A 124,589-nucleotide genomic window follows, 5' to 3' on the forward strand; every position below is an offset into this window, starting at 1 on the left:
CACCGTGTCCAGCAGAGCGCTGCCCACGGAGGATACCCGTGTGCAAAATACCCAGCATCACCGTTACACAACCGCCAGCCGACGGGGCGGGTGGGCATCCGGGAAAGCCAGTGCTGTTACGAGCACTGTACATGTTTTAACTCATTCAATATTCACAACAGGAGCACCTGGGTGTCTCATTGGGCTAAGCATCTGACTTCGGCTCAGGTCATGATTCCAGAGTCCTGGGATCAAGCCTGGCATCAGGCTCCCCGTTCAGCAAGGAGACTGCGTGTCCCTCTCCCTCTGCTCTCCCCCCACCCTTAAATAAATTTTTAAAATTCTAAAAAAAAAAAATACAACCTACTGCAGTGGGTAGCATGGTAATCCTCAATTTACAGATAAGGAAACTGAGGCACAGAGAAATTCAGTGACTTAATCAAGGTCACTCACCAGGCATTGCATGGGGGAGGAGGGGTGAAACTGGGAGCGGGTGTCTAGGACCACCAGAGTTCTCACCCCTTCTCTTGCCCACAGGTAGGAGCAGCGGCCGCTAACATTTCTGAGCACTTCTCCAAGAGCAAGGGGAGCTTCACGCTTTCCACCCATTGGCTCACATATTGTTCTGACACCTTCCTCGGGCCCATCTGCCCCGAGTTTCCAGCTGAAGGAGCCAAGGCTTCATGAGTTAGCCAAGGCCTCCCAGGAGGGCAGGGAGGCGCCAGGACTCACAGACAGCCAGTACAGGCCTGGAGCCTACCCTCACACCACAGGCCCACCCAACGTCTGCATGCTTTTTGATAAACACTTATCCAGTGGTGGGATTTCAAAAGCAAGCCCAGGGCTCACTGCTTTTACCCAACATTTTGCGGGAGGAGGGACGATGAGGCTCGCGTCTATAAGTAGGGAAAGGAATGCAAGGGGAAGAAGCATCTGAGATCTCTCTTTAGCTCAGTCTGAAGTTACCCCGAGACCAAAGACCTGTGACTTCTCACCCCTAGGAGTTAAAGTGGGTCTCGACAGGGGGTTGACATTTCCTCAGAAAGGACGACAGAACACCCTAAGTGTCGTGGTCCAATGCAGTGGTGCTGGGCCTCGGTGTCCACTGCTCACAGCGACGTGCTGTGAAAAAGGAAAGAGCTGGGAACACTTCGAGGTTGTTCAGATGAGGCTGGGGGTCCTGTGGGCCCCTCCCCAGGGGGTGACTCTGGGCAAGTCAGTTCACCCCTGGAGCCTGCGACTCCGCTGGGCAACGCTGACCATGGCGTTGTTGCGAGGCCTAAAGAAGGTGTCCACAGAGCACCACGACTGTCACCCAGGAGGCCGTCCGCGCATCCTGTTAAGGGCAGCAACGTGATGGGGTGATGCAGGTCCCCGTGCCACGTGTGGTAGGTGCTAAGGACGCAAATGCGGGGGAAGAGGAAGCGCAGGGGGTGCAAGGGAAGGAGGGCATTGATGTGGAAATACTGCATCTCATGGGAGTAGGAGCTCAAAAGTCATGGAATAAAATGGAAATGAAGAATAGAAGTAGACACTCGGGTCTAAATGACAAGCCACAGGGGTGCCTGGGTGGCTCAGTCAGTTGAGCATCCAACTCTTGGTGTCTGCTCAGGTCATGGTCTCAGGGTCATGAGATCGAGCCCTGAGTCGGGCTCCAGGCTCAGTGGGGAGTCTGCTTGATATTCTCTCTCTCTTCCTCTCCCTGTGCCACCCCACTCTCTCTTTCTCTCTCTCTCAAATAAATAAATAAACCTTTAAAAAATAAACCAATAAATGATGAGCCACAAACCACTCCCTGGGATTTCTCACCTGAGGGGTGTTCATCCCCATCGTACTGGGCCTCTCAGGATCTTCCACGGTTGACCACCTCTCCTTCCCGAAAGCCCTACTTGGCTTCTCGGACACTTACGTGCCTGGGCCCCCTCCTACTCCCCCAGCGGCTCCTTCTTGGGTTCCTTGGCAGCTCCATCCCTTTCACAGAGCTCCCACGTCTGGGAGGCCTACGGCCAGGTTCTACCAAGACCCTGTGCTTGTCTTACTCTCCGTTCTCTCCTTAGATGACCTCATCACTCCCAGGCCAATTTCTGAAGTTATACTCCACTTTTATTTTTCACTCTTCATTTTTAAATTTTTTTTAAAGTAAGCTCTGGGCCCAACATGGGGCTTGAACTCCCGACCCTGAGATCAAGAGTTGCATGCCCTACCGACTGAGCCATCCAGGCGCCCCTTTATTCCAATTTTTTTTTAAAGATTTTATTTATTTATGTGACAGAGAGACAGCCAGCGAGAAAGGGAACACAAGCAGGGGGAGTGGGAGAGGAAGAGCAGGCTCCCAGCGGAGGAGCCTGATGTGGGGCCCAATTCCCATAACGCTGGGATCACGCCCTGAGCCAAAGGCAGACGCTTAACGACTGCGCCACCCAGGGGCCCCCCCTTTATTCCAATTTTAAACCACTCTTCTGAACACCCCCGATAGCCAACAACCACACTTGGGTATATCAAAGGCATCTCCAAAAACCATGGGTCCGAAGTCAAGCTAAAAATAATGCTCGGAAATAAAAACTAAACACACACACCGAATCGCATACATTCTCAGGGACATCAGATAAGACAGAGACACGCATGAGACAAGAACAGGATCTCGAAGAAGAAACGGTGGAGGAGGAAAATCATAATAATCAAGGAGCAAGAAAGAGCTCTTGGAAATTAAAATATGCTAGAAAAAATTAAAATTAATTAAAAGATTAAAAGACAAAGTTGAGGAAATCTTTCAGAAAATAAAGCCAAAAAAAGCAATGAGATATTTTAAAAAGAAAGAGGAAAAAGATGTTAAAAATAAGAAAATCAGTTCACACAAATCCCAGAAGAAGAAAACAGAGAAAAATGAAGAGAAGAAAAAACAAATCAAGAAATCATAATTTTTTTTTTTAAGTCCCAGAGCTGAAGGACACGGGTTGCCGTGGTGAGCTGGGGCGGTCTTATTCTGACTTGTGACAGCCACTTGTTAAATTTTCAGGAATTTTTCAAGGTGGTTTCCAAACACAGCTACTAAGAAAAATGACATTATGTCAAATTACAATTAAATAAATTGTATTAAAAACAAATGTAATGAACACTCAAAATGCCTTACTTCTCATTAGTTTGCAACATTTTACAAATTACTATTATTCTCCGTGCTTTTGAGGTTGTTTACGCCTGCTGTGTCTGCGAGGCACAACCTCTTTGTTGTCTGACTTTGTCTTACTCTTTAACACAAATGGAAACATCAGCCACCCACCGTTCCAAAGTACACGTTTCATCGATGACACGAACACCCCCTTTGTTGAACCGGCTAATAAACGGGTATTTGCACATAGTCTGATTTTGTCCAGTGGCGCCTGGATGGCAGCTCACAGGCGGTTACGGTATAAGAGCTCAGCCACAACAAGGATAGCGCACTTTGAGAATCGATTGGCCGTGTAGAATTTACAGCAAAGCCTACTGCATATTTTATTATTCTTTGTAAAGGGTGGGCCTGGCTTTCCGGATGAAAGCCCATGAAGATCCCAGTAAATGAATGCAAAGAGTCCCACATGGAAACGCATCACTGAGATCTCAGAATACCGGGGCGGGGTGCTGGGGAGGGGGAATGATCTTAAATGCATCCAGAGGAGAAAACAGACACATAGCCACAACCCAGGTCGTCACGCAGGAAGGACAGGTCACTGGCAACCTGGATTACTGGGGGAGCATGGGAGGGGGAGAAAGGGGGGTAAGGGAGCAGCGCCTTCTAAACTCCGAGGGGAAATGGTTTCTAACCTGGAAATGTGCACCCAACCCAAGTATCAGTGGATGTCACGGCAAAGACATTTTCAGAGACAAGACGTCTCAGAAAGTCTATTCTCGTGTACCCTTCCTCAGGAAGCTTCTGGAAAATGTTCTCCCCCTAAATGGGGGGCTGACTCAGAAAGAGAGAGGGAAGGAATCCGGGAAACAGAGGTGAAGGGAATCCTGGGGTGCTGATGGAGGGGGTTGCGGGCTCCAGCCGTGACAGCTCCAGGCAGACTGGAGCTGGATAAAAGGCTCGTCTTGGTCTGTGTCCATTTTTGACGGTCATCTCCACGTCAATTACAAGAAGCCTGGTACTTGTGTTTGAAAAACCTTTGGGTTTGGTTCAATCGAAAGAAAGTGCATGTGAATCTTGTTTTCTAGTCTGTAACTCAGGTGTTCCTCAGGCTTTCTGGAGACTTTCATGAAGGCTGCAAAGTACCGAGGCAGGGCAGCTGGGATCAAGGTCACCAAGAAACTGGGGCAGGGGACACACGGCCAGGTAAGGCATTTAGTGAATGCTAACTGTGTTTCTCTGGCCACTCAGCACCAAGGTAAGCACCAGGGGTCTGCAAAGCAACACAACCACATTGTCCCATGAGTCACCCACGCCGGGACCAGCCAGATGCAACAATCTTGAAACTGACAGTGTCACAGGGGCGACCAGGGGGGACACTGGGTGTGGAGGAAGGCAGCAGTGCCCACGGCGCTGGTTACTAATCCGTGCCATTTACCGCGTCCACGGCCCTTCCCCAGTACTCTGCTTTGGGGGTGTGACTATGGGGTGGGGGAGGCTTCTTCCGAAACAAGCCTCAGGCCTGTGCGGGCGAATGAGCTCTTGCTCCTTGCATATGGCCAAGGGGGAGGCCACAGTGGAGGCCGTGCTTCTACTCCAGCCCATACTACTGGCGTTCACAAGTTTAGGGAGGACCTCCTTGGCAGCTCCCCACAGCCCCTGTGGCATATTCTCTTAAATCCCCTCAGCGGAGAAAGACTGTCATCCTTTGAGAGTTTGGAGGGCATTCACAGCCAACTGATGTCCCAGGTGATATGAAATGGGAGTATTTTCTTTGACCAAAAGCCAACTTGAACCAAAGCAGCAAGGTGATGGTAACGACCTAGAGCACAAGCGGGGGCGGTACCGGCTGGGTTCGCAGAGTGTGGGCTGGGCCCGGGCCCCTGTGGGGCAGGATCACCGTCCCATTTCACAGACGAGGACGATGAGGCTCAGAGAGGTTAAGTAGACTGGTTAAGGCCTCGTGGCTACTAAGTGGCAGAGTGTGGCCTGGGAGCTGGCTCTGTCTGCCCCCCAGAGCTCTGTCAGGACTGGGGAAGGGGCTGGGGGACTGCTCCTTGGGGGGGCAGCCTTTGTGCAGGGTGGTGAGACAGAGGGCCTGGCATGGGCGGGGGATGGAGGGTGACCCCGGGAGAACTGTGAAGGGGAGCAGCGACCAATACGGACAGAAAAGCCTCAGCACTTCTGTACAAGGGTTGAAAAAGCCATGCTGCTTTTTTTGCAGTGAGAGCAAATTAGCAAATTATTGTAAGAAGTTTCCATTTTCTTGCTTCTGAGAATTTCAGGGGGGCTTCACGTGGCTACATCTACAAGTGGTGGGCTGGGGGAGCCACGCCACGGTCAGGATGTGGATTTGCAAACCTGGGGAGTTTCCCAGGTGAAATCCGAAACCGGCCGCATACACAGAAGGCAAGGAGAGACTGAAGAAAAAATTAGGCCACTCCAGGCTGGTAGGTGACAGGTGTCATAAAACTGCAAGGCCAGTAGATCCGCCCCCACCACCTCTGCCCTCCAGAATCGTAAAACTTTATGTGGAGGCCTTAACGTGGTTCAGTTACATATTATACCATCCAGACGGTCTCAACACCAAGGCTGCATCCTTGAAACAGCTCCCCCTGTGGGAACGTGGGCAGAACGTACATTCCAAGGCCAGGGGAGGGGGTGAGGAGCCTGGGACTGCCCCGGGCCAGCTCATGGGTCAACCGGAGGTCACATCCTCTTGACGACCTCTTCCAACACAGGAATAGCAAAGAATGCCTTGTAATTAGATTTTACACTCACAAGGTCATTCACCGGTTTTGTATTTAACACGGTGCTGCTGAGGTCCTTGAAAATTTTGCTCTCAACCGATTAAATATTACCCTTCTCCCTGCAAACTTCTTGTGCAGCGCATTGCTTAGCAAATCTTTTTTATTCTTTTTTCAAAAATAGACCAGAACTTCTCTATTTAGAATGAAAAGGATCCGAATTAGTAGGATTGGAGCGGAGGTAGACAGCTGTTACCTCCAGCACTCACTGAGGACCCACACGGCCCAGACTCACACGGCCTGGCCACACCAGGATGGAAAAAGCAATCTGGAGGGGTTGCCAGCTTGAGAAGGAAAAGGGCACGTCACCCAGGCCCCGAGGGCCTTCTCCTGGGTGCCTGGGCCTGGACTGCCAACCCCGCTCCACCAGGAGGCCCTCAGTGCTTGGGGACAGTACGGTGTCCCCATTCTAAGTAACAGTTGAAAACTGCAGCTCTATCGGCCTCCACCCAAAAACACACGAAAGCTTGCCTGGTCCTGAGTCCAAAGATGAACACAGGAATGATGGCATTTGCGGGGCCCGGGGTGAAGTGGAAATATGAAAACCCCTGTCCAGAATCCCCAGGTGGCGACCTCAGCGTGACAGATGGAACATACAGACGCATGGTTGGCAGCCGGACCGTATGTAAAAAGAGGACTCTGACCCACAGTCTGCAGCAGCCTGCCCAGGACGCCAACGCCTCACCCACCACGCTCAGCCCAGGAAGCCAGCCGGCTAGACGTCATTCTTGCAGGAAGTCACACTGCTCTCTCTAGTGACAATCTGGGAGGCCAAACAATAATGCCTGTAACAACCCGCACCGAGTGGCCGGGACTCGATCAATCAGCAACAGCTTCCCTAATGTCTGCTCCCGTTTCCAGCCTGGCACCACCCAGAGAGCGCCCAGCCTGCGCCCCGCACCAGTCCCAGAGGCTGCCTGGTTTCCAGGTCGATGCCTCCGGCTTCCCCACCCGGACCCTACCCTCTTCTCCCCTAGGAAGCTTCCCTACCCCTCCGCCGCACCCGAGTCTCTGCCAACAGGCAAGTGACAGAGGCTGACACCCCTGCTTAGAGTGAACAGCCTTTGCTTAGGCTCACTCGGTTGGCCTTCATTTATCCCCACAAAGCCTTGAACGAAGCCTGGCCCTTCAGAGCACGAGGCCCCGTGTCATACTCACATGTCGCTGAGCCGATCCTCACATGAACTGCGCAAACAAGCGAACTACTGCCCTCTGCTGGGATTTCTGACCATCCTCCAAGCAGCAAGCCAAGACGACCTCAGGGACCCCATTTCCAGATGGGGACCCTCCCACACAATCTCCCCCTCTGGGATGTCCATCGCAGAGCACTGCCTGGCGACCTGGCAATAGCCAGAAAGCTGTGCCCGGGCTGCCTGCGTGGAGGCATTCCCACAGAGCACCCTCAGAAACCCACACGGCCGTGGCTGTGGCTGTGGCCTTGGGGAGCAGTCCCTCCTACCTTGGGTGGCTCAGTTCTGCGGACCTGGCCCTGTGGGCTGGAAGCCTCTGGAGCTGGCCTTCTGGGGGCTCAAGTTAAACTTCTCAGGCACCAGGGGGCGCTATGGCTTCCCAAACAGGACTCAGGGGGCCCAGACCACACCAGGGCTTCCCAGGGGGCAGGGATCTTGAGTGAGTGGCATTGCTGAGTCAATCAGCAAATCTGTTCCTTTAACTTCCACTTCTCAAGTGGAAGCTGCATTATTACACGTCCCGCTCCGCCGCCCCTCACCCCCAGCCTGTCTCACCCCATCAAACCCCTTTGCATGTTGGGTGGGTAAATAGAATCACTGGCGTGTGATGTTCCGAGCTACTCCGTCTAAAAACACAAGACGTCACTGGTGTTTTCCTGACACTGCACTATCACAGTTCCTAGCCTGCAATTAACGGCCCAAGTGTGTTTTTCTAGTTTGTGTTTCACGGAGACTCACCTTCTTTCTCAGGGTTTACAGCTGACCGTTCTGGTTTGAATGGCTTTCCAACCACCAACTGCAAATTCGCCCTCTGCTCGGCACATGTTTTCATCCTGAAGATCAAGTCCCTGCTTCTCCCCAAGTTTGACCGCTCTCCATATTCTGTGGGCGCCCTTCCCCACTGCAGGTCCGGAGACCAATACAATCTTGATGAATTGGGCCCTGCTGGGGAGAAAGCACGGCTCTCTCTCTGACACCTGGACACGCACATTCCAGAACCTCCTCAGGAGGCAAAGGAAGAGGACACGGGCGGCCGGCTGTGGGCAGTACTGCCTGGGAGGAAACCACCCTCCTTTTGGGGGTCAGAACTTGGGGTTCGTGTCCCGACTTGACCACATGCCACCCCCATGTCTGCAGGAGAAAAAGCATTGCTCCCCCTCGAGGGCTGTTTCCTCACAGAGCTGCCAGCCATCCTGAACGACGGAGCTCAGCCGAAGCGGAAGCCTTGTCGTCATCGGTCCATGAGGCACAGGTGTGACAGTGGCCAGGCTGTGCTCAGGAGACGGCCGGGGGCAGGGCAGCTGGCGAGGGGGGGGCGGGGCGGGGTCTCGGAATAGCACAGACCCCAGAGGCAAGGGTCCTGCACCGCGCCGCCTGGCCTCACACCCCGATCCCACCCCCGCTGCCCGCGTCGTTACCATGGACACGTTAGAACACTGCTCTCCACCTCAGTTTCTTCTTCTGTGAAACAGGGTCGGTGTCAGGAGGAGCCCTTGCCTTGCAGGACTGTGGCGGGGCGTCAGTGCGTAGTTCGTGAGCGGCGCTTGGCCCTGCACCCGGCTCTGCTCAGCCCTCACACACAGCTAGTGGCTAGCGATCGCTGTCATCTGGGCTCGGATCATCGGTTTTGCACCCTGGCTCTACCGTCTGCAAGTGCGATCGAGACACAGCGAAACCCTCTGAACTTACTTTCTTTTCTGTAAAATAAGGATAGCATTGCCTTGGTCGCAGAGCTATTCAGAGGATTCTAGGGGACCTCGCGGTCCTTCCCATGCGGTTCCTCCTCTGGGACAGACGTCTGCGTAGGAGAACGTTGACAAGCCGCATGTGGACGAGGAGGAAGGGGATGGGCGTCCGCAGGAGCAGGAAGAGACCCTCTGATCAGGACCAGCCTCAGACCGGACCCCAGAACGCCTGCAGCCCTAAGCACTGCGGATTTTCATGTACAGCTCAGCAGACCCCGAGGTTCCCAGGGCCAGGTCTGCCGACCCTGACACGCACCTTCGCATGGGGGGAAGGCAGATGGGTCCGTTTGAGCTCCTCCAGGGCCCTGTCCGGCCCTTGAGCCAGGGCTCACTCCAGCCCATGGTCCTCAGCAGTCACCTCGACGGCCTCCATGCTCTGCCACATGACTGTTCCCGCAAGCAGCAGTGCACAGAGGACAGAATTAGGCCGGACGGCCACCCTAGACACGGCCTCCCAGAGCCAGTGGGGAGAGGGGGACGACTGCGGCCTCTGACCTCACCTCCGCTACAGCCTTTAATGGACGGCCCTGATGAAAGAAGTACTAACCTGCGGCTGATGCACGAATTACAAACGCTATCCACGCCCGCGTGCCTCTAAGCATGGGTATCTGTCTCGAGCTCCTCTCGGGTGGTTGGCCTGGGGCCTGGGAGCCAGGCTTGGCCTCAGCCAGCCTAGGTTCGAATCCCAGCCTCCCCATCTACCAAGTGACTGTAAGTCGGTCGCTGACTCCCTCCGGGCCTTTGGAAGCACAGACAGCTTCCAGGTCTCCTCTGTCACGCTCGCTCCTATCCTTGCCACTCACGGGTGACCTCAGGTCCACGCCCTCCTACCGTCCCCACCATCACTGCGGCCACTGTGCAGTGACTGTAACGGCCGTCCCGAAACCCTGGCCACTCCGTTCTTGACCTACCTGGCTCCAGTGAGTCCCTCCTTCCCGGGGGCAGCCCCCAGCACCGCAGTCCCACTGTAGGAACCACGTGGGCTCCACCACCTCGGGCACAGTCACTGCAAAGGGCCCTCTCCGGCCACCGTCTCTCCCTGTGCTCCCACAACTGATTCCAAAATTCCACAATTCTCCACCCTCCGACCCACCGCCCCGTCACTGGGTTACTACCTTCCCAAGCCCCTCGCCCCCTCTGCCTGGTCATAGTGGGCTGACAAAACCCCAACCCGGATTAAACGCAACGCCCCAGCAGGAGAAAATGATCCCACGAACCGGACTCCCTTTAAGGGGACATCACAGGTCTCCAGAGTGCCCTCAACATTCCCACTCCCCCAGCAAGTGGGGGGAGTCACTGCCCGTGGCTCTCTGCTGAGACCGCAACACCTAGTTCCCAGGGGCAATTGTTCGTACTGCCTGCCCGTGTCCCCACATGGCCCCTGTTAGAATGCAAGGGACATCGTGCTCCAGCCCAATGCTGAGCCCTCCCTGGTCCCTGGGTCTAGTCTTTTTGCCTTCTTAAGAATTTCAATCTCACACTAACCCTCTTCTCTAGACATGGTCAGTCTCTTCCCTTCAGCACATCACCGCCGTAGATGTATAAATACGCCTTCGTGTCATCGGTCTTTTTTTTTTTTAAGCTCCCTGATGCCATCCATGCCCCTCCTACTCTTGCAGCAAAATTCTTCATGCGTTGCCCCCGTGGGCGGCCCCCATGGGCGGCCTCTGCTTCTCACCTCACCCCTGCTCCACACCCATTCCCACCAGGCTCCCGCCACCTCCACCCCGGGAAACTGTGCGTGTTGGTGTCATGACTGATTTTTTTTTTAAACTAAATGTCATCTTTTAAATACATCATTTCTTAAGCTTACAAAAACAAAGACCTTAAAAATTACATGGAGGCTGAAAACTAGGGATCCTGATTTGGAAATCTAGGTGTCAGGTCGCCCTCCTGGGGTGGAGGGGAGGCTCCCAGAAGATCGGTAATTGTCACTTTCAGTAGGCACAGCCTGGACCAACCATGATCGTTTTTATGGAGACGAATGTTATCTGTCGATAAATTTGCAAATTTGGGGGAACAACCCATTTGTGAACAAATTCGAAGCACTGTAATGTTGTTAAAATTTCAGGATAGTTTATCTTTCATATCCCAGACCAGTGTCCACTCACCATCCACTACTTCTTGAGCACCTACTACGTGCTAGGCACTATGGTAGGCACTGGGTATAGGGAGGTACACAAAATGGGCATGATCTCTGTCACAGGGTTTATAATCTAATCCAGGCAATAAAATAACTGCAAATCGTGACATCTGGCATGACGGGGAAGGGGAGACTCCTGAAATCTCAGTGGGCTTTTCCGAGGAAGACATCAGCCGAGGAGCTGAGAGTGAGGAGTAAACCCGTTAAGTGTTAGGGAAAGGCATTCCTGGCATACGGCAAATCCCAAAGCTCTGGGGCAGAAAGAATTCGGTTCCTCCAAGAAGAGGAAAGCAAGCCAACACGAGCCAGAGGGAAGCCCCGAGATGATGCCAGGGAAGACCGAGCCTTGGGGAACACGCTCACGGGACTGAAAGTTGCTCCAAAAGCAACCACCACTGACTCGAGTGTTCAGACATACTAGCCAGTCCTCATCACTCCCTCCCTCCACTTCTTGGCAGCATTTGACATGACTGAAGGCTCCCATGACCGAGTTTCCATTAAAGGCGTCACCTGGGTCTCCTCCTGCTTCCGGGACCACTCTTTCCAAGGCTCCTCCCCCAGCAGGGAGAAAATGGGCTCTACATCCCATAGGACCTCATGGCAATGGTCTTCGCCCCTTCCATGTCCACTCTGCTCCTCGGAGATCTTGACTTTACAGCCTAAGACAGCAAACCGTACCATATTTATACTTTTATCCTTCACACCTCTTTCTGCAACACGCGGGCAGGACAAAGTGGTACAACGTAAGTGGTGGAAGGGAAAAGGGAAAATAACATGTTATCCATGTGAGAATGTTTTATAGCATCATTTGACATGTCGATAGTCACGGGTGCCACTTTATAGTATCTAGTTGGGCTCCCAAATATCCAGTTCTACTGGGGCGCCTGGGTGGCTCAGTCGGTTAAGCATCTGCCTTCAGCTGAGGTCATGATCTCAAAGTCCTGGAATTGAGCCCCGCATCGGGCTCCCTGCTCATTGGGGAATCTGCTTCTCCCCCCCTCTCTGTGCTCTCTCTCTCAAATAAAATCTTAAAAAAAAAAAAAAAAAAAGAAAAGAAAAAAGGAAAACAAATACCCAGTTCTACTATCTGAAAAATGGAAAAAATATGAATTAAAAATAATAATGGTCACTCTGCAACAGGATCCAGAGCTGAATAAAAACAGTTCTTAAAGTTTCCAGCCTGGCTGGGGGGATATGGGAGCCCGGGCAGTTGGAAGGGCAGGAGGCACGAGTCACGAACTCGTCTCCCTGCTATAACACTGGAAACATCTCCGGAGCCGCTCAGCACGGCGTCTCGCAGTCACGCTGCCGGGCGGACTGATCATCTCAACCGCGGTAACCACACAGTCTGCTTAGCGCCTTGGTGCTGTGTGCTAGTCTGACTGCACCCCAGAGCGAGGGTGTCACTTATGAGTGGTAATCGCCCGTTAGCCAGCCTGCCTGGCCCACCCAGACCCACTCAGCGTCTACCACTTGGTGAAGCGTGAGCATAAGGTGGAAACGTGGCCTTCTGGGATTGGGTTCTACACGCTGCGGTGCCCAGACTCGGGATAATTAGGCCCACCACCGTTTAAACAGATTTACAGACCCGTGAGCATGTTGCATACAAAATTAATCACATCAGGGTCATTTGTAAGGAAAAAAACATATCCACTTTCAATGCATCGAAGGGAGCAGCTTTTAATTAAAAAATGATAAACATCTACTAAAAAATAGCTTCCACAGACTATAAAGGTTCTCAATGTCAGTGGGCATACGATCAGGCCTGGGCCCTACCTCCACATTCTGAGTGGTCTTGGGTGACACCCGTAAATTTGCACTGTTAATCACCAGCCCAGGAAATTTCGATGTGACGGTGTGTGTTTCATGGAAGAGCCTGTTCCAGTGAGCCCAGAAAGTGAAAAACATTATCTACATATTAATAATTCATTTTCTTCGAACCAACCCTTTAATAATTGAGAATTTCTAAACTGAATATTCCTAAAACTTCATGTACTATTTCCTGCTGTCAAATAATCCTTACTCTCATACTCTAAGGTTTTTGCGACCTTGACTTAGTATAATCCTAAGTACCATCTCCCTCTGCTCAGTGAGAACCAAAAATGGTATGTTGGGACAGTCAAGTGTATATTCCAATAATTGCAATCAGTCTATAATAACTGTCACCAATGCAAGAGGTGTCAAAGAAACTGATTTGCCCTGGAGAATTCATGCAACCCATGATTTCAATTACAGCATTCTCTAGAAGTATTTAGCACATTTGCTTGCTGGATTTCCTCAAGAATGGCAAGTATTTAGATTAACTCAGACATCTATATCTGTATCTGTATCTAAGAGACATTCCCTAGTTATGGGGTCATAAACCCAAGGTTATACTATAATATATAGTTTTCTTCACATTTATATTCAAGTGCTCTGAATAACGAAGATAAAATGTTTCAGCATTTTGCTAAGTGTAAAATTTTTTGTTTTGGAAAAAAATCAAGAACAAAAGGAAAAAAACAAAACCCTACAAAGCCAGAGAATTATCAAGACTATTATCACAGTCCCATTAAGTCGGGCACCAAAAAAAAAAAAAAAAAAAAAAAAAGGCTATTTGAATTCCTAAAATATCAACACATTTTATCCTGGAGAAGAGCAGCACAGAATTTTAATAAGTGCTGATCTTTATCAGGTGTCTCCTATGTGTCAACCACAAGGCTCTACAACACCTGTTAGTCCTCAAACCCTGAGACAGGCAGTCGATTATCCCCACTGTATGAAGGTCAGGGCCCAGAGCTCCACACATAGCCTTTGTGTGCCAACGTCCCGTGCCCAGGGTCCCGCACGTCCTACTTTGTCATTCACTCAATTCAAAACTCAAATTCAGCATCTGCTGCTAAATAAACTAGAAATGATAGTCTATAATGCTCTTAAAAGCAAAGTTTCTAACGGCGTGGAAATCATAGCCTATATCTAAAACTATAATAAGACAGATTATCTGCCCCACACTTATTAAAACTTAAAAAGGAATTCAGTTATCAGTTCAAACTTTTCTACTTTGATATAATACAAATCCATTTCCTAAATTATTTATCATATACATCAAAATCATTAATGAAGAAAATGTCCTCCTAAAAATTAGGAATAACTCACAATTATTTAACTCGATGATAAGGGATAGCTGGTACATCAGCAGAACTAGTACTGATGCCTGGCTCGAGATGAACGCAGTCTGGAAGTTTTGGTTTCAATTCATCCCTAGGCTGGAAGTGCAGAGAGCAAGCGGGCACATTATCAAAAAATCTTTCTAAATTTCATGCTGAAGTCACATGGGACAGATTACCATCTAATAAAGAACTGGTTGCTCGTTGTGAAATTGTAATTCATTCTAACAAGCTGTAATGTCGCCTGAGAGATTACCTTTCTCGCTCACAAAAGCTAATTCAAGACATCTGCAGTATGCCATGAAACTGGCCAACTACCACGAAGCATTTATGTAAATGATATATCAAGCGTGTTCGAGGCCTGCTATGTGCAAGGCCACACGCGGGCACAGCCGGGCTCCCGAAGATCACAGTTCTAATTGCCAAGCTCATGCACACGCCAGTGGACTCTCTTCAGTTTTCCCTTCAAAACCGACACAGATGAGACCAACTGTGGTACCCGGAGTACCTAAAGCATGATGTACCTAAAATCCAAGTGTAACGGGTACTATTAAAGAAACAGACAAGTGACACAGAATCCGGCAGTTACCCACTCATGTGGATACAGTGTATTTTCCTGCCTGAAGATATTTAAAGCTTTTAATTAAAAGTGATGCTTTCATTCATCGGTGAACTGATACTAGAGTTCATATGTAAAACAGAACCTCTTTGGAAGTCTCATGAGAACACTACTCCACTTTTGGAATGAGCGCCAGGAGATCAATGGGAGCCCATTTGCACTAATGCTAAATTAGGCTTAGTTGATCCACATTTCTTGTGTTCATAGGCGTTGCACAGAAAGCCACCACGTGTCCTTGACCAATTCTAAACAGAGGAAAAAGACACACCTAAATGCTGCCAATTCAAAGGATTCAGAGCTGAAATCCAGTAACAAAATGAGGAGATAATTATGTAGGTGTCAACAGTGTTTAGGCTGTTTAGATCAGAAAGACAGCATCCATCTTCTGGCTTACTTAGCATTACAGTAAAGCAGTATAATTTTGAAAACATAATTTTGAAAGCATTCTGGAGACTGAGAATCAACTAGAAAGGGGAAAACGGAAAAATAGGAATAAATGTTATCTACATTTTTAAGCTACTAGAGGCATCAAAACTTCCAGTGATGAAAGACTATTTAATGTAATTTCTTCTTGATATAGGAATGATTCCTGATACCCACCTTTGAACAGAAAAGATGGAACTTTTCTTCACATTCAATTTGTTTTCTTTAAACATGAGTTCTGATGCAGTATTAAAATGAAATCTCAGCAAAATAAAAAAGTCTATCATAGTGACTCTACTACTAAAAGAAATGAAGCAGAATAAGGAAAAATCAAATGTATGGTTTATTTCTTTGTTATACAAAGAAAATTAAGTGGTCCAAAACATCTTCGTCCATCTCCCATGTCCTTCCTGACATACCGAGAACATACGAAATAAGGGCAGGCTAGATCAGGAGTCCAGCTCGGGGTCAAGTTTTTCCACTTTGATGACTACCTGCGGAGCGGCGGCAGCAGCACCGGCCTGCTGGCTCTCGGCCTCCGGCTCCGACAACACTTCTTCCTTAATCTTCACGGGCTTATTACTCGCTTCCTCCTCTTCGTCCGAAGACTCATCAAGCTCCCATTCATCATCTATGTCCATTTCAAATACTCTTACATGACGGAGATTTGAGCTTAACTGGAGAAGAAAAGGTCAAATAAAGAATTTTTAAATTAATGGTTGAACTAATACATAATATATGAGAAATCAGAAGCTTGAAGAATGGTTCTGTATGAAAGTTATTTTCCCATCGATTTATAACAAAATCACTAAACTTAGCCTCTTTTGTTGTAAAAGGATCCCTATACACACCAGTGACAATTTCATGATAATTAAAATCTACGGACGCCTGGTGGCTCCGTCGCCAGAGCATGAGATGTTTGATCTCAGGGTCACGAGTTCGAGCTCCATGTTGGATGTCGAGACGACATACATACATACATACATACATAACATCTAGAGAACTGTATTACTCAGTCAGCTTTCAAATGAGAAAGCTACATAGCTAAGACCACAACATGTTCAATCAATAAAAGCAACACACCACAAAACGTTTACACTTTCTGAAAGGACCTTATAGATCCAAAGTCACTTCCTCCTGTTACCCTCGTCAGTAAACAACCTGTAAATACTTACCACACAGGACACTTTGCGAAAACCATTTCCAGCAACATACTGTGCTTTCATACTTTCCAGTAATCGCCAGTGCTTCTCAAAATGCATGGTACGTGTGGGAATAGCACTGCACTGTTCATCTAGCCTGGAGAGGGGAAAAACCAAGCCTGGAATGAAAAGGCGATCTTCTCTCCGGTTTACAAGGGGTAGTATTAGGATCTACCATGGGTTCGATTTCTACCAACATTCCCATTTTCGAAATAATTCTATCAGCCACTGTATAAAAAGTATTTTCCTAGGACATAGGAATTCCAAATAGCCAGAATGGCATCTTACTAAGGTTTCTGATTCCTGCTCAAGGAAAGCAAACAGACATATTTTTAAATTAGAGAAGGGACCTACTCACTTAAATCTAAAAAAACTAAAGCCATCTCTAGAATTGGCTGCGTACCCTCCATGTGGCTACTGAGGTCCTAATTCTGGAAGGAAACCACTAGGAGCAAATCTAAAATAACTAATTCTATTATTAACTGGGGTTAATGCTCCCCTTAAAAATAGCACAGAAGTCCCATTTACCACTCCAAATAATTCCCCACCTTATTTCAGCAAATACTTCTTGATTTATTAGTAAAGTAAAAGGGCAGAAGAGCTGTTGAAGCCAGTATTTTTTTAAAGAAAAAAACAGTACTTCTTGCTCAGCTGACATCCTACTCTCCCTAGTAAGCGCTGTCTAGCATACCTAAGGAACTAGAATGTACGATACACATTCAAAAGCATTTAACTGTCACGTCAGCAAGAGGCTCTTACTGATGCGTTCGTCACCTTGTGGAGTAAGCCCCAGAGAACTGATACTCTGCAGCGTCCTCGCTGTTATACACTGAAGACAACGGCAACTGCACCAGGAGTCTATCTCTCCCTTCGCGCCCCACGGTGTCTTTCAGGACTACTGTTACGGTCTCATCGTCATAAAACTGTGCGTCTAAGCAGCTGTAGGCGCTAGAAGTGAAGGACGTTCTGTTACATCACAGATGATCGGGACGACTGAGAAAGTACTGTGGTACCGCGCAAAAAATTAACACAACAAAAACCAAGTGACATTCTACACTATTATACTGAAAATACATCATTAGTTTGCACTAAAGCCAGTTACCGATTGTAGTGATTACTCACAAACAGAACTAGGCCATAAAAACAGGTCATCGTGAAAAAAGAAAAATCTGGGAGGGTGATTGGTTCACAGTTCCAGAAAACTCCTGATACCAACAGCCAGGCCTTAAGCCTGTGGAAATTCCACAAATGGCACCTTGTAGATATACTGGCTAAACAAACAGGGCTAACTGCACTGAGAAGTAAAAATAAGATTGACAGAGGAAAAGTCACAACTTCAAAGACATTATCATAAAAAACTCCTTTTACGTAAGGAAAAGAGACTGAGAAAAAGATTGGCCTGGGATGAGTGTCCATTCCACAGCCTCAGGGACGACTCTGGTACGGTTACCCTTTCATGTCCTAAGAACATCCCAGAGCAGGGAGAATGAGGCCACTTCACGTTACTGCTGGTCATAACAAGAACTTCAGCCACGTGCCCCCTGGTGCCACCTTGCTTTCTTAACAGACAAGGGAGCTCAGAGGTATCAATCATAGGAAACCACGGCTATACAAATTCCTGTAGGGCAGTAAGGTTCTATTCAATTGTTAAGTCAATCAAAGTATAAGCTGTGTAAGCAATCCTGCGCCCTGTGCTGCACGTTACAAAGGCGTCCTAAGCATCACATCATCACTGTACCTGAGTCTAACCATCTTTCTATGATGTAATACATGCACACATCATCTGTATATGTATACAACCTCAGCCAAACAAGAGTCAAGATTTACCTTCTTCTCACTTTTTCGGTTGTGGCATATGTGAAGCTCCCAAACTTAATAGCAATTAGTCCATTACTTACAGATCTTGAAGAAAGAAGGGGAGAAAAAAGAGACTGTGGAACCTGGATAGCCAATAATCTAAATGCTTGAAAGAACATGATTGTCAGTGTTAGTATATTTACCTAAACAGCCAAGTCCCAGACCCAAAATACCATTATGCTCACTCTGCAACACTGACAACTAATTTATACACCTAGACAGACAAATCTTGGTTTAAAATCTTGGTCATTAAAATAGCTAGATACCTTATAAAATTAAGGACAATTGGGAACAACCAAATTACTTCTCTTTGGCCCCATCTTGGGTCTCAAAACATTTCCTTCAAAGTCAGATTAAATACCATTTGAGGGGGCACCTGGGGGGCTCAGTCGGTTGAGCGTCTGCCTTCAGCTCAGGTCAAGATCCTGGAGTTCCGGGATCGAGTCCTGCATCGGGCTCCCTGCTCAGCAGAGAGTCTGCTCCTCCCTCTGCCCCTCATCCTGCTCGTGTTCTCTCTCTCTCAAATACATACATACAATCTTTAAAAAAAAATACCATTCGAGATACAAATGGTATTCTGTACATAATTTATTTTTTAGAACTTTTACTTCAGATTCTCAAAAGAAGTCTCTATAGGCAGGCCTCTTGTTTAATGAAAGGCATACCTAGCCTGAGGCAAAATCCTTTCTGTAAGGAACTCAAACCACAGTTCTAAACCGCCAGAAGTTCAAGAGATATAATCCTGAGTGTTCTGCTGCTGTATTTTTCCTAACGCTAAAGAAATCCTACAAGTCACAGCTACACATGTACAAAATTAATAATCTAAAATCAGAAGGGATCATATAGCTTCCTGATTTGGCATTATCGTCTTAATGATGTGAAAACTAAGATTAAGAGCAGTTCAGGGACAAGCCTAAAGTCATAAGGTAGCTTAACTGAACCCCAAAATGTAGGGGAGGGAAGCTGTATGTTTAATATTACAAATAACATAATCTCATTGTCTAACTCAAACTTTAGATTAATACTTACTGGGAAATATCAGTATGTCTCCTTAAGATACACATTTTATAAAGTGAATCTTCTAAAATAGTAAAAAGAAGATAATGCAGATTTGAGGTTTTATTATTCCACCTAGGAAAAAAAAATTAATGTCAAAACATGATATTTAGCTGTCACAGCAAAGAACAAAACTGCATTGCTCGCATGAGACGGGAAGAAACACACACTTACAGGAAAGGAAATTTGAATAATCTGCGCGTACACTCCTGACTAAAATAAAAGAAAAACAGGTAAGAAAAAATTAAATTGGCCGCTGAATCTTACCACCCAAAAAGTAAACAGAATTACCTTCTAGCATCCCTATATAATGGAATACAGATTGCTTGATTCATCGATTTCCCAATGACATCCTAAATAAAATAAAATTTAAAAATACAATGAAAGCATTTACATACACACAGGTCCTCTACAGAAAGTACCTGACCTTCACTGCTCAAGTCTAGTGAAAAGCCATCTCGATCACCAAGCTTTCACAGAAGAAACTTCAATGACAGTCCTAACAGCAAGGACAAGAGACAGAAGAAATTCTGAAAGGAACCAGAAGAACCCCCAGCCCGTGCCCTCGTCTCACAGCACCGATCTCCCCTCCTGCGGCAGTAAGCCAGGCACACGACAGCTCTGTAGCCAAGACTGTTTATAAGAAGTTTGTTCTGGGAACAAATAAAATAATAAGGATGCCAACACTCTCAATAACCTTGTTATTTACTTTTTTAGTTTATGAAGATACTAAAAATAAGATTAGCTATTTAGTTCCTAAAAGGAAATGTTAGGGTGAACCCAATGAACCTGCCATTTTTATTAGCCATTAGCCAAAAGTTGAATAGCAGCATTTGCATACGGCTCACCTTTATAACTATGACCGTTTACATAAGTGAGCCCCATATTGTAGACAGTCTCACTCTTCCATAAAGGCATGCATTTCTTTTTCACACTTACTGCTGGTTTTTGCAAGCATAGATCAATAATGTTCTCCATCCGCCTTTTCACAAAATGCAATGATTTTCGAGGATAATATGGAAACAGCAAAGGACTTTCTGGTTTCAAACAAGAAGAGACACACAAAAACACAAAGCTATAGTAAACCAAATGATTAGGAGAAAACAATCTCTCGTCGGAGGCAGCCCACACCGCTTATCTGGCGGTGGTGATCTCCCTGGCCGCTTCATGGTATCCCTGCACGCAACCTCAGCACAAGTGACCGCAGCCTTCTGCCTTTCTTTCATCATTCCCTGCTGCCGGCCCGCTAAAACCCACCACAGCCACTGCAGGCCAAGTCCTAGCAGCTCCATACTCTTTATTCTGTTTTCCCCACCCAAATCCAACAGTTGGCTTCGGCTGGGTGCAAGAAGGAAGGGGTGATTAGGGAACCACAAGACACATAATAAAATAGAATTCGTTCTCTACTCTTTGCCACAGTGGGGTGACAACAGCAGTCCAGTATTGTTTTGGAAGAGTATAATACTAAAAACAGAAACAAGAGATAAGAAACTAGTGTTGTGTAACTAAGCAGTTCACTTTTCAAAAGGCTACTTTACCAGTAGGAAGTAATATATAATTAAGCGTTCACAGATAGCAACCACGCTAGATTCCTTTCTGTTATTTCTACTGCTCACAACAGCCACACAAAGCAAGCACCGCACTCTCCAACTTACGGATTAAAAAAAATGAGGTTCAGGAGGTTTGGGCGATTTGCCTGGTGTGAGAATGATGAAGAATCCACACCTGTGAATCCAACCCTCGGACTCGCAGGCCCACCCTCTTCTCCTGAGCTCTGCAGCCTCCCTCACTTGTGGCATCTCATGTCCCAGCTGTGCTGGACAAAGTGAGTTTTGATCTGGTTAACATTTTAAGCTCCCCACAGGTGACAGATGCTGTGGGAGCAGAGAACGATATCTGGTCTTTGTCCCTGGTTCCTGGCACCGAGCGTCTAAAACCGTCAGAACTTCCTGAGTGATAAGGGTGATAGGAACATCTTTTGGTGTCATGAGGCGGCTCTGGGTAGATCCCTAGATAGTTTCAGGATGAGGAGGACTGGTCACCAGAAAGACTAAGTCCCAAAAGAAGCCTGGACTTTTCAGCCCTCATCCCCCAACTTCCAGGGTGGGGAGAGGAGCTGAGTTAAGCCCAATCACCTGTAATCAGCAGTTTAATCAATCATACCTGCCTAATGAAAACCCTATGAAGAGCCCCTGAACAGAGGGCTTCCGGGTGCTGGGAGGGAGGCATGCCCAGAGCAGGTGCGGGAGCTCCAGGCCCCTCCCCCGCAGACCCTGCCCTATGCACCTCTTCCACTTGGCTGTTCCGACTTGCCCCTTTATAATAAAGCAGTAAACCTAAGGGAAGTGTTTGAGTTTCGTGAGCCATTTTAGCAAATTATCAACCTGTAAGGGGGGAGGGGTTGTGGGGACAGAAATGTAGCCCACCCAGGGCCCCGATCCTTAGGACTGAAGTCGGAAGTGGAGGCAGCCTTGTGGGACGGAGCCATGGAACCTGTGGAGTCTGGTAGTTAGCATCAGAACTGAATTGCAGGACAACCAGTTGGGTGTCAGAATTGGTCTCGGGAGGAAAAACCTCTCATTTTAGTGTCAGAAGTGCTCTGAGTAACAACAGCTCACATGATAGCATCCTGACTGCTCGGGAGCCATGAGCCAGGCACCAAGTGTCTATCTCCATTTACTGAATCTTCACAACAGCGTTTTGAGGAAGGCATTACTACGGTCCTCGTTTTACTGATGAGAAAACTGGGGCACAGAGAGGTTAGATGGTGTGCCCTCAGCCGCACTACAAGGAAGTCGTAGAGCAGGCTGCAACCCCCGCGGCCCAGAGCACCGACTTTCACCCATCGTACAACACTGACGCTCCCTCATGAACTGAGAAAGTACAAGTAGTAAATATTTAGCACGCAATTTTTGCAAGGTGCTAGAAAGAAGTTTCATGAAAGTTTTCTTAACAGTTCCACAAAGATGGGGCGTCTGGGTGGCTCAGCTGGTTGGGTGTCCGAGTCTTGGTTTCGGCTCAGGTCATGATCTTGGGGTCGTGGGATCAAGCTCTGCATTGGGCTCCATGCTCAGCTCAGAGTCTGCTCAGGATTCTCTCTCCTTCTCCCTCTGTCCCTCCCCACCACACACACTCTCTAATAAATAAATCTTAAAAAACAGAAAACAAAAAACACCAAAAACAGTTCCTTAATCAGAGTCTGTATTTCTTTACATTGGACTAAGAAACTGGAGAATTAATGAGCTTGTCCCAATTCACATACTAGCAAAACCTTGAGCATTTAAGAGATGGAGTTAATAATATGAAGCGTTATCTTGGTTACACATGATGCCCCTGGCTAAGATTAGGCCTTCCTGTTCAGCCACAGAAGATGTGAGGGAGAAAAGGGCAGGGCCTATTTTTAGCCCATCCAAGTTCCCAGGACCAGTATTCGCCCACTCCCAGACAGGGTCCGGGTGCCACCACTCCTGGCACAATGCCATGAGCCCTCCTCAGGCTGGGGCTGCATCCTGACTAAACAGCAATGAGCTGAGTCAGCCGCACCTCCATTCTCCCTCCACTCAATAACTAACTGACATCAACAGATCTAAAGCAATACAAAATGTCTTGCGCTGACAAAGAATTTGGACTTCTAGCGTTAAAACAAAAGAGCAACAAGCCAAGTTCTGGCTTTAGAGAATTCTCTCCTTCCCCCTCCACCCTCATTCATTCATTCATTCATTCATTTATTCAGATAAATAGCAATCAGACAGAGTGGCAGAGGTTACCACAGAGTCGAGTTAAGAACTCGGGCTGTGAGGTCAGCAGAACCCTAGTTCCATCATGCATCAGCTTGTGTGATCTTGGGCCGCCTCTCATCTTCAGCTTCCTTGTTAGGAAATGGGGATAACAGGTGCCTACCCCCTAGGTTCCTGGGGGCGTTAAGGGAGGAACTACATGCATGGGGCTATTACCCTAGGGACCTAAGAAACTGACAGACTGTGATCAGATTACTCTGTGAGAAAGCAAAGAAATACTGCTTCAAAAATATCTGCATCTAAAATAGTGAAGTTCTGACATATTTAGTGGTTGCTATTTGGTGTTGCACCCAAAAAATAAGGCTGGATCATTTTACTGTACCAACATTTCAAGATCCTAGAGAATGAAAGGCACAAATACACAAAAAACCTACAATCTCAGGACAACAGTGAAGCATCACTATGCTCTTAGGCGTTCACAAATTGGAATCTGCAAAAGACTTCTCTCACTAGCAGGCTCTATAATTTTCTTCCCAACATCCTCTTGTTTTTATAGGGTACAGAACAGACAATATAATACCTGAGAATAAGCAATATTACCCCATCAGAGTTAATTTCAGAATGTTTTCTATCGTGGTAATGTCATTTACTGTTTGTTATTCTGCTGTTTCTCTAATCAAATACAACAGGCACAAATGATCTAAAGACCTGAAATAAATATTCAGTAACTGTCCACGACACTCATAGTTAATACACCGGTCTCAAAGCAAGCATAAACATGGCCAAAACGCACTTAGTTCACTGAATACCTTTAAGGTGGTTGCTATTTTGAAGAAAATCGTACCACTGGTTTCCTTCTGTGTTAGGCGGTGACACGAGATCATCATCTTCATCTTTCAAGTACTAGAACACAGAACCAAAATTTTAAATGTTGTAAACAAAGGAGGCTTCAAAGACTTTATAGTTAACATTCTTCTATTTAAAAAGTGATTCTGTTTTACTGCCAAGTGCTCTGAAATTGCATTGCTATCATTCCAAGTGAAGTGACCAAAATTCACTAAATGCCGAGCGACTAAGCGAACCACAAACTCCTAGATCAGAATGTTACGGATGCAGAGACCACACACTGAGTTTAAATTTTGTGCCCCATTTTCATGGACATTTTAATCTTTTATAAGTGTGCGTGTGTGTGTTGTAAATTAATTTTAAAAGTATTACCTGGCCATCTACTCTAGGGCAATAGTCCTCAAAGTGTAGTCGACAGACCCCTGGGAGCCCCGAAGATGCTTTAAGGATCCATGTGTCAATACTATTTTTATAATGTCAAAATGTTATTTGCCCTTTCAACTGTGTTGACATCTGCACTGAGGGTCATAGGTGGGGACAACTGCTGGCGCTGGGAGGCAAGGTGGTGGTCTTAAGCCATACTAGCAGGCACTGTATTCCTTTTTGCCACTGACTGACTGATGGTTTCACTTATTATTTAATGAGCCTATTAAGATAATTAATTTTATTAAATCTCAACCCTGGAGTACAAATCTTTTTACTGTTCTCTCTGACAGAATTGGGAAGGAAACATAAGGCACTTTTCCTGATACCAAAGTACAATGGTGACCATGAGGAAAAACACTTAAGAAATTGTTTTAGCTGTGGGTTAAGCCAGGCACTTTGTTGCTGTTAACGGAATTCCATTTTTATTTGAAAGAATGACTGGCAGGTAAGTTATGATTATTCACATGTGGGTATTTGGGAGGTATTTTCTTGAAAATAAAGCAGGCCTGTCACTTTAAGCAAAACAACTGACAGTATTTGCTGCCAATGGTAACATTTAAACACTCAAGCAAAAATTAAAATTTTGGAAAATCTGTATCTGCCACCGTGTGCTTGACAGCCACAGTACTTAAAGATTTTCTGATGATCTTGGTGCGGATATTCATAAAATCTGACTTTTGGATACTGCATGGAGAAAGGTGTCAGCATTTGGGAGATCTGCATAATTCAGTGAACCCGTACTTTCCAAACGACCAATACATAATATTACAAAATCATGCATGGGTAAAAGGTCCATTCAAAGCACAGGACAGATGAATGGATTTTAATGTATCAGAGTATGAAAAGTTCACTGATGCAATTTTAGATTCCACATTAAAGCTAACCTTTAAGACACTATCTCTTATCACGAGTTGGTATAATATCAAAAAACATCCACAATTCTCTGAAAAAGCCATTATGATACTTCTCCCTTTCTAACACCTATGCGAGGCCAGATTTTCTCTACATACATTAACCATAAAAACCCAACACAGGGGCGCCTGGGTGGCACAGCGGTTAAGCGTCTGCCTTCGGCTCAGGGCGTGATCCCGGCGTTATGGGATCGAGCCCCACATCAGGCTCTTCCGCTATGAACCTGCTTCTTCCTCTCCCACTCCCCCTGCTTGTGTTCCCTCTCTTGCTGGCTGTCTCTCTCTCTGTCAAATAAATAAATAAAATCTTTAAAAAAAAAAAAAACCCAACACAACACACTGAAGTAGCAGCTATGAAAAGCTGTTTTCTATTAAGCCAGACATCAAAGAGATTTGCACAACTACTAAATGAAGCCACTCTTCACTAAACTGTTTTATAAAATACAGTCATTTTTCATTAAAAATATTTATGTTAACATGTAATGGTTAAGTGGAATTATTGTTACTTTTAAATAATTTCGTATTGTTTCATTTCTAAAGCCTACTAACATCTACCATTGATAAACACAACCCACGTTAGCAAAAATGCTTTGGGGTCCTCAACAAGTATTAAGAATATAAGAGAGTTCTGAGACCAGAAAGTTTAAAAACTGCTCCTTTTTGGTTACTTTATTAAAAGAACAGGGCTGTTGTGTAAGCTTGCACTGTAGTATTTTCCAGGAAAGTTTGGATAATAAAGACTAACACTGCTAAAATTTTAATATTACTTTTTTAATAATTTCTAAAAAAAGTAATAACTAAGTTCAATCAAAAGCCCATACCTGACCAACTTTTTCAACGTTAAAGTATTTTCCTTTTCGATTATAAAGGTCTGGAGCCTAGAAAGAATAAGCATAGTTTAACCCTTAGGTCAACTCACAAAAGAGAAAGAACACCATTCTTAAACTTAACAAAAACCTCTATTTTGTAAGAGAGCTGTTAGTGGCAGTTATCCTTTTCTTTTAGGGATTGTATGACAGGCATCCAAACAAAAGCTGAATTTGGAAAGGCTCTAAAATAAGTATTGCCATTAATTAGTTCAATAGTTTAAAAAGCACAACTGCTAAGAATGTCAATTAAATTGGATTGTGATTACTTCTCACCATTACCCAGGTTTATTGTAATTCTTTAAAAAAAAAAAAAACCAACAGCATTACAGAAATACCAATCTCCTACCTCATTGAAATGTTCAGTAAGAAATTCAGCAACAAATGTGATATCTTTTTGAGTCATCTATCAAAACCAAAAAGGAACAAAAAGAAAAACAAATCAAGATAAAAGAAAGCTTCCCAATAGATCTTGTATTATGTAATAATAAATGTGATCTTTTTTTTTCAACTACCTATTAAAAGTCATGGGACAAAGAGGCAAAGTTCCTTCAAAGAAACATCAACAGAAATCCAAAAGATTATGCGACTGTGAAAATATGAAATCCTGAGGCTCTGACAAGCATGTAATTAAACATTTTAAACCCATTTTCCAATCAGCTAATCCAATCGCTACAGAATTCCTCATGGCCTAAAGTTGTTTATTATTTTAGGCCCTGTGCTAAGACTGTGTGTGCAGGGTCCCTGCTCTGGAAGAGGAGACTGTCCGTCTAGAGAAGTCCCCTTGACTTGAGCGAAGACCTACAACTGGACAGCAATGTTTGCTTGGGGGTTGGCCTTTGCTTCTTCTAGTGACCCTGCCCTCATCCCACCCCAGTTCTTCAGCCCTCACAAAATTACACCCCGAGGTTCCCCCCAACAATGAACACATTTTATTTCCCCAAACAAAAGCAAGAGAACAGCCAACGTGAACCTCCCTGGTTTGCAAGGCTACTCCCACAGCATGAAAGATCTGCTTCTTGTAAGAGTCTCAGAACAGGGATCCCTTATTCATCTAGTCCAGTGGGGCTAATTTTAATGCTCTCCATTTTCACAGGCCCCAGATCCCCTCATCTATCAGAATCAGCGTTTGCGCAGGGGTGAGGAGTGAGCCACAGAAACCACGAGGGAATGTTGCCCTAGTCTGCAGAAGCTTACGTAAAGGAAATTCCACTGCAACTTGTCACAATCCTTATAGTCAGAGAAACTACTGTTTACCAGACATCAGCATTGGGACTAATATCTAAAGTACCAGATTTCCAAATAAATAAAAATGTATTCAAAACTTAAAGAAGTTAAAGAATACAAGTACCCTACATAATACGGATTACAAAATCTTATCTAAACATGAAAATTATAAAATTAGACAGTCATAGTAAAGATGAAAAATAAGTAAAACAAATTTCTTCGAGGAAAAAAAAAAAGGCTTTCCTAAGCTGTACTTAGCGTCTGCAGCCTGACATCTTGTCAACTAGCAAAGGTGTAAGAATACGGAGCTGAGTAACCAAGCTGAGCTCAGGCAGAGCAGTACTAACACTCTGGAAAACCTACTACCACATACTACCTTATTCAGCTCCGGAAGCACGTGGTCCTCTGTCATTCTCAACATTGCTGGAAACAGAAATTAAAAAACTATCTTTAAAGGAAAGCTACAAACGTATTATAGATACATTTCAAACACTAAATGTGTTTCACTGGACTAACCTTCAATATAAGGAAACCTTTTCACCAAGGAAAACTTATTTTCCTTCTAAAAAACTAAAAGTGTAAGACTTTAAATTCGAGGGGCGCCTGGGTGGCACAGCGGTTAAGCGTCTGCCTTCGGCTCAGGGCGTGATCCTGGCGTTATGGGATCGAGCCCCACATCAGGCTCTTCCGCTATGAGCCTGCTTCTTCCTCTCCCACTCCTCCTGCTTGCGTTCCCTCTCTCGCTGGCTGTCTCTATCTCTGTCAAATAAATAAAATCTTTAAAAAAAAAAAAAAAAAAGACTTTAAATTCGACTTGGATTTTCAGGTTCAAAATGGCTGGTCTAACGATCCTAAACTATTATTTTTTATCTTTGCCTTCAACTCAACCCATTGCCACTCCAGACAGACCGATGTGACTGCTGCTTTGTATGAAGATGGATGTGTGCAAAGCGGATTCATTCCTCTCCTAACATAAGGCGTTTCTTCTCTTAAAATCTGCAAGCAATTCGTTCTTCCAAAAGCTTTAGAATACCACACAAACATGTTTCTCTCCCTTGGGTTTTGTGCTATACAAAGATACTTGCACTAAGATTTATGTGTAAATACATACACTTACATATACTTATAGGCTTTCTTTAATATCTGCAGCTGAGTCATTTTGTCCTTTCAAAGGGTTGCGTTTTTGTACTATGTCCCCCCAAGTCAAAGGGAATGCTGCATGTGTTTTTTGCAGTGTTTAAATATCCCTTTTTTTTTTAATATCCCTCTTAATTGCATTTGGTCAGGAATAAGCACGCTGCATGTGATTCTGCAAACACAGACTGTTTTAGAAACTGTTCTTAATTAGTTCAAACTTCTACATTATCTGAAAAACGAGCCATGATCTAGTCTACTCATTCATTCATTTGTCCGTCCAAAAATTACTCATTGGGCATACTATGGGTGCTGGGGATACAGCGGTATAAAAGAAGTTCCTGCCTTCAAGGAGGCTACATTTTCCAAAGGAGCAAACCAAGGCTGCACCGCTAACGAGTGGCAGAGCCAGGATTATAATGAGGCCTCTGGTTCTCCGATCCAGCGTGCTTTCTGCAATGCCCTGCTCTAATGATAAGGACTGAGCAGTAATTCATTTCTCTTCTAATCAGGCTTCTCATTAGAGTTAGGACATGCAATAAGAATATAAACGGCCTCGACTATTCCAGTAATTACAAGTAAAACCAAACCTCTTCTGTAAAAGAAAATTATTTCGAAGATCTCATTCAGTTTTAATATTGTAATTTATTCTAATCAGCATCTCTGATATTAAACAGGCTGGCCTGATAAACACTCTGGCTCCCCATTCTGGCTAGCACTGGTACGGTTTTACGGAAAAAACAAAGAATTTTAAATGCCAACATCTGTGGATCCCATTCTTTTTTTTTATCACAAGCAATTACATTAGGCTGACAAATACAAAGTCTATTTGTAAGATAGCAGAATTGAAGATGTGGGCATTTGTTTAAAAGATGTGAGCACATTACAGATAATTTAACTTCTATTTACTCTTTAGAATTTTAAGAGATGTGGGATAAATCCCACTTATAACTAAATATTGCCTGTGTTGGAAGGGAATGTATGCTGGATTACTTCAAAGATATTAAGGGGGTGGGTCACAAAAATAGTACAAATGGGCCTACACAAAATATGCACCCGCTGTAGAGTAAGCATTAAAACACTATCAAGCCAATAAATCCTGGTTAACCACCTACAAATGAAACAGAGGCTGTGGAGACACAAAGAAAGGCGACGAGCGGTCTGCGATCTAGTTAGCTGGGGCACTGGTGTCTGATGGAAAAGACACTAGAAACTTCTTGTTCGGTGCTGTTCAACGTGGCAGGCATGACAGTGTGTGGATACGGAGTACTTCAAATGTGTACAGCATGACTAAAGACCTGAACCTATAATTTACATAATTTCAACTAATTTAAAGAGCCAAGGTGGCTACTGGCTACCCTAACGGACGGCATACATCTAGAAACAGAAGATCAAGAAACAGAACGGAAAATAAGTTACTCAAGAGCAGAGGCCAGATCTTTGCTAGTTTTTTTCCCCTCTCGTTTTAAAAAACCTAACACCTACCAGTGCCTAATACATAGCAGAGATTCAAAAATGTTATTTTAACCTAAGGAGACATTACAAGGTTAAAAAAAAAATGTTAACCATCAGTGAGTGCCAGGGACAATCGGTGCTACAAGTGACGTGTGGGGGGAGCTGGGGCTGTGGTACAGGAGGAGGAAGGTGGGCCATGTGGTGAAACTGAGGGCACCCATGAAGGGCACAGGAGGGGTCATTCTCTACTCCTACAGTTGCTTGAAATTTTACCAGAGTAACTGAAATATTCCAAATTGATACTCCCACAATTTTTATAGAAGTGTTAAGGTAACAAGAATGCTTCATTCAATTAACTTACCCACATAAAGCCAGCGAAAAAACGCTTTAAAGTTTTTCATACTACTATCTATAACTCTGAAAAGATAAAAATAAAAGAAATCAGAAATAAAATTATGATGTGTGGTTCATGTATCATCGTTCAATTGTTGTGGGATATAATAATCCTTACCATTCTCTTTTATCCTATCTGGAGGACATTTAAACCTTTGATTTCACAAATCAAACACATACCTAAAAATAAAGCTTCAGAAGAGCAAATCCTGGTTCTTTTCAAAAATAAAGCAAATGACTCAGATTCTAACTGGTTATAACAGCCTTGCCACAAACTGTGTAATAGCCTTCCCCAGCACTCAGTAAAGTATGAAATCCTTTTCCAACTTTGCAAATAAGTCAGGGGAAAAAACCGTTTTCAGCATTATTCTCAGTTAAAAAAAAATACTCACTGGTCAGTAAGAAGAAAAAACATCAACGCCAACAGAAAACCATGATTATAAATTTGTACTATGTCACTACCCTGATATCAGGGGACATTATTTTTGGAAGTTGATTTTTGATGCTTATTGTAACTGATCTCAAAAACTGAATTTCCTTGAGCTTTACAGAAATGGACCCCCCAAGTTTAAGTATTATAAGTGGATCTCATGTTCATTTTGATGAAATTGCCTCTAAACATGGACAGGGGTATCAATTTTTAAAAATCTCTTTAGGCTCACATCTAGCAAGGTAATTACTCTAAGAAGTAATACCTGCACTTTTCTTTCCTGAACCTCAAAGCCCCTTCCAAGCAAGAAGTTTTATACTGCTGGAGAGGTGGGTCAGTAACATTAACCTAGTTCTCTAGAGTAAAACACTTGACCTAAAAAGACTGCGACATTTCTGATGTTACCAAGAAATATAATCAACACTCTCTTGTGGCAAAAATGAAAAAAGGGAAGAAAAGCTCCTTTCTGTCTTTCCCAATCAATACTCCGACTCCCCGCCCAGCCGGCAGGCAATCCCTGCTCTGTTACACGTGAACATCAAAATTCTCACTGCCTCCATTTCTTCATCTATAGCCTAAAATAATAATGCTATATTCAACTTACCTCAACAGAGAAGAAGTTAAATAAACAACCTTTTGTTCATATTGAAAAGTGATCACGAAAAGCTTAATATTTTACATTTACTCTCTGCAAATACGGTGAACCAAAAAATAATTCAACATACGGGAAAAGCAATGCCATCTCTCCTCTCATTTTGTCTTCTGAACACAAGTGTCTCCAACTTCTACTTTCTAAAACCCCATTAAAATGATAATGGAGCAGTGGGGAGGGTTGTGTTATAAACTCACAGAAACAAAAAGGACGGTAGAAAAGAAATTAATTTCAGAAATGTCAGAAAGAACACGTGGCTGATGAAGCTCAACAGAGGTGGCCCCACACAGGACATGGAGAGGACAGCCACCAAGGAGACTTCCGGCTTGTGGAATCCCAGGGACACTCGAATCTTGGAAATGTCAGGCTAGACAGCAGCCCTCAGGATGACATGTGGGGCTGGACACAGGAGGCCAAACTGAAATACAGAGCAGTCAATATGTTCTTTCCCCGAAAACACGAACGCCTACAGGTCTATCTCCCAAACAAGAACAAATGGACAGGGTTCTTCCAAGAAACCACATACACTGGGAAGAGCCAAGGCAGCTCGGTGCTGGCAGCCCCCAGCAAGGCTCTGTATGCCCCGGCGCCAAAGGCGGCTTTCTGCTGCCCCTGTCTGCACACATTCCGAGCAACTTCAAATCGCCTCATGAATAAACATGAGTAAACACTGGGGCATCAGGTATCTGAGGAAAGCTTGCACAGAGACCAAGACAAACAGAAAAGTGACCCAGGAAGTGGAGATCATTCAGGGAACGGCAGGCTTTTAAAAATATCTAATTAATGTCCTCAGAGATTTGAGAAGATGTCATCTACAAAGCAAGAGCACAGCTTTGAAAAATGATTAAAGAAATACGAAAACACTTCTGGAAATTGAAAGCCTAGGACTGCCATGATAAAGAATTCAATGCAACGGTTCAGGTAACGGTCATGTCCTCCACCTCACCTTGACTACTGATTTCAAAGCTGACACCCTAGACCCCGTCCCTGCCAGCTCGAACCCTCTGACTCTCAACGTCAAGCATGCCACTCACCAACAACCACCCATCTTCCCCGGGACCTCTCTCCAGCACCCCAGCTCTCGTCTCCCCAAGACTACTGCCTTCTGGTTCCCAGCTCTCCTCCCTGTCTCTCACTCATGCTGTGTCGCCACTTCCCTCCCAAAGCAGCTCAAATTCAAGGTTCATTTGAATCATGCCTTGCTTTAATTCCCTGGCCCCACTTCGGCTCCACTTCGGTCACCACGCCTAGCAGATCTAAGTGCTCGCCTGTTCTGTGCCCCGGCACACTCGGCGGACCCCGGCTGGAGAAAAGCCAGCAGCCACGCTGACCGGGGTCACTTCTACACTCTCACAAGGGCTCCCCACGTGGCCCTCGGCACCAGCCGCATCCGCCTGTCTCACCCTCCTGTTCTTCCTCCCACTGCCCTAGACAACTGGCTCACAGCTTCTCCTTTCTTCTTAAACCACGTCCCCACTCTTCCCTCCAGCTACTGACAGAACGTTGCCCAGCTCAGTAAGAACAGCTGGAAGTGAGCCTCTCTAAGCCCCCATGTGCTCAGATACCAGCACCTGGACCCTCTCCACAGCCTCCTCTCCTGTAATTATGGATACACCATCTTTCCAGCCCATTCCTCAATGCACCGCGTGGCCATCCCCTCCCACACTCTTACTCCAGCAATCCTCTCCTTTCTCGGCCACCACGAATTGTTCCCCTTCCAGGAGAACACCCCATCCCATATAAATATGCTCTAACTTCTCCCGTCATTAAGACAGAAAAACCCAACAACTGTCTGCAACCATTAGTCATTTCCTTCACAACAAAACTCCTCAAGAGATGACATTTGCTGTTTTCTTTGCATCTGCTCTCATTCTGCATCCCAACAGCTCCCATGACTCCATGACATGGCTCTGATTGAGGTCACCAATAATCGATTCTAGTAATGCTCTGATTATCTGTTCTATTCTTGGTCTTTGTCCTACTTGACTTAGCAGCATCTGACAACCGATACCTCATTCTTTCTTACAATGCTTCCATTGCTCAGCCTACAGGACACCCCCTCTCCTGGGCTTTCTGCCTCTCTAGTTTCCTTTGCTAGCTCCCCATCAACCCCATTTCTAAATGTTGGAATGCCCATCACTCAGTCTTCAGATCTGTCCTCTTCTCTAAGCACACTCACTACCTCATCCAGCCTCATGGCTTGAAATAACACCAACGTGTTGATGGCTCCCAAACTGAGATCTCCATCCTGGACCCCTCCCTTGAATATTAGTTTCATATGATCAACAGTGTCTTGGACAGTTCCATGAGGATATCTAACAGACATTTCAAATTTAATATGGCTGACACACTGAGCAGGTCATCAAAATTAACATCATGCAGGAGGGGCAGACAGACATCACTTGCCTCCAGATGTGACACCTTGAGAAGGACAGTCCACCAGTTATGTAGTATTCTGGCCAGGGAGGTATAACCTGAATCTAATCATAAAAATACCAGATAAACCCACATTGAGGAACATAAAATACACATATATATTTTATATATTCCCTCCCAAGTCTTCCTCATTTCAGTAAATGTCAGTCCTACTCTTCCAAGGGCTCAGGACCTAAACTCATAATTACCCATGACTCCTGTATTTTACCATCCACACACAATCATTTAGCAAATCCTGTTATTTCTACTTTGAAAATATACCCGGATTCTGACCTCTCTGAATTGTAACCATTTCTCTCCTGGCTTCTGTCCTTGCCCTCTTTTAATTTATTCTCAAAACTAAGCAAAAACAAGAGGATCTTTTAAAAACCTTAGTCATATCCTGTCACTCCATGACCCTAATTGCTTCTTATATCCAGAGTACAAGCCGAAGTCCTTCCAACTGCCAACAGGCTCTACACAACGTGGCCTACCCTCCATGAGCTCTCTCAACTCATCCTCTCTCTCTCACACTCTGCTCAACTCACTTTAGCTACAGTGGCTCCCAAGGCAAGCTCCAAACTCAGCACATTCAGAATTGCTGTCTCTTTTACCAAATGTCAATGACTCACTCCTCCCAACATCATCACCTCAGTGAGGCCTGCCCTATATAAAATCGCATCCCTTAGGGCCCCCTCCCCTGCTTGGTTTTTCTCTCCACTACTTACATTATCTGCCTTGCTATATATTTTAATCATTTATTTCTTTATTGTCTCTCACATTAGAATACAAGATCCATAAAAATTTTTAGTTTTGTTCACTACTATGTCCTTAGCATCTAGAATAATGTTTAAAATATAGTTATAAGTACTCAATAAATGTCTACGATGAATGACAATGTTGGGTAATGAAGTCAAGAAAATTCCTCGGGAAACAGAAAAGACATAGATATGAGAAATATGTGAGGAAAAACAGAAGACACAGATCAGTTCATGGCCTAACATCTGATCAACCAAGTTTCTAGAATAAAAATCTAATTTTTTTAAAAAAGGAGAAAGAGAAAAGGAGATTACCAAAATAATAACACAACGGAATTCAGGTTCAAATGGTATTTTCTTATTATCAGCACAATGAAAAGACCCACATTTAAAATAAACACTACCATGACATTTCAACGTATCAAGGATAAAGAATGAAGCTTTGAGAGATGAGCAACAAAAAAACCCCTATAGAGGGATGAGAATCAGAAGCACCAGACCTTCCATCAGGCACAAAAGGCCAGCAGACAATGAAGCAATACTTTCAAAGTTCTCTGAGAAAATGATTTCCCCTTCATCGTCCTACAGCCATTGGACACCATGAATCAAGTGTGAAGGTAGGAGAAAAGACACAGAGCTTATCATTTCATAGCTACTTTCTGAGTAAGTTACTGGAGGATGTTTTCCAACAAAGAGATTAAAGGAAGCAAGAAACAAAGGAGATCCTGAAGTGTGGGCCTAACCTGTGAAAGCACCAAAGTGCCTGCGTGATGGCTGTCAGGGGAGCTGGAGCGGCACGTCCAGATCGGTGCCAGGGAGGGAAGGTCAGAGGGGGAGATGTCAGGGATGGAGGGGGTCCCAGGGTGCGATACTGCCCTGGAGACAGGGGAAGAATCAAAGGATGTGACAAAGGCAGACAATGCAAGAAAAAAGAAAAAGTCTACGAAAAACAAACAAAGAAGAAGAATTTCTAAAACTGGTTACATAAAAGAAATGCGGTACAGTTATACAACTTAGAATAATGGAGGTTACCTGCAGAACTAAAAACAGAAACAGTTACAGGAGTTAAAAGGACTCCCCCTGGAGAGGGGACTGGAGTGAGGATGCATGGGAGAGTAAAAAACCGCTTTAACTGATGAAATGGCTGTGTTATTGCCTTGTTTTAATCATGTAAAGGTAATGACTTTGATAAAAACTTAAAAAACCCATTTTAAGAAAATCGTGACAATTTGCTGGGTTCTTGCTTATAAGAATAAAATATGCTCAGGTCAATGATTCCAGGTACCCCCAATACTTACTGAAGAAGTTCATTTGCTTTGAGTATGAAAGAGCCCACAGCGGTAATAGCATCTAAAGAGAAATAAATAAATATCATTTTTCCAGTAAGTAAAGTGTGTTTAATATATTCTATTGAAAAATTAAATTCCTACCTTCAATTCCTGTGGCATCTAGTCCAAGAGGTTCATATTTCTGCTTCCATGAAGCCATTCCTTTCAGTTCACTCAAATGATATAATAAAGACTCGGAGCCACTATCCAAAGCAGAAATAAGTTATTATCATTGCCATTATCAAGGTGGCAGACAGTTACCTCGCCTAAACATTTCCAAATTTCCAGAAATAAAAACTGAAAGTAACTTTCATTTTCTTTCTGTAAGAAATGATCATTTCTCAAAATTTTCTCTAAAAACTGTAACAGAACCATTTGGCCATCCTGACGACGGAGATGAATACATGACCACAAGATTCAATCTTACAAGATCACATTATGTCCTACAGTTATAGCCCTGGCACTTTGAAGACAGTCATATGGTCATCTTATTCACCCAAAAGCTATGCATTTAACATTCAACAAACATGTATTAAGCTCTAAGTCAGCACTATGCTACATACTGGGGACGTAATAGTGAAAAAAACCAAAGAATCCTTACAGCATTGACAGTCTCATGAGGGGAGGACACTCATAACCACAATCAGACAGTGTATCACTCCAACTATCATAAATGGCTGGAAGGAAATGCACACGAGTGCAGGTGTAATGGAATAACCTGACCTAATCTGGGGACTTAGGGAAGGCCTCTCAGAACAAGTGAGATTTCAGCTAAGGGATTCAGGTGAAGAGCAGGGTGGGAGTGGTCCAGAAGGCAAGATGGATACACAAAAGCCCTGGGTAGGAAGAAAAAAATGTCAAGTCTGGTAAGGCCACCAGTACACATGAAGCAGAGAGGCAGGTGTGTTAAAGGCCATGCAAAAGTTTTGGCCCTGAGGGCAACAAGAAGGCACTGGAAGTTTTTAAGTAAGAGTAACACGGTCAGATCTGCTGTGAGGAATACACCTGAGGGGCACAAATGTATATCTGTGGACTGGAAATCAGGCCAAAGGGCACTGCAGTGATCCAAGGCTGAGGTGATGTGGTAAGGGCTAGGGAACTCAGCATAAAGGGATTTTTCAAAATTTAAGTCCTACACCGAGCAGCTACATACAAACTGCTTCACTGAGGGAGCTGTGGCTAGAAACAGCATGAGACCTGAAGACTGGAGAGAGTCTGGCTGTGACACTTTGTAACTTCAGGACAGTTTGGATTTCAGTTTCTTCTTGTGTAAAAGGAGGATACTCATAATCAACACCTTGCCGAAGTGTTCAATGCAAAAATACATAACATGCTTTGTAAACTGTAAAATGATAAACATAATTTCCCTGCTCAAAAAAGGGTATATGGGGACGCCTGGGTGGCTCAGTTGGTTAAGTGTCTGCCTTTGGTTCAGGTCATGATCCCAGTGTCCTGAGATCAAGTCCCACATCGGGCTCCTTGCTCAGCAGGGAGCCTGCTTCTCCCTCTGCCTGCCACCCCCCTGCTTGTGTGCACTCTTTCTCTGACAAATTAATAAATAAAATCTTTAAAAAAGGGGGGGGTGTTATATGCCTTTTCAAAATATACTTCCTGGTTGTCTGGCTGAGAAAAAAAGCCCAGACAGAGAGCTTAGCCCAGTGAAAAAATGTCTGAAAATTATTTCAAGATTTACCATTATTGACTCTTTACACCTTGGCCCCTCCAAGATTCCCCTCAAGTGCCAATGCAACAATTTTAGCTAGAAAAGGCTCAAAAAGAGAATGCCAGTTGATGAAGAACACCGACACCAAGTACATGTAGACACAATACCAAAAATTCGACATCACCTTCGTACCTCTGTAAGTGACTTATAACCAATTTTTGTATACTGGAATATGATGACTCTATGGACTGGCCAAGCTTCTTTAAGCCCTAAGTAAGAGGAAAAAATATATTTAGCATATAAGTAAGATGTTGCATGCTGCTCTAAAAACTCAAGCATGTGCACACAGCCATTTAAAGACAAATATATTTTAACTGCACCTTTACTGTTAACTGGTTCATTAAGAGGGTCTGCAGTTCGGCACTACAATGAAAAAGAAAGTATTTTTAGTCTTCTCTATTCAAAGTGTGAATGCATTACTTAAGACTTTTAAATTTTAAAAGTAAAAGCAGCATTTTTAAACAAAATAAACAAAAAGAAACTGTCCAACAAGAAGTAAGACTTTGTTGTACTCACAAAGGAACACAGACAGAAAACAGGAAACAATCAAGTCCAGAAACAGCCTGAAGTCTATTTAAGATGTAATGAATACTAAAATGGCATTTCAAATCCGTAAGGAGAAAGCGTAACACAAAAAATTATGCTGGGCAATTATCTAAACCTTCAGATAAAAAGTTCATCTTCCACAGCATATAACCAAATAAATCACATCTGGGACATGTAGATGGAATAAAACATAAACTATAAAAAAACTCTAGAAGAAAATATAGATCCATCTCTGAATACTCTTAAGATGGGAAAGGACTTTTTAAGAATAACACTAAGGCAGATACCATAAAGAAAAAGACCGATGGGACCATAAAAAAATTAGAAATTTTTCTACACATTTAGATATATATATATATCTAACAAACACAGAAAATGATTACATTTACAAAAACTGCACAGAAAAATCTAGAAAAAGACAGTATTTTTATTCTTATGTACCAGAATTTTCTATTTTTTTTTACAACAAACATGAATTATTTTCAAAATAAAAAACTACTGTAAAAGAAGAAAAAGCAAGAGCACCTAATACGAGTTTACTACCTTGCTTTCCCCCACAACAGCAAGTGCATGAATTCATCTTGCACAGAAGTGGTTGTGCTCTTCTCCTAGATAAAATGGATAACATCATGATATGTATTTTTAAAATTATAACCGTATGTATAATTCAAAATTAAAACTATAGGAGCAGGACTCCCTTTCTTCAAATCCTTATTCAAATTGATTATCTATCAGTTCACGGAAAGTAGCCAGTCAGATCTTCCGACACCCGTCCTGACTCTCCACCTGCCGCACCTGCTCCGCTTCAGGCCTAGCCCCGCCTACGTTGTCCCAATTCGAGGAGGGCCCTTCCTCTCTGGGGAAGCAGTGTGAGGTCAGATGGAGCCATCACACCCGAGCAGTATCCATCAGGTAGCTCATGATGTCAATGAGGACAGCGCGCCTGCCTTCACTCTTTCCAGGGGAAACTTCACAAACCTTACCTGCACAAACTTGGTGAGACGAGAATCCATCTGCATCAGTATTTCTTCCCATGCTTCACACATACACGTTAGTGACAGATTTATATACTATTAATGAGAAGGAAAAAAATATCAGAATAGTTAAAAAAAAAAAAACTACATAAATCAATGTGCAGAGTAATATATGCTTCTTCCTGCCACCTATCTCAAAGAAATCCAGAATTTACTTTCAATCATTTTTAACTCAGCCTGTGAAAAGAGAAGACCACAGCTAATGCTTGATAACCACTTAACTATCAAACATTCTGAAATTAAGTTTTTATCTGGTAAAACAGACATCCTCTGGCTTTATATATGTATGTTTCATGTACACTAACTGTCAAAATGCTGGTTGAGTCAGCTATTCAATTTTCAAACAGAATCCTTAAAAAGACACCGATCTCTAGAAATCTTTGACATCAAGTAAGCCAGGGACTGTGGCAGACTGAAAAAGAAAAGCCACTGCTCTTTGTAGCTCCTCTACCCAGACGCAGACTCCGTCTCCCCAGTCCCTGAAGCTGGGCTGGCCTTGCGTCTTGCTGTGAGCGACACACAGCAAAAGGGACACTGAGTCCAAAGCCTCCAAAGGCTTTGCACGTTCCCCCTTGCATTTGACACCCCTGCTGTGGCCGCCACTTCACAAACGAGCCTGGGCTGGCCTGCTGGGAGATGGCACGTGTGCAGCCACCACGGCTAAGAGACACTCAGACCAGCCAGCTGGCCACTGATGCATGACCAGGCCCAGCTGAGATGAGCTGAACCCGGCCTGGATCAACAGAACCTTCTAGCTGAGCCCAGCCCGAACTGTGGACTGACTAAGACACTGACCCACAGAATCATGGCTAATTTAGGGTGGGTTTTTATGTGTAAGAGGGAACTGATACAGTGGCTGTTTTCCATAATGCCTGATTTGCAGTAAGACTTCTAAAATTCCAAAATGTTATTTCACTTAGGGGAGTATTTTTAAAAGACTTAAACTACTTTTTTCTTTTCTGGTGGGAATAGATTTTCAATTAAATTCCTTTTTCTTGTTAACGGACTTTGTAAGATTGTCAGAACAGACACTACACCACAGATAGTAGCTTTACAGAATAAAAATTTGCAAGTGTTTTATTTACAGACCGTTAGAAACTTGAGTAAATATTCATACAAAACAAGCTACAAATAAATACCTGTAAAAGTGCTGAAATGTGAGTGAACTTTCTAGCCATCCGAGTTACTTCAGGTAAGAAAGAGTACAACAGATTGGTTTCAAGCTGTAAAATCAAAATAAAGCGAGTTACAATCATACACACTTCTTTTAAAGATAAACCAGTCCCAGTTCAAAAAAAAAAAAAAATCCTAAATTTAGAAGAGTCAAGGTCTAAGTATGTATCAGAAAGACTATGTCTGAATTCTGCTACCTTAGCACCTAATACTTTGGAGACGAACGAACAGAACTTTAGGATTTTCTAATCTGCCATGTTTACCTGTGCACAGATCACCCCTCTCTAGGTTAGCAATGCCATCTCCATACTAGATAAATATAATAATCTATTTTGTAACACTATTATGAGATTTAAAAAATGATTACAAATACACATAAAAAGTTTTTAAAGAAGTATAGGCTACTGATAAACACAAGCTAAATATCCATTACAATGCCTTAAGAGGTGTATCTAAATAAAGCTGTTATTTAAAAAAATATCCATTACAAACTTCAAAGAAATAGTGAACCATTTTTTTACAGTGCCAAAGGCAATCCTAGAAATCATATTTTCATACAACCTTAAGATGAAGAGCAAATGTGATTAACTATTCTGGGGAATCAGGAAGTCAGAGTTCCCTGATGCTCTGAATACAACAATGAACACTGGAGAACATCAGACACAGTGCATCCCACATCTTTCTGTTCTTCTGTTTGAGAATTCGTACATCCTTAAGCTAAGTGGCTGGGTTATTCGGCATGAAAATCTAGGGACGTGGCGCCTGGCTGGCTCGGTTGGTGGCGTGCAACTCTTGATGTTGGGATTGTGAGTTTGAGCCCTATGCTGGGTGTAGAGATTACTTAAAAACAAAATCTTAAAAAAAAAAAAAAATCATCTAGGGAAGACTTTCTTAAAGGCAAGACTACAATCTAAATACTCCGTAGGAGCCCACGGGGTTTCCACAATCTACAATATAAACAGCATACAGCACAAAAGGTTTTTCCCAACATTAAGTGATCATCTTACCCCAGAGGCAATGTGTTGGTTAAGGGCACTGACCTTGAGCCACACTGCCAGCATCACTCCCATGAGTGACACCAAGCAAGTTCTGCAGTTTCTACTGATCTAAAAGGACCTACCTATTAGGTTGCTGTGAGGATTCAAATGAATTATACTGAATCACTCAGTACTTGGCACATATTAAACAACTGATAAATACTAACTGTTATTAGGATCAGAGTCCTAAGAACACACTTGATAGAAGGGGTGCCTGGGTGGCTCAGTCAGTTAGGTGTCTGACACTCGGTTTCGGCTCGGGTCATGATCTCATTGGTGGTGAGATGGTCACGTGACAGGCTCTGCACTCAGCACAGAATCTGCTTGGGATTCTCGCTCCCTCACCCTCTCTCCCACCCCCTGCTCACACGCTCTCTCTCAAATAAATAAATAAATCTTAAAAAAAAACCAAAACCATACCTGGTACAAAGATAAACTGGTATAGCAACAAATTAACATGGCTGGTCATTAATAAACTATCAAAACACTGTTTTTATGAAAACTCTACTGGGCCTTGGGAATAAAAAAGTGTTCAATAGGGTAATTACGATTTTATATATGAGATTTAGAAGCTCCAAGTTGGGTTTTTTTCCCTTTGTTTTAATAACCATTAGAATCCAAAGATAAGGATAATAAAAACTTATAAAACCTTAAAAAATGTATTAACTGTCTGCTGCTACCAGGTTTTCACACTTACCTGGAAGTAGGAGACCTCCGAAGCACCGCCCGCAGAAACCTCTGTGACCACTGATAATGATTTCAAATCACTGGATAAACACAGTGCAAGACAAGTACCAACAATCTGCGAAAGAGTCAAATGCCCTGGTCCATTTCGTATTATTGCTAGTCTGCATCTGCTTACAACACAGGCAACAGAAACTCACAGCACCCTCTAAAGCAGAAACACACACGTCTGACCCCTTCCAAGTGTGTGCAGGAGAGAGAAGGTGTGTATCCCCCCAGCCCACACCCCTCATGGACACACACCCCTCCATCAGGGGTCCCAAATCAAGTGCTGGAGAGCCTACAATATATTCTCTCCCCCTCAGGAATGGCAAGAACAGGACGGAAAAGCTGTGGCGAAGACCGAGACAGCAACCACGACAGATCTGGTACTAAGCAGATCCCTTCTCATGACGTCTGTCACAATCCAGTCATGAACTGTAGCTCTCGCTCTGACTACAGGCTAGAAAAACACTGAATCAGGGGCGCCTGGGTGGCGCAGTCGTTAAGCGTCTGCCTTCGGCTCAGGGCGTGATCCCGGCGTTATGGGATCGAGCCCCACATCAGGCTCCTCCGCTATGAGCCTGCTTCTTCCTCTCCCACTCCCCCTGCTTGTGTTCCCTCTCTCGCTGGCTGTCTCTCTCTCTGTCAAATACATAAATAAAATCTTTAAAAAAAAAAAAAAGATACTGAATCATAATCAAGTGCATCATATCAATCTTTTGTTAAGAAAAACGTGACTAACTCCACTAATAGTACCTGATCTTCCTAGAGACCATACCACCACTATTTCATCTTCGTAAGAAAATTATCCTAACATTTAAAAATGAATAACTGAGAAAAAAAAAACCTACTGTTTTGTTTTGTAAGTTAGCTGGTATATTCTAGGTGGTATATTCTAAGAGAAATGATGTTGAAAATTTTAAAGGAAAACTTACCCCCGTGACTCGAGCAATTTTGAACATTCCATACGCATAAAGCTCAATAAATCCAGAGCTTCCTCCGAGGACAAGAATATTAAGCCTAATTAAAAGGAATGTAACAAGCTGAGGACAACAGAGAAGACTGAGTTCTTAAACCAAGACATAAACTGTTCTTGCTCTCAGATAATCTGCATACTAAGGCTCCCCTGCAAGCTGAGGACAACAGAGAAGACTGAGTTCTTAAACCAAGACATAAACTGTTCTTGCTCTCAGATAATCTGCATACTAAGGCTCCCCTGCAAGCTGAGGACAACAGAGAAGACTGAGTTCTTAAACCAAGACATAAACTGTTCTTGCTCTCAGATAATCTGCATACTAAGGCTCCCCTGCGGGGAAACTGAAACCCCAAACAAATTCACCAACACTCAATATTCAATCACACGGGGCTTCTTCCTTTTCTCAAAGGAACAGAAATTTGCTCTAGCCTAAAAAAACATCGGTTTATAGTAAAATAAAGGTATAGTACTTTAACAACCACTGTATTTATATTCTCTCAATAACAACACAATCCTTTTTCCAGCTAAGACAATGTGCCATCAGTTGTTTCACGGCTCTGATGCTAAATGTATTTAAAAGGCTTAAAAAACTTGGAATATTTATTTAAATATTAGAAACTCTAGTAACATCTATCCTCCTTTACTTCTTATTAAAATAAATAAAGGGACATTACAGTATTTTTGAACTTGACACAATCAAAGACCGTACAATAAAAACAAGTCAATAAAAGATACTAATGTCTGTGTGTTGTTCCACGGTGTTTGTCAGCAGGAAATAACATGACACATAAAGGAACTGCCCTTGAAACTCTGAACTCTGTCTCAAATATCAAACATCAACTTTAAGAAATTAGACTTGTTATTTAAGATATTTGTGAGATTTACCTGACATCTCCCAAAAGCTTAATAATTTCATCAGAATTTTCTTCACTAAAATGTAAAAATAATCGGGTTACCTCTCAACCACATCTTTCAACTAATAAAAGATTATTTTACTTGAAAACAAAAAAGGCATATCTTACCTAAAAATTTTTGAGGTGTTGCTGTAACTAGAGAAAAACAGAGACTAGTGTAAAAAGCAAAAGAAATATATTTTTTCAAGCACACGAGAAAATCATCACAGTGTTAAAGGTAAAGGAAAGAGAAATCTGCAAGATGAATTCCAATGAAATTAAACTCTGATACTTACTTTTTTGGCAGGGTAGGTAGTTTAGGTAAGAGGAGATTTGATTCATCCTCAGCATTATAAAAGGATGTTAGAACACTGAAAAGAAAAAGAAGAGGTATTATAAAAACACCAAAGATTTTACTTGTCTTTCCATTAAAAAATACTTTTAAAAAATTGCCCAGTTTTACGTTATACACATTACCAAGTAAACAGATGCCACACATATTTTACTATTACACTATTACTGTTTTAATATTATATATTATATATAAGCATATAACTATACATATGTTACTGTTGTAACAGTCATAACAATCACAAACAGAAAAATAGGAAATTCTTCATTTACAAGGGGCTTTGCTTCTGGGGGAGGGGGAAACCCAGCCACTTCATACTTAGAGGAACAAATATTAATAAATAATTTTCTCTTGGGGCGCCTGGGTGGCTTAGTCGTTAAGCGTCTGCCTTTGGCCCAGGACGTGATCCCAGAGTGCTGGGATCGAGCCCCACATCAGGCTCCCTGCTCCACTGGGAGCCTGCTTCTTCCTCTCCCACTGCCCCTGCTTGTGTTCCCTCTCTCGCTGGCTGTCTGTCAAATAAATAAGTAAAGTGTTTTTTAAAAAAATAAATAAACAATTTTCTCTACGTACTCAGTATGAGATAGTAAGAATTTAGGATTTTTTTTTAAAGATTTTATTTATTTGAGAGAAGAGCATGAGTAGGGGAAGGGGTACAGGAAAATAGCGAAGCAGACTCCTTGCTAAGCAAGGAGCCCGACACAGGGCTCAATCCCAGGACCCCAGGATCATGACCTGAGCTGAAGGCAGACACTTAATTTATGATTTTTTAACTCTCATCTAAGAACCAATACTAAACATATGTGAGTACCAAGGATGAATGGGTTTTAGAGAACACTGCAGTTATTCTATCATTTAACTGTGGGTTCTATAGCTTATATACATTTGGGGATTTGACAGCCCGGCAGGTATCTAAGATGACACCACACATTTTGAAATAGTCTTGCTTATTCTCTTTTCTCGATTCTACCTCCAAATAAGGTGGTAATAAATGAGTGAAAAGGTGAAAAGGTGGTGACTTGGCACGCATTTTCCCCTCCACTTTAACACAAACTAGGGGTCCTGAGAGATCCTGGAATCCCCACAGTGTATTTCTAAGCTATTAGTAGAAAGTATGTTAGGGAGAGACTTAGCAGGTACCTGGAATGGGATAGAAATGACATGGTATACTCTGCTCCTCTCAGTATTGATAAAGTCACATGACCTTTTGCAACTCTGGATTATCTGATGATGCATTAAATATAGATAAATGTTTTATCTATAGTGAATTTCAAACACCAGGTGAGATCCTTATTATTCAACTTTTTATAGACTCCCCCTTTAGTTAATTTGAAATTAACTTAAAACTTTATTAGAAAGGAAAAACTATGGGTAAGAAAACTATCACATTTCCTCAAAAAACACAAAACAAAACACCTTTTATTTTCAGTATTAGCTAAACCCACTCATCCTTTAGTGACTGCAAACCTGGTATATGACTTGAATGTAGTAGAAGGCAAAGTTATTTTCGTGCGACCAGGAAGCTATCAGGACCACAGACACAGAAAGAACTCGTTCAGCATCAAAACAAAGTGTTCCGGGACACCTGGGTGGCTCAGTCAGTTAAGTGTCTACCTTTGGCTCAGGTCATGATCCCAGGGTCCTGGCATTGAGCCCCCACACTGGGCTCTCTGCTCAGCAGAGGAATCTGCTTCTCCCTCTTCCTCAGCCCCTCCCCCTGAGATAGCTCCCTATCTCTCTCTCTCAAATAAATAAAATCTTTAAACAAACCAAACAAAAACCAAAAAACCCAGAGTGCTCAACTTGGTACTTTCTGTACTCAGGATATTTACTAACATCCAAAAAAACCCCAAAGCTCCAAAAGAAACAAGTGGCAAAAAGGAAAAAAAAACCCTCAATTTGCTAATCAGTGATTTTAATTTCTATTACTTGAAAGTACAAATCACTACCATAGGATCTCACACATACATGGAAGAAAACATGGACACACAGGAAGGGGGGGGAAAGAAAAAAGAGAGGGAAACAAGCCATAAAAGACTCTTAACGATAGAGAACAGAGCGAGGGCTGATGGAAGGAGGTGGATGGGGGATGGGCTGAATGGGTGACAGACATGAGGGGGCTGCTTGTGATGAGCACCGGGTGCGGGATGTAAGTGATGAATCACTGAATTCTACTCCAGAAACCAATATTGCACTGTTAACTACCTAAAATTTAAGTTAAAAATAAATAAATAATAAAGAAAGTACAAATCACTGATCTTAACTACTAAAAATAAAAAAGCAAAGAAAAACCTTAGCCCTGCAGGCATTATTGCTTCAATAAAGAAAACAGATTTTTTTCAGAAGAAAAAAAAAATCTAACAAAGCATTACAAAATTTCATCCTGATAAACCGAAAACCCAGAGTTAAATGCAATGTGCCCATGCCCAACACTCAGATCCTCCCCAGTGTCTGTTTCGATCCCAGAAGTGCACGACTTTAAAACCCAGAGATAAATGCAATGTGCCCATGCCCAACACTCAGATCCTCCCCAGTGTCTGTTTCAATCCCGGAAGGGCACGACTGTCCCGCCGTGGCTGCGGGAGTCCGCCTTCTACTCCTCTACCTGCTTTCTGCAGTCACTTCCATCCAGTGCATACAGGACACTGGGGCCTCCACAGAGAAGGAGTGCAAGCTTTCAGGTTTCTCTACATCACACAGAACGATTTTCTTGGTGTCAGCAAGAGCAAAGGCCAAAACTGAAACAAGAAGAGACAATCAGGACAAATTCCTGTAACATTCCAGAAAACGAAACAGCTATTTCACTTCTTGCCCAGTTTTACTATTTTAAATGCATCACAATCATAGAAATTATTTAACCTAAAAATCTTTCCTTTAAATAATATTTTTAAAAATGGAAAGATATCTTTACATGTAGTTATACTGTCATCTGAGCTTATCTTCAAAGGCTCGAACTCTCATGAGCGACCTACTACTTTCTTGTGTACTGCACTTAATGTCTTACACATCGAAGCCTCTGGCTGGAGCCCTGCATCCAAGCGGAAGATACAGAACAGCTCTCAACAGACAGACAATAATATCCTATCACCAAGCCAGGCTGGTCTCGTGAACGTGCCTAAATGGTGGGAAGTGATGCCATCTGCTTGGTTCTCAGAAGGCTCAGTATTCCCCTTTGTGCCTAACCCTTAATGGGAAACGAGACTGTCAAATGCTGATGAGTCTTCTTCCTTTCGCTGTGGCTGAATTATCTAGTATAGTTTTTCCACGTAAGTCATGAACAGCTTCCTAACACATCAACTTTAAGAATTTCTAAGTAGAGGGCTATGCATTTCACTGTATACCAACACACACAATTGTGCAGGATGTGAGGCAATCCACATCTCCTCTTCTTCAAAACAATTTAAAGCAATCTTGAAATAATCATTACCTAAAAACCCTTATTTCACTGTCCCAAAAACACAAGGCATATTTTTTTAATGATAAAAAATTCATCTACTTATATACATTCCAACACACATGGACTTTCGTGATTCGTTTTTGAGATTCTGGTGGTTTGGGATGAAAAGTGCAGGATCTCATAATGTTACTTATAAAAGTCCTCTAATTTTACAAATACCCTTTTTTTTTTTTTTACTAAAAGATAAAATGAGAGCTGAACAAATTAAGTACAGACAGATGAGGGTTTCAGGGTGTTTTACTAGAAAAAAATTAAGCAATAAGGATTACATATCATTTTGCAAAAATGATTCCGTTTTCCTTAAAGTACCAATGATAACAGATGAACTTTAAGCTGTGTAATTGACAGCATTTTACTGTATTGACTCTATGTGTACAGCAGCTCAAATCATGACTGACATTTGTAAAAACAACAGGTGGAAGGACAGAGTTCAGTCATCAAAGCCGAAAAGCTACAAATTTAAAGGGCACAAGGAGAAAGAGAAAGAAATGGGGTCAGAGCTGATAGTCCTTCAGGTGAGGCAAGCATTTGTGCCGAGAGAATAGTTATGAGCTACACATTTAATGCCAAAGTACATTTTGGGGAGAAAAAGAACAAAATGGTACTGAACAGACTAGTGAACGGTAGATGGAGCGTGGGCCATCAGTGCAGGACAAGACAGCACCAAGAGCAAAGCCTAAGTATTTTATATATCCCATCAGATTTGATTTTAGCGTTACCTTTGCCAAGAAGTCAAATTTCATTTGAGAGAGATCTCGGCCAAGAAGCAACATAGTAAAGTTAATCTCAACTCTATGAAAACACTTTAAAGTTTCCAAAAATCAAAGTTCCCAAATTGTTATTTGGTATATAATAAGAACATAATGAGAACAATAAATTCTTTTTTATAAAATACTTTTTTGTGAACAGTAACAATACTGTATTTTTTTTAACATTTCTTTTTTAAAGATTTTATTTATTTATTTGAGAGAGAGAGAGAGAGAGAGCAAGCACAAGCAGGGGGAGCTGCAGACGGAGGGGGAGCAGCAGACTCCCTGTTGAGCAGGGAGCCCAACGTGGGGCTTGATCCCAGGACCCTGAGATCATGACCTGAGCCGGAGGCAGATGCTTAACCGACTGAGCCACCCAGGCACTCCAATAATAATGTATTTTCAAAGAATACTATCATTACGTTTGCCATCTGGTCTCCAAGCCAGACAGGTCACTTCCTTTCCTGTATTTTCATTTGGTGGAAAACTCCAAACTCGATGGAAACTTGCAAGTCGATGAAGTAAAACCTAAGACAAAACAGATACAATCACAAAAAATAAAAAATCCATTTCCAAAACTGAAATAAACCTAGATCCTCGCTATAAAATCTTTAAAAATAATCTCAAGCATAACATTTAGCTATCAGACGAAATTAGAAGATGACAAGGTCTGAATGAACTGAAGGTATATTCAAAGAGATGGGTGAAACAAGACCTAATTTAACCCTGTACTCTACACATTTTCCTATCTTCTATGTCAACAAAGAGACTCATCTTTTAGAAAGAAATAAGGTTGTCCAAGATCATGACAGAAAAAGAAATAAAGAACATAAACAGCACTAGAAAAGTTGCTGTAATAGTCAAAGAACACCAAACTTGGAGTCAGACACCCTGGGATGGAATTTCACCTGTGTCGCTTACTGGCCATAGATCTTGGACAAGTCCCTTGGCCATTCTAAACTTCCACTTCCACACGGGAAAATTCCCAGGGTCAAGATGTGCCCCAGACCTCCTTCTGATTCAAAAATAAGACTGTCCCTACTCCATCCTCTATACAACCATTGAAATAAGGGACGGCATGCACCCCTGCAGACCCTCCCACACCGTCTTAGGTCCCCACACTCACAGCTTCACCTCTCCCGCTCTTAGCTCACAACACTCTTCACTCCTGGTACATCAGCCCCCTACAGGGAGCCAGGACTCCCAAGGAATCCTTCATTACCTAGACGTAATGCTCTTTTCTGAGCCCATCTCTGCCATTCCTTACTTCCAAAACCTTTCTTCTGTGCCCTCTGAAATTCATGGTCCAGTATCATCAAGATGCTCATATCTTCCTTCTCTTCTCCAAAATGTGCTTCTCACCCAAGGACACTGCTTTCCAGCAGGAGTCTCAGGTGAGAGCCATGCTGCATCCCTTGTTCCCCATTCTGCTGCGCCAGGAGATGAAGGAGGTTTCCTCCTTGATTCCCCGATGCCACTTCAGATGACTTTTCTTCTCTTAAAATCCTCTAACTCTGAATTATATGCAGTTACCCAATAACACCCACTCCCCCTCTTAACTGCAATTCCCTAAAGACGCTTAGGCCATTCCCCTCATTCCTGGAAGATCTGGACTCCTATCTGGCTCACTCATGCTTTGATTTCAAGAGCTACAATGTCCTGGCTTTTCAGTTCTCAACTACCTTTCTTCCAATGATCATGTCTTCTACTCACCTCAGTCACTCCCAGGGTCATGCCCTTGACTTAGTCCTTACAGTTACAAGTGCTGCCATGATGTTTCAAACCTCCCCCTTTCCACCACTGCATCTATCCTCTAGCTCATCCCCTACTAATACCCAACTTCAATTCTTCAACCTCACCAAGTCCTACAACCCACTGATTCCACCTACTCATTGTCCCTCACTCACACACGCCCCCACTTCCATACTTAATCATGTTAGAATCCAAGGATCATCATTACCACCGCTCCTCTGACATGCAACTTTAACCCCCTTGCATCTTTCTTGCTACGTCACATTTGCAAACAACAACGATGCCTACACCCACCCAGCTGAACGGAAGATCAGAGACACAGCCATGCTCACTAGATTCCCTCGAACTACGAAGCCACCAACCTCCCGTGGCTCTTAACACTGACCAGCAATCTTATTAAGTCTCCCTAGCCCGCCTGCCTTGTCCGCTTTTCATACTCCTCCTTTCTCCTCAAACTTCCAGTATTTTCTTCTCCACCCTCACTCCCAGACAGCATTCTTTCTTCTTCACTGAGGAAATGAAAACAAGTGCCCACTATTACATCTACGCATCTAGTCCCAGCGATGTCCCATTCTCTCCCTTCCTTCCTGCTGCTGCCACTCTCTTCTCTAGAGCATGAGGAGTTCCAAGGCCCAGTGGCAAAGAAGAGGGACCAGAAGACATCAAGGAGGGCCTTGAGAAAGGAGACATCAATGCCTGGTGAGAAGTTATTAGCAGTCAACATAGGGATGCAGCTTGGCAGGCTGCTAAGTATTCCTTACCACCTGGAGTCCAAGCCAGTCTGCACACAATACGACTCTCACCTGGCCAGGTTACTCTCAGGAAACCTGCCCAAAGGCCAAAGGAGGAAAGATGCAGAGCTGAAGGGTTCCTCACAACATGGTTACCAGGTAACCAGAATTCTCAGGAGAAAGGCAGATGCCGCGGGTACACTTGATGAAGCCTAGCGTGATATGAACTAGAAACGCTAAGTGACAACACTCATGTACACGCCGTCAGGAACCCAGGGAATCATCACTCCTTCGCAAAACGTAAAGATATTTTTAATAGGAGGTAGCGATCCAATCCGTAGTAGGAAACTGGGCCAAGAGATTCTAGATTTTTTAACCTACCCTCTGTGGCAGCTACCTGCATGCCCATTCGCAGCTCTGGTTTGACAATAACTCATCTTCCTTCTGTTAGGAAACCCCAAGCAAATTTAGGGCAGGGTCTGTGGATCTACTACTATGTCTAGTTGATGAGTGACACATTATGGGCTTTTAAAAAGTCCACTTAACAAATGAGTAAAAGAGACTTGGGGAATGCAGGGCTGTGCGACTATGCTGTGTGAAAAATGTTTTCGCCATGAAATACGAGACATGGGCACATAAATGATCCTTCCCGTATACGCTCCCTTCTACTTTCACCTAAGGTTTACAGCAGCTTGGAAAGGAAGGGGGCGGGGTCCACAGGCGGTCCAGCGAGTCCACAAAAGGGGAAACTGAGGCTGGGCTACGGTGCAACGCGCTCGCTGTCCGGTCGGGCTCACTCACCTCGCCCGCCGTGTTGGCCAAAGCGATGAGATCCCGCTTGGGTGACCAGACCAGGAAAATGATCTCCTGCGGCAGCTGCTTCTCTCCCACCACCCGGAAGGACGGGAAACAGGTCGGAAAACGCAACATGGGGGCGGCCCTGCAATGACACCCCAGTCGGAGACCGGCAGGCGCCTCCCGCGGCCACCACGCCCCCGGCCGTCCCAGAAGAGCTCTGACCCCGGCGGTACCTGCGAGACCCCTCTCCGCGGTCCACACGGCCCGGGTGGCCTCTCCCTCCCTCCACCCGCCGCGCGCCCGAACCTCCGCCCCGCCCCGCCGGCCCGTCGCCCCGTCGCCCCGCGCTGCAGGCACTTCCGGCGCCCGGACTTCCTCGCGAGAGGACCAGGCGGCGCGGGCGGGGGCGCGCGGGCGGGGGCGCGCGGGCGGGGGCGCGCGGGCGGGGGCGCGCGGGCGGGGGCGCGCGGGCGGGGGCGCGCGGGCGGGGGCGCGCGGGCGGGGGCGCGCGGGCGGGGGCGCGCGGGCGGGGGCGCGCGGGCGTTCCCGAGGCCGCATGACCGCCTGTAGGTAAGGCGTGGCCCCACGTGTGTGCGCGCCTTCGCCGGCCTCGTTAGTTTTCCCGGAAATTCGCTGCCAGGGGGTCACTGGGCCAGTATAGGTTTGGGGGTGAGGCCCTAGAGACTGTGGGGAGGAAAAGAAAAGGAACGCAAATACTAGGTCCTGATCGGCTGGGGCCTCCCTTGACCGCCTCCAAACAGGTGATTAACAGCCCCAGTTGCTCAGTAGAATCACCTGGAGAGATTTATTTTTTAAACCCCTCCCCTGCCCAGGGGGCACCCCAGATCAATTGAAAGAGGCTTGATAAAGAATGCGACCCAGTATTTATTAACTCTCTAGGTGGGGAGGGCCCTGCTCCAAAACCTCGGAGTAGGCAACTATCTTGATGATCCCATGAAGCCTCAACAACTCCTTGGTAGTAGCAGCCCCACCATAATAAATGAGGGCTGTGGGCTCGTCCAGGATTTATCCTACAGCTGACTGAGGGTCTACTAGGAGAAAGAATCCGAAAGAATCTAGGCTACACAAATGCATGGAGCATGGGCTCTGCCCTAAAAGGCTTACCGTTCAGCTTGGCCAACATGTAAGATGCTGCTTCATGCAGGACAAATTTAAATGTTAGCATGTTCAAAAGTTCACACAAGTTATTCCCCCAGTGAAGAGAATATGACCATATATCCTCCTCTGATCCCTGAACTTAAAATCTACATTAGAACACCATCTGCCTTTCACTTACTCAAAGGAGAAAGAAGTGGTAGAAACTTCAAGTTTAACAAGACCCATCTTCTTGCCCTCTGTCTGGATCTTGCCCCTGGGAAGTAGGTGTCAGAGGCAGGTTCATTCATTCAGCAGCAAATATTCGGGCCACTAGTTGGTGGCACTCTTCTTACCTGATGCCTACCCTGCTCCCCTTTCAAGAGAGAGGCTTTTCCCCTTGCCTTTGCTGCAAACAATTTAGCATGACCCGCGAATTCTTCCAGAGGCAACATTTCTAAGGTGAGAATGGACTTGCTTTATTATTCATGAAATGCGTTTTCAGGCATTATTTAACGTTCTGGGGTGGCAGTAATGGACAATCGGGATGCTGGGGGGGGGGGGCAACATCCATCCACCTAACATTCTTACGTAAATTGAATGCCCATTTTCTTGAAACTTATCCTTAATATGAACACTCATCTAACACATGAGGACTGGTAATAGGAGTATGCACTCAGTGCTACCAGACAGAGGAGAGTAGTGCATTCACAGCGGAGAATTTCCCAGAAGGTATTACAGCCCAGGAAACAGCATAGGGGTGGAGTTCCAGGTGTGGCCAGGAAACAGCAAATGATTTTATGTGGCCATAGCACCTCATGTGTACTTGTGGGACTGAGGGGCACTGTAAATCTTCCAGAGTAGCCACAGGACAAAGTAGCCACTAACACAGTGTTTCCAGCCTTTTCTTTTCCCCGCTCACCCACAAAGGAGATTTTAGGCCTTAACTCCTTTTCTTTGTCTTCCCCATTCTCTAAGGGAAAACACTGCTTTGGCACACTGGTTTACTTAGGCTTCTGTGGCACAGAGTCAAGAGGAAAAGGGAAGAATGCCCAGGTCTTTTAAGGAGGCAAGGGCAGGAGATAGAAATGAATTGGGGGGAGGGAGGGAAATGGAAGAGAAAAATACTCTAAGAATTTCCATGGTCTGTATATCCTCTTCCTAGTGCTTGAAAAAAAAATGCAAGAACTAGCTTTCTTGAAATAACATTTTGGTAGCTAGGCTGTTTATTTGACCACCACAACCCTTGGGCTAGGCCAGGTTAATGGCATCTTTCCATGTGTTGTAATGGTATAGGGTTGGATTTTGAAGGGCCAGGCAGCTGTCAAAAGATTTATTGGGGGGGGGGGTGTATTGTTGGTTGCATCACACTGGTTCATTGGTTATTCAGGACCTGAATTCTTGTGACAGGAGTGATGACGAGTTAGAAAGGAAGGACTGGAGGTGTCAAGATGGGCACGTGGGTATGGGGGAGGTGCAATTCCAGGCGTTTCTGAAGTAGAATACTAAGAACTGATTATTGATTGGATTGAGGGAATGAAAGCAAGGGAATAGTCAAGACTAAGGTTGGGATATTTGGGTATGCAGACTCAAGGAACAGAGAAATGGTTGTTGCTGGATTAGGACAGAGGTAATGAGGGAAGTATGAAGGGGAAGGGAGGGAAACAGACCAGAGCAAAGGAGCTGAGTGAGGACTATATTCAGGTGGAGGTGTGGTGTGCAAATCTGGGATGACCAACAGGAACCTGGAATGGCAACAGGAACCTGAAAGGGAAAAGTCAGGCCCTGGGCAAAGATGTGGGAATCACTGTATGCAAGAATGGAAGATGGAACTACGTGGGATGTGACTAATATAGGCCATGCGAGAGGCTGCTATTTTGAGAGGTCTATTTCGAAATCATAAAATAAGTAAAACATACAAAATAAGAAATTGACCGAATTTGCTGGAAAGAGATAAATGTAGAAGATTGGTGTTAGAATCTCTCACCCTACCATGGTTGCATTTATTAGGTAACAAAAAATCCCAACTTAAAGTGGCAGAAGTAATAACTACAATGTATTGGGCCCATGTAAATTATAAGTCCTGAAGTAGGGCTAACTTCAGGTCAGGCTAGATCCAGCAACCAAGAGTCATCAGGGACCAAGCTCAGGGTATACATCGTCATAAGTCTGGCTCCCCATGTGGTCGGTCACTGGAAAGCTACCAACAGCAACTGATCTACATGCATCTGTATTCAGAGAGAGAACACCTCTTCACCAGTCACAAGACTGAAGTCCTGAGTTTTGCTGTGATTAGACCAACCCCTATCCTGAGCCTACCTGCACTGAGTCACACACAGGTAAGGGGTATGGAATTATGCCCAATAAAAAGTCCTCCCTAAGAGCTGGGGAGGATGTCTGTCCTCTCTCTCCCAAACCCCATGGCAGGCACACGACGGAGAGGATGGGAAAGATCCCGCTGATGCAACCGATCGACCACTGTTCAATATGACAATTGTACCCAAGTTTTAAGTACAAAAGGCATCTGGGAGATGGTCCGTCCTGGCAGAGAGTTTAAACCCAGGGTGTTTTGTTTGTCTCTGCGAAAGAAATTCAGAGACCGACTCATGTGATTCCAATCTGGAGAAGTTCTAATAAGAGCTGCAGACCCAGTACTTTCTTATATGTATAGAAATTTATCCTAAGGAAACAAAAGATTTGGCCATAAGTATGTTTAGCATAGGGCTGTTTACAAGAGTGAAAAAATGCAAACAACTTAGATGTCCAACCATAAGAGATTGATTTTAAAAATATACCCATACTGAAGAATAATACTATTGTTGTAAATATAAACTGATGTTCAGATATTTATGAAAAAGATTACAAAATAGTATGTATTCCCAATTCCATTTCTGTGGGGGAAATTTTAGAGTGTTTATATAGCTATTTATACAAAAATTTATCTTCGGAGAACGTACACAGAAGTTGTGACAGTGGTTATCTCTGGGTGGGAAGATTAGAGAGGCTTCTTTTCCTTTTCTTGGATTTACCTGGCTCATGCATTAATTGTAAAGCTAACAGGCAAGCCCTTTATCTGTTAGGCATATAAAATGTTCAGTCTGATTTCTGTGGGTTCTCCTGCTCCTTGCCCCGACACGCACAGGTGAAGAAACTGGCCCATCTCCTCGGCTCAGTTTCTTAGAGACCAGCAGCTGTTAGGTTCTCATCTGCAGTGGTATTAAGCAACTAGTGTAAGAATCTTGTGACTGTCCAGCTAATGGGATAAAACTCACCGCTCAGAGCCCCGAGATCTGCTCGCTCACTTTGGGTGCTTTTTTCCCCAGTCTTGCTGAGTTAACAATTATACTCAATCACCTGAAATCAAATTGTCGAGATCTTATCTGCCCGTGATTGCAATGACCTTCTTGGCTGACCCTGGACTAATTTAACCCCTGTCCTAATGTTCCACTTAAAATGGCATTCAAATAAGTGAAAGTGGATTTTCCGTGGCAGTCTGTGCAAGCTTTCCTTACCTAGGTAGCTCTAAGCGTAGTAGCCTCTTCCTCATGTAGCACAGTTCGGGTGTTGAGACCTCGAGCAGTATATGACACAGCATTTCCACGTCCCGATTGTTCACTCAGTCCCGATTTACGAGCCGCTGCCACTTGGCGGGTGAGGAAGCGTGTCAGCCCGCTTCCCGGGGTTGTGGGGAGGATTAGTGAAGTCACAGGGGCAGCAGCTGGTTGTCTCTGACATCACTGTGTGCAAGGCACAGCTAGTGAACACACACCACGGTGTCCACAGGCCCGTGCTACCAACGAGCTTCTAGCTGTACAGGGCAAATAAGTACAAAAAAGTCGATCTAATACAGGGCACTCTTTAAGTACCTTAAAAGAAAGAGAAATGCAGATGCACAAACACGCACATTTTTATTTCACTGGCAAGAGATGTACTAATCCAGTGGAGACACCAACAAGGACATGGTGAAGGAGATAGCATCACACCAGAGCCTTTTGTGGGCTGTGGTTTTATTTAAAAATTAGTCAAACTTCTCCTAGATACCCAGTATTTTGTAGATAACTTTGAAGGGGCTAGACATCATCCTAAGTGTTTTTCAAAATAACCTTGGAAGCTGAATTAGTCCAAGCTTAAAGGCCGTCAGTCTTGCTCACACAGCACATCGCAACCTTAAACACACATCTGAACCCTCAGGGTCAAGACAGTTTTCCTACTGACTCTAAATACCCCCCCCCCAATATTGTTTCGGTCTGTTTTCCTTTTTTCAGTCTTTATAGGAAAGAGAAAAGACCAAGGGGAGCCTGGGTGGCTCAGTCAGTTGACCATCTGGCTCTTGATCTCAGCTCAGGTCTTGATCTAGGGGTCATGAGTTCAAGCCCCACATTGGGCTCCATGCTAGGCATGAAGCCTACTTAACAAAAATAAATGAATAATAATTAAAAATAAATACAAGAAAGAGAAAAAACCAAGTCCTCTCCGTATCTTAGGCATGCCTACTGTGAAGAATTGAATCGTATCCTCTAAATCCAGACGCTGAAGCCCTAGCCCCAGTACTTCAGAACAGGACTGTATTTGGAGATGGGCCTTTAAAGTGGAAATTAAGGTAAACTGAGGCCATGGGAGTGGGCCCTAATCCAATGTGACTAGTATCATTATAAGAAGAGGAAATTTGGACACAAAGAGATATGGGGAATCACACACACAGAAGAAACACCACGGGAGGAGTGAGAAGGTAAGTTAAGGAGAGGGGCAGAAGATCCAAACTTGCCAATGCCTTGATCTTTTTTTTTTTTTTTTAAGATTGTATTTATTTATTTGACAGAGAGAGAGGCAGCGAGAGAGGGAACACAAGCAGGGGGAGTGGGAGAGGGAGAAGCAGGCTTCCGGCTGAGCAGGGAGCCCGATGCGGGGCTCGATCCCAGAACGCTGGGATCATGACCTGAGCCGAAGGCAGACGCTTAACGACTGAGCCACCCAGGCGCCCCCCAACACCTTGATCTTGGACTTCCAGCTTCCAAGACTGTGAGAAAAAAAATTATTTTTATTTAAGCCGCCAGTCTCTGGTATTTGTTATGGCAGCCCTAGCAAACTAATGCACCTACCATCTGAAAACGTCTAGAAAATTCCATGCTTTCATCAAATTTTTATTGAGCGCCTACAATGCACAAGAGATATAAGATGGTATAAAATGGGTACTGACATTAAGAAACTGAAACCTTTTGGGGAAATAGAAACTATAAATCTAATCACAGAATAATACATGAAAAGTGCCTCAAATGTGGTTGCAGAACACCCAGGCTTCAGAGAGGAAGGTACCGGCTGGTAGCAGGACTCAGGTAAGACTTCCCAAAGAGAGCGGGACTTGGGCCAGGGCCTGAAGTCTCCATACGACTTTAATAGAAGGCCATATGGAGGGAAATACTCCAAACAGAAAGAACAGGATGAGATGAAAAGAGGGGGCATACTGGTGAAATAAATTAGTCTAAATACCAAACTGAATGTAAGAAAAACCTGAAATCTGATCATTCAGGGCCTATGAAGTGACTCTGGATTTCCTTAAATTTTGTAATATAAGCAAGAAGTACAATGAAATTTAGCTGTAATAATTTAAGAAAAAACATACTTTTAAAAAGCTTAGAAAGTTTTGTGTGTCAAATTTGGGGATTTTCCTCTATTGCTGTTTTGAGTAGGTATCTTAATGTTCAGATATGCAGATTTCTAATTAGAACAAATGACCTCATCTCCCATCACACTTTACCTCCCAGAGACATTTTTACATCCTATTAGTTTATGCCCTGAGAAAAGAAAGTCCTTAAAATTAGTATTAATTGAACAAAGAACAGAATAACCAAATTTCTTTTTCTTTTTAAGATTTATTTATTGGCAGCGGGGGGGGGGGGGTGTTGGGGAATAGGGAGAGAATCTCCAGCAGACTCCCCGCTAAGTGCGGAGCCCGACACGGGACTCAGTCTCATAACCCTGACATCATGACCTGAGCCGAAATCAAGAGTTGTATGATTAACCAACTGAGCCACCCAGGGGGCCCCAGAATCACCACATTTTTTACTTTCAACTTCCTAAGCAGTTTAAGTTTTAAAGTACGTAATTCCTTATTATAAGCAATATCCTATTTCCTCAATTCTAAGGTATACTTTTTTTTTTTACATTTCAATATTTCTGAAATAGGATATACCTAAAATTTAATATACACAATTAATGTGCTATGGGGTTTCTCCCCCTGAAAAGCTACAATCACATCAACAGTGCATTTTACAACTGATGGTACCTTAAAACTAAGGAAATGGGGTGATGATAATAACCCCTGGCCAGCAGGACCCAGTTCTTCAGAAATCATGGTCCCTCAGGTGTCTGAGTTTCAGGGGCGACTTCAAGAGATTTTACCGTGGTTTGGGGGGAACACCACGAAAGTCAGGTAAAGTCCAGGCCTGTGGCTGAATCAGGGAGGGGAACACTCACACTGATTCTGCCAAAGGTTCAAATCTCACCCAGTCACCTCTGAATCCACCCCTCTGATCACCATAGCAACCCACTTGGAAAAGGGGGCAAGGAAAGAGTTTTCTGATCTATGTTAAGTCCAGGGGGCTTGGCTCATCTTTTGATGTCGCCAGATATACACCCCTATCCATTGATCAGGGCCACGCTTCTGCCTCCACATCAGGCATCAAACAGTCCTAACTTAAAGACCAGACAGTTTCTTGTACCTGCACTCCCAGGGCTCTAGCTAAGTCCAAGCAAGCATGCCTGCAAACCTGCTCTAAAGCAGCTGTTTGGGAATAAGAGAAAAGTCATTATGCAAATGCAAGCAATTCAAAAGGATGCCATCTTAAGGCAATCATGTCAGGTACCTAGCAGAGAAATGGGGAGACGAACTGTTTGTTCTCACAGTTCAAGCCCAGTCCCTCCACTGCTATGATCCTGGACCACCAGATGATTACCATCAGGGCTCCAGCCGTCTGCACTTTGTTAACATTTCTCACCAACAGAACTGAGAGCCAGGCACACATACCTCATTTGACGTCATCACGAAAACAAGCCTGTGCTGTAGCTACTGTTATATAATAAAATAAATTATATAATAACAAGGAAACAGGCTGTGGGTGAATGACCTGGCCAAGGACACAGAGTCAGGAAGGGTTCGTCAGAATAGGGATGAGAGGTTTTAATTCCCAAACTCTCTTGCCTTCTGCTATTACTTTTACAAAGAAATAACCTTACTGCTTAGGTTAAAAGACACTGAGATGGCAGAGCGAGTCTAATATAATTCTAAATGTCTCATTCATCCTACAACATCTAAATGATTCTATTACATCAAAGGACACTGTAAAAAGTACTTGAAAAGCAAATATTTAATCATAAAATCATAATCATAGTCTTTATATCTTTAGCTTTGTCAACATTCTATCATCTTTGTCTAAAAATAATTGTTCATTGTACGTTTCTTTGCAAGTGGGATCTAAGTTATCATGCAATGTTTTGATATTTAAAATATTTCTGAACCTAATTTAACATACTTGTGTTCAATGTAAACAAGACCTTAAGTTTTCACTTTCATTTTTCTTCTGACACTTTCTGCAAAAAAACACTGCATGCCCATTTTTCAAAAGAGGCCAAAACCATATGATTGGGAGAGATTTAAAGAGAGAAAAAAAAAGGCACACGGAAAGATCTGGTCAACCAGCTCAGGATGGAACACCTCCCCGGGTCTCCAGAGAGGCTGCAGAGGGGTCCATAAACCAGCAAATACCACCTGCCTATTATCTGCCTTAGAAAGGTGCATACCTTTGAAAGCGACAGAATTTAAGTCCGGTGTGGCACTTTCAGAAAATGGCATCAAAGGTTGGACCATAAATCTTTCTTATTCTCAAGTCACTGGACATTTAAGAGCAAAGATATTGATGGGCTCTGTTCTTCTTCCTTGTAACAGATGTATGATTCATTGATTGCCTTTAGTGGTCCCCATTTTCATCTTATTACTTTTTCTTTGCTTCTGCTTTCTGACAGCTCTGAAAAACAAGGTGCTAAATTATTTTGTAGAATAAGCATAGTTAATTATGTAATTATGTTGGAATTTAATTAACCAGCTGACCAAATAAGAAAACACAAGGAAAAGAATTTACTGTATAATAAGCATAAATCCTCAGGATCCTAACCATAACAACAAGGAGACAGTCAGAGGCCTGACTAAGCAAAATGCTTGAGTGAAGAAATTTCTTTAAAGACGGTTAACTACAGATTTATTGGGGACAAACCCACCACACCGGTAAACAGTCAAGCCAGGAGAAACCACTGCTGTGCAGAACCGTACGGTATCCTCTAGCCGGCATGTGGCAACCGAGCACCTGGGATGTGGTGAGAACGAGTTAAAAATGCTCTAAATGTAAAATATACACCAGATGTTGAAGAAAGAATGCAAAATATCTTGTCAATGATTTTTTATGTTGATTGTGTGTTCAAATAATATTTGGGATATATATTATTTAAATTTTAAAAATAGTAAAGCCAATGAGTGAGGAGGGTGTTTTTGCTATTGTTTTGGTCTTAGTACATCTGTACTGCTCAGCTCAGCACTTCAATCTCCAAATCCCTGAATTACATTTTTCAGGAAAAGGACCGATAACGATACATTTGCCGTTAGCAGAGGCAGAGAAATGAAACAGCACAATGGAAAAATGGACAACGCTTATAGAGGCCCATTTTATAAGCCCTACAGCTAATTTTCCTTTCTTCAGTGGGTCTAAAAGTCTGGACAAGTGCCACACAGGTTGTCCTCATTTTGTGGTCTTTGTCTTCTTGAAAGACTAGCTTCACAACGAACGAGTTGGAACTCACTCTCTAAAGAAACTAAACCACAGCAGAACAAAACAGATCCTTAGCTTCTGGCGCTCTCTGAACTAAGTCACAGACGCTCTACAGCTGAGAAAGATGACTGGACTGTTCACTCACTTTCTCCAAGCTAGCAGAATCATGCCATTTATCATATGGCGAACCGAGGAAAGGGCTGGGGCTGCCGGCACCGGCCAACCTGGAAAATCCCTAAGGGTACCCAGAGATATCAGTCATTAGATTCACTTCTCCTAAACTGCAAGTCCTGGGGAAAAGCTTACTCTTGATCTTCCCAGGACCAAAATCTGGGATTCATAAACAGAATATAATCCCTCCGTGGAGCTAACTGTGGCCTCACTTTTTGTTCACACAACATAGGTATTAAGTGCTGGGAATACAAAATGAGTGGGCATCATCTGACTCCAAGGATCTGGGAGACTGAGACAAGGTAGATGTCACCTTTCATTTTCCTTCCCCCAACTGCCTTTTGGGGAAGAAACAGAGGCTATGAAATCCTCCAATGAGAAGTAGCAGAGCCAGCTTGATTCTAGAACCTATGCTCTTAATTACCTTGATACTATATACTCTGCTATAAATTATTCAGATATGTAACGTGCTAAGCATTTGGAATCACTAAACAAATATTAGCTATTATTAGTAGCACCACATGACTATTCTTCAGAATTCTGCTTGACAACTTTCCATTTTTCTATATTTAGATTTTGGATTATAGATTGGGATAACCTATCGGTTCAAAAATAAAACAAATACCACAGCCATCTTTATACTCTTCTGTGTACGTTATATAATTCTCCTTTCCCTCCAGCCATTATCTTAAGAGGGCTAATGTCCTGATAAGTGATGATTTAGCAAATTTAATGAAGTATAATCTCTTGATGACACAGTCAATGGAGCTGTGTGTGCCTGTATACAAAATTTAAACACATTTTCTTTGGCTTTTCCACTTACAAGAAGAACTAGACATGAACTAGACCTCACTAGAGGACATAGTAAACAAAAGCAGAAGAAAATATTCATTTTAATATGAATAAACAAACTTTTCAGAGATAAAGTCTTTCAACGGAGTATAAATTGAACTGCTTGAGTATAAATCAATTCATTGTTTGTTTTGCCTTAAAATTGAATTGACCTAGTATTTGTCCTCTAAATTATAGGTATTTATGTCATGATAAAAACGATTAACCACAAGAGGGAGCCAGAACCATTCCAGTTCAGGGGCAAAGGCAAATTAAACTCAAGAAAAACAAGTTAATATAAGGCAGCTGTGAAGTGTCTTTTATGCCATATATGCTAAAAAGACAATTAGAATTATTTTTTACTATTGTAAAAGGGAAAAAAAATTGTGCCTTATCAATTTCATTAGGAAAAATTTTTGAAAGCAATACCTGAAGATAACTGTTATACGAGTTTAGGAGTCTTTTCTGAGAGAAAAAAGTAATACTATTTAAGACTTACCAGGTATATCACATCCTAATGGATTTGCTCCTTGAATTAAACTTGATAAAATCTAATACTAAATGGTTTCCTTCAATGAAAACAATAGAATACCACCAAGCCAACTAGCCCAGGCTACAGGGGACCAACAAAGAGCCTAAAATACATTACCAAAATGCAAATTCACTTTCCCTGTATCATAAGATCACAGACTCAAAGTCCGAGCATGTCACTAACTCTGTTTACATCCAGAATTACCCTGTACTTGGTGCAACAATCCCACACCAATAGTTTATTAGGTGGTCCTCTAGTCTTAAAGGTTTCTAAGAAAAAATCTTTTATGAGATTCTTCTATATACTTCTTAATTTAGAAACTTCCATTTCTACCCTGGATTACTTAGTGGAAATAACTGTTTAAAGTAAATTTGATGAAAAGTAATGGAAAAATAAAACAGAAGGCAGAATTCAAATGACTGAGCCTTAATGGGAAAAACTAATTGCCACTGACCAAAAAAATGAATAATAGAAAAGAATTCTAATACAATCATAAATAGTTACAATAACATCAGATATTTCTAATACTAAGAATTTTTTTTTTATCACAAGTCGTAAGATAGCTCAAAAATTTATGCTGATCCCAGTTCGCACATAATGTTAAATTTGGCTATCTGGTTTTCATAACAATAAAACAAAAAGACTCAATAACTATCATCCCTTTTAAGTTTTGGGGTTTTTTTTAAAATGTAATCATTCAAATAAGCCCAGTATAACTTTGCTCTGATAACCAACACCAAATATTGGTGGAAGAAGTGAAAATAAGCATCGGAAAAAAATGGTAAAAATTAAAATTTTACGTATCTAAATAGTCAATGTTTTTTTGAAGTCTGATATAATTTAAAGAGATAACTCCTTTTCCGATGTGTTCACCGTAGGATTACACACTACCTTCCACCTGAAATGCCTTCTCCAGCCTTGCCTGCTGTCACGTGTCTGCATCTGGCCTGTCCTAACTTAAATATCACGTCCGTCAATAAAGGCTGGACTCTCTCTACACAAATTATAATTTCACATGAACCATAGGAGATAAAAAGTTAATCAATTTCTACCTTATACTTTGGTGATTTTCATGTCTCACCTGTAAAATGTTAAGCTCTTTCACTCATCTTCGCGCCCCCCCTACCCCCCATCTATGCGAACAATAAATAACAGTAAAAACAGCAAATAATTCAGCACTTCTGAATCCTCTATTGCATACTTTTGTGGAGGACTGCTTTACACAAATCACACAAGGCAAACTTTTTTCTAGGCAATAAAAGAATTCAACTCACTTGTTCACTTTCTTAGATGTGGTGATCTTAGGACAAGTACTACGTTTGTGGTCTAATTCACCACAAATGAAGCAGCCATCTCTAGGGCCCCCGCAAGAATGATCTGGAAGAGCACAGTGACTACAAATGCTACAGTGGATCCAGGCTATAAAATAAAAATTAAGTTTTAGAAGAAGTTCATTTAATATACTTTTTCATTTGATCAACCTTTATGACAGGGAAGCATGGATAGTGTTTACTTCAAATATCGTGACCAGTTTGCATAGCTGGTTATAATTTGGCTAAAGACGCCAAGGTTAAGAGGCTGGAATCCCACATAAAGCAACTAATTTCTTTCTGATACATGGCAACTGATGCAGCCCTTCTTCAATGAGTCATGAGCCGAGAGCCACTGACACAATGGGGGCTGGCTGAGTGACACCAAGTCCTATTAAAATGAGCCAAGCCAAACGCCACACAGAAACAGGTTACAAAGTCACGTCTCCCTATGAAGGAGAGAGCATGTATTTTGGTAACTGCAAAAATTAAAAAGCAAGTAAAATCAATGTAGATCCCTATATTAATTTTTTTCTCTTATAAATACAATTAAATAGGGGACGCCTGGGTGGCTCAGTCGTTAAGCGTCTGCCTCCGGCTCAGGGCGTGATCCCGGCGTTCTGGGATCGAGTCCCACATCAGGCTCCTCCGCTGGGAGCCTGCTTCTGCCTCTCCCACTCCCCCTGCTTGTGTTCCCTCTCTCGCTGGCTGTCTCTCTCTGTCAAATTAATAAATAAAATCTTAAAATAAATAAATAAATAAATAAATACAATTAAATAAAAATCCCATTTAGGTGAAGAAAAACTCTGAAATGTTTCCATAGGATCTCAAACACTAAGTCTAAATACTTACACGGTTTTACACACTTTTTGCAGAGAAAGCAATGGTTCCATTTCCTGCCATCCTACAAAAATAATTTTTAAATTATGTTTAATGTATCATTAAAAATCAAGTTCCACAATTAAAAATTAAAATGTCTTATTAAAATCTGTGTAAATTATTCATTCCTTATTTCTCACTTTCCTGGGCTTCACAATTAAATACTTTGATTTTAATCTATGCATTTCTCCACTCAACTCAAACGCTCTCCTTGATGGGCCCCAATTTCCTTAACTGGAAAACTAGGGGATTTATCTACATGATCTTGAAAGTCCACCAGTTCAAGCAACCCAATCTGCACAAAGAAGGACTTGATGAAAATTTCAAGAGAATTAATGATTCATAACTTTTATGTGTCTATGCAGCATAATCCTTAATGAAATTCCTATTTGAGAACTTTAGATAATTTAAAAAGATACAGATTATAGGGTACTGTTTGGGTAATGTTAAATCTGTGAAATAAAACGACCTAGAAAAGTATATAAGACACTTACATGTCCAGTTTAATGAGTATTATAAAGTACACACTGATGAATCCCAACAGGTCAAGAGAATACTGTCAGCCCCCTAGACACTCCCCCAGGTGGCCCTTCCCAGTCCCCCACCGAGTAACACCTACTCTGGTTTCTGTGGTGGTCACTTCCTTGCTTTTGTTTATTTTTACCACTTATGTGTGTATCTCTAAATAATAAAGTTTTGTTTTCCTCATTTTGAGCCTTATAAAAATGACGTGGGCATAATTTTTTTAAAATAAAGAACACAGAGAATATCTAAGCTGATTGAAAATACAAGTAATCAGATGTGCTACCGCAGTTAAAAATAAATATAACCAATAATAAAATTGTAAAGTTTTGAAAAATGTACTTTATGATAAGTTATAAAAATACAGCCTTTCCTTTGGGGAATCACTTGTGCACATTAGCCTAACTAAACTTGACTCGTTCTTTCTGACTGGATTTAGTTAAAACAAACAGGCCACCTTAAGGGCTATCCCACCTCCTTGAATCAACAAGTAGGAGGTATGTCCCTATAGTCCTTCCTGATCTGTAAAACTTGGAGAGTACCTATTTACTAGGGCTTTGTGTGGAGTGACTGAGTTAATCCATGTACAGCCCTTAGAAAACGTCCTGCCACATCAAAAGTGCACAGTATATGTTATCATTTTATCAGAATAGGGATGGTGTCTCGTAGTTCAGCTCCTTATTTGAAACACCTCAATTTTACCCTCAACAAAGTTTAGCACTCACTTCATGCCTTATTTGAAATACTCCTGATTCTAGCAGTCACCCAGTACTTCACATAAAAGTGAATTTAGGGGCGCCTGGGTGGCTCAGTCAATTAAGCATCTGCCTTCAGCTCAGGTCATGATCGTGGGGTCCTGGGATCGAGCCCTGTGTCCCCCACATAGGACTCCCTGCTCAGTGGGGGGGAGCCTGCTTCTCAGTCTACCTCTGCTCCTCCCCACCCCCTCACCCCCACTTGTGTTTTCACTTGCTCCAATAAATAAAATCTTTAAAAAAAAAAAGTGAATTCAAATAACTGTTAATAATGATGGAGGCACCTATTTTTAAAGCCTGTTGTACTTTATAATTAGAAATAAAATATTGTATTAAAGTATAATTAGTAAATGATAATACAGTAATACAAATTATAATATTATTAAAATAACATTGGGGCGCCTGGGTGCCTCAGATGGTTAAGCGGCTGCCTTCAGCTGGGGTCATGATCCCAGGGTCCTAGGGATCGAGTCTGCATCAGGCTCCCTGCTCAGCGGGGAGTCTGCTGCTCCCTCTCCCTCTGCCCCTCCCCCCAACTTGTGTGCACACACGCTCGCACTCTCTCTCTCTAATAAAATCTTTAAAAAAAAAAAAAAGCTTAAGCAAAAGTAATGAAACGAGTAAGCTAAAATAAAATGAATATATATGAATAAAAATGCATTCTACAGAAATCTGTACCTTGGAGGTGCAAGAATTACAGTGCTCACAGTGTTGATTCTCTAGGGAAACGTATCGTTGACACGAAGCACAAAATCTGAGGAGGAAAGAAAGACTTAAATCAGCTGCATATTTTCAAGAAGATTCAAAGAGCAGATAAATGGCACTTGTTACAAAAATTGAGTGTAATCCAAATTCAATTCAAAATTATAGACCTAATGTAAAGGTAGCAAAGAACTATGAGTCAATATTAAAAGCATTTTGATGTTGGATATATGGAACTTTATTCTCAGTGACTCATGTATTTCAAGGCCTCACTAGGATCTTACCTGTACCCTTCTTCGCTAGGAAGGATTATTTTGTTGGGTGGAATATTGGTGAAAATACGCACAGGAGACTGTTTTCGTCCTGTCTTCCCATGTTTATAAAGTGCGTGATTATCATAATCTACCTAGAAAGTTTAAAAAAATTGAAAAAGAAAATTTACTCAAAGGAGTCAATATCTATGAAGATTCTTTAACCAATAAAGAATAAGCTGGTGCCAAGAGAGGAGTTAAAACAAAGTATTTAAGAAAAAATTCTTAAAAGCAAGAGTTTGCTTATTAATCAACAGACAGAGGCCTCTGTGGTGGTGAAATTTCATTATAGAAAAGGTAAAACATTATATTGCCTGGTCTTAAGAGAACAACTGTAATCTTTTATCTAATACAATAGACTTCACCAGAAGGCCTATTACGGAATTAAGAATTCGGCTTTTGTAGCTCAAAGAATTCCACCCTTGAAGGTGTGTGACGACTTGGCGGGGGTTTTCATTTTTGTGTGTGAGATCGGCTACTTGTCAGTTCGCAGGTCACCGAGTCTCAGCACTGCCTTACTCCAACCCCCCACCATTCGTCATCTGACCTCTCACGTCCTGGCTGAGCAGAGATTTGGGGACCAGAGAGTGGCTCTGCCACTCACCTGTTGTGCTGTGAGGCAAATTTACATAATTCTCACCTGGAAAAGGAGGTTACTGAGCCCTGCCTCAGAGATGCTGGGAAGGAAGGTTATGGGAGACACTGTGTGTACAAAGGCAAGTTCAGGGCCTGGCATACAGTAGAGACAGGAAGATGCAGATGAAGAGAGAGATTCACAACGACAGCTGTGACTATTTCGAACATTTGCCTCTCCTCAGGACCCCTACACCTCAGCTTTCAGCCGTGGCAGATCACCTTGAAAGGAAGCGGGAGCTAACAGGCTCAACGTCTATTAGCTTCTTGCTCTCGTCTCCTTCTCCAACCTCTCTGCTATCCATACACGTTCTCACTTTGGTTTTAAGCCTGCTCTGAATCCACCTGGTCACTACGACCATCTTTCTTTAGATCAGTAATTCTCCGAGTGCGGGGTCTGGGTCAGCAACATCGGCATCGCCCCTGAGATCTTGTTAGAAAAGCACATTCTCACCCCATCAAAGGACCTAATAAAACAGAAGCTCTTGGGGGTTAGGTCCCGCAATCTGTATTCTTAACAAGCCCTCCTGGCACACTAAAGTTTGAGAACCATTGTTCTAGATTGTCCATAAGAATACCGTGAGATTTTTATGAAGTCAGTATAGGTACAGCCCAACTTTCAAATAAGTTATCATGAATTGTTTAGATTCTAAACAAGAATACACTTAAGAATTTTTCAGAAGAACTGGCTTGCAAGCTAGCTCTATTAAATAAGCAAAGCACAAAAATGTAATAAGGACTTACTGACAATGGAGAGGGCTCTAATGAGAAATTCCTAAGCTCTCCGTGTGGCCCTGCCCACAGCTACCACATTCACAGGTGAGCCAGTTCAGGAAGACAGAAGACGGTCAACAAGCTTTAGCAGTGAGGTGAAAAGTAAGTGCCATACGAGGAGACCCAGCCAGATAAGGGGCAGTGTGGGGAAAAAAACAAAAAACAAACCCCCCCCCCGGGGGTTCTGGTTAACCGTCAGCACGGTGAGTCCACGGTCTAGCCAACTGCGAAAGCTGGTGCGGGCTCGCGGCCGCCCTGTACGGAAATGTAATATCATAACAGGCAAAGGATGAGGTCAGATCACATGTGACGCTCTGCGTTCAGTCACTGCATGTGAAGGGAGACCCTGATAAAACCAGTTCGTTTCCACCAAAAGTAATGAGAATGAAGAGGATCTGTCGTTTAACATTTTGGGGGTGTTTATTCAGAAAAGCGCAAACTGGGAGGATCTGATAGCTACTTTATAACTGAAGGGGGTGTCGGTGGAATCGAAATTAGACTTAGCCTTCACTGCTTTGGAGAACAGAAGTAGGACCAATGGTTAGAAGTTAATAGGGAGCATATTTTATCTCAATATGAGAAAATTTTCTAACGATTAGAGCTATTAAATAAATTGAGTTGCCTTGTAAGGCTGCAGGACTTTGCTCACTGAAAGCATTCAAGTGAGGCCGGGTGACGGCTTGTCATGAATTTAGTGGAGAGGATTATTACGGTGGGAAGTCAGCCTACGTTACACCCCTAATGGTTCTTTCCAACTTTAAAATTCTATGAATATATGTCACCTATTAGAGGCTAAGATACAAAAGCAGATTTTACTTCAAAATCACCTTAAAATATTACCATAAGTAGTTTTTTAAAAAGATGATTTAAATTAATAATTTTTCCCTAATGCACTCCTCTATGTATTTAATAAATATAGAACATTTAATTAAATTCAACAAAGATATTTTGAACATTTATGAGTGTCATAAGAAAAAAAAATTCTTCCCCGGAGAACCTTTTGAAGATCTACAAATGTTGGAAAAGAGGGCCTTAGAAGGATTTCCGGTAAATGGAATATTCCGTGCAATACAATAGATAGCAGATGGAAGAGAGGGAAAGAAAGAACAATCTCTTTACGGTTACCCAAGGAGCCGGAGAACGTATGTGTCAGGAAGGTGGTTGATTGCTTGATTTTGCATAACCTAATTGAGATTATTATTATTTTTAAATGCGGGTTTGTTGTGCTAATTAACTATAAACATATGGTATGTAAAACGCATGCTGCTAGGGTAAATTAATGTACCTCTAACATACATCCATATTTCATAGCTTCCTCCACACAAATAAACGTCCTATGGAAGCGCTGTAAAGCAAACACAATTTTGCAAATTGCATATCACTAGTGGTAGAGCTGATACACCATTTTCCCATCATTATCTCTGACATTTCACTCACAATGATGATGAGAGGCATTTTCAAATAGAAAATTTCTCCCATGGAACTGATTAATGTGATGAAGTACTGTATAGAAATGAGGGAAAGCACAGAATCTCTGCAATTCTTAACTTTTAATTTTATCTATACGCAAATTTCTCCTGTGACATGAGACTGAAACCAGTTATACGGAAACCAAGACATTCACGTCAACAGACATTTATTTGCACCTACTATGTTCTAGGTATCTGGCTGGGAAACAAAGATGAAATAAGACAGAGTACTTGTATTTCCCTAACTCCCTTGGGATTGTGTTCTACTTGGTTTCAGTGCATCAAAAGATCGCCATCAGCCAACTTCCACCAGAGCAAAAAGGTCTTTTAGTCATATTCCCCATTTCCCATGTACCTCTTATTTAAAATTATATCTATATCTATGTATATTATCTATCTGTATTATTCCCCTTGTCACTCCAAACCCATTAAATGTTTGTGTTTATTACACATCAAGTTTAAGAATTTCAGTTGTCATCTTGTCATGTGCAATCACTTGTCAGAAATTCCTGTCAAAATATCTTCACTTCTGAACATGAAACTAACCTCGAAAAACAGTTTTCTACACAGGATGATTTTTTAAGGGATAGCTTTAAAAAAAAAAAAAACAAAAAAAACAAAGCTCTACTTTTAACAATCCAGACAAATGTCCCGGATTAAGTAGAAACAAGAGATCATAGCATGTTCCCAGTGGAAGGGAAGTCAGGCGATCTAGTTCAGATACGGTAAATATAGGACCTAAATGTCACCAGACCCCAGACGGGGCCCCTGGCACAGACATCACTAATCAATCACACACTACTCCCCGCCCCTGAACCTGGTATTCTCGACAAATTCGCCAGAAGTCACTACCAATTTATCAGGCTTACTACTAAAGCACTAAAAGTGAAACTTATCTGCCATCTCTTTCCTGATTCAATCATTTTATTTTATAGGTAAGGAAACAGAGGCCAGGAAAGATAAACTGACTTCTCCCTCTTAAGATTAAAGAGCCTCTAAAAGGCAGTGTGCTTGGGCTCATACATCTGACTCTGGGTCAAAATTTCTTTTCATCATCACGTCCTTCCTTTCTAATCTGCCCTTAATAAAACTCTCGCTTTCCTAGGTCTTTGATGACTATTTTATTCTGTACTCATCAAGTGCTTTATCACTGAAGAGTCTACATAATTTATATTTTATGAAGATCTGCCGCACTTCTGCCTCCCTCTTACCTGAAAAGTCTTTCAAAAAAAGAGATTTAGTGATTTTAGGTTTTTTACTGCATTGTGGTTTTGGGGCTTATAATCATCTTAGGCAATGTGAGAAGGAAGGTCTAATCAAGGTCTATGGCAAGAGACCTGTGAAGGAGGACAAGAGACTTTCAAATTTTTCATTTGATGAAGGCAGCTAATATACAAGAAAAGAAATTACCACAAAGTAAGGTTAAAATAGAAAGAGAAAGAAAAGGAAGAAAGCACAAGTTTCAGAAAGGATAATAATAATAATAAATCCAGAGAAACTTTCAAAAAGAAAGAAATTAAGAAAAGAATGAAAGACAAATCATCAAGGTGAGGTACGACAAGTAAGGTTTATAAACACAATAGGAGATATGGTGAAATCAGTTTCTCCAACTGAGCGTGCAATGGGCAGCAGTGTTCTTATCTTCAGTAGAAATCAGAAAAAGCTCTGTTTTGTTTCACAAATTTTATTCTAGTTTTTCCTTTCAAAGTTTGGCTTTCTCTTTACTCAAAAGACTGCTCTTCACCTTGTCTGATACCCTGTCTGATAAGGCCTACCCAGAAACTTTTTTCACCAATACACGGAATTGTATAATTATCTTTAATAAGCTTGGACCTTGGAACTATTTCTCAAAACTGAGACTCCAGTATTTCCACAAGTTCCTTTCTCGTAACACAGACCGTCGAAACAAGCCATGGCTGGTTTCTCCACGTGAACCTCTCTCGTCCACTCTACTCTGGATCTGCCTGCCTTCTTTGGCCTTCTCGCCATTTCAAACGGTTGCCCGCAGTGAAAACTCATTTCTAAATGTGCATGGAACAGTTTTCTGAGGGACCTTATGTTTTGCAATTTCAATGTTTCACATACCGTACAAAAAAAAAAAAAAAAAAAAGCCCCAAAGAAGAGTTTTACCCACATCCAGGGACTATTTGAATGGTCTCAACAATGCGGAGAGCAATAACCTTTAGTCTACATTTGCCGTGTGTTCAGGACAAGGTTAAGCCTTTTCATGTACTGTCTCATATAATTCCTAAAACCTTATGAGGCAGGTGTGTTATTACTCTGCTCACTTAACAGGTCACATGACCTGCAGAGAGTTAGATAAAATGTGTAGGCCTCACTAGTAAGTGGCAGCACCAGGATTAAAACCCAGTTCCTTTTCAACTCCGGAGTACACGCTGTTTTTCATTCAACATGTACAAAGCACCTGCTCTGTGCCTGACACTGTACTAGACGTGCTAGACGACGATTTGCTGTCAAAGACAGCAGGCACTCCTGCCAACGGAAAACAGTTTACTTAGTTAATGTCTTTAGGATACGTCCGCTATCTCTGCACTGCAAATGCCAATACTAGAAGTGCCCCCAGACAAGAAACAGAACACTATGTGCTCTGAAAAAGGAAAGTAAACCAGCTTTGGGAAGAATTATGATGTGGATTGTACCTAAGGCCGAGCTCAAGAAGTCAAGGTTAAAATGGCTTGTGCTATAAACGTTGGAAAGGAACTGGTATATGGTTCAGTAGCCATAAAAATGTCCATTAAATTTGATAACGTAATTTTTGGAATTCTATTTCAGTTTTGGAAATTTATCTTAAAGAAGTTATATAAATACGGAAAAAATTATGTGAATAAGAAATGTTCATGGCAGTGTTATTTATAGTACCTTAAAGGTGGAAGCAACCTGTGTGTCTAAGAAAAAAAATGCTAACAATTGATAATATAACCTGCTAATGAAATAATTTAAAGTGATTTAAAGGAGGTGGCTGGGAGGCTCAGTTGGTTAAGCGTCTGCCTTCAGCTCAGGTCATGATCCCAGGGTCCTGGGATTGAGCCCCGCATTGGGCTCCCTGCTCAGTGGGGAGCCTGCTTCTCCCTCTCCTGCTCACCCTGCTTGTGCTCTCTGTCAAATGAATAAAATCTTAAAAAAAAAATAAATAAAGTGATTAAAAGCATAAAGACTATGGAGCTACATTTAAAAATGTACATTTATATAAAACACAAGAAAGGAGAATTCAGATTCATCTGCTATGATTACAAACCTGTAAAATGTATCAAATTATGATATTTGCTACTTGCGGTGGAATCGCAGGTAGGGTCTGTCCTCTCATTTTTGGTAACATTGCTTCTTTCAGAATTTCTAGATAATTTTCACAATGGTAAATGCCTTCAAGATTAGAGAGATTAGATCCAAGTGCTAGCTTGGAACAAGTATGAAGATATTTTCAGTTCCAGGGCTGAAAAGCCTTCATCAAGGTAGTCCCTTGCTCCGAAAGCTCAAATAGAAAAATGTCATTACAAAAGAGGAAGCAGTGGCCACTTGGTGACCCCACACAGTGATAGTGACAAGGGGGTTAACTTCAGAACCCAAGGAAACGAATACAGGAAAGTGGACATTAAAGCAGAAAGAGTTGAGGGCAGAGATGGGAAGGAGGGCCAGTCAACTCCACCCTGAAATCAGCACACTCGCCCACACACACAGCCCCCAGCCTCTCTGCTTCTCTGCCACCTGCCACCTTGGACACACCTCCCTTCAGAGCTCCTGGCATCCTCTGAGTGGCACAGTAAAGTGTACTTGACATTCCACTGACCAGAAAAAGCGACTGACTTCTCTACAACCTCTGAACAGACAAAACTCCTGTTGATAACAATGAGTCGGGGGTCAGTTAGGTCAGTCGGTCTAAAACCTAGCTGCGCTGCAGATCACCTGGAAGCTTGGTAAAATGTGCTTCCTTGGGGCCTTACCCTCTAATTTTGATTTAGTAGGTTTATTTTGGTACCTAAGAATCTATATTTTTAATAAACACCCTAAGAATTACATTTAGGAACCTCTGGACTAAGCGATGTATGGCACAGTTTTAGTGTTTAATATAGCTTATGATATTTTCATTTCCAAAAATCGATGGATAGTCTGATCAGAATATTTATTTAAGCGGAATATCCATTCATCAACTGTGCCAGAAAACCAAGTATTTACTTACCTGGTAATCCAGCATGCAGAAGCTTGGAAAAAACTGACGGATTCGGGATTCAAAAAAATAAGGGAAAATCCAGAACATGGGTAGTTCTTTGTGACTGCTATCTAGTGGGTCACAACAAAGGAAAAGAAAGTAAGAAATCGATGTTTAAAAAAAATAAAAGAGTTTTAACTGAAAGACTTCTAATATCGGGAGAAACTGCAATTGTTCAATGCACTTAAATCATACAAAAGAAGAGAATGTTTACCAGAGTGCCATTTATAACTTGACCTTTCCCAAAAGTCAATGGAAACGTCCTTTTACATCTAAACGCTGGTATAAAGTGTATGTAAAAGTAATCTTCACACACATAACCACTATATTCTAGGTAAAGGCAAAGATATCACCACTGAAGTGGGAAATGAAAAGGAGCCTCACTTGGAAGCCCCAAGCTCGCTGTGATGTGGTGGCAGGAAGCATGGGCCAGAAGGCAGAAGGCCTTAGGTCAGGATCCCAGCTCTGCCACAACTCGTTATGTCCATTTTCAGGGATGGATCAATCTTTCCTGAAGCATGGGAGAGTCTTAAAAACAATCAAAATTAACTTCAGTGACAGACAGGGGATGTAGCTATTATTGACAGAGCACCTCGTACAGGCTGAGCCCAATGCCAGGTACTTTCTACATACTATCTCCTTACAGTAACTCCTAGAGTTAGACAGTCATAATCCCACTTTACAGACAGAGCAACTGAAGCCATAAGATTTAGGTAATTTGTTCAAGTTCATGCAACTAATAAGTGGTAGAACTGAAATTTAAGCCCACGGAGCTCTTCATTGCTTCCTCAATAACACTGACTTTATCCATTCTGGTAAGTGGACTTAAGAACTGAAAATAAGTGGAATACTTAACACCATGAGTCATGTTTCAGATTTCTTTTGCGTTCTGTCTCCAAAGCACACTATTTATGTAGCACAATTAAAGGAGAAGTTTGATCACCAATTCCTGACGCTCTTACAGTTTATCAATTTGCAAGCTGGAAACTAAAAAATGATTGTACCAACTAATTAGACAATTAAATAAGATATTTTGAAGGCCTAAGGCACTTTAAACTGAGTAATAACCCCCAGCCACTAACCCACCTCTATCTATGTGGGTATCTATTTGTCACTGATAACCACTGTAAGCCTAGTGCATAGCGATCTTCCTACCCAAATCTTGGCATAGTTTAGAGCTCTGAGCCAGAGGCTGGGCACCCTCTTAGAGCTGTGGGCAAGACTTTAGGAACATTGAAATGTAAGATCCATGAGGGCAGGAATATGTGTCCGTCTGGTTCAGTACTCTACTTCCAGCACCTGAACGGTACCTGGTACACAGGGGCCACTCAGTAAACATTTATTGAATAAATGACAACAGTTTACTGCAATTCTTCATAATGTCCCCTTATGCTCACCTACAAGTCGTTGTGAGAACACGTGATTAGGATAATACAAAGTGTATCATGATAATGAAGTCTGCCACATTCTCAAATAAGCCTGTTTAAAAAAAAAAAAAACACAAGAACCCAAGACATGTATATTTTATCAGAGCTCTGATTCACTGAGCTCTGCTAATATTTGACAGGAAGTAGATACACAGATACATGTTTATTTTGCAGTAAGTAATAAATTACACACCTTGGCTTTGACCTTCTTTCCACATAGCAATTAACTTCTTGAATGTAACAGCCAGAGGTTCAACCAAGCCACCAAAAGGAGGATCTGTCACCATAATGACTCCCTCACCTTTATCTTCCTGTAAAAATGTTCTGCATACTTCAAGGGCAGCCTGGAACAAATAAAAATTCATTTCTAAATGAGGACTAGAGGGAGGCACTCCATCCTATTCAGAGAATGCGTTAGGCTCGGTCCCACTGTTTTCACTGAAGCTTCACCCATCCTGCCACCCCAGAGTCCCTCAGTGACATCCTGAAGCCTCTCTCATTCAGTCCCCAAGAGATTTTATCTTTTGGGTTCCTTGATAAGCAGGTTTTTAAAATTGCAAATTCAAGCACCATCACTATCAGAGGACTACACATTTCAAATGGTTAAATTAAAAAACTAAATTTAGTAACCTGAGAGAGAAAAACTCATTACCCATGAAGACTATCTAAAACGCTAAATTCAATCCCACAAACAGAAGCAGGGACTGAGCTAAACCACTGGAGACACAAAGACGAATAAGACCTATTTTTTTCCTGGCTGGTTTGTCTACCACGAGTTCAGTTTAATGAGAGCTACCCGTTACAAGTCACCTCCCACATGTTGCTAAGCGGCAGGTATGGATGGGACAGACGTGTTCGGACACGCACCGTAAGTACATGAATGAAAGTCCACAAATAGCTAGGCTTAGCCAGGCCACGAAACCAAGCTATTCACACATTTTCCCAACACACTAAGTGAAGTGCTTTCAGTAACTATAAAATTAACATTATGCACTGTCTAGGGTATTTATTATTTTCTGCTTCGGGAGAAGAGATAATAAGAGATATACCTATAATACGAACGCCAGTCTACTGACTTTGTAGTCGTTTTCAAGCACTCACCTATAAAAGCAAATCAACACAGTATACAAAATAGCCTAAGACTTTAAAGTTTAATGGCATTTTAAACTTTAATAAACCCATATGTACTTTAGAATAAAATATATATTGTCCTACTACTAAATCAATTTAGAAGACTCAATTGATGAGAGGAAAAATGACAACATCCTAATCCCCTTTCCCGAGGTGAGTCTTTATTAACTTCCTACTGGAAGTCCTACAGCGAGGGATGGCGTGTCAGGAAGGTTAATCATTTTTCAAGTGCTGCCTGGCACTTCCTTAACCTGCCTACATGAACAAGGACTTAAAGTACAGATGATGTTCTTGAAAAACCTTCCAGTTCCTTAGACTTAGAAGTAGGAAAAGAAAATAAAGAAGTAAATGAAACCAAAACTCCTAGCCAAATTAAAAAACCTATGGACTCTGGTAAACAAACTGAGGGCTTCAGAGAGGAGGGGGGTGGGGGATTGGGGTAGGCCAGTGATGGGTATTAAGGAGGGCACATATTTCATGGAGCACTGGGTGTTATATGCAAACAATGAATCATGGAACACGACATCAAAAACTAAGGATGTACTGTATGGTAACTAACATAACACAATAAAAAATTATTATTTAAAAAAAAACAAACAAACCAATACAGTGTATTTGTTTCCAGGTAAGAATCAATGATGTGACATCCCGTCATGACCTGCTGAGGGTTCTAATGTTGACCACCTGTGGAAACCAGACGCTTGCTTGTGCCACCAGTGCTGAAGTGCCTTAACTCTTCCCTTCATCTCAATCATCACTAAAAAAGTGCTTGGTGCTTTATTATTTTTTTTTAGGATTTATTTATTTATTTGAGAGAGAGAGAGAGAGTGAGAGCATGAGTGGGGGGAGGGAGAAGACAGAGAGAAGCAGACACCCTGCTGAGGGAGCAGCTCTCAGGGAGCCCGACACGGGGCTCGATCCCAGGACCCCAGGACCATGATCTGAGCCAAAGGCAGACACTTAATCAACTGAGCCACCCAGGCACCCCAAAAGTGCTTGGTACTTTAAATAAATATCTCCTGTACACGCTTCAACCTCCTTGACCATTAAGGCATATGACATTTTCTATTACCTGAAAGACTATATGGTTTTCTATGAGAAAATCCTGCACAGGGAACTCCTGCTTTTGAATCCAGTGGGCTGTGAAGTGCTAACGGGCCGCAACAGCGGCTCATAACCCCCAAAGCACCCCGCGCACCTCACAGGCGCCTGATAGACGCTTAAGTACTCAGTGATTGATTAGTAGATGGTAAGTCTCCATCGAAAACCTTGACTCAACAGATACTAAATTCATCCAAGACAATAGTTTTCTGCAGATCAATCCCTACTGCCGCAGTGCTAGGTAGAGGCTGCTCCTAGAATACAGAGAAAGGAAAGCCTGAGCTAGACGATTGTTTTCTTCTGGGAAAAATGAAGTAGAGCTCAGTCTCGGCAGCTTATTCCAACCATTATTCTAGAAACTTATAAGGTAATGCCATAAGCTTCCAATTAAACTTAAGAAGAATTTCCTAGAAAAAAAGGTTAATTACATGTTACATTCTTAAAATAGAAGCAACGGTTAGCCAACTGTTAGGTATTCAACCGTCCTTTCACTCTTATCTCACCATTACTGTTCAAGATAGAAAGCAAAATCATGGTATGGTATGAAAAACAAAGAAGCACATAAACAAACCCAACCCACTACTGCAGCATCTGGCAGTAATACAGACTCGGTTATTTCACCTACTCTGATGCCGGCCCTGTCTGCACGTCCCCTGGGCCACACCCCCTGAGCGTGAGGCCCCAGAGTTTCCAGAAGCCATATTGAATACCTCTCTACATCAATATTCCACCTGCCCCACCAACTCAACATTTCCAGCTTTCACTTCCAACCTTCCCTACCCTGTTCTGAAGAATGAAATACAAAGCCAGGCCAGACCACCAAGTCATCTTTGACTTCTCCCTCAGTACGCTTACTACCAAGTCTTCAGTGAAATGCCTTTGGAACCCACCTCTCTCTTTTCCCCGTCACCACTGGCCTAGCTGAGAAGTCCACTATCGTCTGCTGTCAAGTAAGTTTGCAATTCCTCTCTCTCACTCACACTCACCTAATCAGTTCTCAAATCCTAGAGATTATCAACCAAGTCAGCCCTTCAGGAAACTGAAGTATGTCTAATTCTAACTGCTCTTTATTTCAATACCTGGCTGTCACAGCTAAAAAACATATATATATATATATATATATATATACGTATATATCCCAATGCTGACTGAGTCTCATGGAAGGAGTGCATCATTGGCTAGACTGAATCAGGAGACTCATTTTCCAATCCCAACCAGCAATTTAGAATTTGTTTTCATTTCCTGGATACGTAGTTTTTTAGTTTTGCTTGGTTTTTGTTCTATCATTAGTTAACATCTTAAAACACAATATATACTTACACGTGGTTCACAGTTTTTGAAAAATTGACATACGTGCATAAATGGATATGTGCTTCAGGTGGTCCTGATGATTCCATACAGTTGTGGCCAACTTCCTGTCAGGTGTGATTACTTGGTTGGGTATAGTTTTTATTTTATAAGACAACTCGCAAAGAGCTCAATCTAGGAGAAGTATAAGCTCTGCTATGTTGTCTATTCATAGTGACATTACTAACATCATATTATTGAAAGAAGCTACCCCCTGCTACCCATGGACGGCCTCCCCCATTATCATCATCCCCCACCAGAGTGGTACATTTGCTGCAACTAATGAACCTACATTGACACATCATTATTATCCAGAAGTCACAGATTAGGGGTCACTATTTTTTTTTTTAAGATTTTATTTATTATTTGACAGAGAGAGAGACAGCCAGCGAGAGAGGGAACACAAGCAGGGGGAGTGGGAGAGGAAGAAGCAGGCTCATAGCAGAGGAGCCTGATGTGGGGCTCAATCCCATAATGCCGGGATCACGCCCTGAGCCGAAGGCAGACGCTTAACCACTGTGCCACCCAGGCGCCCTTAGGGGTCACTATTGACCCTAATTTTTAAGAATTAGTTTAATAAAACTATAAATCCCCTTAACTGGACATGACATTTATCAGGGAGGTAGACATCAAACAACTAACCACAGAATTATTTAATTACAGTACCAGGCTACAAAGGAGAGCCTGACCTTGTCTGGGGGTCAGGGGAGGCCAGAGAAAGTGACTTGGAACAGAGCTTTGAAGGATGAGGTGAAGTTAACAAAACAAAATGAGACTAGAAGGCAGAGGAAACAGCATGGGCAAAAGCCCCCGTGGCAGAAAAGCCAGTCCCAGATGAAAGTCATACATCCAGAACATAAACACAAACCCCAGAGCAAGAATAAGAAGAGAGACTGGAGGGTGGCAGGGGTCAGATTGGGCAGAGCCCTGGGGGCCCTTGGTAAGAAAGTGGGTCTGTATCCAAAAAGCAGTGAAAAGTCACAAAAGAAGAATAGCACAATCACTTCTAGATGCTCAATACACCCTCAGTGGATGAAGAAAAATAAATGCCAATCAATAAATGGTAGAACAGCCATGATTTGATCTTGAGGGACTCTCAGAAAATAAGAAAGGAGGTACTCTGGATCTGTTCTTTCACAATAAGAAGGATAATGGTCATAATTCTTACCTTTCCATCAAAGAAGTGATGGTTAAACATGTTATAATGGCAAAAGCTATCTTCCATGTAAAACTGTGAATACCTGTAAAAGAATTTATTATGGTAGTTATTTGTCCAGTTATGGCTATTTAGTAAGTAAATACTAAACTTTAAAACTATGAAATCACACCTTTAATAAAAGCAATTTCATCATTCCTTAGTTTTTTGAAATAAAGAATACTTTTTCCCAAAATCTCAGGGAGTCACTAACAATGAATGAGTATCAAACTTAAATTATGTTCCCAAGTTAATAAGCCAGTGACAAAACTAGAGAACACTCACATATAAAATTCACACGTTCCATCAGACCACAGAATTATAGAGAAACAATGATATTACTGATAGATTGTTACGCAACTTGAGATGGGTTGGCAATTAAAATACATCTCTCATACTTACTAATTTCAAGAAAAACACTGAATCAACATTTCTGCTCAACAGCTGTTAATTATTTTCTTCTGTGGTTAACAAAAAAGAATATTTAATACAAAGCATTTCTTGTCTATTGCAGATTAGCTCAATAAAATATGCTTCTCAATATATAAGAAAAATAAGTATGTGCATTTCATATTTACTGAATTAGTGCCAGGAAAGAGAGATATTTATTTACTGATTGAACAATTTCATTCTTCTAAGATACTACTTTAAAATGCAATCAGAAATGAATGAGAGTACCAGCTTTGGGCATTAACATTTTATAAATTTTTGCTAATTTACTAAAAATTCATAGCACCTTATGGTTTAAATTTGCATTTATTTGATTTCTTACAAGATTGAGCCTTCCTTACTCCTTAATTGTATTTGTATGGTGTCTCTACGTCTTCCCCATTGTTAGCTCTTATTGAATTCTGAGTCTTTTGTATAATACAGAAACTTCTTTGTTATCACCATAGGATCCCAAACTTCCAAAATTTTGTTATAAACAGTTCACATACAAACCACACCATCTTTCTACAGAATTCATAACCTAGTGAAAAAAATCAGGGACACATGCTTACTTACACAACTTCTTTAACCAAATCGTGAGAGTGGCATTTCACTTCTATTTCTACTCCTCCCTTACTGTCCATAACTGACTTGCTACCCATGGTGAGAATTTAGTCTAATGGACAGCCCTGCTTTATCCTCTTCATATTACACTATGGTTAAAAGTACAGGCTCTGGGGGCGCCTGGGTGGCGCAGTCGTTAAGCGTCTTCCTTCGGCTCAAAGCGTGATCCCAGCGTTCTAGGATCGAGCCCCACATCAGGCTCCTCCGCTAGGAGCCTGCTTCTTCCTCTCCCACTCCCCCTGCTTGTGTTCCCTCTCTCGCTGGCCGTCTCTGTCAAATAAATAAATAAAATCTTTAAAAAAAAAAAAAAAGGTACAGGCTCTGTAATCAGACGGTCTGGTTTCAAACACTGGGTCTTGGGGTGCCCGGGTGACTCAGTCGGTTAGGCATTCAACTCTTGATTTTGGCTCAGGTCATGACCTCAGGGTCGTGGAACTGAGCCCCACATAGGGCTCTGCACTCAGCCTGACCCTCTCCCACCCCTTCTTCTCCTCTCTGTGTTCACTCATGTTCTCCCTCTCTCAAGTAAAATAAAATCTTTAAAAAAAAAACAACAACAAACCACTGGGTGTCTCACTTATTACCTATGTAACCTTGGTGAGCCTTGGTTTCTTCATCTACAAAATGGAAGAAATAGTAGTGTCTACTTCATAGGACCTGGTAAGTATAAGTGAGATAATATGTGTAAAGTGTTTAATACAAAGCAGCTACATATACTGAAATGTTAGGCATCGCTATTTTAATAAATATCAGCTATAAAGATGTATGTCTTAATGCCCCTCATATTAGGGAATTACGTTTATATCCAACCAAAATTTCTCCTCCTATAATCTAAACCCATTTCTTCCTGTTCTGTAGAGACAGAAGAACAGCTGTTCATTCCAAGTACAATGTCCCTTAATATCATTTGAGATACTGTTAGTATATCTGATTTCATAAAACATAAATTTGCACTGAAGAAATAAACAAAAGATTTTGGATAACTGAAAAATTCATTTGAACCATAGACTGTAACCTGATGAACATTCCAAAAACTGTGGGAAAATGTCAATTACCATTAATAAACAAATGTCTTTCTAATTAACTAAATTTCAAATAACTGATAATACAGATATATCAGTTATTTTATATATAGGTGTATCTCAATATTAGTACCATTGTGGATCAACTATCATTTGAGGATTTTCTTCTTTCTTGCATTGCTTTTAAGTATGAACAATGGAAAATACAATCCCTTTTAAAATATATTTCTACCCCCTCTCCATTTTTTCGTATTGTTTCTTGAAGACACAATAGTCATTTTTTAAAAATTAAAAAAGAGAATTTTATTTACATAAAATTCAGCACAGCACACTTGTCCAAAACATTCTGGGTAGCAATAGAGTCAGAGAGAGAAAAAAGCCAGATTTCAGCTCTGAGTTTCCATCAAATACAAACAAGGGAGCATAATTTTTCATATTTTAAATTATGAAAAATCACTGAACATTACCCTCTTAAAATGAAATTGGCCTCAAAGAATTATTCTCTCTATTGAATAAGGCAAACAAAACCAATCAGAAATGCATGCACTTGAAAACTGCAAAAGGACATTCATTTAATTTGGCCATTCATTCTCTTTAAATGAGAGTCAGTTACCAAGTATGAAACATGCTCTATACACAGGAAATGTAATCAAGAGCTGAATAAAAATTAGTCCATGAAATGAACCTAAGGAATTCATTTTTTTGATATAACTTTATTTGGATGATAGTTTGCCAAATAGAGTTTCACATCTTTCATGCTAAAATTGGAGCATATAAAAATCCATCTTCGCCAATGTTAACTTCATCTCTTAGACCCCCCACCTCGAAAAGGATATTTATAGCATATGTAACACTGGAGTTGAGGTAGTTCTCTGAAGCCTTGGACAGACCATTTGTAGGGCAACAACAAACCAAAGTCAAAGTGCCAAAAGTAACTACTCGCTGTCACTCTGTATCACACAGGAACTTGTTCCTGATTTAGTTGTGGTCCTTGTGAGAAACCTGAACCAACTCCATACCCCATAATATCATGAGTACAGGCAACAGACTCAGTTCATTCTGGTCACTAACGTGTTTCAATAAATGAGCTCTCTCTCTCTCTCTCTTTTATTTAATTTATGGGGGGGGGGCAGAGGAAGAGGGAGAGAGAATCCCAAGCAGGCTCCACACCCAGCACAGAGCCCAACACAGGGTTCAGTCTCACAACCCTGAGATTATGACCTGAGCTAAAATCAAGAATCGGATGCTTAACTGACTGAGCCACCCAGGTGCCCCAACAAGCTGTCTCTTAATATCCAATGTCAACCTTTCACAGAACTGATTCAGTATAAAAGAAGCTAAACTAACTAATACAACACCTTCAGTTTTTGTTTCCAACACATACACAGAAGTTTATAGATACGAAAAAAAAAAATATCAGTACATCCAATAAGTTACAAAATAACTATCCACATCCCCTACTCTGCGCAGGAGATTTCAATATACAGGCTCAAGAAAGGTAAAACTACAAGACATATAGCTTAAATTAAGAGTGAAGGGTCCATGTAAATCTTTCAAATTAAAAGTCATTCAGCTACCATGAAAAGAGTTCTGGTGAATGTCTTGTACGACAATGGGAAGGTATTTAACTTACTTAACACTACCGAACTGTACCTTAAATAACTAACATGGTAAATTTTAATCTATGTGTATTTTATCACAATTTTTCTAAAAAAAAGTAAATCAGGAGACTAGCAATGAACAATACCAAATGAAATTTAAAGAACAATTTAATGTCTAGTAGCAACAAAAAGAGTAAAATACTTAGGAATAAGTTAACAGAGACATGCAAAACTTGTACACTGAAAACTACAAAACATCATTTGAAGAAATTAAAAACGAACTAAATAAATGCAAAGACCTCTTATGTCCAAGAACTGGAAGACTCAATATTTAAAACTATTCCCCAAATTGGGGCGCCTGGGTGGCACAGCGGTTAAGCATCTGCCTTCGGCTCAGGGCGTGATCCCGGCGTTATGGGATCGAGCCCCACATCAGGCTCTTCCACTATGAGCCTGCTTCTTCCTCTCCCACTCCCCCTGCTTGTATTCCCTCTCTCGCTGGCTGTCTCTATCTCTGTCGAATAAATAAATAAAATCTTAAAAAAAAAAAAAAAAAACGATTCCCCAAATTGATCAAAAAATGCAACAAAATCCCTATAAAAATTCCAGCTGGCTTTTTTGTAGAGGTTGACAAGCTAATCCTAAAATTCATATGGAAATGTAAGAGATCCACAATAGCCAAAACAATCTTGAAAAAGAATACAGCTGGAAGACTCACACTTTCCAGTACCAAAACTTACTACAAAGCAACTGTAATCAAGACAGTGTGGAACTGGCATAAGGATAAACATAGATCAAATGAACAGAACTGAGAATCCAAAAATAAACACATACATTTGTGGTCATTTGGTTTTCAGTTAGGTGCCAAGACAACACAACGAGAGAAGAATAATTATTTCAACAAATGGTGCTGAGGCAACTGGATATTCACATGAAGAAGAATGAAGTTGGGCCCCTACCTCACACCATACATAAAAAATAACTCAAAATAGATCAAAGACCTAAATGTAAGAGCTAAAATCATAAACTCTCAGAAGAAAACATTGTGTATATATTCATGACCTTGAATTTGGCAAGATATGACACCTAAAACACAAGCAACCAAAGAAAAAGGAGGAAAACTGGACATAACCAAGTGAATAGACAGCCCACAGAAAGGGAGAAAATATTTACAAATCATATATCTAGTAAGGGTCTAGTATCCAGAATATGTTTACTCTTTTAATTAAAAAAAAAAACAATTAAAAAACGGGAAAAGGACTGAATAGGCACTTCTCCAAAAAGATAAACAAATGGTATACAAGGACATGAAAAGATGCTCAGCATCATAAGCCATCAATAAAACGCAAACCAAAATCACAATGAGATACCACATTAGGAGGAGAGACAGTAGGGGCGTCTGGGTGGTTCAGCCGGTTAAGCGTCTGACTCTTTGATTTCAGCTCAAGTCATGATCTCAGGGTCAAGATCTCAGGGTCATGAGATCAAGCCCTGAGTTGGGCTCCACGCTGGGTGTGGAGCCTGCTTAAGATTCCCTCTCTCCATCTCCCTCTACCCCTGCCCCTGCCTGTAGGTGCTCATTCTCTCAAAAAAAGAATTAATTAATTAATTAAAAAATACAGCCAATAACAAGAGCTGACAAGAATGTGGAGAAATTGGAACACTCATATATTGCTAGTGGAAATATAAAATGGCCGTCACCTTAGAAAACAGTTTAGCAGTTCCTCAAGGAGTTAAATGTAGAGTCACCACATTACCCAGCAATTCCACTCCTAAGATAAATACCTGTTATGGGCTGAGTTGTAACATTTATCTATTGAACCCCTAACCCCCAGTATCTCAGACTGTGACTGTATTTGGAGACAGAGCTTTTAAAAAGGTGATTAAGATAAAATGAGGTCTATAGGCTGGTGATGGGTATTAAGGAGGGCACATATTGCATGGTGCACTGGGTGTTATACGCAAATAATGAATCATGGAACACCACATCAAAACATAACATAATAAAAAATTATTATAAAAAAATAAATAAAAATTTTAAAAAGGCTGAAAATCTTAAAAGTAGTCAGAGGAAAACAGACATATTCCCTTTAAAGACTAAGATTTCAAACTGACTTTTCAACAGAAACTATGAAAGCCAGAAAACAATGCAGTCCCAGAAGATGTACAGAATTCTGAGCTCTTCCTTAGCAGAAGGAATAAGGAAAGCTGTATCTATTCCATCTGCCTAAAATGGAAGTACCTTTATAATTGTTTTTTACCATAGAAAGTTCTAGTATTTTCCAAAATCTATTAAATCTATTTTTTCCTTATAGTAACATGTTAAAGAGTTTCCCCACCCAAAGACTTAGTAAATACAGCTCTATATTTTTAAAATGTTTATAATTTTACATTTTCATTTTTTATGCGTATTTCATACAGATTAAGGAATTTACTATAGAGCAGAGGTTGACATTTTTTTTTTAGTAAAAGGCCAAATAGGAAACAATTTAGGTTTTGCGGGTCATATGGCTTCTCTCATAAGTCAACTCCATCATTGTAGAATAACAGCGGCCATAGACAATAATAAATTAAAAAATGTTAAAAAAATAAAATAAATAAAATAAAATGGAATGATGTCATTAGGGTGGTCCATGATGCAAAATGACTGGCGTCCTTATGAAAGGGGACATTTGGACGCACAAAAAGAAACTGGGGATGTACACACACAGAGGAGAGGTCATGTGAGAATACAGTGAGAAGGCCAACTGCAACCAAAGGAGAGAGGCCTCAGAAGTCACCAAACCTACTGACACCTTGATCTTGAACTTGTAGCAACCAGAACTGAGACAGTAAATTACTGTTGAAGTCACCCAATCTCTAGTTATTTTGTTATTGCAGCCCTAACAAATTAACACAGTACCCAAGAGATAATAAAACCTATATTTATACAAAACTTGTACGTAAATTTTCACAGCTGCGTTATTCAAAATAGCCAAAGCATGGAAGCAACACAAATGTCCATAACCTGATGAATGGATAAACAAAATTTGGTATATCCTTATAATGGAGTATTATTCAGCCATAAAAAGGAATTAAGTACTGACTTGCTATAACATGATGAACTTTGAAGATACCAGGCTAAATGAAAGAAGCCAGATACTGAAGGTCACATATTGTATGGGTCCATTTTTATGAAATATCCGGAATAAGCAAATCTATAGAGACAGAAAGTGGATTAGTGGTGGCCAAGGGCTGGGGGTGGCAGAAAAGAGGAGAGGTCACCTATTGGGACCACTTTGATGGAGACACCTCCATCAAAGATGATGGAAATGTTCTGGAATTACGTAGTGGTGATGGTTGCACAACCTTGTGAATAATACTAAAAACCTTTTTTCTATGTGAAATATGTCTCAATTTAAAAGACTAAAATACGCCTGATACACAGTGGGGGAAAAAAAGACTATCTGATTCTTTTTAAAATGTTTATATATATAACAAAGGTCTAAAAAGCCAAAATCGAGAATGTTTTGGGTGACAGAATTAAAGATCATTCTCTTCAAAAAGCTTAAAAAAAAAAATAGTACACCAGAGATCCTTGACATATGAACAAGTCAAGATGAATCAGATTTTTTTCTAGTTTGTGTATAAACCAGTCCACCACAACTAGCTTAGAAAAAGATTGACTTGAATGAAATCAGAATACAAACTGTATGATAACTTCAAAGAACCATACTATTAGAAAGACAGCACCGTACCATTTTCAACGAGGTAGAAGTCCCAAAGGGAGGAATGTGAGCGCTGCTTACAACTGATACACGTTATGTTAAATAATTCCGTTGTGAACTTGTGTTTTGTTTTTGTTTTTGTATTTTTGTCTCTTGTGCACCTATGGTTGGAGAGGGTTTCCTTTGGTGAACCCATTCTACGTGTTTGGTCAGGGCTGCCAGCGCACCCTACCTGCCAGGCCACAGAGAAGGTTCTGGAACAGGTATCCAGCCCCAGCCAAGCCAGTCCCTCCCAGGAGCTGTGCGCTGGGGCTCTCAGGAAAGAGCGCCTCTGTCTCCCAGAGAGGTAAGCTGGGACTACATAAGCTGAAAGCTGCTGCTGCCAAAATCCCTGGCAGTGAGTGGGAAGTAAACTGGAACAGAAAGCCAATCCCAAGAAAGACAGAACAAGAGGTGGAGAGAGAAAGACAGAGTCCGAACAACACTGGGCAAGGCCTAGGACCTCGCCTGCACTGAGGCCTGCTATATCCTAGGCTCATCATATGAGCCAATATGTCCTCTCTGACATAAACAGATTTCCAGGGCTCCAATGAAAGGTACCTGACAAAGGAGGGCCTTATTCTAAATTTATGAATAACCTGCAAACCCGTTACTGACTCATGTGAACCTTCGTGGAATAGATACAGGGGTAGATGGAGAAAGGGAGAGGCAGAAGGATGACATGAGAGAAATGGGGTATATAAAAAAGGCTCATATAAAGAAATTCAAAAGCGAAGTTATTTCCAGAGGGTATCTTAATTTTTGGAGCCACACTGACTGGGTTTGAATCCTGACTTGGCCACTCGTCACTGTGAAGTCAAGTTATTTCACCTCTTCGTACCTCGGTTTTCTCAGCTGGAAAATGAGGAGGATAACAGCACCCACCTTACAGGGGAGGCTCCTGTGAGGACTGACTGAGGTCTAGCAGGGTTTCACAGGGGACAAGCACCCATGCAAACACCCAATGCAAACACCAGTTATTGTTTGTATTGTTATGATAAGAACCCCAGAGTTAAGCTTCTACCTTTAAAATAGTATATTTACAATAATTTAGCAGTCATTCTCTAGGAAAGGAATTTGGTATTTAAAGCATCTGATACATCTATTCAGTGGCACGTTAATACAGCCACGAAAGGGTAAAGTACTGTTACGTGCTGTTAGCTGGATGTGAAAGAAGCCATAAGCCTAGGTCACACAGGGCAGGATGCCATTTATAGAACACACCCAGAACAGACAGACCCACAGAGACAGAAAGCAGATCACTGATCGTCAGGGGAAGTGGGGAGAGGGTTTCTTTTCAGTGTCATGGATATGTTCTAGAGAAGGGTGATTACTGCAAAACGTAATGAATATACCCTAAACCACTGGCATATGCACCTTAACTTGGTGGGTTTTCAGTGCACTATATCTCAATTTAAGAAAAAGAAACTGAGTTTCTCTTAAAAAGTCTGTATTATCACCCATGGAATTCCATTGTACTAAGTATCACTCAGGTTAAGCAGAGATTAGTGAACTATGCTAGTCCTGTTAATAGGGAATAAGAGGCTACAGAAAGTGTGGCTTCTCTCTGAGAAATGTAGCTGCGTCTATTGGACACCCTAAAGTGGACCTGGAAATCTAAAAATAAATAAATAAATCACAAAAGCTGTACTTCTTGTTATGACTTTCTGCACTTCAAAAATCTGTCCGCCTTGTTTTTAGAGAGAAAGCACATGTAATTTCATAGGTTTTCTCCAACAAATATTGGAAAGTTGGCCGAACAGACTCTAGCAGATTAAATAAAAAGAAAAATAGTGCTGCCTCCTTCAATATATTCAAGAACAGGTAAAAGATACTAACAACACAGTGTTTTAGAGACTCACCATTGGAGTTGGAATTCAAACAACTACAGAAAGTAGGAAGAGTACTCCAAGTTTATACGATCCCAGAGACTGTGGGTGGAGACAGAGGCTACTAAATTACCACCTAAAGGGAGCCACGACGTGTGCTCCTCTGGCTGTCTCATCTCTGTTTGTCCCAACACATCAGATGCCATTTAATTCTAACCCTCTCCCACACACTCCATCTGTCTGCTAATCCTCGGCTTTAAGACCTATCTGTTCCCCGTTGCACTCCCTTGACTTCAGGCTATATCCAGTGAAAGACAATCTGCACATCACCTGGTAAAATACATTAAAATAAGTTCAGATGAATAAAATGTGTTAAAATAAAATATATTAAAAGAATTAGAACAAATAAGATGAATTAAAATAAATTAATATATATTAAGTAAATATTAAAATAAATATATTAAAATATCACAATGAAACAAAATCCTGGAAGAAGTTCAGAATTATCTTTGAAAAGTAAGTGTATGAGAAGAAATTTCATTCAGTGAGAATTTATCTCTAAATTATAAGCCCAAGCCAATGAGACACATTCAATGAAAAAATTCAGGAAGCACACCCAGCAAAAAAAAATTAAAAAAAAAAAATCCACGGCTTTGCTGTTTGAAACGTGGAAGATTACAAGGGGAATTTATATGACTAAAAAGGTAGCTTCTAACCAATTACTACTTCTGAACACTAAAGGACTATAATAGGTAATAAACAATTAATAAGAGAAAAACATTAAACAGAAACAGGAGACAATGAATGAGAATAAATATCAGACTTTATAAACCTACCTAAAATCAATATCCAATAAAAGGCTTTTAATGTTAGACTTCTTTTCACCTGATGATTTCAATCTGATCAGCTCATGCAACCTAAAACAATTCATGAAGGCAAACTTCATAAGGAATTACAAATGCCACAGATAATACGCAAATAAACCAAAACAGCCCCACCAATGTTCTCCTGGTATTTCTAACCTTTCGATGAACACTGAAGAGAATTTGGCAGATACAACCAAGGTTTCAGTTTTTCAAATTTTTTTTAAAAGGTAGAACTTATTTGAAAAAGAGAAGTCTAAAATTATAAACAATTAAAAACTCAAATCAGAGGTAATCTATCATATATCAGAACTCTATAAAGATTTCTCTCAAATGTAACATAGATTACAAACTCCTCAAGAGAGGGACCGTGCTTTATACTTCTCTTGTATATTTCAAACCGCATGCTATGTCCCAGAACATAGTAAAAAACTACCTGATAATTTTTTTCTTCCAGTTTAAATAGTGGGGATAGCCCAAGTTTTTAAAAAAATCATATAACATACCTTGGTGTTCCAACACATAGTACTCTTGTGAATCCAAGGGTAGAAATTAGGTCTACCAAGAACTGACAGCTCCGATCAGCAAACAAATACTGGGCATTTGTCTTCTTGTTTTCCAGTGGATAAAGAAGCTGACTAGGCCTTTTTAACTGGGTGATAGAAATATCACCTACTACCCGATGTTCCTGATGCTTCTCCCAGTCGTCTGGCAACAGCAACCGCTGACATCTTTGACAAAACTTTCTCTGAGACAAGGGCAACTCAATAAACTTCAAGTACCTTCAAGACATAATTAAACACGAAGTAATACATTTTAAGTTTGTTGTGGTCAAGACAATTTCTGTTTGCTATTTTTAGCAGGCACAAAGTACTATTACCTCCTTAAGAGTACTGTGTAAAGAAGCAAAGGTAAGAAAAATCAGTGGACTGTTGGCTAGAATTTATGTCTGGCTGCAGACCTACAAAGTAGAAAAGAATCAGCAATTTTATAAGAATTGAGATGCTCCAATTCAGTCACTGAATGAGGATCAATATCCATTTAAAATGTGAATATAATATATTACTCAAACAACTTAGTAGTAATGGAGACTACTATCACGTTTAAATTTATTGACAAATCCATGTGTTCTAACTCTCAAGTGTTAAATAGTCTGGCTCAGTATGACGATCATTTTAAAGTGAGAAATTAAGATCATTCTTCAATTTTTTATGGCATACTTAGCAAGAAAAATTACCTCCTAAAAGAAAAAATGTTCCTACAAAGTTCCTCTATTCTTAGCAGCAGTGAGGAAAGCAGTTCTGAAAAAGCTCATCCCCCAAAAAGCAAGACAATATCCAAAGCCTTAAAAAAAAAAAAAAAAAAAAAAAAAAAACCATACTGATATCCCATTTGATCTCTTTCAAGCCATCCTCCTATCGGATTTCAAAGTTACCCTTTGGTTTTTTTTTTTCCTTTCATTTTATTAGAGAAAATTAGAGAGAGAAAATAATCACAGCACGTTATTTTAAAACTGCTGATTTTGTATATGCAATACCACCTACAAAATCAGAGTAAGAAAACCAAAGAAAAACAACATTATCGAGGCCCACAGCGGGTCGGCATGTCTAAATCTAAGCATGTCAAATAGTGCGCTAAAGGATTCTTAGAGTTTGAGAAGAGTCACACAGTTTCAACTGAACTAACCTCTAGAACTGCACTGTAAAAACTGTGAACTTCACATAGAATCAAAGTGAGTTTTAAAACTTTTCATATCTAAGCATAGCTTTACTTCAAAGCACCCAAGGCAGTGACAAATCGATATTCTGAATGGCTACAGCAAGAAATAAGCTTATCGTGCCAGTAATTTAAATGTTTCTCTTTCCATGATAACTGTGCTTCTGACAGCTTTATCTATGGCTGGAAAGGAAAGGGAAAGCGATTTTAGGGGAAACTTTTATAGTAATTCAAAACAAGAATGTCAGTAGAGAAAAGGGCCCCTAAGACATGAAATGCAGTAGAAAGAACCAGTACATTCTCCAGCAGCAGAAACACTGAATTTACTACTATTACCTTTCGTTATGAAATGTTAAGGGTTGAAGACTTCCACATCCAGCCATGATAGAGTCACAGAGACCAGATTTACCATCCTGGACCTCAAAAAATTTTTTGTTGTAAGATAATGGCCAACTGACAGCCCAATGGTGAATAAGAGAAGGGAACCCATGAGGGAGTGCTACGCCTGTCCAGTTTACTGCCTGTGGAGAGCAGGCAACACGGGCACAGAGAACCCAAACACAGCTCCATGAATTGATGAGGCAGAGCTGAGAAGCGGTGGAGGCGAGGGCGGCTAGAATTCACAGGGCCGAGTACTAGAGAATACATACGTGGAGTCCACAGGCCAGAAAGCAGGACACTGAGAGAGAGAGCTCCACGGTTTGCCGTGATTCCCCTCAAGGCTGTCGCTGAGTACTGAGCAGCACGTGCAAGTGAAGAAAGTACCCAGAGCGAGGGACAGAACCACTGGAAAGGAGCAGGTGGAAAAATCACCACATACCCAACAGGATACGGAACAGTTGTCGACCAACGTGCCCGAGTGAGAAACCTCGTAAAACACAAGCATCAGGTAGGGTGCTGAGGAGGGTAACTGCTTCAGGAGGGGGGAGCAATTAGCCCTGCTCCCCAAGGTGCTCTAGTCTTGCCAAAAAGCTTAAAGATAAGCCTTCAAAAGCAGGGAACGACAAACCTTTTCTGTACAGGATCAGGTAATAAACATCGAGCTTGGCAAGCCATCTGGTTTCCCTGCCACACCTACACTGTGACCGTAGCACAAAAGGAACTACAAACCCAATGTAAATGAACAGAACTGAGCCCTGTAGTTTGCCAAATCCTGCTCGAGAGTACCAAACTATAGCCAAGTAACAACTGTGTTCCAGAACAAAGCTCAAAAATATGTAAAGGAATAAAAATACCCAGGATACAACAAGGTAAAATGGACACTGCCAGCACTGAATCAAGTATTACCAGGTGTGTGAGAAACAGGAAAACATGACCCATGACCAGGGGCAAAAACAAAAACAATCAGTTTATACTGAGTCAGAAATGAGAGATGCTATAATCAGTAGACAGAGACATTAGAACCATTTACTATAACTATACTCCATATATTCAAGTGGTAGAAAAAAGCATGAGCCTGTTAAGTAAAAACAGAAAATATTAAAAAGACCCAAATAGAACTTTAAAGATTTTCTTTAATTGTCTGAGCTGAAAAATATCCTAGATGGGATTAACAGCAATTTAGACATTACAGAAAAAAGATCAGTATGTATGAAGGCACAGCCTTAGAAATTATCCAAAATGAAACACCAAGGGACCAAAATACATGAAAATGGACCTCCAAGGAGGGTGGGCAGAAAAAATTTTGAAAAAAATATGGCTGAAATTTTCCAAAAATTACATCAAAAGATTCAAGAAGCTCAGAGAACCTCAAGCAAAAGAAACACAAAGAAAACTACAAGATGCATCATAATAAAATCATTCAAAATCAGTGAAAAAGAGAAAATCTTAAACTCAGAAGAAAAAAGACACGTACAGAGGAACAAAGATTAAGAATAATATCAGATTTCTCACTGGAAACAATGCAAAAAAGAAGATAGTGAGGAAATATCAATTCTACACAAATTCTTCCAGTACACTGAAGAATAAAGTACAGTTCTCAATTCCTTTCATTAGCCCAGCATGACCCCAATACAAAACCAGAAAAAAAAATTATAAGAAAACCAAAGACCAATAAACCTCATAAACACAAACTCAAAAATTAATGGAATTTTAGCAAATCAAAACCACAATATATAAAGAAGATAACAGATCACGATCAAGTGTAGGTTAGCCCAGGAATTCCAGGCTGCTCCAATGTTTGCATCTGATCAATGCGTTCACCATACTAACAATCTTAAAAAAAAAAAAAAAATCTCCTTAAATGCAGGAAAAAAAACACTTGACAAAATCACTCTTTCACGAGAAAGATTATCAGGAAGCTAGGAACAGAAGAGAACTTCCACAACCTAATAAAGGGCATCTGAGAAAAACTGATAGCTGAACACCATACTGGTAAAAGACTAAACACATTCCTCCCAAGATTGGGACACAAGCAAAGATGTCTACTTTTACCATTTCTGTTCAACATTGACTGGGGATTCCAGCCACTTTGATAAGACAAGAAAAAGAAATAAAGGTCACAGATTGGAAAGGAAACATAACTAGACACAGACAACATGACTGTATATGTAGAAAGTTCTGAGGAAATATTTTTTAAAAGTTGCCACAACTAGTAAGTAAACTCATCGAGATTACAGGATAGAAGATTAATATACAAAATCAATTGTATTGCTTATAGACTGGCTAATCTGCACATGATCAATCTTAAAATCACACGAAGTGAGTAACCAGACATTTTCTATGTAATACAAAAGGAAATATACCACATTACTTACAAAAGAGTATTGCCCCCTAAAACTGAACTTGAGTCTTATGATACCGCTACAAGAAATACAGGGATAGAATAAATGTTAAACATTACAGCATGCAATCAACAAATCCAGAATGTGAGGAATTCTATAGGACAAATTACTCTGTTTCTTCAACAAATGATTAAAGATATCAACCAACTACAATGCATAAACCCTGTCTGGATCCTGATTTGAAAAACCAATTATAAAATGGCATTTATAGGCTAATCAGAGAAATGTGAATACTAACTGCATGTTATATAATATTAAGGAATTATTCATTTTTTAGGTATTTTAACAGTATTGTGATTATTTTTTTAAGGCCTTATTTCTTGAGATACACAAACATATTTATGGGTAAAATTATATAGTATTTACACTGGAGGTCAGGATAGAAGGTCCAGGTGAAATAAAATTAGCCACATATTGATGACTGATGAAGCTGGGTGTGGGAGTAGGAGATTCTTTACTCTGTTCTCTCTGCTTTTGCATATGCCTGAAATTGTCTGTAATAGAAGATTTTTAAAGAATTAAACTCAAAGAAAACAAGCAAAGATGACCCCAGAAAATACTAAGCAAAAAATGGGTTGTACTCAGCCCTAAATCACATGCGATTTGGTTTTTCATTCTTTGGCAATGGGAATATAATCTGGGAAATTTCTCAGAATTGAAGAACATGAGTTTCTAGTTTGAAAGGATTTACCTAATACCCAGCAAAACAGAATATAACAGATAAGTAATCATGAAATGTCACACCTGTAGGAACAGTAAGATTCTAAAAAAAATGACAAAGGGATCAAATGGATCACAGATCATTTACGAGATCAGCAATGAACTTTCTGAACTTGAACTTCTCAACAGCTATAATGAAGACAAAAGTAAATGGAACATTGCCTTCCAAATTCTGAGGGAAAAATATTTCCAACATAGAATTCCATCATCTGCACAGGGATAAACCAAGTATCAGCATAGATAAAGATATTTCCAGAAACACAGATTTCAAAACTGTTGGGTGGTAAAAATCAGGTTGGCTTCAGACTTTTTTTTTTTTTTTAAAGATTTTATTTATTTATTCGACAGAGATAGAGACAGCCAGCGAGAGAGGGAACACAAGCAGGGGGAGTGGGAGAGGAAGAAGCAGGTTCCTAGCAGAGGAGCCTGATGTGGGGCTCGATCCCATAACGCCAGGATCACACCCTGAGCTGAAGGCAGACGCTTAACCGCTGGCGCCCCATGGCTTCAGACTTCTATTATACCAAATTTAACTCTAGAACAGTGTTCCTCACAGAGGGGCCATGCACCGGTGCTGGCAGTCAACTATTACCAGTTCCTGATGAGACAAAGACAGATATCAAGAGTCTTTGTTTAGAAATTTTTATACCAATTAGAGCACTTTTATGTCTGTTCAAACTAATAAAAAATGTGGGCTTGTAGTCTGTATGTCTTCTCTTTTTTTTTCATTTTATTTCCTAGTAATTTATTTTCATTATATTTACAGAAGTATCTGATCCTAATGGGTAGAGACTAAAAACAAGAACATAAACCAAGCAAACGAACAAAAGATTGATCTTTCACGGAGATAATTTAAGAAGTACTTCTCTGGAGGATATGAAGCAATCCTGCAATCGTCCCAAGGAAAACATGTAATCTGGATAATTTGATAGCTGAATCAGTGCTATTCAAGAATAAAGGAAGTAAACAAATATTTTGGGACTTAGAAGAACTCAGGCTAGGTAATCATACAATCTGGGTCCTTACTGAAGTACCTGCAGGATAGCTGGGTGCCAGGTAAAAGGGCATTTCAGACTGGAGTGTTTCTGAAAGCCTTAGGACGGATTTCTCCAAGAAGATGAAACCAATGGACTATGCTACATCTGAATATTCTTAAAAGATGCAGACAACTGACAGGGAGTTTGCAGTTGAAGCAGTGATAAGCACATAAATAAGCAAATAGCAGTTATAATAATAAAAAAAACCCCAAGACTATTATTAACTCCAAAGAAAACAAAAAGCTGTGTAGGAAAGAAAAAAACTTATTTTGATTTATTACAAGGTTTAGCTCTGAGCAGCACTTATATGGTTATAATAACACAAACACTAAAACATGAATCTAACCAAAATTATAAATTTTCATTATGAATTTATGAATTATGAATATTTACATATTCAAATGGGGTAGGGAAAAGGTATGGGTTAGGGGGAGGGGTGAAGGTGGAGGGAAGAAGGCAGGGGAGGAGAGATAGAAAGATAAACCCTCAAGTTCCACAGGAAATAGATAATTTCAAAACTTGATAAATCAAGAAATAGCAATATAAGCATGTTTTGTATTTCACAGACAGGAAGGTAAGTTCTAAAATAATTAGCCAGAAGAGCTGACTATAGTTGCTGCTGGGGAAGGGAAAATGCACAGGTGGAGGCAGGGGTATGTTCTTTGTAAAACCTCTACTTGGTTTTTGAACTATTTGATTCTATTGCCACACACAGATTTTATTTTTTTACTGAAATTTAATTCATATACCACACAATCTCCCTTTTAAAGTGTACAATTCAGTGGTTTTTAGAATGTTCATGGAGTTGGGTAATCATCACCATGATCTTATTCCAGAACAATCTCATCACCTCAAAAAGAAACCCTGTACCCATCGGCAGTCACTCCCCATTCCCCAACCCCCAGCCTCTAGCAACCACTAATCTACTTTCTGTCTCAGTAGATTTGACTGTTTGGGATATTTCATGTAGAAGGAACCATACAGTAGCCACATAGGGATTTTGATTTAAAATTTCTGATTAATATAAGACTTTTATTTAAAAAGAAAAAACCACAAGAGGATGAATTTTAGCCAAATAGGAGATAAATGAAGGAACTACAGCAAAGGGGCTGTCAGTAAGCACCGAATCTATTTAACCACAGAATAAAAACAGAACAATATGGGTATTTTATTTAGAGTACAAAATGTAAATAATATAAATCCAAATATAAGAGGTGGGGGAAGTCCCAGAGAAAGTGGGAGATGGTATAAGTATACTGATTTTCTCATGTGTTAGAGTCAGAAGCCAAAAGATATCATTTAAAACTGAAAAATCAAGTAAAAGCTGTAAGCAATATTCAAAGGCATAAAGATTATCCCTAAAAAGAAATGATCAACCAAAACCGGATAGTGATTGTAGAGAAAGAGATCAGAAGATTAAATATACAAGCTCATCATTTCTCATTTTTAGATGCCTGAAGACAATCTAAAAAAACAAAAGGATTAAATATAGCATAAAAAGCTACAAAGGCAACCATAAGAACCATAAAAAAAATAGAAGAAACACACATTAAAAAAAGAAAACATATGCCACATAGTGAAAGAGAGCAAAGAGAAGCAAGAAAACCAGAAAGCATAAAATAATACAGCAAAACCAAGATCAAGCGCGTCTGTTATACCCACTCTGCAAATGAGCTAAATCTACCCATGAAAAGAAAGCCCATCAGACTGGGTCACAAAGCAAAATCCAACCACCTCACTTCATCACTTCTAAGATGCGTATGTTTTCACATTTTAGCATCTATGACATTGAGATATGATATACAATGCCATCAGCCAGACAGAGGTCATGACGTAGCTGAGACGGTCCCCCCACGTGCAAACCTGTCCCAGCCCTTCATGCTGTCATCTCTCCGACTCGGCACAGCACGCTGTTGTAACTACACGCGAGGGTCACTGCCATCACCTACAATTTCAGTCCCAAAACACAAAGGTATTATACATGCGGTCAGGAACTCAAACGGAGCAACGGAACATACGTTTCATATTAGGGAAGCAAATACTCATCCTTGAAAGAATGACGACAACAATCAAGGGCCTTAAAGGAAAAAAGAGAAGGAAGATCCTCATCGGTAAAGCTGTGTCAGGTTGTTACTTAAACACAATCAGAAGGACCACCTATCCCTCACCAAGTGATGCCCACTGAGGGCAGGAGAAGCTGCCAAATCACCAGGAAGAGATGAAAGACGGCTTGAAAGCATGGAAGACTGGGGTACAATTCGTTCACACACAGGACTCTCTGCGGCGCTTAGAACACCAAGCTTAATTACTTTTAAACAAAGGAAAAGAAGAACACTGTTAAATGAACCTCCACTTATATATCTTTGTGCCTTGTCAAAACTGCTCCTCAGAAAGCTTCCCTGCTAATTTATTAACCTTCTCTTGACAAAAGATAAAGGGAGATCTCGTGCATACTTCTTTCATTCAAAATCACATCATAATCATTCATGCATACTGCTTTAAAATTTAACATTCAGAAACAAGGTTTTTTAGAAGTATGGTAGGAGGAACATGAGAGCGTAAGGGCTGAGGCTTGCTCAGCACTCCCTCCTCGGTGTACTTTCTACCCATACCCGGGGGCAGAAGAAATTCATTCCGCTGCATGGCTCAGCATGATTCACAATTTGCAGGCTAGCATTTCGAAATGTCATATTTATTGATCTCCGTTTGATGTTCCATTTGCCTTTCCTGGAGTAGACGAATTATGTTTATGGCATTTCCCTAATAGCAGACCTTGAAAATCTGAGTTTAAATGAGCTCTGAAAAAACATAACCAAATGAAATATCAACTAAACAAAACTATACGGATGCACATAAATTAATGCTTATTTTAGCATTAAAATATATCTTCTCTAAGACTTCACAGGTCACAATAAGGTGCCAACTTACCGCATAATAGAATAACATTTTAGGGCGTAACAGGCAGCTAAAAACTATAAGGAAAGTCAAATCTCAGACACAAAATGTAAATCTGCCAACTGAACCCATGAAATATAAAGCACGGTTCAAAGAGTGAGATTAAAAAAACGCATATCTAATCCCATTTCATAGCTCCTAGCCATCTGTGCAGCACTACCAGCTCCGTAATAAAAATCAAGTAACACGGGCCAATTTATCTTGCGAGCGACCATAATTCCTTTCTAACAATCTGGAAAAGAAATTATCAATGAAAAGCTATTGTGAGTCCACAGTGACAGATGAAGGTTTGCATTATAGAACAGGAATCATGTTTAAATGCGTTTTAATACTTCCAAATGGAGCACTTATTTCATAGGACAATTTATAAATGAGTTGTAGAAAGTTAACTTCGAAAACAATTACAATCTCAAGTTATAGTACATCACCCTTAGGTTCACATACACACAAGGATGAACGGCTAGTCTCAGTTTTCTCATCTAAGAGGACAGGTGACTGAATAACATAGAATAAGTAAGTTAGCAAGCTTCTGATTTTAAAAGGCTTTCAAAAGTTTAAATTTTTAGAGGAATGGCTGATTTCAAATGTTTCGCTCCACAGAAAGCCCCTAAGAAAGCACGACAGCATCGATCACAAAGCGAGGCAGTGAAATCAATGATACTACATTTCAAAAAGCTTCAAGTTCTCCCCATCCTCCAAAACCTGCTCAAGTCTCATGTCCTTCCACTGTATTGATCAGCGACGGCATGAGGAAGCGGTATCATTGCTGATTTCCAGAGCACTCAGTGTTTCCCATCAATATTTTCTACATTGAGCACATTCTTCTTAGCATTGCATTATCTTTGTGTATCTCAACTCCATCACCAGTATTTTAAGTTCTTTTTGAGCCCTCAACAAAGAATGAATACATGGATGGAAGGAAGGAAGCAAGCAAGCTTGGGCAACAAAATCCAGGGTTATGGGTTACAGATGATTTAAAATGTTGAGAAGTATTTTATTAAGACATGCTCTCAAGAATCAGCACTAGATTAGAGATGAAAGTATGACCTCCAAGAAATGACCTTTTGAAAATTCTTTAATACTTCACGTTTTAGCTAGAGTTTTTATTTTCTAATTAATATGAAATATGAATTTCCAAAACTATTTTCAAAACACCACACCCTGGCAGTACAAAGACAGAACAGTGGCTTAGCTCCGGACTAAAATTTTATTACACAAGGAAACAAGATCACCTAGATTTTCTTACAGAGTTTAATTGAATCACCAATATCCTTATGTCATAACATAAAAAAACAGGCTTATCAGATAAAATCCATAAGGCAAAGTACAAGAGACTATGTATACACATTACGGCTACGACCTTGTAACACACAAACTCTGGCACAGGTAAAAAAAAAAAAAAAAGTCAGGAGAAAATACTACAAAATGAACAAGGTGATGGGTTCAAAGGGAGAAACCATGGGGGATATTTTTCTCCTTTCTACTTTCTGCATCTTTGATATTCTATTTTATGTCTTTATGATAATCTCACTATATCTCTATATAACTCACATTTTATCTTCTTAAATTTCCTTAAATCACTACACATCATATGTTAATTACGATCTGAGAGACTATGGACTATGAGAAACAAACTGAGGGCTACAGAGGGGAGGGGGGTGGGGGAATGGGATAGACCGGTGATGGGTAGTAAGGAGGGCACATATTGCATGGTGCACTGGGTGTTATACACAACTAATGAATCATCGAGCCTTACATCGAAAACCGGGGATGTACTGTATGGTGACTAACATAATATAATAAAAAATCGTTATTAATAAAAAAAAAAAAAATAACATTTTAGAATCAGAGGCATAAGTGGAGTCACTGCTCAGTCATTCTAACAGTAAGAACTTAACGAAGTCACTCGACTTCCCCAGGCCTCAATTTTCTCATCTAAGTAAACCACCTTAGCAAGATTACATAATTCTCATGTCAAACACCGCCCACTAGCCAGCTCACAGGAGTGCTCAATTTACATGAACTCCCTTGTAAATATTTTTTGTTGTTGATTGAATTTCCATGTAGTAAGTAGTTTTCACTGATTACGTACTTTGGTTAGGACTGATCAAGTTATCTTAAACAGCTTCCTCCATCAAAAGACTTCAAAACGTAAAAAGTTCAAGAAAGGTATTTTGAACAGAAACCCAAGTTCTCCTTTCCACTTAACACAGATAAGACCTCAGAATCCTTCAGAACACAGCAGCCCAGGTAACCAAAGGACTTGCCCTGACAGTAAAAACCTGTTTGTCACCAGGCACCCAGACCAAGGGTTTCTTAAGGAGCTTCTCCCAGCATAAACAAACAAGGCCGATGACACAGGAGACGGCATTCCACAGGTCTCCAAAGAATTAAATCCAGGATTCAATTCCCAGTCACCCAATAAAACATTTCAACAACGTAGCTTTTTAAAAAGAGATGTTCACAGCTTTCAAAAAGTGTTTTAGTTCTTTTAGTATTTCAAAAAAGAAACATTGTGGTAAATCTTCCTAACAGTGGATATGACAATGGATTCCTAGCTATAACATCAAAAGCAAAGAAAACAAAAGCAAAAATCTGATAAACTGGACTTCAACAAAATTTAAAAACTCTGTGCATCAAAGGACATCACCAAGAAAGTGAAAAGGCAATCTACAGAATAGGAGAAAGTTTGTACAAATTGTTTATCTGTTAAGGGCATAACATCCCTTAACAGATAAATAACTCCCACGACTCAACAGCAAAAATTACAATCCTATTAAAAATGAACGAAGGACTTGAATAGACATTTCTCCAAAGAAGATACACAAATGGCCAATAAGCACACAAAGATAATCAGCATCATTACTCATTAGGGAAACCAAAATTCAACACAACAATGACACATCACAACTACTAAGATAATAAAAAAAAAGAAAATAGTAAGTGTTGACAAGGACGTGGAGAGAGTGGAACCCTGGTACATTGCTGGTGGGAAATGTAAAATGGTGCAGCCACTGTAGAAAAGTTTGGTGGTTCCCCGAAAAACTACACACAGAATTACGGTATGATCCAATAATTCCACTCCTAGGTATATATGTCAAAGAACTGAAAACAGAGATTCAAACAGATAGTCATATGCCAATGTTCACTACAGCATTATTCACAATAACCAAAAGGGGAAAACAACCCAAGTGGTCACTGATGAATGAACAGATCAACAAGAGGTTGGGGGGGGGGGGGTGTGTGTGTATAATGGAATATTATTTGGCCATAAAAAGGAGGAGGTTCTGACACATACAACATGGACGAACCCAGAAAACATGCCAATAAGCCAGGCATAAAAGGGCAAATATATGATTCCATTTACATGAAGTAGCTAGAATAGTCAAATCCATACAGTATAGTAGAGGTTGCCAAGGTTTGGAAGGAATTGGAATGGGGAGTCAAATAGTAACAGAGCTTCTATTTGGGGTGATGAAAAGATTTTGGAAATAGGTAATGGTGAAAACTGCACAACACTGTGGATGTAATTAACGCCACTGAAATGTATACTTAAAATTATTAAAATGTAAAATTTAATGTTATATATATTTTACCACAATACATTTTTTTTTAATGAAAGTAAACACAAAGGCACAGGGAAAAACAAAACAAAACAAAAATAATAAATAAAAATGACAACACATCAGCACCTTTCCACACACTGCGTTCGGGATAGAGGAGGCTGACATTTTCGGTTATGAGCTTCACGGGCAGCAAGTCTAGCTCCTGACAACTGAAAAGGAATAAAAACACCATTTAATAAACTATCAAACTTGCTACCATCCTAGAAAAACTGGTATCACATTCTGACATCAAGAAGCCAATTAAAGCAGTTCAATGTTGTAAACCAGCATCTGTTTCGGGGGAAAACAAAAAAAACGCATTAAACTGGGAAAGTTCCAGAGTAGTATGAAGTAATACCTAACATATTAAAGCACTGAGCGATTATCTCACACACGGTGATTTTAACAGTTGTGCAGAAGAGTTGTAAACAAGACTGTTTTCCAATAAACTTAACAAAGCTGAAATTTTTCTAGACAAAACTTTCAGAAACTTTAACTGGAGCTGAGTCCAAGAGGACTCCAAGCTCCTAACTATATCTCTAAGTGCTTTCATCGGTTCTACAGTAGCCATATAAAGGGTCCTCAGTGCAAATGTTAAAAAAAATGTTTTTCTAAAACACTCTCTGGAATGATCACAACTCAAACTCTTTAGGGAGAAATCTGTATTTGCAAATAAAGGATCAGCCACCCAGTACTGACACCTCAGAGTCTTAAAGGAAGGGTCTTTGAGACAGTTGTTTACAACATCAGCACTCAGAGTAAGTTTAGAGTAAGTATAAACTCCAGTCTTTAGAACCAAAACCCAAAGTGTATCTTCATCTATCTGAAGAGATTTACCTCACTTAATGCTCAAGCTGCATGTTTTTATTGGTTTAGACATTCTCAAATTGTCACATACATCAGAAATAAAAAAATATATGTCCAAAAAGTTGATATACCTTTTCATCTTCCCACTGAAAAAAATTACACTCTTTTCTATCTCTACAGGCTGAGCAGGCATAAAATCTCCGTGCTTCTTCTTTTCCTTGGTTCACCTTTACAAACAGAAGAGTGGGTCCTAGTTCCGGAATGGGAAAAAAACATGTCAAACATCAGTCATCTACATCAAGTGCCTAGTTTTCACCTCTCTTAAATAAAACTTTATTTGGTTTTATGCACAATTTGTCATAATTAAACCCACCGCTCTGTTTAATTACATAATTTTCCCCTCTCACATTTAGGCACTCATCATACGAGACACAACTCTTGAAAACTAGTCTCTGCAGAAAGAAAATGCCTTGTCAGTTGCTGTCTACATGGTGAGTGATCTGGGTCCTTAGACTAAAATATGAGAGCAGAGCACTTTGCCACCTCCACCCAGTTATCCTTTCAGTGAAAATCTGAGCTTTTGGAGTTGGGCACATCCTCTCTCCACAAATTAGAGAAAAACTGGGTCTGGTTTCTAAGCAATAATTCGTGCTATCCTTTCCCCTAACTTTTTAAAATAAAAAGATAGCAAAACAACCAATGAAATCCCCAAGTACTTGACAACGGATTTACTCAGTAACATGCATCCCCTTTGCCTAGACTCTGCCTCTTCTCTTGAGGGGGGAAAAATATAACAGCCACGGAGCCAAAACCACCACAGTGAGGACTTTCTATGACAGTTTCTTAAGTAAACTGAAAACACTACGTCCCCAGGAAAGGCCGTTTTTTTGACATCACACATGGTGAAAGAGAGGAAGATAAAAATCTGGGAGCCCTGCGAAGCCCAAAGTATCTTCAGGCTAACCTCTGCCCCTCGCGCCGGACAGCTTGGCTGAGCCCAGACGCACACCCACCGTGAGGGCACAGCGGAGCGGGTGTGGCAGGATCGGAAGGAAATACCACCTCCACTCCCGAGCTGCCCTGACGACCCGCGATCCCCTCTGCCTCTACTGTTCCCAGCCAGTCCCTGGGTGCCGCCATCTTCCCTCCACCGTCCCGAAAGCCTCAGTCCAAACAGAGGAGGCTGAGAAAGAGTGCCGCCGCGCCGCACGAGGACTCACAGCGCCCCCGCGCGGTTAGGAGGAACTGAGGCCTCCCGGGCTGCAGCTCCGCCCCGAAAAGCAGTCCCTTCTGCCCCTGGCTGCCCCTAAGGGATCCCTGGAGGGCGGCCAGGGGTAGAGGTTTTGGGGGTAAGGGACGAGGGTGGGGGTGTTTGTAGGCAATTCACTGGACCTGTGCAATAAGCTACCTATTTTCTGCTTTACCCTTAGCACCTCAAGTACCCTCCTCTCGTAAGAATACAGCCAAAAGATGAGATGACTCTCTTGAGCAAAGATTTGGTGGGGTTTTAAGACCAAAAGGCAACCTTACCACCACCAGCACCTGACAATAGAAATAGCTGCAGCAACCGCCTTTGAGGAAAATATCCTCTTCTTTTGTTTTCCCGAAGTCAGTCACACTGTCCTCTTCTACCTCTTGGGCTGCACTTCCCGTTGCACGTTACAGTTGCACATCCATCCACATTAATACGTCAGAGAGAGAGAAATAAAGCAGCCCCTCTTTGCGTATGACATGATTGTCTACATAGAAAATGCCAAGGAATCTGCAAAAATAATTCCAGCTGAAATTGAGTTCAGCAAGGTTGGAAGATACCAGATAAACAAACATACAAAAACCAATCATACTTCTATGTACTAGGAATGATCCCATGAACATCCAAACTAGAAATAAAACACCACTTACAATTGCTCAGATAAATTAAATACTTAGGTGTAAATCTAACAAAATATGTACAGGACTTGTATACAGAACACAACTAAATGTTAATGAAAAATCAACGATCTAAATAAACGTAAAGACTGTGTTACCAACATCGTGAAGATGTCAGTTCTCCCCGGGTTTAGTGCTTGTACAAGTTTAAAACAATTGCAGGGGTGCCTGGGTGTCTCAGTTGTTTAAGCGTCTGCCTTTGGCTCGGATCCTGATCCCAGGATCCTGAGATCCAGCACTCATGGGGCTCCCTGCTCAGTGGGGAGCCTACTTCTCCCTCAACCTCTGGCCCTCCCCCCAGCTCATACTCTCTCTCACTCTCTCTCTCTCTCAAGTGAATAAATAAAAATCTTCAAAAAAAAAAGTTTAACACAATTTCTATCAAAATCCCAGCCAGATTTTTGTAGATAAAGATGATATTATTCTGAAATGTACAGGAAAAGCAAGGGAACTAGAATAGCTAAAGGAACTTTGAAAAAATAAAGTAAGAGGAACAAGTCTAACCAATTTCAAGGCATGATGGTACACACACACACACACACACACACACATGCACAGAGTTGTAGATGGAATAGCCAAATGTCTCCTTATAGTATTAAAGGATTGACTTACACACCCATAGTAACATCACAGAGTCTAGACACTGTGGTGTCTTAATGTAGAAATATTGCTCTTTTCCATGCACATTTCAACCAGTGGTATCACTTAAATCCTTCACGTGCGCCTGTAGTATCTGGTCTCTGACGTAATAAGGCCCCCGTTCAAGCTGTCCAGCGCAAGCTGCCAAGAGCACGTGATCTGCACTTACACGTCATCTGGATAGAAAACACTACATCCAGATATGATGATACTTTGGGAAATTTTATCTCAAGACCTAACGTCACATTATCATTAGCATTAATACATCCATTTTAAAAAATTTCTTGGGGCGCCTGGGTGGCTCAGTCAGTTAAGGGTCTGCCTTCAACTCAGGTCATGATCTCAGGGTCCTGAGATCGAGCCCTGCATTGGGCTCCCTGCTCGGTGGGAAGTCCACTTTCCCCTCTCCCTTTACGATCTCTCTCATTCTTGCCTGCTCTCAAATAAATAAAATCTTTTTTAAAAATGTCTTATAGGTACAGATTTGTGATCATTTAAAGACTTCTTTACAAAATTTGCAGTTGAGTTCCTGAAATCATACCACCAAGAATAGTCACAGAATCTGTATTTTCTGATTCTCTCTTAAATAACTCTGATGCTGTGGGGTGACCTAGAAGCAGGTATGGATTCGCAGACTTTACAGGCGACCTTCGCCAAACAGTACAAATACGATAGGGTTGACCCAAATAAGGCAAATGAGAGAGTATCCCTCAGTGTGAGAGAATGTGCAAGTTTCAAAAAAATAAGGCAGTTCCCTCTTTTCTGGGGGATAATTTTGGGAAGAAAAAAAACAAAACCCCACCTCACCTTATATTCGACATACATGGTAAAAGTCATGGACTCTGAATATTTGCTGAGAGAGGCATAAATATAAGCTTACAACCGTAAGATGGGAATGTTTCTTTTTATTGTCTGTGCAGGAAAATTCCTGAGCGGAGCAAAGCTGACGGACATGCTCGAAGGAAACCAGGGGCAGAGCTGGAAACGGGTCCCCCGAGCCCCGAGCGCGGAGACAGACCCTGGGTGCACTTGGTCTCACAGAGCGGAATCTCTGACGCCACTAACATGGGCTCGGGTTCAGCGACTCCTCCTCGGGAGGATGTGGACAAACCACTGAGCTTCCCGCAGGGGCCAGGGAGGCTCCCTCCTTACTTTGTTAGTGGGGTTAGAAGCGCTCCCACCTCCAAATCCACTGCAGAGAAAATGGTTCAAGCCCGAGGAGCATTTTGTAGTAACACCTGAGAAACTTCTTCTCTGTATTCTGTAACAGACCCCAGTTTTCCTTTGGAAATCCAACCCTCCCCAGTTTTAGCCCATGTAGTGGGAGAAATACAAAGGACCAGAGGGACTGGCTTGGGTTTGGGCAGATGACCAGGGGCTTCTGCTGGAATGGTTGGGAAAGAAACTACAATAGTTAAATTTTGTCTTTTTAGTGGCATGTGTCACGTGAATTGTTCACATGTCACACAGGTTCAGCCTTCCCATCTTGCCTGGCCCAGGTGACTGGCTTGTCTAGGGTCACCTTGGCAGGGGTAATTCGTCTCTGCCCCATGTGACTCTCATCCTCCTCCTGGAACCAACGGGACCAGCCTGGACATGTGTTTCTCATGGGAATGGCGGGAGCACATGAGTTAAGAGAAAGAGACAAGCATCAGGAGGTCTAGGCTTGGAGCTACCCCTGTCACTTCCACCATATGCTTTTGGGTCAGGCAAGTCATGTGGCCAAGCATGGCGAACCTGGCAAAGGGCATGGGTCAGAAGGGGGTGAAGAAGTGGAGCCTGTGGCACAATCTGTCACTGAAGCACCATTCACAGCAGCCACCATGTGGCTGTTGTATTTGTGGGAGTAATGGTTGTTGTGGTTTCCCACCACTTAAGGAGCACCTGCCTTGGCAAAAAAAGCCAGTAAGAGGAGAGCAGAACAAGGAAATAGGAATGAGTGAGGACACCATACGAGCACCTAGATCAAGCCATGCCTGAAGTTTTCACTTATATGGGTCATAAATTCCTTTGTCTCCTTAAGCCAGTTTGAGATGGGGTTGGTTCTATCAATGACACCCAAGAATGCCAACTCTATGGCTCTATGGCTGCAGCCATAATATGGGATGGATATATCTGTGTGTTAATATGTATTGAAACCCTTTACCAGTCAAGACAAGCCAACCCTGCTCTCCAGTCTCCCTGCCACACCCCCTATCAGTCTGCCTGCCATCTTCCCCATCTATCTCTTCTGGCCCTTGTCGTGGAAACTTGTTTCCCCACCTGCCCTTTTTCTTGCTGCCCCAAAGCAAGTACAAAGTCGCCTACATCATCATCATCATCATTATTATTATTATTATTATTATTACTATTAAAGTAAGCCCCACCAATTCATGACCCTAATATCAAGAGTTGCATGCTCTACTGACTGAGCCAGCCAGGCACCCCACAGACCTACTTCTTTTTAAAGGGAAAACCATCAGGGGAGACCACCAGAAACAAAGGAACTCTACAAAGACTTCACTGTGACTATGTCTGCCCTCTGGTTATGGATCCTAACATCCTTGCTCACAAGGTCATTGCTGTGGATTGAACTGTGTCTCCCCCAATCCCCCCCAAATTCGTATGTTAAAACTCTAACCACCAATGTTATGGTATGGGGCTTTTGGAATATAATCAGGTTTAGACGAAGTCATGAGGGTGAGCTCCCAAATAGGACTGGTTCCCTTATAAGAAGAAGAAGAGACACTGGAATTTGCTTGCCCTCTCCCTCCCTCTCCCCTCTCCTTCTCTCTCTCTCTCTCTCTCTCTCTGCCACGTGAGAACACAGCAAGAAGCAGACCACCCACTGGCCAGGAAGCTGCTCTTAGCAGGGACTGAATCTGACAGCACCTTGATCTTGGGCTTCTCAGCCTCTAGAACCGGGAGAAATAACTTTCTGCAGCTTAAGCCATGGGTCTGTGGTGTTGCCGCGGCAGCCCCTTGACCAAGACAGTCATGCATCCCGTCCACTGTCCCTCTCTGCTTTGATTTCTGAGGGGACAGCTCACCAAACCTCTCCCCACCCCCGAGAAGCCTGAACTCTGACAACCGGGCTGGGGAAGGACTTGGATCCAAAGGGACTTCGTGCGGTTTTCCTCGGATCTTTGAAGAGCAGCAAGGACGCTGCTGAGCCAAACACCCTGAAAGTCAGGGCACTTGGAAAAGCTACGGAGACTCGCTGGTCATTTCTGAGGTGCCAGGCTTGGCCAGCATCGTGGGGCCGGACAGACAGGAGCCCCCGCTGGAAGGGATATCAGAGAACAGCAGAGACATGGAGCCCCTGGGATGCGCTCCAGGGCCTCGTCTCTTCGTGCCTGTGCCCGCCCCTCTAGCAGGAGCGCTGAGAACAAGGGGCAGAAGAGAATGTGTGTTGACACGCGTGACAGTGACTGTTCTGCTAACACAGAGAAATGAAATTTAAGGGGCGCCTGGGTGGCTAAGAGTCTGCCTTCAGCTCAGGTCATGATCTCAGGGTCCTGAGATCGAGCCCCTCATCGGGCTCCCTGCTCAGCAGAGAGCCTGCTTCTCCCTCTCCCTCTGCTGCTCCCCCTGCTTGTGCCCTCTCGCTCACCCTCTCTCTCTCTAAAATAAATAAAATATTAAAAAAAAAAGAAATGAAACTTAAAAATAAATAAATCTATGAAAAGCAAAGTTCCATGGGCGGTAGGTTAGGTAGTGTTCCCCCAAAGATTTGCATCCACCCAGAACCTCGGAATGTGACCTTGAAATAGGGTCTTTGCTGATGTAATGGGTTACGGATCAAGGTGAGCCCTAAATCCGACAAGAGCGTCCTTTGAGGATTGGCGAGGACACAGAGAGACACGCCGAGAAAGCCATGTGAAAATGGAGGGAGGCACAGATGGGAGTCCTGTGGCCATCAGCCGGGCCATGCCTAGGGTCACTTGAATCTAGGAAGAGGCAGGAAAGGATCGTCCACTAGGGCCTTGGGAGGGAGCATGGCGCTGCTGACAGGTGCAGAGCTGTGAGAGATACATTTCCATTGTTTAAAGCCCCCAGTTTATGGCACTTTGTGATGGTAGACCTGGCGAAGTCATATACATTGTCCGCGGCTTTGTTCCCAGAGAGCCCAGCTCTGCCGTTTATCTTCCAAGTGACCTTGGGGAAGTCACTATCTGAACGTCAGTGTCTTCACCTATAAAAATAGCCGTGACTACCACCAAGGCCTGGGCGTGTTGGAGGACACGACAAAAAGAACAGAGCACTTTGTCAACAGCCCGGTGATATGTACACATTAGATATTACACTGTTCCTTTATGGCCGTGCTCCAATGTGTGAGGGAGCCTCTATAAGGAAGAGAATTCCACGTATGCCAGATCATTCAACATAGCAGAACGCAGGTGAGATTACAAGAAGGCAGATTTAGGCTAAAAATGAGCATGGAATTCCTGCACCTGGACCCTGGGATGTAGATTCTTTTGCAAGTGGTGCTTGGAAGGAAAAACCTGTAAAGAAGTGAGGGGAGCTGGAAAGGGCAGGGGTAGAGCTGAAGCAGAGATGTCTTTGCAGCTGGAGTTGATCCTCAGCCTGATGCACAGGGAGTGCTGGTGTGTGACCAGCCCTGCAGTCCTGCCTGCTTTCAGGGGAGCCCTACTGTACCCTACCATCAGTCAATCCCAACCCCAAACTAAGAAGATGTCCTCTGTAAGACCCTTAAAGGAACTGACTTCACTGGGAGATTTATCTCCTTATTCTTTACCCCTTTTTCTTCCTTCTGGTGGAATGCAGATGTGATGGCTGAAGCTCCAGCAGCCATTTTGGACCTTGAGGTAACCTCGAGACAGAAGGCAAAAAGATAGAAGGAACTGGTCTAACTACACTTCTTTTATGTGAGAATAAATCCTTATCTATTTAAGCTACTTGCATTTTTTTGTTTTTTAAGGTTTTATTTAGCCCCGAGCCCCCAAGATTAGGTTGGATGCTCCTGTTAGGTACTCCTGCAGCAGCCCAAATGTACCTCAGTGGATTTAATTTTCACTCCACATTAAAATTGCCTGATTGCTGGCTTGTGTTTCTCTCCATGCTGTAAGCCCTTTGACAGCAATGGTTGTATATTCTTTTATCCACGGTGCTGACACATAACAGACATTTAATACATATTTACTGATTAAATGACAACTGAAATCAGACTCAGAAGGGACCACTGAGTCACTTCGTCTAGTGATTCCAACAAGGGCCATGCCACCTCCCAGGGAGCACTTTGGGAATGTGCGGAGGAATTTTTGGTTGTCACAGGGTTTGGGGGGGGGTGTCTTACTGGAATTTAGAGAGTAGGGGTTAGGTGCCAAATAATCTGTAACATTTGGGACAGTCCCGTGCCACGAAGAATGAATTACACTAAGTCTTGCACAACTTTTTTTTTTTTTAGAATCTGGAAAGACATTTATGTAGGTGAATAACATTTTTTTACTTATTTGAATCTAGAGTCTACTTTAAGTTACATAAACAGAAAATATTTTTGTACAATTTTAACATACCTGAATATGCCAGGAATGCAACTGCTGTGCATATCAAGGGGAAATTATACTTTGCTTTTGTCCAGATAGAGAAAAAGAATGGTGCACCATTGTGGAAAACTCACATGAGCAATAGCAACATGGCTCATGTTATCTGAGTCCCCCCCAAACAACCCTCTGTACCTGCCTTTATAGCTGTTTCAGTCAGCATATTATATCCATCAGCAATTTCTGGGTAACGAGCCAGTCCAAAACAAAGTGGCCAAAAACAGCAGTCATTCTCCCCCATGCATCTCAGGTTGGCTGGGGGTTGGCTGATCCAGGCTAGGCTCAGCTGGGCGGTTCTGCTTCAAACTCGGTCTGCTGGGCTTGGCTCCGCACTTGGGTCGGGCTCAAGTCTGCTCCGTGTGTCTCACCGAGGGCCCCAGGCTGCAGGGCCAGCAGATACTGGGAGGAGCTCTTCTCATGATCAGGGCAGAGGTACAAGAGGGCAAGTCCCACTGCACAGCGCACCTCAAGCCTTATTTCAGCCTTGGCTGCTATGATGTCACTTGGCCAAAGCAGGCTACGTCAGCAAGCCCAAAAATCAAGGGGTGGAAAACTAAAAGTATTCTCCTGCCTTGGAAGTGGAGGAATAGGGTGAATATTTTTGAGTAAAAAAAAATCGAATCCACCTTAGGAGTGACCCTACACGAATCTCCTAATTTAGCTCTGATTTTAAAATGTCCTGTATAGGGGCGCCCGGGTGGCTCAGTCAGTTGGGCATCTGCCTTAGGCTTGGGCCCTGATCCCAGGGTTCTGGGATTGAGTCCTGCATTGGGCTTCCTGCTGAGCAGGGAGCTTGCTTCTTCCTCTCCCTCTGCCCCTACCCCACCCCCACCCCCCACTCGTGCTTTCTCTCTCATGCTCTCTCTCTCTGTCTCACATAAATAAAGTCTTTAAAAAAATGTCCTGTATAAGTAAAAAATTCAGATTTGCCTTACTTATCTTAAATCCAAGTGTACTCATTTTAAGAAAGCATGTGCCTCTGACTGCTTTGTTACATCGTAACAATGAGGTCATGCTAAGCATTTACATATGAAACACATGTTTTATTGTAAGTAACTGTCCTTTTATTTTGAAATGTTTTACAGAGGTGCCTGGGTGATTCGATCGGTTAGGTGTCTGACTCTTAATCTCAGCTCAGGTCTTAATCTCAGGGTTATGAATTCAAGTCCCATGTTGGGCCCTGCACTGGCTATGGAGCCTACTTAAAAAAAGAAAAGAAAGAAAAAGCTATTTTATATATTTTATTTAAAATGAGGCCTTTAGATAGATTATATTATGTATGAATTTCATTTTACGACAATCAAGGGTGTCTATAAAGCACTCTTTACAGAAAGAAGACAAAGGGAAAAGGTTGGGACCACGGAGGTAATGCAATATCGTCCAGCCTGGTGAGGGGCAGGCAGTACAACTGAGTCACGAAGACCTTCCTTCCAATCCCGCCCTGACATTGACAAATGGATTATGTAAGTCCAGGCAAGCTGTTTCACATCATTGAGGCTTTCTCCCGTGCACTCTGGGGATAATAATACACGTCTTCCAGCTCGCAGGAAGAATGGAGTGCGATCACGTGTGGGACACTCGGGATCCTGGCAGGAAACAGATCTGGATGGGATATTAGATGATGTCTGGCATGAAAAACACTCAACACAGCCCATGGCCCCGTTTGGACTTCGTAAGTGGTAGTGCTGTTAGATAAACACTCACATGTACACGCATAACATACACGCGTGGGAAACTCAGAGCCCTCCCCAGATTGTGACTAGAGCCTCCACCAGAATCTAGTTGAGCTGGGAGGGGAAGGAAAAAAACCTTTTCTTCTCCCCATCTTGGGTTCTCCGGCTCAGGCCCCATACATTAGACTCACAAAAGACAGATTAACAAGAGAAAAAACAAGAAGTTCATCAGCAGGACGTCCAGCATACACAGGGGAGCTCAGAGATGAGTATCTCAAAGGGCTGGTTAGAACTGGGGCTTCGACAGCACCTTCACTAAAGAACAGTGTATTTTTAGAGCCATGACAAGACAAAGGAATAGGACTTGGAGGCTCCCAAACTGTGGGAAGGCAAGGATACGGGGAAAGGAATGGTAAGGAAGGGTCTAGAATTACCTGCAGTGATTAACTTCTGTCCTTGGAGGTGTGTGTGCAGGGGGGAGGGTGGCATCTTTACATGTTATGTCCTGCTTTCAGGCAAATATAGGGGGAAGGGACAGGGCTCTTCTTAGACCTGCATCTTCTCAATTGCCTTCAGCTCAAAATTATCCTTATGCCAAAGTGCCAAGTTTGGCAGTGGCATATTCTGCCACCTTCCAATCTCTTCGAGTCTTCTACAGATTATACCAAATTTCTGCATCAACAATGAGAACTTGCCCTCTCTGAGCCACAGACTTTTGAATCTTTAAGATAATAATATTTGCCCTCGAAACATATCAAGGGGGATGCTGTGCAGAAAAACGAGCAGCATTTTAGCTAGGAGATGCCGGAAATTGTGCATGTCCAACTCCTCACGCACAGCACGATAGCAAGAGCAGCTATAGATGTTAACCCGCTTAGAAACTGTGCTAGGGCAGGGCGCCTGGGGGCGCTCAGTTGGTTAGGTGACTGCCTTTGGCTCAGGTCATGATCCTGGAGTCCCAGGATCGAGTCTGCATCAGGCTCCTTGCTCAGTGGGGAGTCTGCTTCTCCCTCTGACTCTCATGCTCTCTCTCCCAAATAAATAAAACCTTAAGAAAAAACAAAAAATAAATAAGAGACTATGCTAGGGCAGTGGTGACGTTGGTTTAAATACCTTTAAGGAGTGCAATTTAAAACAAACACTTGAAGGCTAGAATAGCCTTCTGGAAGGGTCCCAAAGCCACGCTGAGATAAAAGGCAGTCTTATTTGTCCTGACAGGCATTCAGGCATAAGCATCTCTGAATCTGGTTCAACCAGTTCCTTGGCAGCCAAGGGATCAGCCCTGAATGTTTAGACAACTGTCGGACTCCTGGGAAAGGCAGGGCTACCCGATTTTTCCACTATTTCCGCAAGCCTCCATAGTTTCAGAAGCCTGACCTGTCAGGTGGGAATTGTGTGGCAGAGCCGAGGAGCAGCCCGGCTTCTTGGAGTCAAAGGAGAAGTGAACACATCTCTGCGTACAGAGTAGACTTGCTGCTTCTTTTTGATTTCATACGCTTTCAATTTTCAGGGCGAAGAAACCCACAGGCGGAGGCACCAGCCATCGGTGGGCCCACGTTAGCGTTTCACTGGCTGGAACTTGGCGTCAGGATTTGAAACAGATACCTCTTGAGATGTGATTTAGTTTCTCAGAAGATCAGGTTTGAATACATCTCTTACTTTTATCCATTGACCTCAGGGGCCTTTTCCTCTCCACCGGAGGTCAAGCCCACGTGACACACCACAGAGAGCTTTAAGATAGCCTTTTGATTCCAAATCTGTCGCCAATGTGCCAGGAAAGACGTTTTCAAATCCATATATTTGCGTGTGCACATACTCTCTTTATGCAATAATCCAAACCCATAAACACCGACATAGTCTTATTTCATCATCTAAAGCCAAAAATCCAAAAATGCCATGAATACACGACAGATGCTTAGATAGAAACCCAATCTATAACTACCAGAATTTGTTTTTAAGATTGTATGTATTTATTTGACAGACAGAGAGAGAAAGCACACAAGCCAGGGAGAGACAGAGGGAGAGGGGGAGGGAGAAGCAGACTCCCACCTGAGCAGGGAGCCCAACGTGGGACTCTGATCCTAGGACCCGGAGATCATGACCTGAGCCAAAGGCAGACGCTTAACCAACTGAACCACCCAGGTGCCCCTACCAGAATTTGTACTACTCTTTTCACAAAATGTATATTATATGCCCTTGTTACAAACCTCTGAAGTTACCATTAGCTTGTGTATTTTACATGTGGAGAGAAAGCTGGTTCGGTAGATTGCAAGATCTGTCCAAGGACACAGAGCTAATAAGGGGCAGAACCAGGACTTAAATACAGGTCTATTCCAATTTAAAATTCTTAGTCAAAAGAGAATTGGGGCGTACTTTCCATTTATTGAAGATAAGCAACATTAGAACGTAAGTAAGTTTATAGTATTTTGAAATGACAAAAGTCAAATCTATTGCATTACTTGGTGTTAGAAGAAAAACTCTAAAGCTTAAGGATTTACTTTCTCAAAGAACTCTTTACATGGATTTTGAAACAGGCTAAAAACATACAGAATAAAATGATTCTGATTAATAATGCAGTTTGCTTAGATAAATTCATTTTTGTTATATACTTTCACTGTTCAATCCATGAGCCCACTTAATATTTAAGGATCTTCCTCTGAAAAGCACCGAGTAATAGCAAAATGGCTCACAGCAAAGAACGAAAGCTCACAAAAGTGAAATACAGCTTTGTTGTAAGTTATGAATTTCATTCTTGAGATTTTAGACTTAATGAATATCATTCATGACCATATTGTTTTGATATTGTGACAGATTAGTACATTTGCTTGTTGAAAACCAACTCATCATCATCATCCATCATTGAAAAAGAGAGCTAACTTAGAAAAAGTTATCGATAAAGAAGATGGGACAAAAATTAAGTTTTCAAAGAAATGGTGGAGGGGAAGACCTAACCACCCTCTACATAGACAAGGGTATTTTTTGATTTGTGAACAGAGTTCCCACTGCCATAGCTCCCTGGCTCCTTTGGGACTTCCTCCCCTACCATGATGAATTCAATAAAAAGAAATCTGTGTTATCTAACTCTTGATGTAAATGCAGGAGGAAATGTGCAGACTCATCTGAAATATTCTTTTATAAATTTTTTTTAAAGATTTTATTTATTTATGTAACAGAGACAGCCAGCGAGAGAGGGAACACAAGCAGGGGGAGTGGGAGAGGAAGAAGCAGGCTCCCAGCGGAGGAGCCTGATGTGGGGCTTGATCCCAGAACGCCGGGATCACACCCTGAGTCAAAGGCAGACGCTTAACGACCACGCCACCCAGGCACCCCTCATCTGAAATATTCTTGTCAAAAATGTTTAACCTGAACCTAGTCACACTTTCAGATCTCACCTTCGGTTTATAGAAAATACTATAGGGGTAGAAGATCAAGCTACACAGTGAAAGGAAATAATTAGACAAATTCAGAAGGGAGGATGTTCCAAAAGTTACCATCGTGGGGCACGTGAAGGGACTGTTCTAGATTAGAAGATGGAACAAACAAATGCAGCGGATAAAACTTGACTGGATTCCAACTCAAGGAAATCTAGCTGTAAAATTATGTATTTGGCAAATAATTGAAGATATTTGAATATTGTCGATATAAGAGATAATAGACTTTTTTGTTGATTTTCTGCAGAGAGATGATGTGGTAAATAGGATGATCTTATTTCTCCTTCAGTATGGTCTCTCCACATGACTAGCGTGGTCTTCCTCACGGCATGGTGGACTCGGGAGTTGGATGTCTTATGTGGGTGACCTCCCAGGGTCAGGGTGGAGGCAAAGCTCCAACTGGTAATGCTTCACTTTCACTCCATTTTGATGTTCAAAGCAGTTGCAAGGCCAGCTCAGACTGAAAAGGAGGAGAGGAGGACAGCGCTTCCTGATGGGTGGACTGGCACATACTTACAAAGTGGGAAGGAACTAATGACAACCATCTTTGGAGACGATCTACTCCCCACCTCCAAAAAAGAGACTAAACAGGTTTGTTCCACACTTTCCACAGTCCAAGAGAAATTAAGACGTTGAAAATATGCTTCTATTAGAAATAAGAAATACATTGAGAGCTCAAGCCAAAGGCGGTCAAGCGTTTAGCCTACAAAGCATTTACTCTCTCTCCCTTTTATGCAAGGAATTTACAAGCGAAGAGGCAAAGGTAGAAAAGTGCCAGTGTAAGACACACGAAGATAAGAACATTATTCCCTAGAAAATACTTGATGTTAGCCCTATTACCATTTCCAGGTTTTTCTTCTCCCTTTGTGCAGTCCTTGAAGTGTGAATCCAAGAGTTGAAAATGTATTTTGCTGAGTTTTGTAGTCCTACTACCTTTTAGAGAATTCGATATACAGCATACCCAACAGATATTTGTGGGATTCAATGAGCGATTTATATTTATCATACACACTGTTATCCAGCCAGGAGTTGGGCTTTTAGGAGATGAACAAAAGCCAGAGAAAATTCATGTTATCTGCTGTGCTTGAGAAATGAGCCGTTCTGGTTCACCAGTCTAGAACAGAACCATGAGCCCGGCAGTAAGCAGGAACTTATCTCGGTAGTCAAAATAATTATTATAAATCCAGTTGAAAAGTTCTACATGTTAAGAAGAAAGCCTTTCAGACCTTACTTCAGAAGATACTTACGATGATCTTCGTCTTCCGTGAGGCATATGACGGAGAAGGGGGCTCATCCCTGCCAAGTTCAGAGGAAGAAATGCAAATGCAGATGCTGAGAAGATTTTGACCTTGGGTGGTGTTAGGTACTGAATGGTGTCCTCCCCCAAATTCATATCCAGAAGCCTGAACCTCCAAATGTGGTTCTATTTGGAGATAGAGCCTTTGAAGAGGTAATTAAGGTTAAATGAGGTCATATGGGTGGGCCTAACCCAATAGGGCTGGTGTCCTTAGAAGAAGAAGAAGAGGGGCGCCTGGGTGGCTCAGCGGTCAAGTGTCTGCCCTCGGCTCAGGTCGCGATCCCAGGATCCTGGGATCGAGCCCCTCTCAGCAGGGAGTCTGCTTCTCTCTCTCCCTCTGCCCATCCACTGCTTCCCCAGCCCTGCTTGTGCGTGATCTCTCTCAGAGAAATAAAAAAGAAGAAACGCTAAGATGAGTATACAGAGAAAAGGCCATGCAAGGACATAAGGTGCCTTGCCATAAACCAGGGGCACGCCTCCCCGGAAACCAGCCCTGCCAGCACCTTGATCTTGGCCTCCCAGCCTCCAGAACCGTGAGAAAATACATTTCTGCTGGTTAAGACACTCAGTGGTGTCTTGTTATGGGAGCTGGGGCACATTAATAAAGACTGGCACACAGAGCGTTCCTATCAATATGCTCCCGTATAAAAGCCGATTTAAAAAAAGGAAATAATTGAAGCATATGGAGAGTAACAGAGAATAATATTTAAAAAAAAATTCCCCTACCACTCAAATTTTAACAAAAGCGGACAGTGTGTGTTTGCTTCAGATCATTAAGAAGTTTAATCCTTCTCGTGAGCTTGGTGCCTTTTAGATCTGCTTCCAGACCCTCCTACCGCTTACAACTACTCTGAAGTTGGAGAAGAAGGCCATTCCTGGCCACACTTTTATGTACTTATATGTACCCATGTGTCAAAGAGCAACATACAGTACTGCTTTGTATTTATATAAATGATACATGTACATACCTTCCACATTGTCTTGAGGTTTATGTGTGCATTTTGGTATGTGTCGTTACTGAATGATTTTTAAAGTTTTCCATGGCATGGGTGTGCCACAATTTACTTACCCATTTTCCTGCTGACACATTTAAGATGATGCCAGGTTTTCAGTGTTCTGAACACTACAGCCCTGATCAACCTTGTCTGCGTCTCCTTGTATGCATGCCCCACCGGAGTCCTTGCATCTTCAAGTTTGCTAGATCCTGCTCTCCCAAATGATTGTGCCAATTGTTAGGCTTTTAATTTTTCCCAAATCTGATAGGTCTGAAATTGTAATTCACTATTCATTGTTTTATGCAGAATAATTTACATACAATGAGCGGTGCAATTTGACGATCTTTGATGAGAGAATTAACCTGTGAAATCAGAACCGTGATCGATCTACAGTGTATTTTCATCATCCCCATTTCTCATGCATCCATGCAATCCATCCCTCCCTCTGCCTCCACCCCCAAGCAACCCCTGGACTGTTTTAACAATAGACTAATTTTCATTTTAGAAAGATTTATATAAATGGAATCTTACGGTATGCTCTCTTTCTAGCTTCTTTCACATAGCATAATGATCTTGAAACTTATTCACAGTGCTTTGTGTACCAAAAGTCCGCTCCTTTTTGTTGTATGGACATATTTTTTGCCTACCCATTCACCTTTTGGTGAATTTATTTCCAGTTTGGGGTATTACAAAAAAGGCTACTATTAACATTTCTATGTGGCTGTCTGTTTCCATTTCCATAGTAAGGATAAAGGCCGGGTGGCATGATAAGTAGGTGTTTAACTTTACTCACGGTTTTTATATGCATTTCCCTGATTATAATGCTAGAGCACCTTTTCATGTGCTCGTTGGCCGTTGACTTATCTTCTTTGGTGAAGTGTCTGCTTAAATCATTTGTTCATTTCTTAATTGGCTAACTTTACTTCTTGAGTTGTATAATCTCTTTATGTATTCTGGAATTCTGGATACAGTTCCTTTATCAGACATTTTTGCCAAATATTTTCTCCCAGTTTGTGGCAGAAATTTCATTTCCTTAAGTATGTTTTATATAGTGTACAAGTTTTTGATGAAGACCAATTTCCCAATTTTTTCCTTTTATGGCTTATGCCATTTCTGCTCTAAGAAGTCTTCTACAAATGCAAGGTCACTAGGGTTTTCTCCTGTTTTCTTCTACACGTTTTTAGCTCTTGTATTTAGGTCTATATATGGGAAGAAGGGTGAAGGATACAAAATCAATGCTCAGAAATCAGATGCATTTCTATACATGAATAATGAGACTGAAGAAAGAGAAATTAGGGAATCCATCCCATTTACAATAGCACCAAAAACCATACGTTACCTTGGAATTAACTTAACCAGAGACGTAAAGGATCTATATTCTAGAAACTATAAATCACTCTTGAAAGACATTGACGAAGACACAAAAAGATGGAAAAATATTCCATGCTCATGGATTGGAAGAATTAACATAGTTAAAATGTCCATGCTACCCAGAGCAATCTACACTTTCAATGCTATCTCGATCAAAATACCGATGACATTTTTCAAAGAACTGGAACAAATAGTCCTTAAATTTGTGTGGAACCAGAAAAGGCCCTGAATCTCCAAGGAATTGTTGAAAAGGAAAAACAAAGCTGGGGGCATCACAATGCCGGATTTCAAGCTGTACTACAAAGCTGTGATCACAAGGACAGCATGGTACTGGCACAAAAACAGACACATAGACCAATGGAACAGAATAGAGAACCCAGAAATGGACCCTCGGCTCTTTGGGCAACTAATATTTGATAAAGCAGGAAAAAACATCCGGTGGAAAAAAGACAGTCTCTTCAATAAATGGTGCTGGGAAAATTGGACAGCTACATGCAAGAGAATGAAACTTGACCACTCTCTCACACCATACACAAAAATAAACTCCAAATGGATGAAAGACCTCGATGTGAGACAGGAATCCATCAAAATCCTAGAGGACAACATAGGCAGCAACCTCTACGACATCAGCCAAAGCAACCTTTTTCATGACACATCTCCAAAGGCAAGAGAAACAAAAGATAAAATAAACTTGTGGGACTTCATCAATATAAAAAGCTTCTGCACAGCCAAGGAAACAGTCAAAAAAACTAAGAGGCAGCCCACGGAATGGGAGAATATATTTGCAAATGATGCTACAGATAAAAGACTGGTATCCAAGATCTACAAAGAACTTCTCAAACTCAATACGCGAGAAACAAATAAACAAATCATAAAATGGGCAGAAGATATGAACAGACACTTTTCCAATGAAGACATACAAATGGCTAACAGACACATGAAAAAATGTTCAAAATCATTAGCCATCAGGGAAATTCAAATCAAAACCACACTAAGATACCACCTTACGCCAGTTAGAATGGCAAAAATTGGCAAGGCAAGAAACAACAATTGCTGGAGAGGATGTGGAGAAAGGGGATCCCTCCTACATTGTTGGTGGGAATGCAAGTTGGTACAGCCACTTTGGAAAACAGTGTGGAGGTCCCTTAAAAAGTTAAAAATTGAGCTACCCTATGACCCAGCCACTGCACTACTGGGTATTTACCCCAAAGATACAGACGTAGTGAAGATAAGGACCATATGCACCCCAATGTTCATAGCAGCATTGTCTACAATAGCCAAATCATGGAGGGAAACGAGATGCCCTTCAACAGATGACTGGATTAAGAAGTTATGGTCCATATATACAATGGAATATTACTCAGCTATCAGAAAGAACGAGTTCTCAACATTTGCTGCAACATGGACGGCACTGGAGGAGATAATGCTAAGTGAAATAAGTCAAGCAGAGAAAGACAATTATCATATGATTTCTCTCATCTATGGAACATAAGAACTAGGAAGATCGGTAGGGGAAGAAAGGGATAAAGAAAGGGGCGGTAATCAGAAGGGGGAATGAAGCATGAGAGACTATGGACTATGAGAAACAAACTGAGGGCCTCAGAGGGGAGGGGGGTGGGGGAATGGGATAGACTGGTGATGGGTAGTAAGGAGGGCACGTATTGCATGGTGCACTGGATGTTATACGCAACTAATGAGTCATCGAACTTTACATTGGAAACCGGGGATGTACTGTATGGTGACTAACATAATATAATAAAAAAACATTAAAAAAAAAAAAGAATTCAACCTATTGTTGCTGGCTTTGCAGATGGAAGAGGGCTGCAAGTCAAGGAATGTGAGAGGCCTCTAGAAATTGGCGATGGTAGGCAAACAGATTCTCCCCTACAGCTTCCAGAAAGGAAAGCAGTTCTGCTCACACCATGATTTTAGCCAGTGAAACCTGTATCGGACTTCTGACCTGTAGACCTGTAAGGTAACCCAATCTGTATTGTTTTTGAGTCCCTGAAGTTTGTGGTAATTTATTAGAGCGGCAATAGAAAACTAATACAGATCCTTGAGACTTTCCAACAGTGTGATGTTTGCTGTGGGGTTTTTGAGGATATGTTGTCTATTTGTTCTTGTATTCCTTCCAGTTTATTTCTGAAGTGTATTTTTAACTCTCATATTTGCTCTGAGCTCTGTCAGCTCTCATTTTATTTCTTCCTATTGCTGGCCTATCTAATCTGAGCTTTTCCAATATTGATGTTCTAGTCTTCTTTCTTAAGCTTCTATCATTCTTTGAATTTCTTCATAATTTTTAAAAATATTAGATCACAGTTTTTCTCTGCTTTGCGGATGTGTTTGGGTATCTTCCCTTTCTGTGGATATGTTATATAGGTCGTTATCCTTCTCTTAGAGCATAGTGCAAGATGTGGTTGTGTTTAAGTGAGAAGGATTTCCCTGTATTTTTAGAAGATTCCTGTGTAGGAGGTGAGGTGGGCCAGGACAGTTTCCTAATTTTGTGGTGTGAGGATTCTCTCTGCTGCAGTTACCACACCGTGTTAGAGAACATGGTTTTCTGTGTACCCCGTTAGTACTTCCCGTATTCGGTCTCATTGGGCCCCCTCTTCCATCAGCGTCCGAACCTTCTCTCCTGCACCCGCGCCTGCCCAGTCCCTCCTTTGCCAATGTGTGCTCTACACTCAATCATTTCCCTCAGGGCGGGCCCATGTGCACTCTCGGGCTACTTCTGAGAACTCTGCAGACCAGGCTGCCCTAGCAGCCCTAGACCTCTCTGTGGGCTCTCACTAGCTGCCAACTGAACGCTCAACAGCCCTATTTCCACTGTGGTTTCGCAGCCACACCACAGGCCCCTGATTTTGCTTTCTTTCTCTTTCTTTCCTTTTTTTTTTTTTTTTTTTAAGATTTTGTCAGAGAGAGAGAGAGAGAGCACAAGCAGGGGGACCGGCAC

The 124,589-nt window shown here is 41.9% G+C and overlaps 2 protein-coding genes across 4 annotated transcripts; both read right to left on the reverse strand.

Moving 5' to 3' along the window:
- Window positions 1-15,475: 15,475 nt before the first annotated feature.
- On the reverse strand, window positions 15,476-52,146 carry ANAPC4 (anaphase promoting complex subunit 4). Of its 3 annotated transcripts, XM_045771342.2 has the most exons (29): window positions 52,029-52,146; window positions 51,799-51,937; window positions 48,937-49,042; window positions 46,914-47,046; window positions 44,253-44,327; window positions 44,086-44,112; window positions 43,949-43,993; window positions 43,023-43,107; window positions 42,059-42,163; window positions 40,291-40,374; window positions 39,101-39,187; window positions 38,661-38,725; window positions 37,892-37,934; window positions 37,704-37,780; window positions 35,951-36,051; window positions 35,819-35,870; window positions 30,234-30,289; window positions 27,660-27,706; window positions 26,406-26,462; window positions 26,012-26,068; window positions 23,817-23,910; window positions 20,210-20,307; window positions 19,562-19,623; window positions 19,445-19,483; window positions 19,244-19,345; window positions 18,185-18,259; window positions 17,132-17,305; window positions 16,331-16,454; window positions 15,476-15,832 (listed from the first exon to the last, which is right to left on the reverse strand). In XM_045771342.2, the coding sequence occupies exons 2-29, from the start codon at window positions 51,925-51,927 to the stop codon at window positions 15,605-15,607; spliced, it is 2,427 nt and encodes an 808-aa protein (XP_045627298.1). In that variant the 5' UTR covers window positions 51,928-51,937; window positions 52,029-52,146; the 3' UTR covers window positions 15,476-15,604. The 3 variants fall into 3 exon arrangements, with proteins under 3 accessions (XP_045627298.1, XP_045627300.1, XP_045627299.1); XM_045771343.2 differs by lacking the exon at window positions 15,476-15,832 and having other exon boundaries at window positions 17,117-17,305; XM_045771344.2 differs by lacking the exons at window positions 46,914-47,046; window positions 51,799-51,937; window positions 52,029-52,146 and having other exon boundaries at window positions 42,059-42,128.
- A 5,522-nt stretch (window positions 52,147-57,668) lies between these two features.
- On the reverse strand, window positions 57,669-105,915 carry ZCCHC4 (zinc finger CCHC-type containing 4). Its single transcript, XM_045771388.2, is given in 14 exon segments — window positions 57,669-60,850; window positions 60,853-60,911; window positions 64,515-64,659; window positions 65,403-65,454; window positions 67,385-67,460; window positions 67,693-67,814; window positions 74,791-74,891; window positions 76,441-76,591; window positions 80,995-81,067; window positions 91,109-91,189; window positions 91,642-91,917; window positions 104,039-104,121; window positions 104,890-105,008; window positions 105,772-105,915. Coding segments are annotated over 14 exon segments (1,530 nt in total). The 5' UTR covers window positions 105,899-105,915; the 3' UTR covers window positions 57,669-60,785.
- Between the last annotated feature and the right edge of the window lie 18,674 nt (window positions 105,916-124,589).

This window comes from Ursus americanus, chromosome 8, assembly GCF_024610735.1.
Source record: "Ursus americanus isolate L20-20 chromosome 8, mUrsAme1.1.p, whole genome shotgun sequence".
Classification (NCBI taxonomy): Eukaryota; Metazoa; Chordata; class Mammalia; order Carnivora; family Ursidae; genus Ursus; species Ursus americanus.

Bases quoted from the DNA above. Each gene is read 5' to 3' on its own strand.
- ANAPC4 (XM_045771342.2), bottom strand. From the start codon at position 51,927: ATGTTGCGTTTTCCGACCTGTTTCCCGTCCTTCCGGGTGGTGGGAGAG. The intron at 26,463-27,659 runs GTAGTATGTGGT...TGGTTTTGATAG, and splicing joins TGCTTCCGGAGCTGAATAAG to ATGACTCAAAAAGATATCAC. The intron at 17,306-18,184 runs GTAAATCTTGAC...CTTCACTTCTAG, and splicing joins ACCGAAAAAGTGAGAAGAAG to CGCCTACAGCTGCTTAGACG.